This window comes from Aedes aegypti, chromosome 1, assembly GCF_002204515.2.
Source record: "Aedes aegypti strain LVP_AGWG chromosome 1, AaegL5.0 Primary Assembly, whole genome shotgun sequence".
Lineage (NCBI taxonomy): Eukaryota > Metazoa > Arthropoda > Insecta > Diptera > Culicidae > Aedes > Aedes aegypti.
This window is the reverse complement of record NC_035107.1, coordinates 41,134,689-41,278,867: the sequence shown is the minus strand read 5'-3', so window position 1 is coordinate 41,278,867 and position 144,179 is coordinate 41,134,689. Positions and strand designations below refer to the sequence as shown.

Genomic DNA, 144,179 nt, shown 5'->3' with positions numbered 1-144,179 from the left:
GTTGTTTTGTTTCTATTTTTTTATACTGTTGTAATCTATTTTTTATTATCCCCGTCATTTTTCCATTATGGAGACTGACGGGGAGGCAGTTTCTGTTGAAGATAGTATTTCTAAAGAAGCTTCTATTGTTAAACACATTCGTGTTAAAACTTATCCCACTACCTTTCTGGGCCCCTTCGTAGTATTTTTTCGATAAAAAGAAAAGCCAATCAATGTCCTTTTGATTTCTTCAGAGATTTATAAATTGTATAAATCTGTTAAAGAAATCAAAAAAATTTTCCTTGATAAATTGCGGGTAGTTTTTGGATCTCGAGAAGACGCTAATGCGTTATTAGAGTCCATATTATTTTTTAATTCATATCGAGTTTACGCTCCAAGTGACTCATGTGAAATTAATGGTATTATTTACGATGAGGCTCTAGAATGTGATGAAATTGTAAATCACGGTTCTGGAGTTTTCAAAAATCAGGCAATTTTTCCAGTAAAAATTTTAGAATGTGTTCGTTTATCTAAATTAACTTTTTCAGATAAAGGATCAATTTATGCACATTCTAATTATATCAAAATAACATTTTCAGGATCTGTTCTTCCTGATTATGTTGTTATTGATAATGTAAAATTTCATGTTAGACTATTTTTTCCCAAAATTATGCATTGCGATCATTGTCTTCTTTTTGGACACACATCGCAATTTTGTTCAAATAATCCAAAATGTTCCAAATGTGGTGGAGTTCATACTCCATCCGAATTTTAAAAAAAAATCTGATGGTTGTATTTATTGTGGAAAAAAACATAATTTGTTGAAGGAGTGTTCAGTATATATTGCACATCAACAACAATTCAATTTGAAAATAAAAAAAAAAAATTATCTTATTCCGATATTATTAAAACTTCCGATGGTATTGCTTCTCATAATATTTTCGAACCTTTATCTGAAAATAATTGCAATGAGAATTCAAAAGAGGAAACAAATAATTTTGTTTATAAGCCTCCTATAAAAAGAAAAAGAATCAATAAATCTAACAATCACAATCACATAATTCAACCTCAACCTTCAACATCTTATGATAAAAATTTTCCTCCCATGAATTCTTCAAATTAAAATCAGAGCATTCCTGGTTTCCAAAAAAGCACTTCCGTATTTTCTTCTGACAAATTTGATGATAGTAATAAAATTAAAAATAATTCTCAGAATAATAGGAATCAAAATAATGAACCTAACATTTTGAACATTTCGGAAGATATTATCGATTTTTTGGAATTGAATGATTTTTGGAAAAACCTGATTAAAAAAAATTTACCATTTTTAGCCACTTTTCTTGAAAAACTAAATTCATTTGGACCACTCATTAGTTCTTTGTTTTGTCTCTAATGGCTCAAAGAAATAATTTGAATATTTTGCAATGGAATTGTCGAAGTATTATTCCAAAAATTGACCGACTCAAAGCTTTAATTTCAAACAGTGATGTTGATATATTCTGTTTAAATGAAACGTGGTTAGTAGATACTAAATATTTTAGTATTCCTTCATTCAATATTATCCGCAAAGATCGTAATGATTGGAATTCGTGAAAATATTCAATTCAATTTTTTAGAATTTTCATTGGATTCTCAAATTGAAAATGTTTCTATTTCTGTCAAACATAATGACATTGAATTTTCGATTATTTGTTTATATATTCCTCCACAAGCAATATTTTCTCTACAAGAACTGAAAACTATCTTAAACTCTGTTCCTTCTCCATTTTACATTCTTGGTGACTTGAATGCTCATCATTTTGCTTGGGGCAGTGATATGACCGATGATAGAGGATCATTAATTATGGACCTAATCGACGAATTAAACTTAAATATTTTGAACGATGGATCATTTACTAGGATTGCTGTGCCTCCTGCTCATCATTCCTGTATCGATTTATCGCTTTGTTCAAATAGTTTGTACTTGAAGTCGTCTTGGAAAATAATTGATGATCCTAATGGTAGTGATCATTTACCCATTCAAATTTCCATTCACAATCCTCTCCGTGGACAATTGAGTCCAGTACCTTATGTGCATGATTTGACGAAAAATGTAAATTGGAATGAATTTTCTGACTTGGTTTCTTCTGCTTTGAATAAATTTGATTATTCGCTTTCACCTCTTCAAAATTATGATAGTTTTTCACAAATTTTAATTGAATGTTTATATAAATCACAATGTAAGCAAATAAAATTGGGACCAGCGAAAAGTAAACATATTTCGTTTTGGTGGGATAATGATTGTACGATTGCATTGAAAAATAAATCAAATGCTTTTAAACAATTTAGGCGTTCAGGATCAAGGGAGCATTATTTTTTTTATTGCAAAACTGAAGCTCAGTTTACTCGAGTAACTAAATTTAAAAAACGAAATTATTGGAGAAATTTTATTGAAAATCTTGATCCTGAAACTTCCTTATCTAAATTATGGTCTGTTGCTCGAAATTTGAGAAATTACAATATACCTTCTACATCTGTTCTGGAATATTCAGAAGATTGGATTGATCAATTCACTTCTAAAATTTGTCCTGATTTTGTTCCTACATCCCTCACATTTAAAAAACAACAATGTTATAATTATTTTCCTGAACTTTGTAAAGAATTTTCTATAGAGGAAATGGATTTGGCACTATCTATTACCAATAACACTGCTCCAGGTATTGATAATATTAAATTTATTGTGTTGAAAAATTTACCCATTGATGGTAAATTACATTTACTTTCCTTATATAATTTATTCCTCTTTCAGAATATATTTCCATTACAATGGCGTTCTATTAAAGTAGTTAGTATTCTAAAACCTGATAAAAATCCTTCTTTAGTAGATAGTAGAAGACCTATTAGCTTATTATCGTGTCTTCGTAAGCTAATGGAAAGAATGATTCTTAATCGTCTGGAATTATGGGCTGAGAAAAATAATGTACTTTCGTCCTCACAATTTGGATTAAGGAAAGGTCGTGGAACTCGTGATTGTGTTGGTCTGTTAGCTTCGTATATTGAATTATCGTTCAATAAAAAACAAGATGTAGATACTACCTTTCTTGATGTTTCTGGTGCATATGATTCTGTTCTAATAGATTTGCTTTTTAATAAAATGATTGATTGTAAAATTCCAATAATCCTTTCTAATTTCTTATGCAATTTGTTTTCTTTCAAAATAATGCATTTTTACCATAACGAATTTTCTAGAATGATTCGTTATAGTTATTTTGAATTGCCACAGGGTTCTTGTTTAAGCCCATTTCTGTACAATTTATTCACCAGAGACATAATTTCCATTATTCCAAATGGATGCTATTTCATTCAATTTGCTGATGATAAAACCATTTCTATAACTGGCAAGAATAGAGAAGTTATTCGTCACTTTATGCAACTTGCTTTGGATAATATTGATACATGGGCACATAATAATGGTTTTACATTTTCAGCTCAAAAAACAAAATTTATTTTATTTTCTCGGAAACATTCTCCAGTTAGTATTGAATTATTTCTCAATAATCATTGTATTGATCAAGTTTTCGATTATAAATATCTTGGTATATGGTTTGATTATAAATTGAAATGGAACAATCATATTTAATATATTCAAAAAATTTGTTCAAAGAGAATCAATTTTCTTCGTACGATTACTGGAACATGGTGGGGTGCTCATCCCTCTGATTTGATTACACTTTATAAAACAACTATTCGTTCAGTTATGGAATACGGTTGTTTTACTTTTGGAAGTGCTGTTCAGACATATTTTTCGAAGCTTCAAAAAATTCAGTTTCGTTGTTTGCGAATTTGTTTAAAATTGATGAATTCTACCCATACAAAATTTGTTGAGGTTCTTGCTGGCATTATTCCTCTAAGAAGTCGCTTACACGAACTAAATTGTAAGTTTTTAATAAATTGTTTTTCAAATAATCATCCTATAATTGATCTGTTAAAATCCCTTTTCGAAATTAATCCAACTAACAAAATTTTACAATCATTCATATATTGTTCTGAAGAAACCATTATCCCAATTTCAACGCCTGGTTTTTATGAATATAGCATGTGTTTGCAACTCGGATGAAGTACCCATTGTAAGCCCCCTCGTCGCAACATAGAATGTATTCGGCATTAGCAGCTGTTTCATTGAGAAGACCGAAACGATGACGTAACAGCGTAACACTTTCGGTCGTCGAAATTTGGAACCCATTGTTTGTAAGAGATAGTTTTCCCAACGTCGGCACCCAGCTCGGTTGTAGCTAATAATTATCATTTTAAACTCTTGACGCGAAATAGATAAATGTTATTTGTGTACTAGAATAAATGTGTTTTGCCCAATAAATGTGTAGATAATTATGTACCAAAATTTTGTGGAATAAATAGTGTAAATGTGCGTAATTTGAATTGTCCCAAGTGAATAACCGGAGAGAAACCCACCCAAGACTATTGGAAGACAGTATCCAATCCAACGAAGAACTTGTCCGCCCAGAAATTCCCACCGGTTAACCCACAAGGCTCCTAATACAGTCCACTCACTCAGAAGGGAAAGGACCAGCTCCCAAACAGCATGGATGTCCATACCTTCCGCCCATGTATTGATTTATCTTTACTTGAAGAAATAAAACAAATTCCTTGTCATGCTCATTTTCGTATGGCTAAATTTTTATTTGATCAAAAATTTATTGGAGTGGAACAAAATCAAATATTTTTTACAGATGGATCTTTGGTGGGTTATATGGCAGGATTTGGAGTTTTCAACATCAATTTAGCTCATTTTTATAAATTGGAATCTCCGTGTTCGATTTTTACAGCTGAATTAACTGCTCTGTATTTTACTTGTAATTTAATTGGAAATTCCGCTCCTAACATATATATGGTATGTTCTGATAGCCTTAGTAGTCTTAATGTTTTAAGTTGTAGTAATTTTCATTTCAAAACACATCGTACTGTTTTGCAAATTAAAAGCTTATTACATCGTTTATATTCTCGGGGATATGTTATTAAATTTGATTGGGTACCAGCTCATTGTAATATTTATGGTAATGAACAGGCTGATTTATTGGCAAAATTGGGTGTTTTTTGTGGTATAACTTACAATCGCGATATTTATTATTTTGAATATTTTACAAAATTGAAAAAGTATTCTTTGAATAATTGGCAACTTTCATGGAACACGAGCATCCAAGGGCGTTATTGTTATTCTATTTACCCGAAGGTAAAGCTAGTTCCTTGGTTTAAAAACTTGTATGTTGGGCGTAATTTTATTTGTTCCCTCTCTAGATTGATGTCCAACCATTATATTTGTAATAGTTATTTATACCGCATGAACATTATAGATTCAAATATTTGTGAATGCAATGAATCTTATGAAGACATTGATCATATTGTTTTTAAATGTTCTCGATTTAGAGGACCACGAGAACAATTCTTTGATAACATAATCAGATTAGGTTTTGATATTCCTGTGTCTGTTCGTGATATTTTGGGAAATAAATATCTTCCCATATTGAAAATTTTATATAAATATTTATATGAAATTTCCTATCATGTTTGATACTTGCTGTTTTGTTTTCTTTTTTCTTTTTCTTTTCAGCTATACAAGTTCAGAACTTTTTCGTGTCGTTGATCGGCTCTGTGAAACATTTGGATGATCCTTAATTATGATGACCTCACCTGGAAGACATTGGCTCCGTTATGGATCTACTCCGGAGGAGCCTTTAATTATATATTTTTGTTTTTTGTAACGTATTTTTAAAAAGATGAAGAGGTTTTGTGCCTTTTTGAGAAAGATTTCAAATGGAAATCACTCAAAGGGGTTTTTCCCTCTTCCAAAATTTTTATGTCAATAAACAATAATAATAATAATAACTTTTTTCACAAGAGTCGGATTGTTTCGCTGTCTTCGGCAATTTTGTTCATCGTAGAAATATCTATCGATATTTATGTTCAGAATTTTTATAGAGAACAATAGGCGACCTCTGGCGATTTTTCATTGCAAAAAGTAAGTTTTCCCATAGTAAATCCCATGAAACCTTTGAACGGCTGGCGCCTAAATATAGTTTCACCGATCGATCTGAAATTTTGCACAGTTTTCATAGGACCAAAATGCAATCCAAAAAGTGGACTGGAGCGGGAATCTAAATTTTGTCCCACAATTAGAATGACATGATATCTTTCTGAATTTATTTTTTGCTGTGTACAACTAGTTTCAATATGTAAAATCAACGGTGTTTCAGCTATTGGAGTCTTGGCAATTTCTTTTGGAGATAAATTCATAGTGTAACTTTTCGAAATATAACTTTATGTAGTTTGAAATAGTCAACAGGTACCATTCAGATTCATGTTGTGGGGCTCATTTCAAATAGTCGCCTTTACTAGCTCTGGCCATCATGTCTTTGCATTCTGCAATCACCCCCACCCCCACATAGAATCTCATCACCAATCCCATTCAACCGTAACGGACATTTATTTCAATTGCACGTCAATCAAGCCAAGACAGGGACATCAGGTGCTACTACCGACGGTCAGTCAGTCGACCAATCCACCCATCAATTGTTTGTTGTTATTCGTCATAAAATCTGTCGAATGAACCCGAAACTCATCTGGTGACATCCATTGACCGGACATCGATAAAAGACCAAGACCTCTTAGCCTTTGGTTCGGCCCAGAAGGTGCTCCTGCAATAAAGCAAAGTGCACTTTTTCCCTGCTGCTTCTCACTCCTTCCCCGAGCTCCCGAACAATAAATCTCATCTGTGGCCTTCTGCCACACACAGGTCGGTCAATCTCCGAAGAAGCCTCTTTGAGGTAGATTCATCAAGGAGACGATAACCGAGGATACTCGTCACTTCTGGTTTATTGAACTGCCTCTACTGCTTCGTACACAAATGTGTAACCATTTTACGACTCGGGAGCAGCCGTTGGTCAATCTCGATTGCTCTAGAAGAACAACCGACCGTCGAAACTATACCTACGAAGAACTCCGGTATCAATTATCATTATGGGACCTTTTAGTGCGACGGTTGTCCAGTCGTCATAAAGCATATCATCTGGGACCAACACTTGGGTTGGAATCTTTTTTTTCCCCGAAGGTGCTGAGGGTTGCGGGAAAATAATGAAAAAGTTGGGTTCATTCTTTCCTTGCATCATTAACATCCGGAGGGAGAGATGTACGTACAAGGAAGGAAATTAAACACAAAACGTATGAATCTTGATACGTTTGCCGGAGAGTCGTATCCGGGGACCATATCATCGTATCAATTGCCCTGTTGGATGCGGGAATGTTTGCCCACTTTTGTTTATTGTACGAAAGGGGGGGATCGGATCCAGGATAAGTGTGGACGTGACGATGAACGAAGGAGATGTGACTTTTTCCTGTCCGATGTGTGTGGGGAGCATCGAAAACGAGAGTTGGAGAGATAGTGACGGTTACAAGGTTTGCTGATAACTGGATACGGTTCTTTAATCATTAGTACGATGCTTGTTTGCCAAGGAATTGAAGCGATGCGGTGGTCTCTACACGCAAAATGTTGAAACTGTTTTACATTCATAAACATTTTCGAAGTCCGTTTCGAACAAATTTTAGGAGGATTATGTTTGAATTCCCGAGGGAAATTCTGTTCGTATCCCCGAAGGGGGATTCTGTTAGAATTTCTGAGGAAGATTTTGATCGATTCTCCGAGGAGGATTCTTCCCAAATCCCCGAGGGGGATTCTTTTCAAACCCCCAAGTGGTTTTAATTTGTTTTTTTTTTTTTTTTTTTTTTTTTCAGAAGATAAACTGCATTTACGAACTAACTCAGCGATCACGTTCGACATGTAGGCTAGTCATATAGAATTCGTCCTTCGTGCGCCAGAGTGTCGAATTCGGAACTTCCACTATCGACTAAATCCACCTTCGCCTACGAGCCATTCCCCCCGGAACTGCCTCTTGGCATTACTTCATGGAGAAGACTATTGAGCTAACCAGCACTGCTACTTGCTTCGCTCCCAGCGTGTGACTCACATGCATCTTGTGCTCCTGTACTTCCCTTGCTTTCTTCATACTGCATTTGGAGCTGTTTCTACTGCCGCTTCTGTGATTGCCACGCTTCGTTGCTCTGCTGCGACGTGTTTGGGGCTGGCTTCTCGCCAAAGCGCTGCGCAACTCTTGCGCCTGCTGCTAATCCAACTGATTCCCGAGCTCTCCAGGATGGACTAGTTGTATACCGAGGTCGGTCCAGTGATTCCAGTTGAAGGGCAGCTTCCTATTCACTGGTGACCTGACGACCCAAAACTGTTGTCACGATCGCTACTCGGCATAGTCCCCGACGGTGTAGCTAGCCTACCCCAGCGGAGAGTTCCCGACGTAAGAATATCTCCCGAAACCGTTAACGTAACGCGTTTGTTCCCGCTTCACTGCTGCTGACCGGTGAAGTTCCGAGGGAAATTTCCTCGATAGCGGAAGATCTCCCGAACCGATTGTATCCGGGCAGAAGCCGAAGTCGATCCGGTGTAGAGAAGCTTCCGGTTTGAAGGCGCCCCGACGACCATTTGCCGAAGCTGTTTCGCGATCTACTCAGCTAGTCCCCGGTGGAGGATATAGTCTACTCCGACGCGATGTTGGTCTGTTGAATGCCGGGGTCAGTCCTGCAACTCCGGTTGGAGGATGACTTCCGGTTTGCAGGCGCCCCGACGACTTATTACCGAAACTACGCTTCGCCCGCTTTACTCGGTCTAGTCCCCGGCGGAGGATCTAGCCTATTCCGGTCACGCCCGTTGTTCTCCTTCATATGCTCCCTTCAACAGACTGACTTGTCAAGTACCGAGGTCGGTCCGACGATTCCCGCTGCCCCAACGACTTAGAGTCATGTGGTGTCCGCTGTGTTGAGTGCCGCTGCTCCTCTCGCCATGTTCGTTGTAAAAGAGACATCATCTGGACGATTGTCCTGTTCAACCCTGCAATCACACAGACTGCCTCCGATGATATCGTACGATACGCACTCGATACACGCATGACCATTAGTCTGAACACACTGTTCAGCCGGGAGCGGTTCCTCTTCGTCTGCAGTGCTGTCACCCACACTGGGCCAGCGTATCTAAGTATCGATGTAGACACGCTCACCAGTAGTTGCTTCTTGCTGCTGCTGATTGCTGAATTGTTGGGCATGATCTGGGATGAAGCTTTACGGTCCTCTCACATACATAATCGACATGGATGGTGAAGCTCAGCCGATCATCGATCATCACTCCCAGGTATCTAACTTCCCACTTTGAGCCGATAGTACACTGTCCAACCGAGATTTTCGCAAGCTGCACTGCCTTTCGGTTGCCTATCATTACTACTTCGGATTTGTGATGGACTAACACAAGCTTCTTCCCTCGCCTATTGCTGCTGTAGGCAAAATGCCTTGAAAATAGCAAAACACCCGTTGCTAAGGGCAACCCAAAACTACTGTAGAAAAATGTTCTATTTCCCGCTGCATTTCCCGCATTTACAGCCTTCAATGACACTACTGATTTAGAAAATTCATGTACCCAACATAGGCTACTTGATGAGATTCACAATTTTGAACTACCGTTTTGACTCATATTCCGAACACTTAAGGCCAACAGTGACTTCAAATGCATCTGATTGGCATAAATTGGCTGATATTTGTGTGAATTTAAATTTCTACGCAAAGTCTAACTGTTAACTGTTGGGTGTACCGATAATGATGTTGATTTAATAAGTTTTAGTATTGTTTTTACCTAAAAGTATGGAACAACATTTTGCTTCAAATGCCGAACACTGTGTTCATTCTGTCTCATATTCCGAACACCTTGATTCAAATTCCGAACAGAACGAATAAATCGTATTCAAATGAATAATGTTGCAAATAAATATATCTGAGCTTGTTCTACTGGTCTCAAACTAGCGAATGATCACTACTTCCGCGGTATAAATGATATTGGAGACGTTAAAATTGAATTGCAATTGACTGCCATTTCCTTGGTATTTGGTGACATATTTCAGCGAAACATTTCAACCAAATCGCCATACAAAAACCGAGTGTTCGGAATATGAGTCTGTTCGGAATTTGAGACAAAACGGTACTGTATTAGAAGAACCACGTGATTTTCGCAAAAACTCAAGCCTACTACTTTTACCATTCCCAACTCTGGTTCTGCGTAATAGCAACTCTATTTGATGAGATACTCCCGTTTGAATCCAACTCTGATCCATATCTGTGTGCTATCCACATTGGCGTAGGAACAGGGGGGGAAGGGAGGCCAGGCCCCCCCCAGAGTCTTCCAGGCCCCCTCCAGAATTTTGAATGAAAATATATATGAAAAAAAAAATTACATAATTCTAAAGTGAATTAAAATCTTCTGAATCTATTGATAAACATTCTTCAGTAGTTACGTGCTTTTATTTTGTTCAATAAAAGTGGGAAAACCTAGTTTATCGTTCACAGCATTAGTGTGGCGGTTCTGAATTCGTTGAATTGTGCGACCATCGAAAAATAAATCGTCCTGCTGTCGCTCGACATCTCCGTTTCAAAATACTGTGATACTAAAAAGCGTCAGTATCCTAGAAAATCGGTTCCTTAAATTCGTATTTTCTGAGTAGGGCAAACCATACTATTTCAAATGTTCTAGCATAGTGTAGCCTTTTAACTGTATTACGATTTCCTGTGTTCTTGGAGGGTGTCCTGATCGAGGTGTCCGGTGATGATGATTGTCCCCATAAGATTTCTTTAAAGAAATTCATTGATAAAAAAGGTCTCGGCAAAAAAAATAAATAGGCAACATTACTAAAGGAACTTCTAAGACGTAAAATAGCTGCAATTATGGGCGAAAAACAAGGACTAATTCAAAATATATCTCTTCAAAGAATTTCGAACTTACCTGAAACTTCAAAAAAAGTAAAAAAATCGGCCATATTTTTTGATTCCAGCAATATGTTCTTTTTCTGTTTTCGCTTCATTTTTTTTATAATTTCGTATGAATGAACTTTTTAATTTATCTCTAAACTACGTTTTACCAAATAAGTTTTTTACAGTCTCAAGAATTTAAGTGATCAAATCCGTTAATGTATATCGAAGAGTGGTTTATACCTTTTGCTTCAAATCTTTTAGAAAGTAGTCAAATAATATTGAGATTTGCTAAAAATTGCTAAACCTTGAAAAAGTTCAAACTTTGCCCTAACATTTTTTTTCTAAATAATCGTTGATTCTGTCAAATTCCTTCATATAGGGGAATTTACGTATTCTTGGCAGTACAAACCGATGTCGCACTTCTTTTGCAATTTCCTCGAACATCAGCAGACAAATTACGTTTTTGCCTGTTTACATGTATGCGCTGCTCAATCCTCTATCAATTCACACCGATAGACTTGTTAAAACCTTCTTGGAGACTTATTTATAACGCTTCGAACAACCAATATCCGTGTGACTAATGTCGGCAGCCTTAAATATTCTCTTCAACAGATTTTCCATAAGAACTGTAGGCAAATCTCCAAATCAGTCGCACTTTGAGGCGTGTTCATTTGAATTGATGGCATCTATGATGAAATTGTTCCTCCAGTCTCGGCAATCTCGTCAACGGGAAGCTGACAAAAGAAGAAACATCTGAATGTTTTCATTGATGTGTTTTGAAGAAAAAAATCTGTGTATCTGGCATTTGAAATTTGGTTGCCGATAATAGTCCAATGGTGCCGAAGCCGTAAATGAACCTAGTTTTCCCAAAAAAGTTATTAAAAACTTTTTCGCAAAGTTCATTATAAATTGCATTGTAAATTGCGTTACAAATTCTCTTTTTTTTTCTTGTAAATTCTACTTTAAATCCCCAGATTCTACAGGAATTATATACGAAAAGTATTTTTGGAATGTCTTTTGGCTTCGAGTCTCCAGAAGAAATTTATTGAAAAATCCCAGGCATATTTTTACTTCCGAAATAAGCAATTTAGCAAAATAACTGGGCAGGGATTAATTAAGAAATTCATGAAGAAATTTATGAAGATCTTCCTTAAAACAATGTTTCAGAAATTGTTTTATAAATTCTGCAAAAAATATATATTCTGGAATTGAATTCTAGTACATTTTAAGGGCGGAATTCCTAGAGGCTGTTTGGCTTAATTATGTAGATTCTGATGGAGCTCCTTGATTTTTTTTATTTTTTTTAATATGATTTGAGCGATTTCAATTATCCTGCAGTTTATTGTTTATTTATCCAGCCCATTGATTCACCTCTAGAGAAAAAATATCGATAATCACTTATCTTTGGTTGTTTCGATCTGATTTAAAATTTTGTTGTTTCTCCTTCCTTCACATGACGTATTCTTAGGCGCCTTAGTACAAAAATTCGTACTCCAAAAGCCAACATTTTAAAGAATCTAAAGGAGAAAAATGAATTCCAGGAGTTTAAAATTTTTTCAGAGTTCTTATACGTCTTAAATCCATCAGGAATTCCTCAACGAATTTTTGAAATTATGCAAAAATTTGCTCCAAGTTTTAAATTATGAATTTTGTTATGAAACATTTTTAGCAGAGTTCTTGATAAAAACCGTCAATATTTTCACCTTCAACTTTTACAGTTCTACCACAATAGTTAAAAGTTTTTAGATTAATCTGCCATGTTAAAGCTTCGAAGTTCATGCGAAACATTTTCCAAAATGTAAGATACAAACACCTTTATAAAAATTCCATCTGTTTTAACATAAACCATTGTCTATTATAAAGACGATAAAAATTAACAAGATTTTTTGTAGTAAATCCTACAAAAAACGCCAAACTTTTTCATCGTCAGGACGTCAGAAAGTTCCAAAAATTATACGATTAATTCTTGAGTTTCCCGATAAGAGTGCAATATTTTTCCAAAATCAATTTGAACTTTGATAATAAAAAAAAGAGAAATTTCTGAACAAATTTCTCGAAAATTTTTAGAATATTTTCACGAAAGGGTTAATGAAAGAATAGCTGAACCCATTCCACTAAAAACTTTGAAATGATTGAATTGAAAAAATATGGGTAAGGATTTTGGGGATTAATATTGATTTTTAGATAAATCTAAAGAAACACTAGACTATTTTCTTTGAAAAAAAAAATGCAGATAGATTTTATGAAAACTTCTCTGAAAAATCACTAAGAACATTTTCCCAGTTAAATCTTATTTCATTATTTATGAAAACCTTGTGGAATATTAGGAGAAATCAAGAGAGAATCAATAATTTTTGCTGTGAATTTTTCAAGCTATCCTCTACAGGGTGTCGACTCAATTTGGAAAACAAAATCCCCTGACTTTCCCCGACCTTCCAGTAATTTTTCAGAAACATTTCAAAATACTGAATTTGGTTTAAGGTGATTATAGAACGAAGCCACACCTCAAATTTTCAAGAGCACATGACTTGAGAACCAAACAGCGCTCCGCGTTGAAAATTTATCCCATTGGTCACCACCAGCAAGCAAGTAATTTGATTGATTTTCAACGCGAACTGTTGTCAGATTCTCCAGTCTTGTGCATTTGAAAATTCGAAGTTTGGCTTCGTTTTATAATCACCTTAAAGACGAAATAAAAATATAGTTGTCGAGCTCAGCACTACATTTTGTTTACCAAGTTTGGCATATCGCAGTACACTTTCTACGACATTCTAGATTTTGATGTATTACTTCAAGTGCCGTCAAATTTTGAGCAATTACAAGGAAAATTAAGGTCTTTATTTGGACTGTAATAGGTCGTATAAAGAAAAATCTTTCGCTCAGTTTAGCAAAGGCTTTCACTTTACTCGAATATAACTGTTAGATAATTTTTTAAAGCGTGTTCTAAAGCTAGTATGATTAAAGTGATCACTTGAGTGTTTTCTTGCAAAGCTTAAAGATTCGTATGAAACAAAAAATAGTGAAACCTGAGTAGATACCCAAAAAATTCTGATTCATCTACTTTCTAATCATACTCAGTTAAAATCTTCAAAATTTCAAATTCACAATGTTTTTCTCTACATGTATTTGTTTAATATAAGAAGATGCTATTTCATAAACTATTACAGAAAATCTTACATTATTCCTCCATAAACTAATGCGAATATTTTATCAAGAATACTTAGGAAGATTTTTTCAAGAGTCTCAATTTTGTTTTTTTTTTTTCAATCAAAATGAATTCATTATTTTTGAATAGGTATTTCAAATATTTCTTCGCGAAGATTTGTTACATTTTTTTTATTTTAATAAAAATGTTGGACTTTCCAAATGAATTATGCCTTGGTTTTCTTCCCCAAAGAATTCATCTAATGATGCTTTAAAAAATCATTCAGGGATTTATTAGTGTTCTAATAAAAACTTGTCGTGCCTCCAGCAATGCTGTGAGGAACTGCTCCAAGAATTCAATAATCGATTCTTCTAAGAGTATCTTCAAGAAATCTCACAAAATTTTAATCTATCATAGCAGAAATTCTATTTAGAGAATTTCTGGTATCTTAAAAATCTTGGAGCAGGGGAAAAGCACTAAAATTTCGACTCACAAGGATTCGGTAAACGTTCGGTAAATGTTGCAATTTTAATTTCACCGGAAAAGGCCGATGAAATTGTCAATGAAATTAAATTTATGATAGCGGGGATGATCCAGACATAACAAATTGCAAAGATTCGCAGATTGAACACTTAAGGAGAATTTCAGAAGAATGTCCAGAATATCTGGGGAATTTTTTGTGTTCATTCTGCGATTCTAAACATCAGTATAGGAAAGCTCCTATTGATAATCCTAAAGTAGCGCTCGGAACCTTATTCATCCCTTTTTAAAATTCGAAATTTCGAGGATTTTTTTTATAGATATTAAAATATGATTTCTTTAGACATAGAATAGATATTTTCCGTAATTATTATTATTATTCTTAATATTTATTTAGGACACTTTACCATACGTGTGGCATTCGTGTCGAATTTTCCTCAATGGAAATGTAATTTACAAGCATTACTGATATTCAGAGATAATAGCTGATATGAGACAAAAACACAAACAGATAAAATTAACTCAAATTTTCGCAAACTACGAAATTTGCGAAAATCGTGATTATTACTTCGGTAAATCAAGAATTTTCTAGGCCCTCCCTAGGCCCGCTCCAGGTAAAAATCCTAGCTACGCCAATGGCTATCCATAACTGTGGGGTAACTGTAGGTGCTACGAATGGCCTTATTCTTGGAGGCGGTGAAATCAATAGGATTGTCTAGCAGTGGACAGGAAATGATACGCGGGAAGATCTCTGGTGAGGAGTCGAATGTCCGTTTCAAAATTGTAGATGCACGAACGGTAAAAGGTCTTCAATTTCCGTCATAATCCCTGTGGTACCAGAACTATCCTATAGAAAATATCCACACCTGCAAAGATTGTCGATCTACATTACACCGAAACTTCTTATTGGTCTAGACAACCTGAAACTCACGATTCAATTCCAACGAAGTTGGGGTCAACCGTTGGCACGATAGTTGGAGCATTTATGGCAGCTCACGTTCAGCCATGGAATCATACACTTGTGGGATTCACGTTGGAAGATGGACCAATTTGTAGGGTGAGTTGAACCAGCTCGTCCGTGATTACATAACGCTGGATAATACTGGTGTTCAACCTCCGCTAATACCTCAAGTGTCGGAGGAGAGTAAACGAGCTCAACAGCTGCTTAAGTCCACAACCCGTAGGGTTGGGAACCGATTCGTTACCGGATTATTGTGAAAGTGAATTGATATCCAGCTTCCTGTTATCTACCGGATGGCGCTTCGTCGGCTACACTGTTCAGAGAAACGGCTGAGCAAATAACCAATACTCTACGATAGTGTCCGGCAGCAAATTAAGGAGTAACAAGAAAAGGACTATGCGTATCAGGCTACCGAGGAAGAACTTGCCAACACTCGCCCGGAGAAGAGTTGGCACCTCCAGCTGGAAGTGGTGCTGAACCCTAGAAAGCCGAACAAGGTGTGGATTATCTGGGATGCCGCTACCAAAGTGAACGGAGTGCAACTTAATTCGGTACTCCTGAAGGGTCCCGATTATCTCACATCGTTGATCGAAGTCTTCTACCACTTCCGGCTTTATGTCGCAGCTCTAACTGGGAACATCAAGGAGATGTTTCATAGCCTGTGCATTGTAAAGTCTGGTTTCGGAATAGTAATTCAGACAGGTAGTTAAAAGCACTTAAATTACATTTATTCGTCCGATCGTTTTACAACCCGCGTTCCGCACGGTCTCACTCACTTGCTTTCCCGTCAACTCTCCACGGAACTCTCCCGACCGTCGCTAACGTTGCCAACCTAAAAGCTTACATTGAAATGTAGTCTAACTTATGAAAATGGATTATAATATCAAACTCTACATCCCCCCTTAACTTTACTGACCTACAATCAATTATGTTCGATATTCATCAAGATAAGTCGGCTTTCGATGTGTGCGCGTAGGACGCTCCAGCTTTGTGCTAGGGTTGGTTTGATTCGCTCGTTCAGATTTTTCTTCCCCAACGGTACAGTGATCTTCGCCAGTTCCTGCTCTTACCGTTATGTCTTCTTCGCTTGTCATCATTGTTTCTGCATGTGCATCTCGAGGAAATAGTTTCAAGTGAGCGACGTTCCGCTTAAAAAGTCGATCAGTTTTCGTTGAACGCAAAGTAGCTTCTGGGCCATCCAAACTTACTATTATACATTCTTCTGGTTCGAAACTGCTAGAAAGCTTATTGTCCTTCGTCATGCGCTTTGTGACCACTGTCTCGCCTTCTTTGAAAACAGATTGCTTTGCTCCACGTCGTGCATCCGCATACTCTGCTCCTTTGATTTTATTTGTCCAATCTCGATCTCGTATTTCTTCGTCATCGGCACGTCTACCCATTTCCCCGAAAACTGGAATTTTGTCCCGCAAAATACGACCGAACATCAGTTTAGATGGTGAAACTCCTGTAGTCGCATGTGGAGTAGAATTGTACATGAGAAGGAATGACCGCAAGTCCCATATCCAATCTGTGTTTTCCGAAAGTTGACTGATTTTTAGACGTTTAAGTATGGCTCGGTTCGCCCTTTCTACTTCGCCATTGGCCTGAGGCCAATATGGCGTCGTTTTCAATAGTTTTATTCCGTATTGGGCGCAAAATGATTTTAGTTCTTCGCTTATGAACTGTGGACCATTGTCAGATCGGATAGTCTCTGGCATTCCAAACCTGCAAAATGTTTCATGTAACGCATCAACTGTTCGCTTAGCAGTTGTTTGTTTCATGACTACTGCCTCTGTGAATCTGCTATAGTAATCGACCATAACAAATATCGAATGACCGGAAGGAAGTGGCCCCATAAAGTCTACCGCAATGTCAGTCCATGGATTATCTGGCATTCTAGAGCGACGTATTGGCTCTGGCACTCCAATGGAACCAACTAATATACACTGTTTACAGTTCTTCACGAAGTCTTCTGCATTTTTGTCGATACCTGGCCACCACACTTTTTGGCGCAATCTGCGTTTCATAGCAGCAATTCCAGGATGTGCTTCATGTGCTGCTTCGAGAACACGATGTTGAAGATATCGAGGAATTACCAATCTAGTCCCTCTGAGCAGAACACCTTCAATTCCACAAAGCTCATTAGTAAACGGTTTGAATTCTCTTGGAACATCGTCAAACGACTTTGTTTGTAATGCTATCATAACTTTTTGAATTACTTCATCCTCCTGGGTTGCTTTTACAATGTCACCAAATTCTATTGCTGCTACCGCTGATTGCTCAGCTACTGTACGAATAAACGCATCTACAGGTTCATCAAAATGTTCAGGTGAGGATAACGATAGTCTCGAAATGGCATCAGCTATATTTGCATTTCCCGGAATATGTTCTACGTCGTACGTATAGGCTTGTAATCGAAGGACCCATCGTTCGATTCTGGCACAGGGTTTCGATCTGGTGCTAAATAGGAATTTGAGAGCCTTACAATCAGTCATTAGTACAAACTTTCTGCCTTGCAAGTATAACTTAAATTTTTCTACTCCCCACACAAGGGATAGAGCTTCTCTTTCGGTTTGAAAGTATTTTCTTTCTAGATCCGTTAGAGCCTTACTGGCAAAAGCGATTATTTTTGTTTGTCCATTCATATCTTCTTGTAGAAGGACAGCTCCTAACCCCGTTGGACTTGCATCGGTTATTAGCTTTGTACGGTGCTTGGGATTGAAAAATCCCAAGTGCTCAATTTTACATATATCCGTTTTTATCGAATTGAACGCAATTTTCTCTTTTTCCGTCCATTTAAATGGTACCTTTGCGCGAAGCAACTGTCTCAAACAATCAGTTTTTGCAGCTAGATGTGGTATAAATCTACCCACGTAGCAAACTAGACCCAAAAAACTTCGTAGTTCTGATACGTTTTGAGGCTCCCGAAATTGTTGAATAGCACTCAATCTGCTTTCCTTTGGACGAATGCCAATAGCAGAGAGCTCATGTCCAAGAAATTCTAGTGATTCGGCGTTATAGACGCATTTTTGATCATTTAGCATAATACCATATTCAGATAGTCGTTGTAGTGCAGCGGCCAACCTTTTATCGTGCTCATCTTGATTTGTACCATACACCATAACATCGTCGAGGTATATAACTACTCCTTCAAGTCCGGCAAGAACTGATTCCATAACTTTCTGGAATAGCTCTGGTGCGCAGCTCACACCGAACATTAGCCTCTTGTATCTGGTTGAAAGCAATGGTGGTCAAAAAAACAATTGGAAGAAATAAAACAAATAATTTCAATGGGAGTTCATCTATTTAACATTATACAAAACAACTTCAAATTCATCTGAATAAAAGAAAAAACTTGGATATAACGTTCTCGCTTTACCTGAATAGCCCGTATTTGGTGATAAATGTAGTAATCGGCCGAGACCTCTCAGAAATTTCCACCTGATGATAGGCATCCTTTATGTCTATCTTCGAAAACCGCACAGCACCATTTACTGACCCCAGTAGTTCTTCAACAATAGGCAAAGGATGAGTTTCGCGCAGCACTGCTTTATTCGCCTGACGCATGTCGATGCATAGGCGTATTTCCCCCGAATCTTTCGCTACCGGTACCATTGGCGAAACCCAGGGTGATGGTTCCGCAACGCGTTCAATTATGTCTCGCTCCAAAAGCGCACGAAGCTTCTTCCCAATTTCTTCCTCCATAGCAATCGGAGGGCGCCTATAGGGCTGTTGGACTGGCTGGACGTCCTTATCGATTGGAATCTCAACCGTGAATCCTCGTATTTTTGGAAAAGGTTTCTTTGGTTCAGAATTTATCGAATTCACATTTAAGCCGATTTTCAATACTTGTAGTTCTTTGGCTGGTTTATCACCCAACAAGCATTGTTGCCCATTTTCCACGACGTAGAATGGTGAAAATGTTCGTCGATTTCCTGCTTCGATGTCTGCGTGGAACATACCTTTCATCTTCATTGGTTCGTTCGATGCGTACGCAATGAGAGTTCGATCTACTTCATTGGTCATCTCGCAAGCCTTAACTCCTGATTCTTTCATCTGTTCCCAAATGTCACTTGTTATCACGTTCGCATCCGCTCCTGAGTCTATAGTCATCGGGATGTCAACTCCTCCCACTTTGAACATGAACACGTTTCGACCCATAGCGAAAAAAATGTAATCCGATGATTGCTGCTTTTCGACTTCCTCAGTGATCGCACGAATTCGTTTTTGAGGTGGTCCTCTGCCAGGGGATTGTTGACGTCGCTTATGAGAATCCCCACGAGAATAACATCGTTTGGCCCAATGCCCAATTCTTCCACAATTTGCACATTTTGTGCGCTTTGCTGGGCATTCATCGCTGCCTTGCATGTGACCTCTTCGACCGCAACTGTAGCAAATAAAACGGTCGGTTTGACGTTCACTTGTTCGTTTCTCAAAACGAGGTTGTTGAAACATGCCTTCCCGCTTGGTATTCTGAGGTTTCCAATTCCAGCGACGTTCCGAAACTTTGTTGATATCGTGAGATTCTGGTTTCAATGTGGACAATTGATATAATTTCTTGGAGTGCTCGGCCGATTCGACCATGCTGGTTCCCAAAGCAACAATTTCTTCAAGGCTTCTATCTTTTTGGAGGAGTTTGATACGCAAATCTTCCGATGCACAACCTTGGGCAATTCTGTCCGCAATGAGTTCGTCTACTACATTTGCGTCATAACCACATCTTGAGATTTGTTTACGGAGTCGCATAACAAAGTCCGCAAACCGCTCACCAGGAGTTTGTCTAATTTGATGGAATACGTGACGTTCAAATGTCTTGCGACGAAATGGTTCAAAATATTCATCGAGACATCTGATAGCAACATCGTAGAAAGGAGGGTCTAATGTCACATGTGGAACCTGGTTTACTCCCGGAAGGTGACGCAGTAATTCTTGAAGTCCCGGTCCACCCAAGTATGCCAGTTGTGCTCGTCTTTCGGATTGTGTTTCAATACGTTGTGCAATGAAAAACGATTCAAGATCCAGTTTCCATACCTCCCACTCCGATGGTAACCTGCTTGTTTCGATATGCACATCGAATGGCTTAATGCGGCTAGGTATGTTCATCCTGTATTCAAAACATTTAAATGTAACATAAAATCTTACATTTCTTACAAGTGTATTTAGTTGTTGCATTGAACCGTCAATAATGTTGTTATTTGTTTCCAAAGAATCATATCATGATCCGTTACGGAACTCCGTACAATTTAATTCATATAAAAAATAACAATAAAATTCATGAGCATGTAACATGCGTAGAATTAGTTACATTAAAATTAAAAAAAATCATTGAACTGTTTTTTTTTTCTTTTCAAATGGTGCTACATATATCGGTGAAAATCATTGTATCTGTAATCTGTAATAATATCTGTTATACGAAAAAGTCAAATTTCCACTTACCTTGGGAGCTCGAAACGTTAATCTAAAATGCATGATTCTGTCATATGTAAATCACTTCATTCGTTATTATTTCTTGTATTTTTCGCCATATTTTTTTTTCTTGTACAGCTAAAACAAGAACTGTTTCACATGGCACACAGCCAAAACTCTTTCCCCCAGTGGTACACAACCTTCGCTACATTCAGAAATAATCCGCACACAGGTATACAGCCTTTTCCATTATATGGTACACAACCAGGACTCTTGTATTATGGTACTCAACCATTTTCATTCTCATTTTATTCAACGCACACAGCAAAAAAAAAAGTTTTCCTCCATTGGTACACAACCTTCACTACATTCGGAAAAGGATCCGCACACAGGTACATAACCTTTAACTCCACTGTATGGTACACAACCAGAGCTCTTGTATTTTGGTACCCAACCGTTGTCTTCTCAATTTATTCAATACTGCCGTCTCACAAACGCGTCCAAATGCTCAATTTAGGTACACTCTCATCACAAGATCAACAACCCAAAAACAATTATCATTCTCAACCTTCACGTGTCTTATTTTGCAGCAGTAGAATATCCATCTGGGTACACAACCCTCCCATGACGTCGTAATTGAAAACAAAGTTCCATACAAAACGCAAACATAACAAAATTTCACCACTATTTCTTTTTGTTTGTTTTTTCATTCTCATTCTTCGTCGGTCATACCACCGTTCATAAAAACACCGTTAGCACCATTGGAAAAAAAAAATAAACAAAAACAACAACATTGACGATTCTAACACTGTTTTCGAAGCTCTTCAACAACTACCATCATGTTGTACATAACCTCGTCGCTTACCTTCTGCTGGAAGTCGAGGGCAGATGCTGTGCCCCTTTTTCTTTCACTCACTGCCTTCAGCCTTTGCTCCAGTCTCACAACTGGTATTTCCTCACTTTTTCTGAAAAATTTTAACAGCGAAACCTTTTGAATTTCAATCCTCGTCGCCAGATGTAAAGTCTGGTTTCGGAATAGTAATTCAGACAGGTAGTTAAAAGCACTTAAATTACATTTATTCGTCCGATCGTTTTACAACCCGCGTTCCGCACGGTCTCACTCACTTGCTTTCCCGTCAACTCTCCACGGAACTCTCCCGACCGTCGCTAACGTTGCCAACCTAAAAGCTTACATTGAAATGTAGTCTAACTTATGAAAATGGATTATAATATCAAACTCTACATGCATTAAGCGGGAAGACCGCCAATTTCAGAGATTTCTATGGAACGATAGTGGATCATCAAACGCAGAAGTCTTCGTCATGGACGTCGCCATTTTCGGTACAACGTTTTGAACATGAACGCGAAAGACAGCGGCAACAATCATCCGATTTCATTATGTCGGACGATTACCTAGACAGTTTTTCGACAGCAGATGAGGCAGTTGAGGTTGGAAGTAAAGTACGACAACTACACGCTGTCGGCGGATTCGAGATCCGGAATTCTCTTTCCAATGATGCATCGGTTGCAGAGAGAGTAGGACCAATACCTAACAAAGCCGGAAAGACAATCATAATGGAGAAAAACGACAATGTGGAAGCTGTTCTTTCCTTGAAATGGATACCAGCTGAAGATGATCTTACCTACACCTTTGTAGCACGGGCCGATGTATTGTATCCTTCCAATACACCGTCCAAACGAGAGGTGTTACGAGTGGTTATGAGTTTGTTCGATACGCTAGGGTTGATCAGTTAGTACGTAATCCACGGTAAAACACTAATGCAGGATATTTGGGTATCCGGAGTAAACTCGGAGCATTCCTATTAGTACCGAATTGTGCGAACATAATTCTATTCAAATTCCTCGTTGCTATTTCGTATCAGCTGACTACTCCTCATATGCTTCACTTCAAATCCATGTTTACGTCGATGCCAGTACATCAGAGTAGGCGTGTGTTGTGTATTTCCGAGTAGAGTCCGAAGAATGACCGGCGGTGTCTAAGTAGCAGGGAAAGCGAAAGTTGCTCCACTGAAAATCATGTCCATCCCACGTTTGGAGCTTCAAACTGCAGTGTCGTGCTCAAGACTGCTCAACAGTGTCGTAACAATGCATAATCTTTCCATCAGGCGTCGTGTGTTACGGACGGATTCGCAAACGGTTCTCGCTTGGTTACAATCTGACTAGCGAAGATACCAACAATTCGTGGGCTTTCGGGTGGCAGAGATACTATCTACGACCGATGTACAGGAGTGGAGGAAGATAGACACTAAGCTCAATGTAGCGGATTTTGCAACGAAATGGGGCAAAGAATCGAATTTGGAAGCAGAGGATTCCTAGTTCCGAGGACCAAAATTATTATTGGAGAATGGGAACCTACCCCACCTTTGATCGAAGTTGGCAGATCCTGCAAGTGGAAAAAAAAAAATCATCTTACCAGTACCACAGCGTATGTTTATCGCTTCATCAACAATCTCAAGCGGAAGACACACAGTGAACAGTTGGAGTTGGGAGTGTTGAAGCAGCAAGAATTAGCTCCCGCGATGAAGATGTCCTAATGGCCGTATTATTTGCTCTGTCCACTGCTGACAAGTGTTGCAAGTAGGAATGAATGCATGACCGAACTGAAGTAAAAAGATCATAAAAACAACTTCGCAAGTCAAACACCAACGTGGTAAAATTTGATAGTCAAATAATTATAGACAAATAAAAAAATGAATCCTACATATTTTGCTGAAGCCCACCTAACTCTATCTAAATTGAATTACGAGTGAGTATTATGGGAATTTGATAATTATAACTAAGAATCATGAAAATTTATTATTTTATTAATTGGATAACCTTACTTGAAAGACGCGATAAGGGAAGAATTTTGTAGTGAAGATTACTGAAAATTTGTAAGTCATACACATACAAATATCATTTAACTAAATAAATTCATAGCACAGAATATCCCACAACGACACTTCTTTGAATTAGTTGGGAATTGCTATAAGAGTTTCAGTGACAACAGAACGAATTCTAAGGGAATTCTGTACGAAGCCCCTAGGGGTATTATGTTTGAATCCCCTAGGGGGGGATTCTGTTCGAATCCCCGAGAAATAGATTCTGTTCGAATACCTGAGAAAGAGATTATGTTAAAGTCCCCGGGGGAGGGGGGTGTTAATCTGTCCAAATCCCCGAAGGGGGAGTCTCTTCGAATCCCTTGGTGGGATTTTGTTCGAATCCCTGTGGGGGTTTCTGTTCGAACCCCCGAGAGGGATTCTGTTCGAATCTCAGAGAGAAATTCTGTTCAAATCCCTGAGCGGGATTTGTTTGAATACCCGAGGAGGATTCTATTCGAATCTCAGGGAATTCCAAAGATGTCTTCCAACTTTAACTCGAATTACCAATGGATTATACCATTCCTACTTTGATGTGTAATCTCAATATCGATCTGCTGCATTCCCCTCTGAAGGTTTGTTAAAGAATCGTTTCTAATTAATATCCCCTTCTCCTTGCAACAAAACAAGTCAGAAAAAAAAACTGTGTCACTCGTTCACATCAAGTATATCCTTGTTGCCGTTCGGCAGTGCCCTAAGATCAAGATGCAGGACATAGCTCGAAACAAAGCCCAATATGTACCGGCAAACACACACACACACACACACCTCATCACACAAAGTCCGGATGGCAATTTCCGAACGGCAATCATCTCGCAACCCAACACCCAAGCAAATCCACTTCCAAACAATGGACTCGGGTGCAACACAACTAAATGTAAACATTAATATGCCAAGCACTCGGTTTCCCATTTTTGCCCCACTTACCCAGTAACCGAGTGCAGCACATAATGTGAAGCAGCCCCTCAGCACAAAGCATCCCTCATTGAGTGGAGGAAACCCTTTTTTGCTGGAAATGTGCAAATTCCCTCACATCCCTCGCACTTATGCGACTGTATGCCCTTCGGAGCCCCTAGGAGACTTTTCATTGAAGCCCTCCTGCTATGTACAAGCCGGGGAATCACATTTTTTAATCTTCTAGGCAAATGAGTTCGTGATGTATTGCTGCGGAAAGGGACTTTTCCTTGAACTTCTCCCTCTGCTTGGATGGGATGCCTTTATCCTCGTACGTGCAGGAGAAAGTGCATCGAAAAGTGCAACGACCTCGAATCTTGCGCAGCGAAGCGACGGACCAGCGGAAAAGAAGCTGTGAGGCGTAGGATTTGTGCGTAGGCTTGTAAGTACCGTAAAACGGGGTAACTTTGATAGTTTTTTCGAAGAAAACTTGAATATTTATGCATGCTGTTTCAAAGAATTTCAATTCATATTTTTAAAACAAGTACTGGTATCCTAACTATCGATTCCAGTTGATAGATTTCCAAAAGATTTATTCTTAATGGATATATAATTTTTCATATAATCGAAAGTCGGTTTTCTGTTTTGGGGTAACTTTGATAATGGAGCATCACTCGAACAAAATTGAATGAATTACAGAACATTTGTAGGGCGTTGCATATCTTTAGGCGTTTAACGCTATATGGAAATTTTTGACTTAGATTACAAAAATGGTCCCAGTTTGTAAAAATAGTATTCGCTAAGAGATTTGAGACCGAATTCGAGTTCTACTATAACTAGGCTATCAAGTATAAGTGACGAATTCATTATGACTTCATCAAATAGTGATCGTAGAACAGATTGTTTGAGAGCATTTCAAAATTGCTAAAATCTTATAAATTTTCCATATTTGCATATAAATCCTCAAATGTACTTGATTCCAACAGAAATAGCTTTAACATGAAGTGTCATACTAATACTCTTTACTTTTGCATTCGTTTTGCTTAACAGATTAACAGAAACTTTGTCATTTCGTTTAGTATGTTGAGAGTCTCGCATTATCAAAGTTACCCCGTTTTACGGTAATTGCGTGGAGAAAGGGGTTCTGGTGCAGCATAATAACTCTCGGCTTCTTGCGTTTTTCAGGCACGCATATTGATTTCTTTGTTTGCGAGTCGCTGTGTTTGCCGATGCGTAGGGATTAAAAGGATCCTGCTGAAGGACTTACGCAAACAGGATGAGATTTATTCTGCGGATAGGGTGCAGCAGAAAGTTTAAAATTTTATAAAACAGCGTGCGGTCACAGAAGCACAGACCAGAACCCAAGAAATGCAGAAGACGAGAAGACCAGAAAACAAGTAAACCAGAAGACTAGAAAACTAAAAAACAGAAGACTAGAAGATCAGAAGACCAGAAGGCCAGAAGACAAGAAAACCAGAAGACCAGAAGACCAGGAGACTAGAAGACCAGAAGACTAGCAGACTAGAAGACTTTAAGACCAAAACACCAGAAGACCAAGAGACACTAAAACCAGAAAACCAAGAAAACCAGAAGAATAGAAGATCAGAAAACCAAGAGACAAGAAGACCAGAAGACCAGAAAACTAGAATACTAGAAAACCAAGAAGACCAGAAGAACCAAAGACAAGAAAACTACAAGACCAGGAGACCAGAAGACTAACTGCCTAGAAGACTAGAAGACCAAGAGACCCCGAAAACCAGAAGACTAAAAAGACCAGAAGCTCAGAATACCAAAACACCAAAACACCCGAAGACTGGAAAACAGGAATACCAGTAGACCAGAAGACCAGAAGACTAGCAGATTGAAAGACCAGAAAACCAAGACAACCAAAAGACCAGAAGACCCGAATACAAGAAAACCGGAAGACTAGAAGGCCAGGAGACCAGAAGACCAGAAGACAAGAAGACCCAAGAAGATTCAGTAGATTCAGAAAATTTATAAGATTCAGAAGAACAAAAATTGAAAGTATTAATGTTCTTATTCCCTATGATATCAATTGAAGTTATCTGAGGATCACCCTATTCGCGATTCAACCCGCTCCTTAATGAGTTCTCATTCTTTCATCGGCATACGCACCGACAGCTCGAAACCATTCACCGACAAAACGACAAAGAGCGGCTAAATCCTTCCATTTGCAAAGAGAGCAGAATCAAAGACTGGAAAAAGTGCGTAAGTACTCGTAATTGGTTTTCAATCGCAGCTGCGGTCTTTCTCCGACTGCTGACTGGGCTGGAAATTAATTGCAAACCACCTGCGTTAATTAATCGAAGAATAGGGTCCGGAGTAGGTACGTCGGTTGGTGCTCAGGTGTGGCCATCCGGAGTAACTCTGAGGAAGTTCAGGTTATGGGTTCTTTCAACGGATGGTGGATAATTCAATTTATGAGTTAAGTGGACCGTGATAATCCTTATGGCGGTGGATATCTGACTGCAAACGTGTAACTGACTCGGGAATAAATCGAAACGACAGGGCAGTTAATCAACGGGATAATTCTATGAATAAAAGTGCTCGAAATGGAGAGCGACCAGCTCTCGATGGAAGCGAAGAATGTGAACGCGCTACGCTGGTTGCAGCAATTTAGTCCGTTACCGTTTATCTGCACCATAGCACAATGGTCGGGCTCCATATAAAGGGGCGGCCAAAACTACCAAAAACTTTTTTGAGATTTTTATGATTTTTTTAATTTAAAAATATACCTCATGTGTTATATTATTATGATCCTTAATTGAAATTGAACTAAAACTTAAATTTCTATGATTTTAATGACGGCAAACAGGCTGAAGTCAAAAAATTGAAAAATGTAACAATAAAATAGAGCACAAAATTTATAATTTAGGAATGCAATATTTCCCCAAAGTTATCCACTATCTGAAAGCTTATGGTTCAACACTTTTATCGAGCATGAGGATGGAAAAAAATATTTGGTTTAAGTTTTAATACTATTCAATATTACATTTTAGTAATTTTGGTGAATTTGAATATGAAAAACAACTCTTGTCGCGTCATGTCGCCGCCATTTCGAATATTGCACATCAAAAAGCATCCTCAGATCTTACAAAAAACCTTTAAATTTTTTGCAGAAATTTGCTGATTTGCAAGTTAGAGCTTTTTGAATAATTCAATATTTTACATATATTTTTACGATATTTTTCAAACAAAGTTTATTTAAAATTTATTTAACCACTATTCATACACATTTTGATCAAACTCAATCAAATATAAACAAAATTTGTGCATTCAGTCCGGTTTGATAACAATTTAAATTAAAAAATTTTTTTTTTCAAAGTTACGTAATTTGTGAATAATCCCTTATGAAACAACAAAATCGCCAAATAACATATTTAGATTACATATTTCATCGATTAAGACGATAAAAATAGTTTTGGCCAAACTTCACTTTTTTCCGACCATTGTGCATAGGCCTGATATGTTAAATGTGGCGAAGTGTGCTCGACACTATGCATGGGAAGCGCTGCAGTAGAAAAATTGATTCTTCTGCTAATGACTTGATAGGTGCTACTTGGAAGATGAAAAAATCATATGGACATCTGCACTGAAGGATTTCATTCCAATCACTCGCCGTAAAACTTTTAGAATTACCAAAATTTAAAAAAAAAGTTGCCTCAGCGACCGCATATTGTTGAGAACGCAAACAAAGTTTTTCATCCGTCCGGACTGAGATTCATTTTTGTTAGTTTCAACCTGATAGCCCATTCGGCCTAACGATCTACGACCTAATAACCCATTTGGCCTAACAAACTTCAGTCTTACGTACTTCGGCCCAACGCACTTCGGCTTAGTGACCTGGCACCGATCATAATAATTGAACATTTGTAGCGTTTTCTCCTGCGAACATTTTTGTGACATTATTGCGATTTTATTACCTACTTAGACTTTGTTGACATGAATTTCGTTGCTCTCATATTTCGATCTCGATTTCGCTCTCATACCACCCACCTTTTTTCCCAACGCTTCTTGATCCGATTTGACAGTTCTCTGTGCAGCTCGAAATATGTTTTGTTTATTTTACACATCGTGGGTCAGATCCAAAATCTGAATCAGCATCGATAATTTCAACAAATTGAGCCGTTCTGGATTTAATACAACAGAAAACGTAAGTAGTTCATTAAGTTTGTGGTGCAATTTTAATAAAACATATGTTTTGGTAACGTTCTAGGAGCAACTACGCTGAAATAGCGTGCGGAAGAAATGGACAGCTCCACGGAGGCAAGTGTAGCAGACGATTGCGATGGGGAGATTCTTTTTGAAAACATTGAAATGCTGGACAATATGGAGGCGGAACTCTCGGCGGATCTAAGTAACTTTCATGATGAGGAGCTAGAGGAAAAGCCGATTGAAGAACCCACGGTAAACGAAAGTTTATACGGATGTCGCCTGTTAGCATTTGTTCGCGAGTTTAAGGGTCAATCTTCTGGTGCTCATGTTGCCTACTGGGACATACAGGCAAAATCGGTCAATGACTTCAAAAATAAGCTTTGGGATTTAGCTAGATCTCACTTGCTACGGGAAGTCATCTTTGTCCAGCAAGCTGATGGGACCACTGTTCCTGTGTGGTCTGATAGAGATCAACCGGAGAAAAGTGATTTTGGAAAATTTGCCATTTTCTATGAGAAGCAGAACAGAAAGTGTACCCAGTTGGATAAATTGACTGCTAACGTGCTACATCATTGGAAAGGTAAAGAAATCCAAATTTTGCTTCATGTGTACTCCCTATCTGTGAGCTCGAGGAAAATATTTTCAACGGTCAAAGAGCATTTGATTGATCCATCAAATCGTGATAAATCTGGTGCGGCTACAACTCAGGTAGTGGTTGAGCTTTCTCGAGAGCTACGAGTTTCTCATGGTGATCGGTGGGATGCTCATGAAATCGTGTGGTCAATGTGGGCCTCAGCAATATTGTCATCACCTGCTCATATGCGCAATGCTATGAAAAACTCTGCTCCTCCAGAACATTTGCAACATCTTTTTAAAGCAAAAGAGGGTGCGAGGATTCAACACATTAAGCGAGGATTCAACACATTAAGCGAGGATTGATCATTGCTCATAATGTGAATGCTACATTTCGTGAGGAAATTGCAGCTACCATTTCTAGCTGTGCAGGTTATTGAAGAAGAACTACGATTGAAAATGTCACATTTGAAGATGCGGATCGAAGCATTGGAACAACGGGAAAGATTGGGAGAATCGTTTTTGAACGCAATGGACACATCAGTGGCAGTGTCCAACAGTGAATTCACTGAGAGTATTGCCACAAAGGTAACCGATATGGCAGATGTAGACCTCGACTGAAATGTATTGTAAACTAAGTGCGCTGTATGTTTAAAATGATATAACGGTGATTTTCTGTTAAATAAAACATGGAAGCATTTATTCGAACGTTACCGGATTTATTTCAAATAAGGAAAGGGCAAATATTTATCACATTTCACAACCTTAAGCCTCACATTTTTCATCATTAATATCAAAATCAGTACTATCGAAGTTTTCAATATTTTCAGCAACAGAAGGGTCAAACTTTCCACTTCTTAGATAACCACATTTCTTAAATAGATTTGACATATCGTAGTCCCTGAAACTGCTCATAACTTCAGCGATAACTACTTTAATATCTTGTTTTCCTCCTTCCTGATACACAGCTTTGTACGTCGTTTACACAACCCAAACACTATTTCAATAGGGTTGAAAAACGGGCAATACGCTGGTAAAAATATTGGATAAATACCAAGACATCTGAGGTAGTTAATTATTTGGTCACAGCAATGAATCTTCGCTCCGTCCATGATCCAGATTGAGTGAATTCCAGGATAGCGATATATATGATTTGTTTCTAGGGCCAAACGTTTACAACACTCGAAAAATAGCAATCGTGTGAACGTACCATCAGTGGAATACGTATCAATCATTCCATGTTGGCCAATAAAGCACAAAAGAGAAACACGAGCTTTCCTTACGAATTCACCCCGGAAAACTAGTCGCTTGCCACGAATACCATATCCTCTAGAACGAAGCATCGATCTGTTATCAAAGCTCACTTCGTCTAAAAATACCAAATTAGAGTAGTCCCACTGAATCGAAGAAATTTCGTAAAAAAATCTGATGAAATCATTTTATTTGATCTGAATCGCCCGTCTCTCTAGATGTTTTAAAGTTAACCCTGCATGATTCAGAATTCTCCAAATAGATGGAACTGAAATTCGCATTTTGAACTCCTGTTGGAAGTGACCTTTCGCTTCATTAAGAAACAATGTAGGATTCTTCATATATAAATCAACCAACCATTGTCTCTTATCGGAAGTGAACTTTGAGCAATCTCGTTCATATCTCCTTCTTGAAAAATAGCCATCTTCCTCGTATCGTGAAATCCAGCTCGAAATAGTAGACTTGTGTTTCTTGTATAGAACAGAAAGTTTGGCTTTGCTTAGGCCCAAAAAGAAGTATCCGTACAGGATATGGTACACAGTATTTTCAGATGCTCGTTGGTGCTGAACCACTGCTACTATATCTGCCATTATTCCGACTAGAGAACTGTAAGGAAATTGAAATTTGTATTACAAAATAAAAATATAAGAGAATATCTTTTAAGTTACCGTAACAATTGAAAATTTTGAAATACTTTCACAGTAGTGTGCTTTCTATAAGTCAGCTTGTTTGTTTTGGCTCCTTTGACATTTAGCTCAACATATCAAGAAACATACACAATCAAGGTGACTGAGTTTGTCAAGTGATAAGTTATTTTGACATCGATGATTTCGTCGTGAAAGTCTAAATATTCATGAAAAATACAATAATTTGTGAGCTTTCAGGTAGAACTATAGTAAGTGATTCTGGAAAAAATTCTTTTTGAGGATTTTCCTACCGGCAAATTCTCATGCATAGTTTCAGAACCACATGGAGAAATTATAGGCGAAAAACAGTAGAAATGTTTTAAATTAAGAAATTGTAATACCTCACGAAGGTGGATTTTGTCTTATGCATTGCTAGATAAATACCTTGTTGCATTTTGCAAAAATTCGTTCAGAAGTTTTAGATGGAATTTCTGAAAACTTATGACTGAAAAACTTAACAGTATAAACTACTGAGGCAATTGCTAAAGATGTATTAAGACTTTTCTTCAAAAATCGTTCAAAAATTGTTCTGCTGATTTCTTGAAAAGTGCTACCAAATTTCAGAAAGAGCTGTCCAGATCCTCAATTTGAAATTCTTTTCAATATTTCATCAAAAAATCCTTCTTAAATACATTCAAAATATTCACAAAACGTTACTCCATGAATTCAGTCTAGAAGTCGGCCTTCACTTCACTTCTGAATTTTTCAACATTTAACCAAAAGGTCCTCCACTAGCAACTTGTACCAAGATTTCATCCAGTTATCTGTACAAAAGTACTAAAACCATAAAAGTGAATCTTCTTGGAAGAATCACAATACAAAACTGCCACATGTCTTGCAAATCTGTAAAAACTGCCCAAGTACCCAAGCACTAATAATAAGCCCTTAATCAGCATCATAGATGCGTACATGCATTATAATAGCACTACAAATGCTTACACACCTTATAACAGCACTTCCGCTGCATAGAAACCCTATTACAGCATCATTAATGCTTCTAAGCCTGATGCATACAGGCATTAAATAAGCACTATATTGGCTTTACATTCGAATACAGGGCATGTTTAAATGCCATCCAGTGTTTTGACAGATATACCACGTGCTTTGTGTTTGCATATAGTGGTAAGAGGGAATCAAACATAAATCTTCTCACTACTATAATTGCAGGTTTTATGACGGGGAAAAGTGATGGTTTAGATTGGTCACTTTTCTTTCCAATACTATTCATCTTATGTGGCCGTAGGAGCAAAGGAGCAGGACAACAACTCAACAATACGTGTGTCGCAGGCTCGAGACGCAAAATGAGGAATTTCATCATCATAAAACGAGGATCACAATGTGGCAATTGCAAGTCCTCAAAAGGATGAAAACTACCAAAACGAATATGTCTGATACGGAGAAGTACTATCTGTATCATTTTATTACATTTTTTTGCATACTATTAGAGGTTTCCGTTTTCATTCATTCATTTATTTACCTCGTGTACCAGTTGCTTGGCCGCATACGCGACAGCTCTCTGGCTGCGTACGCGAAAGCACTAAATATTCGTCCTAAAAACCTGGCGAAAACAACTGACGTTTCTCACGTGGTCTTATATCAGCATTAGTGGTGCAGAGAACCACGGTTATATCTTGGCACTATAATGGCCCGCTATTTCGCCTTTTCTGGCATTATAATAGCATTATATGCGTATATAAAACTGACATGCATCAAATGATTACCCTATATGCGCATATAATGCTGTTACCGTGCCGCATTATCGTGCTTACTGGTTACTGGGTAACCAGTAAGCACTGGTTGTTTTCGCCAGGTTTTTAGGGCGAATATTTTGTGCTTTCGCGTATGCAGCCAAGCAACTGGTACACGAGGTAAATAAATGAATGAATGAAAACGGAAACCTCTAATAGTATGCAAAAAAATGTAATAAAATGATACAGATAGTACTTCTCCGTATCAGACATATTCGTTTTGGTAGTTTTCATCCTTTTGAGGACTTGCAATTGCCACATTGTGATCCTCGTTTTATGATAATGAAATTCCTCATTTTGCGTCTCGAGCCTGCGACACACGTATTGTTGAGTTGTTGTCCTGCTCCTTTGCTCCTACGGCCACATAAGATGAATAGTATTGGAAAGAAAAGTGACCAATCTAAACCATCACTTTTCCCCGTCATAAAACCTGCAATTATAGTAGTGAGAAGATTTATGTTTAACTCCCTCTTACCACTATATGCAAACACAAAGCATGTGGTATATCTGTCAAAACACTGGATGGCATTTAAACATGCCCTGTATTCGAATATAAAGCCAATACACCCGATTCTGTTTTTGCACGGATTTTTTTTACACGGCCGTGCAAAAAAAGTTTCCATACATTTTTTTCCGCCAAAACCCTATTTTTGTACGAAACGTCGAGAACTGGTGTTACTTGTTTTACACGGTTTTTGAAATTTTGAACTGAAAACTTTTTTACACGGTACGCATCCCCCGTGCAAAAACAGAATCGGGTGTATAGTGCTTATTTAATGCCTGTATGTATCAGGCTTAGAAGCATTAATGATGCTGTAATAGGGTTTCTATGCAGCGGAAGTGCTGTTATAAGGTGTGTAAGCATTTGTGATGCTATTATAATGCATGTACGCATCTATGATGCTGATTAAGGGCTTATTATTAGTGCTTATGGTTACTTGGGTGCTTCACCACAAAGCATGATCTCATGTTCTCAATGAAAAAGTCATCCAGTAATAACAGCTGAATGTTCGGTATTCGCTTCCACCATTTTTATTTGGTCAAGCATTGAGCTCACCTCTTTTTCAAACTCCTGTGTGAAAAATTTTCCACCACCATGCCACCATACATTTCAGGAATTTTTTTCATTTTTCTTGCTGATGAACTTTGTGGATTCTTAGGTTAGGCTAACTAGCCTGATTGAGCAATGTTTTTTAACATTTTGTATCGCAGAAAATCAAATTAATATTAATAACTATTATATAACTATTGATGATCTCTGACAAAAAAAATTTCAAAAAATTATATCATAGTTCAGTCGAAAATTTCCTCGGAAGTGATAAGAAGAATTAAGACTGGCTTTTTAAATATACCGCCTAGCAGTTATCAACATCCGAACGAGTGGTCTCTGATCATCAAAATGGTTTTAGAGAGCTTTTTTTAATGAAAAAGTGTTGGGTCTTCTGAAATCTGAATCGATTAATATTTCCAAAATTACTGGCATTATATATATATATATTTTTTTTTAAGACTCCTACACGTTAATGCTTCCAGTGGACGGTCATGTCCTTTGAAGGAAGCACCACACTAGACAACGGACTAGCATGCAACGCCCAGTGGCACAATCGGAAAACGTTCCTGACGAAAAGTTTTCGGACTGAAGCAGGAATCGAACCCACACTTCTTGACACGATGCGGCTAAAATGCTTGGTAACACTAACCGCACGGCCACGAAGCCCACAATCTATTGTATTGTATCTAGGGAGTGGCCCGCATAAGAACGTTTGGCATAATGAACGTTTCGCATGAAGGAGTTTCATGCAAAAACAAGTATCGTTTCAAATAATTCATATAATTCCCATTATGCGAAATGTCTTTATACAAAACGTTCTTATGCGGAAAAACTTACCTGTAATAATTTCTAGCAAAAAGCCGGCAATTTTCTGGCATATGTAATATGTTGAAAAATTTATGAGTAAACTCCTGGAACAATCTTGGACGAGTTTTTGTGTGGTTTTCATGCAAATATTCTTGTGGATTTTTGATGAATTCTGAACAGGAGTTCAGGAGCTCGTTTAAAACCAATTCAAGTAAATAAATTCCTGGAAGCATACCTTGATTTTTAAAGCGTATTTATAATCTATCTGGTGAATTTTCCTGTATATTTTTTAATTACATTCTTAGAAACATTCTTGAATGGTTTTATAGGAACTACAAACGAAATAATTTGAACAATTTTAATCGAAATCCTGGGTTGTATGACATTTGCCAGAAAACCGTTTGCCAGAAAGTCGTTTTCCAGAATCAATTTGCCAGAATGGACCATTCCCCAGAAAGACCATTTCCCAGAAAAAGATATGGCCTCAGTACTAACCGTTGAACAGCAATACTTAGGCGTGTAAAATCTTTCGAAGCGTGCGATCTATAATTACAGTTAACTCTCCCTTACTCGATATTCCGTATCTCGATATCGAGTTAGAGAACCATAGTAAAAGTTGGTTTTCATGGCTAACTCGATGGTCCCTTGGATCGCAGTTGCATTGGTTTTGTGTTCTGTAACTCGATACCTCCCTAACTCGATGGTCCCTTCAATATCGAGTAAGGGAGAGATGACTGTATATGGAAAATAATTGTTTCATCAGATTGTTAACTTTTTGTTTGATAAAATGTTTTTAACTAATTATGGTGTTAAACTGTATTTTCAATGGTTTCCCTTCTTTAAAATTAAGCTGTTCTTTAGGGCTAACGAATATAAGGACTTATATGCTTCATAGGAGATTTACCTTTCTTTAGATCTATGGCTCTTCTGCATAATTGTACTAAAGCACAAGAAAAGCAAGTGACAGAATATGAGAAAAAAATGTCTGTAAGTTTTTCGGTTTCCACCGTAAATCATGCCCACGTTTTTAAATATTTGACCGAAAGAACTTTTGGGTAAATCATAAGAGTTATACTGAGCAATTCTCGCTGAAACCAGGCCGCCATCGGCACCCATCGTTAGAATTCCAATTTTATGTCACTGATCGTTAGTTTTCGATAAAACTTAAGGGTGGTCCTTTCGGTTTTTTCAAATTGGTGGACCCCTCGTTCGTCAGCTAGCTAAACAGTTTGCGAAAAAGCCCATTTTTTGATAAATCTTGAGTATTTCTTCACGTGATATGTCTCATATTTTCCTTGGAACACATATCAAACTTAGTGGCATCGTATAGAGAAAGGATATAGCTTTCATTTGAAGTTAAAAAAATTTTGGCGGCCATTTAAAATTTGCCATCTTGAGTTTTGATAGAAAAGTTATTTTTTCACCATTAGCGCACCGCTAGTTTTTAATTCTGAGGTCACCATCAGAAAGCTGAGGAAAACCGCGTAAGATAGGCTACAGAAACTACTGTTTACGATTTTGACGTGTATGGCGAGTGCAATCAATGCAAACATCATTTTTTGTACAACAAAGAAACAAGTTTTCAATCGTTGGTGTTTTATTCAAGTGAGGTGAAGAATAGGAGTATTATTTTGAGTGAATAAATTGGCAGCCATCTTGGATTTTAACGCCATTTTGATTTTAAGTAGTAGAATGAGTTTTCACCTTGTTAGCACTCAACATGTTGAACATTAATGCTACCATTACACTTACTTTTCTTCTTATCCTTCTTTTTCATGACGTTACGTCCCTACTGGAACAGAGCCAGTCCCTCAGCTTAACTAGCTTCAAAAACAAATTATCAAATAGAATTTTTAACGCTTTTTTGCTACCTGAATGATGGTTAAGCATATCTTCGAGTTGAAAATATCATTACTTCTTTCATTTATTTGGTCTAAAACCATAGATAGAAATTAACTTTCAGTTGAACAGCTGAGATAAGATAAGAAAGAGATTGTTTTTTTTTTTTTAACGGAGGTTTCATTATTCTTTTGGAAAATCTCCTGGAAACTTTAGGAAGCCACCCGAAGTCATCTGGGAAGTATACCGGAGACTTTTATGAAATCTCCCGGAGATTAATGGGAAGACTCCTGAAGACTTATGGGACGGCTCCCGGAGGCTTCTGTGAAGTCTCCTGGAGGGTTTTATGAAGTCTCCTGGAGACTTTTGGGAAGTGTCCCGGAGACTTTTGGAAAGTCTCCCGGAGATTTTTGAAAATCCTCCCGGAGAAGTTTGGGAAGTATCCCGAAGACTTTTTTTTTTAAAAGGACAATTTACACCGTCTTCAGCCAAAGGCTGCACAGACTGAACAATCACTAACATTAGGCAACGGACAACACGAAACACCCAGTAGTCCAGTGATAAATTTTTCGTTTGACGAAAAGTTTCCACCGACTGGAGCGGGAATCGAACCCACGCTACGTGGCATTCACAATACGCCTAAACGACTGACGCCACTAACCGCACGGCCACGAAGCCCCGCCTGGGAAGCCAACCGGAGAACTCCCGAGACCTTTGTGAAATCTCCAGGAGGCCTTTGCGAAGTCTCCCAGAGACTTTTGGAAAGTCTCCCGAAGACTTTAGGAAGTTTTCCGGAGACTTTTGGGAAGTCTCCTGAAAACTTCTGGGCAGTCTCAAGGAGACATATGTATCTGATCACGGACAGTAGAGGACGAGGGCAATCCTTTCGGTTGAAGGATCCCTGCTGCGAGGGCAAATTCCTCTTCGGAATGCCAAGGATGATCGGCCAATTCCTTCTCCTGAAGGAATGCCTGGGATGTCGATAGCTCAGACTGTGAATATGATTTCTCAACAACAGTCCTGAAAAGGACTACTAGGTTGGGCTGCTTTCGGTAAGGGAAACGCTTTCGGTATCGGTTTTCGGACTCGACGGTTTATTGCGTGCCATACAACGGCTAAAATCTGAATGAAATTCTCGAGAATGGGTGCACTATTCATAATGGTCGTTTTCTTCTTAGTACTTAGCTTAGTACAACTGTCTCTCTGGTGACTGAAAGAGGCGCCATCCAATCAGCAAAAGACAGTTGGCGGTGCATCGGGTGGTGTGATGATGAAGAGCTCAAGCTAGTCGGTCGGGTTGCGTGAAGTAGTGTGTGTGGGGTTCAGGTAGGAAAGGGTGTTTGTTAGTGGTGGTAGCCGAAATACTCGCAGCGACTCGAGGTTAGTTTGGTGGTCTGTTTTACATGAATGGGAATAGGGGGAAATGGATTACATAGAGAGGATCAATAAGAGGGTAAAAACGACGATTGCACTAACCAGGCTTGAAGCGTTGCACACCGTTAGCGTTATGCGCGAACAATATGAAAAGTCTCCCGGAGACTTTTAGAAAATCTCTCGGAGACTTTTGGGAAGTCTCTCGGAGACTTTTGGGAAGTCTCTCGCTGACTTTAGGGAAGTCTTCCGGAGACTTTGGAAAGGAACCATCCGGACTTTTAGGAAGTATCCCAGAGATTTTTGGGAAGTCTCCCAGAGATTTATGGGAAGTCTCCCGAAGATTTATGAAACGTCTCCCGGAGACATTTGGGAAGTCTCCTGAAGACTTGAGAATTCTCCCGGAGACTTTTGGGAAGTCTCCCGCAGGTTTATGGGTCGTCTCTCGGAGACTTTTAAGAAGTCTACCGGAGACTTTTGGAAAGTCTTCTTGAGACTTTAGGAAAGTCTACCGGAGACTTCTGGAAAGTCTCCCGGAGACTTGGAAAGTTTCCCGCAGACTTTTGGAAAGTCTCCCGGGGATTTTAGGGAAGTCTCGAGAAGACTTTTTAAAAGTCTCCCGGAGACTTTTTGGAAGTGCCCCAGAGACTTTTTTGGAAGTTTCCGCAAGACTTTTTAGAAGTTTTCCAGAGTCTTTTGAGAAGTCTCCAGAAGATTTTTGGGAAGTCTCCCAAAGTCTTTTGGGAAGGCTCCTAAAGGCTTTTGGGAAGTTTCCTGAAGAATTTTTGGAAGTATATCGGAGAATTTTGGGAAATCTGCGAAAATTTTGGGAAGTCTGCCGGAGATTTTTGGAAAGACTCCCGGAGACTTTTGGGAAGTTTTTCGGTGACTTTTGAGAAGTTTTCCGGAGACTTTTAAGAAGTCTCAGAAAGGCTTTTTGGAAGATTCCTGGCACTTTTTCGGGAAGCCTCCCGGTGACTTTTTGAAAGTTTCTGTTAGACTTTTAGAAAATCTTCTCTCTTTTTTTCTCCCGGAGACTTTTGGGAAACCATTCGAAAGCTATCATGAAGATTTATTGGGAACTCAGTGATTTTTCTGAGATAATTTAAAACTCTTAGAAACCTTTCAAAAAATTTTGAGAAAACTTCATGTGAACCCTTTTGAAACCTCCAAGACCACATAACGTAGCCCCTATAATCCCTAAAAAACGCAAAACCGCACGAATACTTACGAAAATCTTTACAATTCCCATAGGCATCCACTCGTGAAACACTTTAAACTGTTTCGGAATCTTGTTAACTTGGAATTTAAGAGCTTTTTAAGAGTTTGCTCACTCGGAATCGAAAATTTTAGATTGCGTGTGATTAGCTCAAGACCGAGTATGAGTTGGTGAAGACTGAATCAACGCACCATTGGTGTCTTTCGTTTCTGAAAGGCTACAATAGACGACCAAACTTGAAGATCTGATAACTAAATCCAAGAGAAAACAGGAACAGGGAAGGGGGTTTACTTCTGCAAACTTGTGCATCTACACGGGAAAAAAATCTGTGGTAAAAATAACCATGGAAATTCAGACAAATTTACTATGTTTACGGTACATTTCACAGAAATAATTTACAACAATCTGATTCCAACTACAGACATGGTAAAATCAAGCGCATTTCTGGTCTGCTGAAAATTGCCGGTGCGAGCGCTTAAGTTAACCCACTAAAGTGATAGTTTTTACCGCACCTTTTTTTCGCGTGTATGGCTACTGTTCAAGCGTTAACGAGGGACTCTAAGCTAATCTGCGCATTATGGTCCTTCGGAAGTGATGATGAAGAGATTCTATATGAAAGTTATGAAAGAACCAATAAAGAAATCCATTGGGGAATAACTGTTAAAAATCTTGGATGAATTGCTGGTAAAATTCCTGGAGAACTTTCTAGAGAAGGTTTAGAAGAAATTTTATTTAAAAAGATTTATAAATAAGTATACGGAGTTTTTAGAAGAGATTTTCCGTAAAATTCTTGAAATAAAATTTAAGGAATTATGAAAGATTGCTTTGAGAACCCTCCATGGCATTCTAGGAGAAATTATTACAGAACTTGTGATTATTTTCTGGATAAATTTCGGATGATAAGAGATCTTTTGTAGAATGCATATATGTCATGAAACATTTTTATGGGAAATTTCTTAAGAAATAATAAAGAAAAAAAAATAAAGGGATCGTTGAAAAAATGTGCTAACAAAAATTCTGAAAAGATAAAAAAATAAAAAGGTCTCTGGAAGTACGTCTGGTTCGTTTTCAGCGAGTATCCCGGAGAAATCCTTGACAAATATTATAGAATAATCCCTTCGAATTTGGAAATCACTGTTAAATAGTCTCTAAAAGAACCTATAGATATATTCTTGGATGAGTTCATATGAATATCAGTTTCGGTTTCAAGATGGATTTATAGACGAGTTTCTGAAGAAATCCCTCTCTGTTTGAATAATTAAAAAAATCGATAGAAACTTCTAGAAGGAATCGCTTGAAAATTGCCTGGAAAAAATGCTGTAGGAATATGGAAAAGATATCTGAAGTCGCGAAGGAAGTAATAAAATGTTAGAAAAAATAAAATAAAATATCTAAAAACTTTCAGAAGACATAAGTTTTTTTAAAATGAATATCGATTGAAAATCTGTCAAGAAAACTTTAAGAATGATCTCGACAAAAAAAAGGATGGAACAGAGAAAGAAGGAATAAATCCTTGAAAATCTACCTTTTTCTCTTAACTTCTAATGGAGTTTGAAGACTATTTTTTGAAAGAAATGATCGAAACTTTTGGAAATATTCTTGCGGATATGCCTATTTGATTCACAAGATGAATTTTAAAAGCGTTCTTTTGGAAAAGAAAGTTCTTTTAGAAAAGAAAGAAATTCATAGCAGCGGAACTATTGAAAACTTTTAAGTAAAAGCTTTTTGCAGGCTACCTGAAGAAATGTTTTGCTCATAACTTGAAACATGTTGGGACTTTAAGTGCAAAATCTTGGATTTTATTACATAGGCTCAACTTTTTGTGTGACCAATCATGGTAGATTTTTGTGAACGTGGAAAACTTATTGGCTTTATAAGAAAATTTCTCGGTGAAAAAGGACGTCAGGAACTTTATTATCGTTACGTGTTTTGACCTTCTATTATTTGGTCATCTTAAACAGTTTTTTTGCTTAAGTAAAAATGGAGTAAATGTCAAAACTGTAAAAACAGTTTCGCTCTAAAAATCAACAAATCGAAAAATATATAAATACAGTCCCTGTGTAAGATTGAATTAAAGATAAATATGCTTTGAATACCGAAGAATCCCTGCATTACTTCATATTTTCTACCTGATTTATAACCTCTATCAATTATAGCACGCGAAGGCTACACCAAGACAGACCAAACTCACAAAAATTGGGAAGCAGGATTCAAAATGCTCAGATTGAATATAATAATATCACAATCTTCTGAGTTTGTTTATATTTTCCAATTGGGAATTAGTTTTCTTCCAAAGCCTATTAGAAATAAGGTTGGTCTTTATTACAGTTAAATTTAGTGCGAAACCATCTAAATCCCATTTAAACGCTTCCTCAAGGCTACCGGAAAATCCACGTAGCTCTTACGTGTAGCGCCGGTGGAATGGACGAAGTTTAAAAGTTCATGCGTTCAAGAGGTCGACCGGAAAGCGTTTGGAGTTTTTGAGCGTAAAGTGCTGCGAACAATACTCGGCGGTAAACAAGTAAATGGCATCTGGCGGCGTCGCATGAATCATGAGTTGTACCAAGTATATAAAGAGGTGGATATTATCAAGCTCATAAAACACGGTAGGCTACGTTGGGCTGGTCACGTGGTACGAATGCCGGAAGAACGACAAGCAAAAATAAAATTCAGTAGAGAACCCGGACGAGGCCGTCGGCTTCGTGGTAGGCCGCGCACACGTTAACTTTTTGCAGTTGAAGAGGACTTAAGGGCACTTAACGTTCAGGGCGACTGGAAGCGATTGGCTCAGGACCGAGCCCAGTGGAGAAGAATTATCCATTCGGCGTAGATTCAATACAGCGGATTGTAGCCCATCAAGTATTAAGTAAGCGTTTATTCTGGGCTACTTATGATGCACGTAAGAGCTACGTGGAAAGCGCGATGGAAAAAAAACACGTATGTTTTCACGTAACAATAACGTTTGGATTATTTTGAGTGTGCTTTTTCACTTTTAAGGTGAAGATGAACCGAAGCCAAACCTGAAATTTTCAAGAGCATAAATCTGGAGAACCAAACACTAGCTGATAACTTAATCGATTGGTCGCAACTGGTAGTGACCAATCGATTAAATTTTCAGCTCAAACAAGAGTTGGGTTCTTCAGATTTGCGCTCTTGAAAATTTGAGATTTGGCTTCGATTTATATTCACTTTAACGTTTGCTCCATTTTTACTTGGGCCTTACTAGTAGAACTACTTAAGAGCTTGACAAAGAAGACATACCTATTCTCAACATCAATCAAAATCACGATTCCCTTAAAATTTAAAATTTATTTATTTCTACTATCTTACACGTAGATAATCCCACATCTATCTTGGCTTATTTCACAAATTTATTAGGCTAAAATTCCCTGCTCATCCCCCCCCCATAACTCTATCGCTATCGGTTCCCCCGGGCCCTCCGCCCAAACAGCAGCAGTTCCCGGTCCTGCACGAACCGTTCCTCCAGCGTCCGGAAGCTCCCGAGAGTATTGGCTTTCGTGCCGAGACACATCTTGTACTGTGCCTCTTCGAGGTTTCTATCACAATTGATGGGATGGAAGATGTGCACCAGCGACGGATCCGGCGCACGGAATACGACCAGCTCCTGCTGCTGTTGCCGGAGCGGATCCTGGAACGGATCCACCCGACCATCGGCCACGTCCAGCAGCCGCTGGCTCCCCTTTAGATTGGCAGCGATTATGCTTTCGAGAAATTTGACGTCCTCTAGGCCCCACCCGGTGATGTCGGTGTTGAACCCACCGAGATCGGGCCGCAGGATGTCGGACTTGTAGATTCCGGCCAGGCCGTAGCCAAACTGTCGGAAGTATCCGTTGGCGTTGGTGACCGGGTAGGGTGAGGAGAAGTTTTGATCGTAGGATGAGCGATGGAGGTGCTCTGTGGTTATGGGTTTGGGGCCTGACTCCAGGTACATCTGGCCGAGGGATTCCGGGTGGGGATCGTACTCGCTGAAGACGATCGGAAGGTAAACTTGGCGGTTACGGATGACGTTGGCCCGTATCCGGTCGAGTGTCCGCTGAGTGAATATCATATCGACATCGATGAAGAACAAGATGTCATCCTGCTTGCAGAATGGACTCTTGATGGCACGATCGAGGGCTACTCCGCGCGAGAAGTTCCCCTGCAGCTGGAGATAGTTGATGCGGTTTTGCGGATATCGGGAGCGAAGTTGATCGAGAAGGTTGGTTAGGAGGGATGAATCAGACGGGTCGACGTACAGCGAGACGAGGAGGTCTGTTCGGAGATCTTGCTGAAGGGCGACCTGCTCGAAGTTGCGTAGGAATCGCATGAAGGTTTCCGGTCGTCCAGCGAGCGGAATGATGAAGACGATGCGATCCTTTGGCATCTCGATCATCGAGGGATTGCTGATGGCGAACGTATCCGAGAGGCGTTCCCAGCCGCTGTTGAGGAACGATCGCATGCGATCTACAAGAAGGGGAGTTGAATGACAAGTTACAAGGAGTGGAACATCATTCGGGTTACCTAATCCAGTACTGTTGTCAAACGGTCGGGTGCTTCCAATGGGTAATCGACTATCGAGGGTCACTGCATAGGCGGGGACGACCTGACCGGTGATCTCCCGAACCCGTATGTCCGTGAACGATCGCTGAATATAGAGATGTCTCCGTACCGGGACGGTCATTTTTTTTCCGCGGTACTTTTTGTACACCAACAGCAAGTCCATGATAAGATCCTGCCCGTATAGGCTATTGACGCGCATGTAGCCGTACAGCAGCTCACGAAACTCGATCACCCGACCCCTCTGGCGCGAGAAATTGTTGATGTGCTCCATGATCTGCACGTGCATGCCGTTATGAAAGAGAGAAATAATAATTAGCTTGTTAAGTGGCTACTTGAGCTTGAACCGATCTGTAACCGGTTCATGGAGTGATGTTTGTCCAGCAATCAATTGGCTCGTTGTTGACAGGACACTGTTTGCTTACCTCTCGAACGACATCGTTCAATCCCTCCTTGAGTGACGATTCAATCTTTCGCTTCGGATTCGGATGCATCCCCGAGTAGAGGCTCTTGGCAATGAAATCCCACTCGATGATCTCGTCCAGATGTGACGGCCGGTGCCGGTTGAGATCTGGCGTCGAACCTTGAAGTAGAATAGTCAATGTTGCTAGCGAGAACTTAAACGGGGGGGGGGTGGAATGTGAGTGGGGTCGCGATCGTTACAAACCTAGGATGGTGTGATCCCCCAGGTAGTCGGCGCTGGTTTCGTCCGACGGAAAGATCGGGACGCCCGGTGCGAGGTTTTTGTTGATCCGAGGGATCTGCAGCAGGGCCGTCATCTGTGCAATATCTCGGTGAAGCATCAGGGACTGTTGACGGAGCTCTTGAGCTTTGAGGCCCAGGGTGTAGGCATGCAGTCGGTACATGAAGGCTGGCTTTTTGACCGGATGCAGCGTAATGGCACTGTGAACTTCCTTGTTCTTGAGGTTGCCGGAGAAGGCACGACTTCCGCTGCTGTTGTGGTGCAGAATGGATTGCATCTGAAAAAGCGAAGGTTTTAAAATAAGAACCTTGGTTTGAGCGCAACCAGATGAAGCTTACCTCATAGTTCCAGGTACAAGGAATACCTGCGAACTTTTGAACACATCGACCGACCTCTACGTCTTCGTGGGTACTATAGAGGTTCTTGAGGCAGGTTGGAATGTGGGGAGCCACTGAAATACATCGTTTGAGAATAACTCATTCTTGTAGGACGGTTGTTAAACTCACCTCGTCGCAACGTTTCGCGACTCATGATCACTCCGGGGCCGCCCATGCAGAAGTTCTCGTCGAACTCCAGCGAGAGCAGCCCGAACTCTTCGCTGTTGCCACGCCCAGCCTGGCCGATGAACTGCGGCTTCGAACTGTCCACCGATCGTAGGAACATTTCCAGCTTGTCCGTCCGGATGAACACGTCATCGTCGGCACGGGCAAACCACTCGAACTTGTCTATGTAGTGCTCGTACATGTAGTGCAGCATCATGAAGCTCTTCTTCTGCGGCGGATACCGATCGTCAACGCCCTTCAGTGCCACCAGAGGGATATCTAGAATACAGAAATACTGTTTAATGGACGATGTTCAAGTAAACCGTTCAACTCTTACCATCCGCAACGGACTCCTCTGAGCTGAAGAAAGCTATCCGCCCGGGAATCGATTTGCCCCACGTGTCATAAACCGCCTTGGCCCGGCTCTGGAGGAAATCTTTGGCAGTCATGACGCCCACAAACACCAGATTGCGCTGCGAGTTCTCCGGCGTCTCCGATGGATGAAGGCCGATGATTTCCAGGGCAGCTGTAAAGAGAAGAAGAGATGCGAAAAAAAATCCATCATTACTAGAGGAAAAGAGTATGTTACTCGGTCGAGGTGCACCAAATTTCGCACGAAATTGCGCGTGCCGGTTTGTTTGGATTTTGCTTTCTATGAAATCATTCGTTACGGATTGCCGCCTTGGGTTGGGTTCAGAGTTGTGCCGGGGAAGCGTGCGATCAATTATTTGAAATTTGAACTCGCATTGCAGCCGGTATGTAAGCTGGCACGTCAACGAGTGTTTCCCGAGCAGGAAGGAATGACTCGCACCTAACCATGCATAACATACTTTGTTATTATACCATAATTAAAATTCACTTTTATATGAAAATCTATCATGTATTCTTTGGATATTGCAACAGCTGATCCAATTTTAGAATAATCATGAGCAATTGTGTGACGTATTTCACCTCTTATGCTGGGCTTTGCAATGCCTAATTCAGATAGTAAGTATTGGGACTTGGGCTTGTATTGAATATCTTAATTTGATATTATGCAGCAATTTTCTCCTGCTCGGGTCGAGCAAGTGCTGATTGCGATTCCGAAGAGGCAAATCGCACAAAATCGATTTATGGTTAGGATGGTGAACACTTGTGAGGTGTTTCCCCCTAGTGGATTCAATTCAGCAAATAGATGGATCGGTAAATAACATACATCACGCAACTGTCGACGGAAACCTTTTCGCTTGGAATTCCGGTGAGTTCAAAGAAAATTATTGCATAAGGTAAATATTGACACTGGTAGCGGCAATTGCTTGAATCATCGGTCGCCAAAGCTGTGACCGGAGACGACACCAACGACCAACTATGACAAGCGGTTGGGGAATTTCATGAGTGATAAACTCAAGTAGGAAACAATTAAAGAGCGACTGACTATATTGATAATGCGAAAATGGTCAAGTTTTGATTATTTTCTACGTAAATCACTTATCTTGAATTTATACCTAGAAGATCTTTATTCAAAACATGCAGTAAAAGTTAAGTTAAACCATCAACATTTGAAAATGTAAAGATTATCTTAGAATTACTGTCAACATAATGAAAAGAAGCAAACTTAAAAAAAACTAAAAACAGTTGAAGTACCAATACCAACTAGAAGAGCAGCGATGAAGACTCCAAATATCAAATTCAACTCAAGTATTGCGAAAGAAACTTGAATCGTCTGGATGGTATTTTTGTTAGGAAGACTTCTGTCCTGCTCTCCAACGTAATCGCTATTTGTTATCAATTCGAACACTTCAGATAGCGAAGCTGTAAGGTGCTTGAAAGGTGGAAACAGCACAACGATGAACACCGGAATTACATGGAAGACATAGCATATATCCACAATCTTAGTTGGATATCTCAACTACCTTATTTTCGGGTGAAATTGATCATTTTTCACGGGTTTTCTTGTCTATTTTCTATAATGTTGACAACGCCAAACCACTGAATACAGGAAAACAAGTACGAAGGTGAGCTTCATTGGCCTATGTACCGAAATTTTCTAACAAATGTAAATTTAGTTGTTAAAACCATCTCTAATATAGAAAACCGGTGGATTCGGGGTGAAATTGATCACTTGGTAATTCCATAATTGTTAGTTTCGAAAACACTTTGACATATTTCAGTCCAATCCCTGAATCTAAAAGTGCTTTTTAAATTCTTACCAATACAATATTTATGGAAATATTGAAGGTTTGAATTTTAAGAAATCAAATCAATTGTTTAGAACTAAAAACTTTTGGATGTTTGTCACTACTGCACCGCACATGATTTTAAAATTTAACATAATTTTCAGAGAATTGACAATTTTTAACGTAAAGAACTCCACAACACAAAATTCGATAATAGTAACGACAAACAACGTTTATTCACTGCAGGTTACGATGATATTTGTACTCCATTAGGAAAATATAAAATCGTGGGACACGGTGATCAATTTCACCTGAATTCACGGTACTCCACCTCCCATGCAAGATATACAGTCAGGTCTCCTATTAGACACATGGTTGGGGGGCGTAATAGGAATCTACGTTATAGGAGACCCAGGGCTTATGGGATTTCATCACTTTGGGGGTGTTGTTGAATATCTCGTATGCCAAAAGAGATAGCACAGTACTGTCTTCGGCGAAGTTTCAGTGCTAAGTACGATCTACCTTTAGGAGTTGAGGATCATCCTTTTAGTTGAGAACTTGGCCGGTAGGGGCGCTTTTTCTGATTTGCACTATATGAACCATGAGGGATAAGAATGCAAAATTTTGTAACATATGATATCTCTAGATCCTGATGTTTTGGAAGGTTGGTGTCTTCGGAAGAGTTGTTCAGTAGCTCAAGGGCTGACATGCGGTGGTCATTCTGATACGGAATTACGCCACCAGGCGGCGCCAGTGAGCAAAGAATTTTTGTTTCGCGGATAGCTCAGTAGCCTCATCACTTAGGAAGAACTTTGCCGAAGACGCCGGCAAAGTTGCTCAGTATCACAAGGGCTAACATTATTTGAGCCTAAAGATCCGAAATTTTGCCACTAGGCGGCGCCACTGAGCAAAGAATTTTTGTTTCGCGGATAGCTCAGTAGCCTTATCACTTAGGAAGATGGCGTCTTCGGTAAAGTTGCTCAGTATCACAAGGGCTAACATTATTTGAGCCGAAAGTTTCGAAATTTGGCCGCTAGGCGGCGCTAGTGAGCAAAGAATTTTTGTTTCGCGGATAGCTCAGTAGCCTGACCACTTAGGAAGATGGCGTCTTCGGCAAAGTTGCTCCGTATCACAAGGGCTAGCATCCGCAAAACAAAAATTATTTGCTCACTAGCGCCGCCTACTGGCAAAATTTCGAAACTTTAGGCTCAAATAATGTTAGTCCTCGTGATACTGAGCAACTTTGCCGAAGACGCCATCTTTCTAAGTGGTCAGGCTACTCAGCTGTCCGCGAAACAAAAATTCTTTGCTCACTAGCGCCGCCTAGTAGCAATATTTCGAAACCTTCGGCTCAAATAGTGTTAGTCCTTGTAATACAGAGCAACTTTGCCGAAGACGCCATCTTTCTAAGTGGTCACACTACTGAGCTATGCGCAAAACAAAAATTCCATGTCCACTAGCGCCGCCTGGTGGCGTAATTCCGTATCAGAATGACCACCGCATGTCAGCCCTTGAGCTACTGAACAACTCTTATCACTTAGGAAGATGGCGTCTTCGGCAAAGTTGCTTAGTATCACAAGGGCTAACATGATTTGAAACGAAAGTTTCGAAATTTTGCCACAAGGCGGCGCTAGTGAGCAAAGAATTTTTGTTTCGCGGATAGCTCAGTTGCCTGACCACTTAGAGAGATGGCGTCTTCGGCAAAGTTAATGTGTATCACAAGGACTAACATTAACATTAACATGTTTTTTTTCTAAATGATCAGGCTACTGAGCTATCTGCAAAACAAAAATTATTTGCTCACTAGCGCCGCCTACTGGCAAAATTTCGAAACTTTCGGCTCAAATAATGTTAGTCCTTGTGATACTGAGCAACTTTGCCGAAGATGCCATCTTTCTAAGTGGTCAGGCTATTGAGCTATCCGCGAAACAAAAATTCTTTGCTCACTAGCGGCGCCTAGTGGCAAAACTTCGAAACTTTCGGCTCAAATAATGTTAATCCTTGCGATACAGAGCAACTTTGCCGAAGACGCCATCTTTCTAAGTGGTCAGGCTACTCAGCTGTCCGCGAAACAAAAATTCTTTGCTCACTGGCGCCGCCTAGTGGCAAAATTTCGAAACTTTAGGCTCAAATAATGTTAGTCCTTGTGATACTGAGCAACTTTGCCGAAGATGCCATCTTTCTAAGTGGTCAGGCTATTGAGCTATCCGCGAAACAAAAATTCTTTGCTCACTAGCGGCGCCTAGTGGCAAAACTTCGAAACTTTCGGCTCAAATAATGTTAATCCTTGCGATACAGAGCAACTTTGCCGAAGACGCCATCTTTCTAAGTGGTCAGGCTACTCAGCTGTCCGCGAAACAAAAATTCTTTGCTCACTAGCGCCGCCTAGTGGCAAAATTTCGAAACTTTAGGCTCAAATAATGTTAGTCCTTGTGATACTGAGCAACTTTGCCGAAGATGCCATCTTTCTAAGTGGTCAGGCTATTGAGCTATCCGCGAAACAAAAATTGTTTGCTCACTAGCGCCGCCTAGTAGCAAAATTTCGAAACTTTCGGCTCAAATAATGTTATTCCTTGTGATACTGTGTGTGATAACTTTGCCGAAGACGCCATCTTTCTAAGTGGTCAGGCTACTCAGCTGTCCGCGAAACAAAAATTCTTTGCTCACTAGCGCCGCCTAGTGGCAAAATTTCGAAACTTTAGGCTCAAATAATGTTAGTCCTTGTGATACTGAGCAACTTTGCCGAAGATGCCATCTTTCTAAGTGGTCAGGCTATTGAGCTATCCGCGAAACAAAAATTGTTTGCTCACTAGCGCCGCCTAGTAGCAAAATTTCCAAACTTGCGGCTCAAATAATGTTATTCCTTGTGATACTGAGCAACTTTGCCGAAGATGCCATCTTTCTAAGTGGTCAGGCTCTTGAGCTATCCGCGAAACAAAAATTGTTTGCTCACTAGCGCCGCCTAGTAGCAAAATTTCGAAACTTTCGGCTCAAATAATGTTAGTCCTTGTGATACTGAGCAACTTTGCCGAAGATGCCATCTTTCTAAGTGGTCAGGCTATTGAGCTATCCGCGAAACAAAAATTGTTTGCTCACTAGCGCCGCCTAGTAGCAAAATTTCGAAACTTTCGGCTCAAATAATGTTATTCCTTGTGATACTGTGTGTGATAACTTTGCCGAAGACGCCATCTTTCTAAGTGGTCAGGCTACTCAGCTGTCCGCGAAACAAAAATTCTTTGCTCACTAGCGCCGCCTAGTGGCAAAATTTCGAAACTTTAGGCTCAAATAATGTTAGTCCTTGTGATACTGAGCAACTTTGCCGAAGATGCCATCTTTCTAAGTGGTCAGGCTATTGAGCTATCCGCGAAACAAAAATTCTTTGCTCACTAGCGGCGCCTAGTGGCAAAACTTCGAAACTTTCGGCTCAAATAATGTTAATCCTTGCGATACAGAGCAACTTTGCCGAAGACGCCATCTTTCTAAGTGGTCAGGCTACTCAGCTGTCCGCGAAACAAAAATTCTTTGCTCACTGGCGCCGCCTAGTAGCAAAATTTCCAAACTTGCGGCTCAAATAATGTTATTCCTTGTGATACTGAGCAACTTTGCCGAAGATGCCATCTTTCTATGTGGTCAGGCTACTGAGCTATCCGCGAAACAAAAATTCTTTGCTCACTGGCGCCGCCTAGTAGCAAAATTTCCAAACTTGCGGCTCAAATAATGTTATTCCTTGTGATACTGAGCAACTTTGCCGAAGATGCCATCTTTCTAAGTGGTCAGGCTATTGAGCTATCCGCGAAACAAAAATTGTTTGCTCACTAGCGCCGCCTAGTAGCAAAATTTCGAAACTTTCGGCTCAAATAATGTTATTCCTTGTGATACTGTGTGTGATAACTTTGCCGAAGACGCCATCTTTCTAAGTGGTCAGGCTACTCAGCTGTCCGCGAAACAAAAATGCTTTGCTCACTAGCGCCGCCTAGTGGCAAAATTTCGAAACCTTCGGCTCAAATAGTGTTAGCCCTTGTGATACTGAGCAACTTTGCCGAAGACGCCATCTTTCTAAGTGGTCACACTACTGAGCTATGCGCAAAACAAAAATTCCATGTCCACTAGCGCCGCCTGGTGGTAACTCCGTAATTCCGTATCAGAATGACCACCGCATGTCAGCCCTTGAGCTACTGAACAACTCTTCCGAAGACACCAACCTTCCAAAACATCAGGATCTAGAGATATCATATGTTACAAAATTTTGCATTCTTATCCCTCATGGTTCATATAGTGCAAATCAGAAAAAGCGCCCCTACCGGCCAAGTTCTCAACTAAAAGGATGATCCTCAACTCCTAAAGGTAGATCGTACTTAGCACTGAAACTTCGCCGAAGACAGTACTGTGCTATCTCTTTTGGCATACGAGATATTCAACACCCCCAAAGTGATGAAATCCCATAAGCCCTGGGTCTCCTATAACGTTCTGGTGTGTCTTATAGGAGTGAGCGCAGGGACGAAAATACTCAATCTACCCTCGCCTACATTGATACTTGCTGGGTAGAATCTTCGTTGATTTTTATTTGTTTTTATCCTCGCCTTGACAACACAACAAAGATTGGCAAAGCGCTTGCCGCAAGATTGTCAGTTTCCTTTTACCCTGCTGATACTCAACCGCTTTATGATCATCGGAAGCAAAAAATGATATTCATTCTGGACAGCTTGACTTTTTTACATTCCTCTTCGGGAAGTTGTAATTTTTGCACAAAGCACAGTAAAGACGCGTCAACATCATCGATTCCGTGCATCGGATCGTTCATTACCCGTAAAGCAGCATATTTTTTAATTAGTATGAACCTCAATGATAATCAATTTTCTAAAACTGACACTCTTCTGCTTCTGATAATCAAAAACATCAGCGACGTACGGGCATCGTTGTTTGTTTTTTCATCTACTTTTGTGCCATCTTCATTGGTGCAATCATATTGGTGGTGGTGCGGTTACTTTGATGGTGGCATAAATGTCAGTGAATTGAGTATAGTGAGCATGATTTTTTTCGTCCCTGAGTGAGCGTAATAGGAGTGCACGTTATAGGAATGCGTTTAATAGGAGACCCGACTGTACTTCGATTGCTTGTTGATGTTTATGAAGAAGTAGGCCTTGCTGAGCAAGCCATGAGATACTGACAAGCGCTAGTGGATTTCACTACGAATCAAGCCTTCAAACTGTATAAACCTGAGAATGGGGCTCTGCACTGTTTTGATTTTGTATGAGATTTTGACGTTTATTGGCCTTGTTGTTTACTTATTTTATGCAGGAGTGAAAGAGTAAGACTGATTTCCGTGCAGTACTGAGTACTGATATTCATAGACCATTCTCTCCTAATAAATGCTATTTATTGAGCTTCTCGAGAATTTTTAGCATTTTGATCACTTCCTCTTTACTTCGAATGTTACGCGCCATGGTCTGGTACTAGTTGGGCACTTTGCGAATCTTTTCTCAAAACCGCAAACCACCAAATAAGTTGCGCGCCGATCGATTATGCGACGAGTTGTGGGTCGATCAAAACGATTTCAATCGCTTGCAACTTGAACACAAGAAGGTACGAACAATTTTATTCCATATGTTTTGTATCGATAAAACAATTATGATCGCTCTCCAGTTTAGGACTCGAGCCCTAAAAGTGACTCACTTCCTCGGCGAGATATTTTGACATTTCTTTATTTACTTTTTGGCTGGCGCACAACTCGGCGCATGGGCTCCCGGCGCACAACTTGTTGGACAGTCTGCGGATTTAAGTAAAGATTCGCAATAGTTGTTTGAGATTGAGTCTTTCTTTTGGCCCATCCGCCCAGTCCTTACTATTACAATAGGATATAAGCTCGTTAAGGGGAAGGAATCCCGCAGCTGACCGGACCGAATTACGAGAATTGACGCTTCCGTGTCAAGCTTCACATGGACGCAATGGATGTATCGTCCGTGTTGTCGGAACCAGCTCCGGCTGTAGGCGATACAGGTCGTGCAAAATGGGAGCAAACGGACAGGAAGACTGAATTGGTGCTGGTGGCATTCGTAGCAGATGCAATTCTTGACGTTGTCCGGGAAAAGGAAACGGCGTCTGAAATGTGGAAGGCTCTGGAAGAAACCTGAAACCTGGAAAACTCTGAGAGAAGCAGGGAACTTCAAAGCGAGCTCATTGCAACGTATTCGATGATCTTGTCTGCCAGCTCAAGTCTGCAGGAGCCAAACTGGAGGAAGGGTATTTAGTATGCCAATTATTCTTAACCCTGCTCGATAGTTATGACCCATTGGTGACGGCACACGAGAATCAGGCGGAGAGAAGAACCTGATGCTAGAGACAGTCAAGCAGCGGCTGCTGGCTGGAGAGAGCAAGCGTGAAGACCGTTTGGATGACTCGAGCAAGGACAACGAAGCAGCGTACATTAGTGGCAAGAAAAAGAACCAGAATAAGTTTACTGGCAAGAGCCACCGGTGTGGAAAACTTGGCCACATGAAGAAGCAGCTGTTGGCAGTAAGGCGGTCGCATTCATGGCAAACGGTGACCAGACAAAGTCTGAAGCAGAGAAGATCAACTTCTGCGTAGTCTCGGGATGCAGTGATCACCTCGTGAACGATGCGAAACATCTGCGGTCCATGTGGAAATTGAAGGGTCCCTTTGTAATCGATGTAGCCATGAATGGTGTGACATTAGTCGGAAATTTGCTGCAGGAGATATTGAAGGGATGTCCAACAAAAGAATTGAATTTCAGATAAAGAATGTTGTGCTCCTGCCGGATCACCGAGAAAACCTGCTCTCGGTGATGAAGTTCTTGCAGACTGGAATCGATGTTCTATGTTCTATATTTCTATCGTCGTTTGGGACATGCAAGTCAACAAGCATTGAACACTCTCATTAAACATGAAATGGCCACGGGGTTTGCGAAGAAGCTTGAAACAATTGGTTTTTGCGATACATGCGTGATGGCCAAATAGTGCCGGGAATCATTCGATGGCGTTCGAGAACGTGCCATACGTCCGCTGGAACGAGTTCATTCAGACGTGTGTGGCCCTACTGATCCACCGGCCTGGGACGGATCGCAGTACTTCATATCGTCCATAATACGACTGGACGCATTTCGCTGTAATCTATCCAATCAAGCGCTACGGTAATACCGATGTTTTAAGGAGTATGAAGCGATGGCTACAACTCAATGGCAGACAAGAATATGTAAGCCTACCGAGGACCAAGGCCGTGAATTCTTTTCCAACGAACAAAAGAGCTACTAGAAGGAGCGAGGCATTCAGATACAGTCCACAGTGGCTTATTCTCCTTAACAAAATGGAGGAGCTGAACGGTTTAACCGAACTTTGGTGCTCATTGATTCAAAAGCTCCGAAGAACCGGGGTCAGAGGCGACACTGACTGCGATGTACCTCCTGAACCGTTCTCCGATGGTGACAGTGCCTGAAAACGGCGGTGCCTGAATCTGATGAAGAAAAAAACCATAAGTTGAAGAGGAAGCAAATCCTGGGGCGCTCCCTTTGCAAAATAGAGGTAACGGCTGTTCAGAGTAAAACACCAGGCGCAGCGAACGGGAGCGCAGGCTTCCAGGTAAGTTTTTTGCTTTTTTAACTGGATTCAGAGCTGCTGAATCTGCTGCTGACAATTCCGATTCTACAGATCCACTGTCCTCCTATGAGGAAATCTATGGACGCAACGATCGAGACTGTTGGTTGGCGGGTTTCCTTGACGAGCTGCGTTCGATGGATACCAACCAGGTGTGGCGGCTAGTGAAACGACCCTCAGGAGTGAAACCATTGCAGCCAAAATGGGTAATATGCATTAAAGAAGATGCTGATAAAAATGTTGTTAGACGTAAGGCAAGATTGGTCGTAAAGGGCTTCCATCGCTGGTAGTTCGACTGTAGTTCCTTGTTGATGATAGATTGGCTTTTCAGTCTTGACAAAATTAAAAACTGTTATTTTATTTTGTCCAACATTTCGGTCCCTGAAGAAGATCCCAAACGGACCGAAACGTTGGACAAAATAAAAAAAAAAACAGTTTTTAATTTTGTCAAGACTGAAAAGCCAATCTATCGTAAAGGGTTTCCTTCATAAATCTGGTATCGACTATCAAGAAACCTACATATGCGCCGCTAGCCAAACTGATGGCGATTCGAGTGGCATTAGCTGTGGCGCTGCAAAGAGGCATGGTTATACACCAAATGGATGTGCAGACTGCCTTCCTGCATGGTGAGCTGAAAGAGACAATTTATATGGCAATACCCAAAGGCGTCGAAGCGGATGCTGAAACAGTCTGCCTGTTGAAAAGTCATTATAAGGTCTGAAACAAGCTCCGAAGTGCTGAAACGAGAAATTGAATCAGATACTATTGAAGCTTGGGTTCAAGAGATCGCGGCATGACTATTGTGTATATACTAGCATCGACGAGAGGGGGAACGATGTCATGTACGTTGAAGATTTGCTAATCATGGGAGTACGTACCAAAACGGTGGACGATATCAAAAAGAAGTTATCCCAGTTTTTCAAGATGACCGATAAGCTTTTTCGCAGCTAGGGCAACAGCAGCGCGACCGAGAGGAACAGCAGGAACAGCAGCAGCAACTTCAACAGCAGCCGAAGTCGTCGATAGAAAAAGCAATGTACACAAAAAAATCAAGACTTTTGTGTTGATGATCCAAGGAACCCTTGGACAAGCTGTCAAGGAATGGGCGCCGTCGCACAGAAAGCTGAATCGACTGAGAAGGAGTTGTTGGCGGCCAAAACGTCAAGGGAAAAAATCGAAAGACGAAAACAAAGAGTAGGTCTGAAAAACAAAAGCTCTTTAAGGGCCGAAAGAGAGACGAGGCGCTTATAGTCGAGGTAAGCGATGACTCGTACGAGAAGGTTCTCCGTGCAATGCGGACATACCCGGAGCTTGAACAGCTAGGTGCAGACGTGCGGAAAATCAGGCGCACCCGTACCGGAGATACAAAGAGCTACAAGGAGCTCACCGTGAAAGCCATGGATAATACGGTAGAAGTGCAGAGGAGTGCAGATGCAGGAAGTGCAGATGCAAATCCGCAATTAGGCTTCCTATTGAAGCGGCCTTCAAGGCACTAAAAACGGAGAAGATGAAAGTAGGCTGGACGATATGCCCACTGAGTATGTCTCAGAAACCAGAAGCATGCTATAGATGCCACGAGTACGGTAATCTTGCTGGATTCTGCAAGGGGCTTGACAGAGGAAATTTATGCAGAAGATGCGGAGAAGAAGGCTACAAGGCGCAAGCCTGCCGGAAGCCTCCAAAGTGTATGATCTGCGCTAACGGGAGAGTAAAAACCACGTTAGGGATCATGCACAAATTACGTCACGCTCCGAGGGGGGAGGTGGTCAAGCCAAGCGTGACAAGCCTTACAAAAATTTCGGAGGACTCATACAAAAAACGTGACAAAGGGGGGGGGGGTCAAAAAGTTGAAATTTAGCGTGACATAATTTGTGTACCATCCCTTACAGGAGTCCTGTGCCCGGCCTTCATAAAGGCGACTGCTACCAAACCACAATGGTTGTAATACAAATTAACCTCAACTATTGTGACACAGCACAACACTTGCTGAGGCAATCTGTGACGGAGTACGTGCGATGTCGCTATCATATCGGAACCATACCGTGTACCGGCCGGCGATGGGAACTGGACAGCAGACAACGCGAAATCAGTGGCGATATGAACGGTGGGAAGATATACTTTCATAGAAGTGACACATCGTGCAGATGAAGGCTTTGTTATAGCCAAAATTAACGGAGTCTTCTTCTGTAGCTGCTACCCCCGCGTTGGTCTATTGACCAGTTCAACGACAAGCTAAAGGGCTTACAGACCGTAGACCAGCCGTCGTAGCCGGGGATTTCTACGCTAGTCGCTTCACCAACTCAAGAGGGAGCAGTTCACTTGAGGCCTTAGCAGCTGCCCTGCGTGCAAGCTGCTTTTGGACTAGGAGAAGGATGAAGATGAAAACTATCATTGAAACGCTATTCCCAAGGCACGCCCTTACGAGCTGGCCGTCCACACCGTACGAAGCTCAGGATGACGACGAAGAAGAAGCCCAGATAACGAATGATGAGCTGATTGCGGTGGTGAAAGCCTTAAAAACCAGGAAGGCTCCGGGACCAGACGGCATCTCCAACGTAGTTCTGAAAGCAGCAATCCAAGGAAATCCGGATGTGTTCACGATCTTGTTGCAAAAATGCATCGATGAGGTCAACTTGCCCGACATTTGGAAGTGACAAAAGCTGGTGCTGCTGCCGAAACCATGCAAGCCTCCTGAAGATCGTTCAGTATATAGACCGATATGTCTGCTAGACACAGTTGGCAAAGTGCTGGAACGCGTAATCCTAACCAGACTTACGAAACTCACGGAGGTAGAAAACGGCTTGTGCGACATGCAGTTCGGCTTTCGGAAAGTTAGATCCACCGTTGATGTCATCCAAACAGTCGTGTAAGCTATGGAGACGGCGCGGAAGCAAAAGAAAAGAGGTAAACGTTACTGCGGACGTAAAAAATGCCTTCAACAGTGCCAGTTGGGCTGCGATTGCACATCTTTGTAAGATTTTGAAGAGCTAGTTTCTGAATCTTTCTCTGATCTACGAAACAGACGCTGGAAAATGTGCACAACAATCACGGTGGTTCTATTCTTGGCCAGACCCTCTGGAACTCTATGTATGACGGAGAGTTGGAGCTGAGCTTCCCCCAGGGTGTGAAGATCGTCGGCTTCGCGGATGACGTGGTACTTGTAATCATCGGGAATCACTAGAGGAAGTAGAGATACTTGCTACTGAGGCAGTAGACGCTGTGGAAGAATGGATGCGAGGGAAGAAGCTTGTGTTAGCCCATCACAAAACCGAAGTAGTGATGATAAGCAACCGGAAGTTAGTGCAGCATGCGAGAATCTCGGTTGGACAATGTACCATCGACTAAAAGCGACATCTGGGAGTGATGATCGATGATTGGCTGAGCTTCAACAGCCATGTCGATTATGAATGTGAGAGGTCCGTGATGGTGTTAACAGCTGTATCCTGGATCATGCCCAACAATTCAGCGATCAGCAGCAGCAAGAAGCGACTACTGGCGAGCGTGTCTACATCGATACTTAGATACGATGGACGCGTGTGCGTGACAGCACTACAGACGAAGACGAACCGCTCCGAACAGAAACCATGAGGAAATGGCAACAGCTCTGAGAACGGTAGATGTACCCACCGGCTAATTCCGTGCCTGTCGATGTAGGTGAACAGAAATCACGGAGAAGTGAATTTCCATTTGACGCAGTTTTTGTCTGGTTATGGCTGCTTCAAGAAATATCTGAATAGGTTTAGACACGCAAGGTCACCGTTATGCACCGGATGCGGCGATGTTGAGGAAACCCATGAGCAAGTGGTCTTCGAATGTCCACGCTTCGAGCATGAGCGAGCCGAGAGCATAATATCGTCCAACGAAGAAAAATGGGACGTGGTATACAGGACATTCGTCCAGCTGATGTCTCTTTTACAACGAAGATGACGAGAGGAGCAGTGGCACTCAACACAGCAGACAGCACATGGCTCTGGCTGGAATCGTCGGACCAACCTCGGCACTTGACGAGTCAGTCTATTGAAGCGATCATATGAAGGAGATCAACGGGCACGACCGTAGTAGGCTAGATTCTCCGCCAGGGACTAGACCGAGTAGAGCGGGCGTAGCGCAGTATCGGTAATAAGTCGTCAAGGCGCCTGCAAACCGGAAGTCATCCTCCAACTGGAACAGGACCGTCCCCGGCACTTAACCGACCAACATCGCGTAGGAGTAGGCTAGATCATCCGCCGGGGACTTGCTGAATAGATCGCAAAACAGCACCGGCAAAAGGTCGTCGAGGCGCCTGTGAACCGGAATTCGGAGTAGGATAGATCCACCGGCGGGGACTATTCTGAGTAGTCCGTAGCGAGTGACCAGCATGAGTCGTCGAAGCAACAGTGAACCGGAAGCCATCCTCCAACAGGAATCGCTGGGCCGACTTCGGCACTTTACCGGTCATCAACAAAATGGTCGGTGTTCAGACAGACTGAACCAAGTGCTTTTTAATGATTTCTGGAAAACGTACTCCAACCGTTCGGAATAACAAAATATTTGCTTTATTTTCTGTAATACTGGAACTTGTCTGTTTGATGAAACATCTGTATCAAAATAGCATCGGAAAAATCAGAATTGAAGGAGTCCTTTTTTTTTTTTTTTTTCTTCATCATTTATTTACAAGGCTCATGCGCCTTCAGGCATTACGGAGCTGTATTCTTTGAAATTTATTTTGACAATTTCATGTTTTGTTCTTAATTATAGTGTTAGCTTTGGGGAACCGTAAAACTCGCGGTTTGGTCGAGGTTAGGGGTAACAATAATATACAGGAAGGGATAGGATAACGGGGCGTGACGTTAACAGTCAGCAGCGTGTAGTTTTTGCGTATTTGCTGCCGGACTAACGTAGAGAGGACTGAACAACCTGTAACGATACAAAAAACAGATTTCGAGGGGACACGAGGTGGACGAGTGGAACAACAAGACGGGGGAATCAAACGGCAATTGCGGCTTGTTTAATGAAATCATACACAAGCTTCATGTATTCCAAGTCAAGTTTACCCAACACATCTCTAATGTCCACCTTTTCTGGTTTCCCTTGGGCCCTGAGGGATACATATAAATCAGATCTGGCAACACCGTATTCGGGGCAATCCCAAACCACATGATTGGCGTCTTGATAGCCTTCACCACAGCTGCAGCGATTGCTGTCTGAGAGCCCTATTCTATAGAAATACGAGCCTAAAGAATAGTGGTTGGACATGAGGCGACACATTACTTTAATAAAGTCTCGACTTATGTCCAAACCCTTAAACCAAGGTTTCTTCGATACCTGCGGGAGAATGGAATGTAACCACCTGCCCATGTCTCCTGCATCCCATTTTTGTTGCCAACTGATCAAGGCGTGCTGACGAGCAATTGTAAAAAATTCGTTGAAGGCGATTTGTCGGTCGTAAATATTGCCTTCCATAGCGCCCACCTTGGCGAGCGAGTCCGCTTTCTCATTGCCCGGAATTGAACAATGGGAAGGGACCCATACCAAGGTGATAGTATATGATTGATTCGATAAAGCACTCAGAGTAGATCGTATTTCACTAAGGAAATACGGAGAGTGCTTTACCGGCCTCATTGAACGAATAGCCTCTATAGAACTGAGGCTATCTGTAAAAATGAAGTATTGATCAGAGGGAAGAGAGGCAATTCGCTCTAATGCGTAATGTATAGCCGCCAATTCTGCGACATATACGGAGCAAGGGCTTTGAAGTTTATGGGCGACGCTATGAACCTCATTAAATACACCAACACCAGTGGAATCATTTATTTTTGACCCGTCGGTGTAAAACTTTTTGTCGCAACTGACATGGCCGAATTTGCTTGCAAACATTTTTGGTATGTGCTCCGAGCAAAGCAGATCTGGAATTCCACGGATATCTTGCCTCATGGACAGATCAAAAACTACAGTGTTATTGGAGAAGACTGGGAAGCAACTACGATTGGGAACATTCGAAGAAGGGTTAACCTCCAGAGTCATGTACGTGTAGTACAGAGTCATGAATCTTGTTTGAGGATTACGTTCGATTAGCTTTTCAAAATTCTCAATCACCAATGAATTCGACACTTCACAGCGTATGAGAAGCCTCAACGACAATTCCGCGAAACGATCTGATAAAGGCAGTACTCATGCAGCCTAGCGCGATCCGAATACAGCGATATTGGATACGCTGGAGTTTGATGATGTGTGTTCTCGCGGCGGATTGAAAACAAAAACTACCATATTCGAGGACCGAGAGAATTGTTGTGCGATATAGCTTTATCAGATCTTCCGGATGGGCTCCCCACCACGTTCCTGTGAGCGTACGCATGAAGTTGATTCGTTGCTGGCACTTCTGGTACAGATACTTAATATGCTTTCCCCAGGTGCATTTAGAGTCGAACCAGACCCCTAAGTACATATGTGAAAGGCCTTGAGTGATTTCCTTACCCAAAATTTGAAGCTCAATCTCTGCTGGATTACGCTTCCTAGAAAAGACAACCAACTCAGTTTTCTCCGGAGAGAATTCGATACCCAGCTTCGCAGCCCAAGTGGATAAATTGTCCAGAGTATCTTGCAATGGTCCTTGCAGATCGTCCGCCTCTGGTCCTGTAACAGAAACAACGGCGTCATCCGCAAGCTGTCTTAGCACGCAATTTCCCATGAGACAATCGTCAATATCTCTTACGTAAAAGTTGTAAAGAAGAGGGCTTAAGCACGAGCCCTGGGGGAGACCCATGAAGCTAATTCTTGAAGTTGTTGAGGATCCATGAGCGAAATTCATTTGCTTCTCAGACAACAAATTATACAAGTAGTTATTTAGGATAGGAGAAAATCCACATTGGTGGAGTTTGTCTGAAAGGACATCTATGCAAACTGCATCAAAAGCCCCCTTAATGTCCAAGAAAACTGAACCCATTTGTTCCTTTTGAGCATAGGCCAGTTGAATTTCTGTAGAAAGCAGCGCAAGACAGTCGCTCGTTCCCTTGCCTCTGCGGAAACCAAATTGAGTATCTGAGAGGAGGCCTTTCGATTCAACCCATTTTTCCAGTCGAAAGAGAATCATCTTCTCTAACAACTTTCGAAGACATGACAACATCGCAATAGGACGGTACGAGTTGTGGTCCGATGCAGGCTTTCCTGGCTTTTGGATAGCAATAACTCTCACTTGTCTCCAATCATCCGGAACAATGTTGCTCTCCAAGAAGGCATTGAATAAGTTCAGCAAGCGCCTCTTCGCGACGTCTGGGAGGTTTTTGAGCAAGTTGAACTTAATCCTGTCCATTCCTGGGGCAGAATTATTACATGAAAGAAGAGCAAGTGAGAATTCCACCATCGAAAAGGGTAGGTCCATTTCGTTTCGTTCGAGTGGATGGTCACGACTTATCGTTTGCACTTGGACGGAGTCCGGGCAAACTTTCTTCGCGAAATCGAGAATCCATCGAGAAGAGCTTTCTCGATCCTCATTTACCGATACCGCGTTGCGCATTCTTCTACCGACCGTCCAGAGAGTTCGCATCGACGTTTCTCGTGTTAGCCCGTTGACGAAATTTCTCCAGTAACCGCGTTTCTTCGCTTTCACGAGGTTCTTGAATTTGTGATCAAGAGAAGAATACCGATCGAAATTATCCCGAGTGCCTCGTTTTCTGTATTCTTTAAACGCGACGGATCGTTCACGATAGACTCTGGTGCATTCGTCATCCCACCATGGAGTGGGAGATCGTCTTCGTACCGAAGACCCCGGGACCGGTTTACGCTGAGCTTGTAAAGCACTGTTGATGATCAACGCGGACCAAAACTGGTATTCTTCTCGCGGAGGAAGTGTACATACCGATTGCTCACCTACGGAGATCTTCTCAGCGTATAGTTTCCAGTCGATATGTTTCGTAAGGTCATACGCGACATCGATCTGATGTGTCTGACGCGAGTTATTGGTAACTGAGATTTTGATAGGCAGGTGTTCACTACCATGGGGATCTTGGATTACTTTCCACGTGCAATCCAATGATAGTGAATTCGAACAGATTGAGAGGTCTAACATGCTCGGAGGATCTGGAGGTTTAATTCGCGTTGCTTCCCCAGTGTTTAAAATTGCCAAATTGAAGTAGTCACAGAGGTCATAAATAAGGGTTGCGCGGTTGTCGTCTCTCGGTGACCCCCAGGCTGTACCGTGAGAATTGAAATCTCCTAGGATCAACCATGGCGCAGGCATAGCTTCGCATATCACTGCAAGGTCTCTTCGTGACATTCTGGCATTTGGCGGAATGTATATGCTAGCTACACTGAAGCCTTTACCTCGGGCAGTAATATGACATGCAACTACTTCAATACCTGTCATCGGGGGAAGGTCGATTCTATAAAAGGAGTGGAGTTTGTTGATTCCCAAGAGCACCCCTCCATAACCATCCCCTCGATCCAGACGAATAGTATTAAAGTCATGGAAAGTAACATCTTTATCCGAAGTAAGCCATGTTTCACAAAGTGCAAATACATCACAGCGTGTGCTATGAATTAAAAATTTAAACGCATCAATATTTTTAAGAATGCTTCTACAATTCCACTGTAGCACTTCGATCATATCTCCGACCTCATTGGCTAAATTATCCATCGAAAGATATGAAAGATTCAAGAATCGGCCATTTGGAAGCCAGTTGCTTCAAAAAAGGTTTCACCAAAGAAAGTGCCATGGTAATCAGCTGTCTTGTAGCGGGTGAGATTTCCAACGTTTCGAAGATGATATCCACTATCCCAGAAAGAGTCAGTTTTCCGGAAACATTATTTTGTTCCTGCTGACGAGTTTGATGATTTTCTGGGCGAGAAATTGGAACAACTGGGGTTTTAGATGTTCCTGGAAGTGCCGGAAAGTCTCCAGCTGAGAATTTAAAGCCTGGAGGAGCTTTTTTGCTTTTTCCGTCACTTCTTAATTTTACCAGAGGGGATTGAAGAGTTTGTTGACCAGGAACGTTATGTAAAGCGTGCTTTTGCGAGTGCCGTTTTGCAACCGCTCGCTTCCTCTTCGTTCCTGTCTCAATTACGGTATATTCTTCTCCACCCTCAGAGTCAGATCCTTGATCATTATCCGGCAGGGACGTGAAGATATTATTACTAGTATTAGAATGGGCCGATGGAGCAACAGTCGGAGCAATCTTTTTCAGCATATCTGCATAAGATCGCCTAGACCGTTGTTTTAGCGAGTTAATTGTATGTTTCTCCCGCTCTATGTACTTCGGGCAAGCGGTAAGCTCGTGAAAAGCTTGACCACAAGTTGTACATTTTGGTTCCGTCTTGCAGGAACCCTCGGCGTGTTGATCACCGCACTTGCTACAGCGAGGTTTATTGCTGCAGTAGAGTGCAGTGTGGCCCAACTGCCGGCATTTTTCGCAGTGCATTACCGTTGGTACATAGAGACGAACAGGTAACCGAAGACGACCAATCACCAGTGCACTTGGTAGAGCGGATCCAGAGAAGGTCACTCGAAAAGAATTTGACGGCTTTTTGGAGCCATCTGGATAGGCTTTGTTCATTTGGCTGGCGTCAAGCACTGGAACTAGTGGAACGGCACGATTTTTGAATCCACCAGCTCCAGACATGATATCAGCTCGAGATAAGTTATGTTCGGTGACCACTCCGTAGCACTCGACCTCGTGACTAGGAATATAGACTTTGTACTCCATAGAAAAGAGTTCAAAGGCAGCAATCTTGTTCGCCTGGTCGCGATCACTAACAGTGACACGCAACTTGTCCCGGCTAGGTGAGTCTACCTCGAGGATGCCTCGAAACGACTTTGACAGATCTTTTTCGATTTGTAACTTGTTTAGCGGTTTTCCATTAGCTTTGGGCCGAAAGAAAACCAGAAAGGGGCCCTTAGATCCGGGTGGATAAGCTTTTGCACGGGGGGTCGCCGGGTTAGAAGAAAACCTAGAGGATGAGGAACAAGCAGGAGATTGATTCAGACTGGCTTGTGAACCAAAATTGGTATCCATTGGCTTTTGGGATAGGTGCAGTGTATTTTGAACGATTGGGTGAATTGGATTATCTTCGAGTGGAGCAGAACTCGTTTGCGCCTCGATTCCAACTCCGGTAAGCAAGGGAGGAGCTTTGTCGTTTTCGGTAATCTCCATTACCTCCATATCATGGGTTTGGTCTGTTAGGACAGTTGTCTGAACCGGAATTGATTCATCATCCGAAGAAAAAATGTATTCCGGCGAACCCCCGCCAGTATCATTCGGTTCCATTGCTGACGGACTATGTTTGTTTTGCCGCAAAAATAAATAAGAAGCAAAAAAATAAAAACGGTAGCAAAGGCAATAGAAAAGTTATCAAAAACAAAACCTTAAGAATTATAACTATAAAGAGAAATAATCTTCACCAATAACAGAACGGTGAGCAGAATTTTTGTTTTTGAGAAAAAAAAAATACAAGAAGAAAAAAAAAATAAATGCTTACAAAAAAAAAAAAAAAATATTTACAAAAATATTTCAAAAAAAAAATATTTACAAAGTATTTAATAAAAACCAAAAACTAATGTGCAATGAGCCACTGTGATTTGGTTGTAGTGTAGCGACAAAGAGAGAGAGAAGGGGGTAAGCGAAGAGAATAGAAACGACGTTTGTTTACCCACAGCAACGATGCGATGATGTTTGGTGATCTTTGCCGAGATTATCACACCATGTGCTTTTGGTCCACAGCACAGCAGAACAATGCATCGACCGAGTGCCTTGCCTAGGCAACGTGTTTTTCGCACTCCGACGAGATGTGTGGTCGTAGTCAACGTTGATGACGATGATGATGACGATGTTGTTTATGAAGGAGTCCTTGATTTATCCTTGCAAGGTCAAAATATCATCTAGTCCGGTCTGTCTGAACACCGACCAAATAAGAACAACGCGTAACGTTACCGGTTTCGGGAGATATTCCTCCGACGGGAGATATTACTACGCCGAGTAGTATCTATCACGACGAATCGCCGTCTTTGGATCGTCGGGACGCTTGCATTCCGGAAGTCACCCCTCAACCGGAATCGCAAGACCGACATCGGCACAGGAGCATTTCACATGGCCCAGATGTGTGGGCTGGCCCCAAAATATAAGTGACTGAGCAGAGACAAATTGCAGCCAGAGCGAATAGAGCCCTCTTCCCCCTGAAGTAATACCATGAGGTAGTTCTGGAGGGACATCGGACTTGTAGCCCTGGTCAAATGAAGGTGGCGTGGTACAGAGTCATTTTCCTCTTTTTTCTCTGTACCACACTGGAGACGTGCATCCGTAAGACCGTTGAGTGAGAACCACAGAGCCTTAACACCATTAGCTTCCCAGATAGCCGGGGTAGGTGAAAGTTTCTAGCTTTGCAAGAAGTGCAAAAATACTAAAAAAAAACAGTTATTAACTGAGAGCTTCCTTGACAAAGTTGCCATTTTCGCTTTCTATCGTATGGTAGGTACGACGATACTTTATGCCCAGCGAAGTCAAGAAAATTTCCATTACGAACCGACCGGGAATCAACCCCACCTTCCTACCCTTATTTTGCTGAAGGTGTCTGGGTTCGATTCCTGGTCGGTCCAGGTTCTTTTCGTAATAGAAATTTTCTTGACTTCCCTGGGCATAGAGTATCGTCGTACCTGCCACACGATATACGAATACGCAAAATTGGCAAAGAAAGCTCTCAGTTAATAACTGTGGAAGTGCTCATAAGAACACTAATCTGAGAAGCAGGCTCTGTCCCAGTGAGGACGTCATGCCAATAAGAAGAAGAAGATGTGTATAAATAGAGCGCAGGTTAGTTCACCATATTTGAAAACATCTTTACTTTTCCCCTATAACTGAATGCAACAAAGCCAATGCCTCATCGACCAGGCCACCATTTGATGTCATAATCTTCGAGTGGCTTACTTTTTCTTAAATGCATCATAAACATAGCATAAAACATTGTAATGTCTAAATCCCAGCTCACAGCGACCCCCTACCTCAATTTACCCCACGCATGCACACAGACCAGCCCATCAGTCTCCGTAGATAAGTTAATCGACGTTAACATCCACCGAGCTGGAGATGCTAGACATATGGAAAATTGCTTTTTTCCTACCCTCCACACCGCTGGCTGGACCCGATTCCAGTGCCGCAGAACCTTTCAAGTGTCTGCCCGGAGCCGCAGTCGGATCATATCAATCTAAAAATACGACGAACCATTACTCCGATCCGCCGCTCCTAATGTTGTCGTCATCGCCTTCGAGGGGGGTGTTGTAAGCTGCCTTAAACCTCATAGTGTCTGAATGAAACTAATTCTATTCCGCTCCGAATCGGTAGGTACAACAATGTGAGTCTGCGAAGATGTGGAGAATCGTGTGTTCATCGGATCGAATGGAGGCTATTGAATGTACCTACACGATATGCGCGATTATCCAATCAACGGACGGATTAAGGCGACAAGTCAGTGTGGTCAGTGTAAATCGCCGAGCGAGAGCAGTCGTGCAGGTTTCAATCAAGATCTTGCAAAGCTGCTCTCGTGCAATTATAAGTTGTGACAATCTGGTGCACTCGCACTGCTCGACACGTCGAACCGACGACGATCAATCAGAACCCTGTTTATTGAGGATTTCCCAGCTTCGTCCTTCGCAAACAATGTGTATTCGGGTGCATTCCCACGCAAAAGCAGACAGCTCGAGTGTGCACATGTGTTCCCCGTCAGGTTCAAGCGGCATTCTATGACGACTTCCCAGAAGATCGGCTAGCATCTCGTTCGACACGGTGCGATCGAATTTCCCGCTCATCTGTTAGGAGAAGCACACAAATGTGCGGGAGGTCCGGGAGTCACGAACTGTTAACATTTTCTCGAAAAGCGGCATTCTTCTTCACTTTGTTAGTAAAATAGCAAAGAAAAAAATCTGTGTTGAATGTTTTCGCATTCGCGTGCGTGCTCTCGCTAACTTCCGATAAACACAGATTGGACCGGGCAGAGGTCGATTTGTTCGTTCTGCTGCATACCGATTCCGCCGTTTCCCCGGGGTATGCGTGCTTGGACTTTATTTTTTCTTACTGGGGCGTGACCCAGAGACACTCAATGCTAACCGGTTTGGGTTGTATATTTGTCGTTTACACTAATTAGCTCTGATTTATGGCCAATTGTACGTTAATCCCTGCTGTCCATTTCTGGCGTCTGTTGGGGACGATAGGGTAGATGTGTCACGTTATGAACCGCCCTCAGGTTTGAATCAGGGTAATATTTGTTTCAGTGTTCATAACTTTGATTTTTGTTTTACTTTTTCATGGCACAAAATTCCTACTGAAATTGAGTAGTGTTTGGACCGTTGAATCTGTTGAATGCTTCTTTGCGTTCGAGCGACGGAGTCCGGGTTAATTTGTGTCCGCTTTGCGTTACTACAGATCTATAGGCACTGTCGGTATTGATCATTCGTGTATATGTTTAAGTGTTGATTTCAAATTATTGGACTTATTCTACGAGTCGCCACTGACTCGAGTGTAGTGACGTGACTCGCCGTGTAAATCAAATGGAGAGTCACTTTACCCGAGTTTTTAGTCGAGTATTCTCAGACAATTTTCACCTCACGCCACTCGCAGAATAAACCCATTTATCTTTATCGCTTATTAAAACGAATCCTTTCCCATATGCAAACTCCCAGTGTTTTATTGTGGAAGTGCAGAGGGCTCATCGGTTTTAATAAAGCAAGTCACGTCAACATTTCCCTCTCATCCCCAAATTGACGTGCATTCGGACGAAGCTGACGCCGTTATTGTTTGTTATAATGATGAGAGCACCAGTACTTACACATTGAAGATGCTACTGATCCTGAGTAGCGCCTGTTGGTTCCCTGTGTAAATACAGCTGTTCTTGCAATAACGGAGTAGCAACTGCGGGCGGTCAATCATGCTCATGCTCAGGCTCAACATTCCTACTGAAATTTATAAATTCTCTACGAGTTTATAAAGAAATCCGCCATGAAATCCTTATGGAATTTAGCGGAAAATTCCTACCTTCTTTTTTAGTTTGTCAGTAATTTAAAAAAATCAGGCAGAATTAGACTTCCAGTCTTAATTTATTGATTCACAGCAATTGCTAAAATCAAAGACGGACAAGGAAACCGTTCTTATGCTTCCATGCTACCATCATTAGAATGGGTGTTCAGTAAAAAATGAGAACGATTTGAATACCTTTCTGTAACTCAAGTAAACTGCCCATAACTGCATGTTTGTCACATTCGACATTTTTGACAATTTCGAGTTAATACCGGGGAGAGTCATCAAATGACAAATACTTTAGATCAACTTACTGAAACCTTTGGGATTGTTCTAGAAAATTCCAATAAAATACCAACTTTTTTTGTCACATTGGCAATTGTAACTGCATAACAGTCACATTGAGATTATACATGAGCCTCATGATGCAGTAGCAACGAAATTTCTATCAGAATTATTTTCTGACTGTGCACCCAATATGCGATATGAATTGTACAAAATTTCAGCCTCAAATAAGCACTTTTGAATTCTTAGTGATTTTTTGAAATTTTAGTTCCCTCCCATACTGCAATAAAATGCAAACTTGGTATCCTATTTACTCAATGCCTACTTTTGTCGAATGTTACTAATATGCAGTTATGAGCAGTAAACAGCGTTAATTTTTTTTCTCCTAGAGAATTGCTCTCTGGACTCCCTAAAAATGGGTGGCATGTTTTTTTTTCGCTCGGATGCTGTCAGTTCAATCGAAGATGGCGTCGAAAAAGCAAGCACTACGCGAGCGTGTTATACGGTTTTACGAAACACCGTACGTGCCGAAAGAAAAGAACCAACTTTTCCCAGTGCCATCCCATTGAGGATTTTTTTTAGCTCCCTCAGTGCCCTAGTGTACAAAAAAAAAAAAAAATTGGCGGGCCAAGGATACGAATCAGTTGACCACGAGGACCCAGATTTTTCTTCCGGAAGCTGGGCGTCAGTGCCGTCCAGCACTCTTGTGAGAGCATTGCAACTTTTTTGCGTCGTACGGGTGATCAGAGCCCTTCTCCAATATTGATTGAAGGTTTGTGATGAACAAACATTATGTTTTTAATAAAAACTACTGAATTTGTTGAAAAAAAAAGTTTTACTATATGATTTAAAACTTCTCATTTTTATTGAACATCCGTTATTATGAGTATAACAGACAAATCAAGTGTACCTACCGTGATACTTTGATGGCAACAGCGTAGCATCGCGCAATTGCCGGCCGTATTGTAGAGCTCTATCTTCGTCGGTCTAGGGCGAAACTTCTCCAGTTGCCTCGGACGTTTAGGGTCGCCAGGACGTCTTCCACTGCGTACAGCCAGCGCATTCGTGGTCTTCCCCGAAGCCGCCGACCTCTACCTGGTTCTCTGCTGAATATTATTTTCGCAATTCTTTCTTCCGACATTCACACTAAGTGACCAGCCCACTGAAACCTGCCGTATTTTACACGATTGATAATATTCGCATCTTTGTACACTTGATACAACTCGTGATTCATGCGTCTGCGCCACACACCATTTTCGAGTTTCCCACCGAGTATTGTCCGCAGCATTTTACGCTCAAAAACACTGAAAGCTTTCCAGTTTGCCTCTTTCAACGTCCAGTCTTCGTGCTCGTAGAGAGCCATCGGAAGAATCAATGTTTTATACAGGGCGAATTTTGTTTCCGTTTGTAAGCTGCGGGACCTAAGCTGGTTACGTAGTCCGTAAAAGGCCCTATTCGCAGCGCAACACGTCTTTTTATTTCGCGGAAAACGTCGTTGTCACATGCTACAAGTGTTTCAAGGTAAACAAATGCTTCAACAACTTCAAACACATCCCCATCAAACAGTACCTCAGCACCTACACCACCGTGCCTATCCTAGCTGTCTCCCTCTTAAGAGGCACGAAGGCCTCTTTCACTGATCTGCGATCGATTCCAATTAGGTCTATATCGTCCGCAAAGCCAAGGAGCAGTAACAGTTGAATAGTAAATTCGAAAATGCATCTCCCTGCTTCAACCCGTTTTACGTCACGAACGAGGTTGACACCTCGTCTGCGATCCGAACACTTGATTTCGAACCATCCAGCGTAGCACGTATCACCCTAATTAGTTTCGCCGGAAAACCATATTCAGACATTATCTGCCAAAGCTCATTTCTTTTCACTGAGTCGTACGCCGCCTTTAAACCAATAAATAGATTATGAGTCTGCAAGTTATACTCCCGAAATTTATCTAGGATCATTCGCAAGCTAAACATCTGGTCCGTTGTCGAATGTCGAATGGATTTTGTACGCCGAATTCAGCAGGGTTATTCCTCTGTAACTGGCAAACTCCAGTCTGTGCCCTTTATTGTAGATTGGACGTAAGAGGCCATTCATCCAACCGGTGGGCAATTTTTCGTCCTCCCATACCTCCAGAAGTACTCGGTGTATCGACTGATGAAGCTGCTCACTTCCGTGCTTGAGAAGCTCGACCGGGATCTCGTCCTTCCCAGCAGCCTTACAGTTCTTCAGCTCGCTGATAGCCTTTTTAACCTTTCCTATGGTCAATGGGTCCACAGCTTGGTCGACATCATCAATGTTCATCCTGTTTCTCGCTACATTTCCATTCTCACCGTTCAACAATTGCTGAAAGTGCTCCTTCCACCTGGCAGCCACCGCCGTTTTATCGGTCAGCAAATTCCCTTCTCGATCATTGCACATGGCGGGCACTGGTACGGTATTGTGCCGCGCACCATTGACCGTTGCATAGAATCTCCGCATATCATTCCGGTTCATGCTTTCTTGTGCGTCAGCTACCACACTTTCTTCGTGCTGCCTTTTCTTTTTGCGGTGGATTCGCTTTTTTTCGGCTCTCGCTGCCCTGTACCGCTCTCTGTTCTGTCGGGTACCGGCCACAAGCATACGGCTTCTGGCGGCATTCTTCATGTCTGTCACCCTCTGGCACTCTTCATCGAACCAGTCGTTCCGTCTTCGTCGTTGACCAGTGCCGATCACTTCCCGCGCCATTGTTGTCACAGCTTCGTGGATAGGGTCCCACAGGCTGTCGACGTCTCCAGCAACGTTGACTCTTCCCAACTTCTCGTCTAGTTGCTGACGGTACTGCGCAGCTACCCCATCAGTCGACAAGCGTTGTATATTGAAGTGCAGCGTTCTGTTTGTTGTGGAACTCGTGACGCTGGATAACCGCGCCCGAATTTTAGCTACAACGAGATAATGATTCGAGTCGATATTAGGGCTTCGGAATGTCCTGACATCAATGACATCTGAGAAATGTCGCCCATCAACCAGCACGTGGTCTATTTGGGAGCAGGCATCGCCACTCGGGTGTCGCCAGGTGTGTTTGCGGATATTTTTTCGCGCGAAGTATGTACTGCTGATTGCCATCCCTCTAGCAGCAGCGAAGGTTACTAGCCGCAGGCCATTATCATTGGTAACGGAATGAATGCTTTCCGTTCCAATGACGGGTCAGAAGAAATCTTCTTTCCCGATTTGCGCATTTGCGTCGCCGATGACTATCTTGACATCTTGTTTTGGGCACTCTCCGTAGGCCTTATCCAGGCTCTCATAGAACTCATCCTTCATGTCATCGGGCTTATCGTTCGTTGGCGCATATATGCTGATCAGGCTGTAGTTGAAGAACTTGCCCTTCATTCTCAACACACAGATTCGGTCGTTTACCGGTTTCCACCGAATAATTCGCTTCATCTGCTTCCCAATCACTATGAAGCCAACTCCACGTTCTGCTCTGTCGCCACCGCTGTAGTAGATGTGGTACTTGAATGAAGTGTTGGCGATGGGGTCCACTGCTCGGAATTCGCGTTCTCCGGTTCTCGGCCAGCGTATTTCCTGGATAGCTGCCACGTTCACGCCGACATTCCGCAGTTCACGAGCCAGGAGCCCAACACGCGCGGGTTCATTCAAAGTTCTCACGTTCCAAGATCCAACTTCCCAATCGTTGTCCTTTATTCGTTGCCGGGTCTGTTGCCGTAAAATCAATCCGTTTGCTCTACTTTTGCCTTTCTTGGTTGGTGAAGAGTCTTCGATAGGCCACCTAACCAGGGTTGCGCTACCTACATCGTGCTAAAGGGGCTGCCTCATCGGTGCTGACACGACACAGCATTGTCCGTTTGTTCTTTACATAATGACCACGGTCATAGCCATCACAACCATCCACCTTTATCAGGGCTTTGGACCTGTAGCTCTGGTTTTCAATAGTTTCAAGTTCTTTCGGACATGCTACTATGGTGAGCCGTCATGCGCTAGTGGTGTAGAAAAAACAAATGTATATCAATCAAATTGACAGTTAACTAGAAGCTTTTCGTTAAAACTATTGAAAATTTATTAAAATTTGCATTTTCTAACAGCGCAATTGACTATAATTACGTTCACGAACGCTCTATAGCTTAGTGTCTCGGTTGTTCAGTTGCGTCAACAACGCGCAGCAACATCCTTCCCCCTGTCAGACTGGCCACCGGTTCCAGTTTTACCACACGACTCAACGTCCAACACGATACCGGTCTTAGCAATATACCCCTCACAGTTTGGACAACAGCTTGGCGAACTGTCCCATATTTTCGGGTTTCATTCACAACGAGAACCAGATTTCCCACAGCTACAGGTTCCACATCGCCAAACCACTTCATCCGCCTGGTCAACATCAGGAGATACTCCCGAGTCCAACGCTTCCAGAATACGTCCAGTTGTTGTTGCATCAGACTCCAGAAGGATCAGTGAATTGTACCGCAGGCTGGCGAACTCCATTATAACTACCTAGCAGGAAATGATTGGGAGTGAAGGCTTCTCCTTCAGCAGCGTCTAGGGGCAGGTAGGTGAAAGGACGGCTGTTGACAATGCCCTACGCTTTGACGGCCAACGTCTCCAATCCATCATCATCCAGCTTCCTGTCGCTGTTGTAGGATGCCTGCATAGCTGACTCAACCGACCGCACCATCTTTTCCCATGCGCCGCCCATAAGGGGTGCCGCTGGTGGATTAAAAAATCACTAGGTTATCCATGTTGGTGAACTTCGCTGCCAGATCGCCGTGTATTTCCATTACGCAGCATGCGCTCAGCGCCTTGGAAGTTGGTTCCGTTATCTGTATAAATTTTCGCCGGTGCTTTTCGGCGACTGACGAACCGACGTATGGCTATAACGCACGAAGGCATAGATAGGATCTGTGTTACCTCGACATAGACGGCACGGGTGGTGAGACAAGTACATAAACAGGAGAATCCATCGTTGTCAAACCCCCCTTCTCACTTTCACCGAGAATAGTCCGAAGAAATCAATGCTAGTACAGGTATGTTCCGTTTTTATCAAAACGATCGGCAATTTTCAGTTGACAAAAACGGAATAATTTTTTTTAGACAAAATATTTTAGAAATTTGAAATAAAAATTGTAGTTTTGTCGGAATAATACACATTTTCATCATATAAATGCACTGTGCATTTAGCAGCTGTGAGGAGCATTTAGATTTTTCATTCTAATAGGTTCGTAATGAAAGTTGATTGCAGACTCCTATCAATCAATATGATTTTGTAATAAATCTTTCTTTAAGTTTTTTTGGTTAAAATTTTAATAAATATAATATAAAATATTAAAACGACAGTCACTTGAATGTCCTTTGCATCATAAGGTGCGTCATGTTTGTAAAAATAACTACAAGGAAGTGGGTCAAGCTGATCACTGTTTTTCTCAATAAAGATTATACAAGAAACAACTTCATCCTCATCCTTCTGCTACTTCTTCTTTGTGGCATAACATCCCAAATGAGAAAGGGTCTTTTTCTCAGCTTAGTGTTCTTATAAACATTAAGCTGCAGTTATCAACTGAGAGTTTTTTTTGCCAAGGTACACTACCCGTCATAAATACGGACTCACTGAAATAAGTATTGCAACACTCAGCTGAATAATGAATCACCCCCGAAAAGTTTAGCATCACCTCAAAACAGGTTAATTCACATTGCTATATCTCGAGATCCTTACGACTTGCAAAGAAGCGATCTTCAGCAAAGTTGTTCAGGGGATCAAGGACATCCGGAAAGCGAACAGTTTAGTTCGCGATTTTGCCGTTAGGTGGCGCTAGTGGGCATGTAAAATTGAGCATTTTGAACTACAGTTAACTCTCCCTTACTCGATATTCCGTATCTCGATATCGAGTTAGAGAACCATAGTAAAAGTTGCTTTTCATGGCTAACTCGATGGTCCCTTGGAACGCAGTTGCACTGCTTTTGTGTTCTGTAAGTCGATATCTCCCTAACTCGATGGTCCCTTCAATATCGAGTAAGGGAGAGATGACTGTAGTTCTAGCTTGTGATCCACGTGAGATAGAAAGTTCGAATCTTCGGCAAAGTTTTTCAGAAAGTCAAAGACATCCGGAAGATAGTTTGGTTCGAGATTTTGCCGCTAGGTGGCGCTAGTGAGCATGTAAAACTGAGCATTTTGATCTAGTTCTAGCTTGCGATCCACAAGATATAGAAAGTTCGAGTCTTCGGTAAGTAAAGAACAGAAATAAAGTAAAGGACATCCAAATATCAAATTTTTTGGTTCCTAATTTTGCCACTAGGTTGCACTAGTATGCATATTTAATTAAATATATGAAACAAATTCTATTTTTCGAGCCAGATGAGAAAGGAAGTTTGAATCTTCAGCAAAGTTGTTCGGAAAGTCAAGGGCATCCAGGAAACAGTTTACTCTGGAGGGATGACTGTACCTTAACATTATGAATTTGATAAGATAGAATTTCCAGAATGCTGTTCAGAAATTCTTTGACATTTGGAAGTTGAAGTGATTAGGGATGGAATCATATTAAATTAAAGTGATTCAGGTCTGATCAAATGTATATTCAAGTGTATCATATCTGATTCATATGCTAGTGATTCTGGTATGACTTACTCCATGTGCGAGTGAGTCATTCAGGACTCATATTCATCATATTCAAATTATTCAAGTCAGAATCTCTTCATTGCTCAAGTTTGATTGACTTCATATCCAAGTGATTGATGCCTTATTCTCTTTATATTCATGTCTTTCGGGTTTGATTCACTCTACAGCCGACTCTCCATAAATCGATATTCAAGGGACCATCGATTTATAGAACTATCGAGTTATAGAATATACCAACGCAAAAAATCCCAAAATCGAAGAAACAAATTTCAGTATTTCCAATACATATATGATTAATTCTGTAAGAAAGCAATAATATTTTATTGATATTATTTTACAAACAAATATCACATTTTTTTCCTTACGTATTTTTTTTTATTTTAATGTTTTAAACATTTATTACAACTTGCAAGTATTTATTCACTTCCAGACAAGAAAAAGTCCAAGTTTCCCAGTATAAGAAGAATTTTAAAATGGATATCGAGTTATGGAGGGAAATTTTCCTCTCACGTGACATCGACTAATGGAGATATCGAGTTATAGAAATATCGACTTATGGAGAGCACGATATATGGGAATTTAAAGGGACCGAAAAATCGATCGAGTTATAGAGTATATCGAGTTATAGAATATCAAGTTGTGGAGAGTCGACTGTATATTCAAGAAATTCTTGACTTGAATATGGAGTAAACAAAAATCATGTCAAATTCACTCCATGTTCAAGTGACTCAGGATTGATTCATTTTATATTCAATAGATTCAAGTTTAGTTCTCTCCATACCCGCAAGTGTTTCACGTCAGATTCACTTTATTATTAAGTTACTAGTGGTCCCGGCAAACTTCGTCTTGCCATCTAGTAGGCTGTTGAAAACCGCTATGAATCGTCCCATACAAAATGACAGTTCCGTTCAGTCCCGTTTCTCCTACTTTCCCGGTGAACATTCTGAAACTTTTATACACACAAACACGTCGGAACCCTTGACGAACAAAATGGAGGAAGAAATATCCAAATCCGTTGCCCCGTTCGTGAGCCATTTCGTGACATACAAACACCATTCCATTTTTATTTATATAGATTCAGAATTAATTCATTTCATTATCAAGTGATTCAGTTTGATCCATATCCTAGTGATTCTTATCTGATTCACTCATATTCGACTGATTTAGGTTTGATTCATTGATGTTCAAATGATTTCAAGTGACTCACTTCATTTTCAAATGTTTCAAGTTTGATTCACTTTATGTACAAATGATTCAGGTCTGATTGATTTCATATTCCAGAGATTTAGGATTTATTTCCAGTGATTTATGTTTGATTCGCTTCAAATCCAAGTGATTCATGTCGGATTTGCTTCATATTCAAGTGATTCAGGTTTGATTCGCTTTATATTCAAGTGCTGCAGGTCTGAAAGTGCCTAGTTTGAAATGCTCAATTTTACATGCTCACTTGAGCCACCTAGCGGCAAAATCGCGAATAAAACTGTTTGCTTTCCGGGTGTCCTTGAACCCCTGAGCAACTTTGCCGAAGATCCGAACTTTCTTTCTCTTATGGATGACAGGCTAGAACTAGTATGAAATGCTCATTAGCGCCACCCAGCGGCAAAATCGCGAACTAAACTGTTCGCTTTCCAAATGTCCTTGAACCCCTGAGCAACTTTGCCGAAGACCCGAACTTTCTATCTCTTATGGATCACAAGCTAGAACTAGTTTGAAATGCTCAATTTTACATGCTCACTTGCGCCACCTAGCGGCAAAATCGCGAACTAAACTGTTCGCTTTCCGGATGTCCTTGATCCCCTGAACAACTTTGCTGAAGATCGCTTCTTTGTAAGTCGTAAGGACCTCGAGATATAGCAATGTGAATTAACCTGTTTTGAGGTGATGCTAAACTTTTCAGGGTGGTTCAATATTCAGCCACAGACAAACAGACGTAACACTTATAACAAATTTCGATCAAAATCATAGTCACGAGTACATGTACGCCCAATGCTAAAATTGGTGTGTTTGGCCGACGGGCCAACAGATGGCGGTAGTGTGTAAACGTCAAACGCGAACAAAAACGATGCAAGCGCTGCAGGTGGTGGATTTGCCACCTACCATATTTTTGAATCGACCGTTAAAAAGGTGGTCGATAGACAATGATGAGAGTGTGACGTCTGTTTGTCTGTGATTCAGCTGTGTGTTGCAATACTTATTTGAGTGAGTCCGTATTTATGACGGGTAGTGTACATTTTTTGAATGTTTGGCCACTTGGCGATTAAATAAGGAGTAATGTTGCGAAAGTTTTGCAAACTGAAATGAATTTTTTGGGTTTCCTGTGTTTTGAATTGCCAATATCTTATCAGTAAATTGAATGTGGTGATCTTTTTTCTAAAGTTATTACTGCCAACTTTAACAGGGATGTCACTAATCGCCAATCTATAACAGCGCCACCATCCCCTTCAAGCTTTACATTAGATCACGAATATACTGGCAATAAACTAACCTAAGTTGTAGTATTTTGATAAGTAAAAATAATATTAAATACTAGTGGTCCCGTCAAACTTCGTTTTGCCATCAAGTAGGCTGCTGAAAAATGGCATGAAATCTCCCATACAAAACGACAGATTAGTTTTCAGTTGTTTTCCAGTTATACCAGATAATTTTTCAAATCGTTTTCTTCACTTAAACACGTCGGTACACTTGACCAATGCAACAGTGAAATAATCATGAAAAGTCTATTAACCGGTTCTCAAGCCATTTCGTGACATACAAACACCATTCCATTTTGATTTATATAGAAGTTCATCAAAAACACAAAAGTCTAGAACAAACATCACCAAATATGAACTTTTGGTAAGGAACTTTTTTGTAAAGTTTTATGGCTGTTGGTCTCCATGAGGGGAAGAAATTCATGATTGCTCAAAGATAAAGATCCCAGCAAATTTGGGATGGCAACATGCGTGACGTGGGAACGTCCAGTATCAATAGTTTCTCAAATTATCAGACAGATTCCAAAATTTTCCATAGGTTGCCAAGTTTTGCTGGACCTCTTCTTCTACCCCTTGGAGCAGGATCTAATCAATTGCTGTATGCTATAATTTGGGCAAGGCTATAGAGTTTGAGAGATTTAGATAAAACATTGTTTGATTTACATAGAATTGATGCTTATGTTCATTGATGCTTTGTTATGTAAGAAAAAAGAGAGGTCTCTACAACTCTCTTAAGTACGTATTTAGATTATATCCTAAACATCTTGAAAAAAAAAACAATTTTTGTTTGTTGATAAAAACGGAATAATTTGTTGACGAAATCGGAACGTGATAAAAACGGAACATACCTGTATGGTCTAATCCACCGGTGTACTAAATTCACTCGGTCTGAGAATTGTGACACTTGAGCGGGGCACGCTCCCGTATGATCCCCACGTGATCTGGACCCGCTCTAGTGTCAAAATTCTTCGACCGAGTCAGTTTAGTACACCAGTGGATAAGACCATAGGTAAATGGGCGAGAAAACGACGACAATCGAGCCACGGGCAATGGCGCCATACGCGGAACTTTCGGAACAACTTTCGTCACCTTGCACCATTGACATGCAGCTGCAACTAGCTTTCCCATTACTCTCAAACGCGAGATGTGGTCGAACTGTCGAACTTCGTTCACAACTGTCTTTGAATTTCCGTGGTGAAACATTTGATGAAAATTGTCTACTATTAGTTTTGTAACACGGTGCGATTTTGAGAGGATCACTGGGAATCTGACATTGAACTGTTTATTCGGTGCTGCACCAATCGTTCCGTCAATGCGCGTCACTCCAAACTCGTCCAAAATGGGTATCAGCCAGTACAAGCTGTTCGTTCTGGGTAGCGGAGTCTTCCCTGACAAAAAGAGTGCCATTCAATCAGGAAGTTCCTGCCACTGTACAGTCCACATCAAGGTGTTCTTCGCTTTCTTTAACTCTTCCTGACTTAGGTGCAGCAACTTCAGTTTTTTCCCTCGACGTTTGCGCCTACAGTTGTCAATGAAGCGATGCACATACGCTACCGCTCTTAGAAGCCGCAGCCACTTTGAAAACCGTGTACAGTTTATTATACTTTCGGGGATCAATGGACCGCGCATCAAGAAACACGATCTTAGTTCCTCTTCAGGTTCGTCCGATACTTCCACTTGCTTCGGCCAACCCGTTTCTGGACCTCGAAGAAACTCTTGTCCTTTGAATCACACGTCGGTAACCGCAGGGCATGGATTATGTCCTCACTTTGTGGCGGCAACTGCTGGGTTCAGCTTGTCAGGTACCCAACGCCATTCCGATACTCCGTTGTTGTGAATCACTCCAAATGAATCATTGCTTTACTTTTACGCTGCGATTCTCCTGGATGAACGACAACAAGCGGCTTCCCAGAATTGCCGCTTGTAGCTCCAAGCGAGGAAACGAAAGTGGTTTTAGGGGTGCTACCTTTGATTTTGCAGCCGCTATAGAGCTTCTCCTGCAGCATTCACCACCCTGAAGAATGCAACAGCGGCGAAGGCAGCTTCGTTAGCGTCAACGAAGACGTGTAGTTGAAAGTGCTCATACATCTACGCGGTCGCTCCTCTGAAGTAACACCGTGGGATAGGAAGATCTCCGACCTCACTAAGCAGGCCGGACCACTTGACCCAACGATCAAATAGTTTCGTCCCAATAAACGTTCTGTAGTATAATTTTTCCGTGGACGAGCAATGCGCATAGAAATCCGAGCAGATCGAATATTCCCATCAAACGTTTTAGCATCTGTCGTTTCGTTGTTCGCTCTCCGCTGTCCATCACTCGCTGAACTTCCTCCTTCATCTTTTTTGGGAACCACAGCTTTCCCAATACTCGATCTCTGCTTTACGCTGCACTTTGGTATAGGCTCTTGGTCGCTTTCGGGTCTTCCTCAGATAATTCACGTAGAACAGCGGCACTGTTTGAAAGCCAGTTTCTAAGTTTGAATCCACCTTTTTGATGTATCGAACGAACTTCCCGTGACACCCGTTCTGTCTCTTCTTCGCTCGATGTGCGTAGCCTTTCTGCTGGTACTCTGCTGTATGATTCTTCAGATTATCCGCTAGCTCGGGATCACGTAGCATCTTTCGCTCCAGGCATTCAAATCGTTTCACCGCCATGTTGTAGCTGTCCGGAGGAGGAACCGGCACATACAAAACTAATTATTCGATAAGCCGAATTTCGTCGCTCGAAACTTTTTACAAAACTGACGTGCCACTCGTCTCTTCCCATTTTCTTAGTTTTTCATTGTTACTAAAACTAAATGCCCTTCTGCTTAATTCATCTCTTATCCTTGATCATCGCTCAATGTAGAGAGGTACCTCAATCCCTACAAGCAGATAACCAATTCCGCTCGATAGATTTGGTTTGGAGTTTTGGACGAACAAGAACGTTCATTGCACCAATTTTCTCATCCAATTCGATTCCATGAGAGGTCTGTGGATGAAAAATGCATATTGAACATCTGAATATTACTGAATACGCTTGTTCGCCTTATTATCTTTATTCCAAGAAGCTTTTGGATGCTTCAGAACATCAATTATACGTATGAGTATGCACCGAATTTAAATCCTGCTAAGGCTAGTGTATTACCCCCGTACATTTGGTAACCCAGACAACCAGAAGTCGCATAGCAGTATACGACTAAAGTCATTTATTTGTACAATCTGCATCACTCCCGCACTAAATGATGGTTGAAATCGTTTGATCGATGAGTTTCCTCGCATAAAACGCTATTTTATGAGTTCATATGTACATTTCGTTTTGTTCCGCATAGTTTTACAAAGTAAGTCGGATCAATCCGTAGCAGCTGTCAAATAAACTTTGTTATCATAAATAAAGTCGCATAAGAGTATAGACCAATTCGCAAGAAAATCTACACACTCGCATTGCATGTTATGTTTCATCATATAAAATATGTACGTAAATCGCCTCCACTTTTGTACGCATAAGGCCTTTTCGCGACATCTTATACGTGAAACTTTGCACATATAAGCATCGCATAAAGCAAAAGGTGATTTGGTTATACGTACATTTTGGTTGTCTGGGAACTATCCAAAGAGCAAAGAAAATTGAGCTTACGTTTAGAACTTTGCTCCACGATGTCTAAGCGTACTTCAGCATTCTGAATTATAAGCCGCCAGCTTCGAAGGCCGTACCGCCCAAAGTCCGTTTCAAAAATCATGCGCTAAATCACATTCGGTGCTCTCGAAAAGTCACTCCCTCGAGCGCTACCGTCGTCCACTACTGCTGGAGAGGATCATGGCTCTTAATTTTGATGAGAAAATTGCCTCCTTCTGTTGTTCTAAAAGCTTCGTGTCTCACACCATGCCTTGCTTGCGAGAGGTAGCCATAAGGAGTGTATCGAAAAGAAGTTGCAAACATTTGTAAGAAACTCAGATATGTTGATTTTGATTGTATAGTGGTGATGTTATTTCCACTAAAATGCTGTTTGTCAAAATATTTTTTTCAAATAACTAAGAGATAACGAAGATATTTTAAGAAGCAAACTGGATTTAGCATTATACCATTCAATACTACTAAAGTTTGGATCTTCTGACAGATACACGTATTTGGAGTCAATTCTAAGGCCGTCTTCAGTGTCGTGTACTAGACTTAAATTTCGGGAATCTTGCCAATCTCTAAAAATATTGAAATATGTAAAAAATCTGTTAAATTTCGAAGAAAATTATTTCAAATTCTTTACCACAATTCTCTTGACATATTGAAGTGGATTTTAATGAACTTCCGTTTTTTTATGTTCTGTTTATGGACATTAATAACAAAATCAACAGATTATAACGAAAAAAAAAAAAAACTTTTTTGGAAAAGTGTCTACACATAAATATGAAGCAACATAAGTCACTTTTCAATCCACTCCTTAGCCACATCTCAGTCTGCTCGCGGGAAACAAATTCAGCGCTCCACTTATGATTGCTAAATTGTAGCTGATGAGAAAATTGCCGCTCGATTCTTGGCTTGGTTTGAAACTTCCACGAAACAACATGCCATATCTCAAGAGTGCGGCGGCTGTTATCCCCCCCCCCCTTTCTCACCAATTCTCAGTTGGAGGCCATGTCTGGCCTGGCCAATCGTTCTGGAAACGAAAACGTAATTTGCAGTGTTAGGTCGTTACGAGCTCTTAAAAGTTAAAACTGAATTAAAGAGCTCCAAATCTAAACAGGTTGCTGCTTTTTCGGCGTTTCTTTTTTTAAAGATGCCCGAAAAAAATGGGAGAAAAGAAAAGAACGGGAAGATCACTTGGTGCGCTGAAAATTCAAACAAATCTCGGCGTACGTGGTTTTCGTCTCGACGGCAATCGCTTGAAGATCTCTCCCGTTTCGCTTTTGTTGGTTCGAAATGGTCGTCGCAATACTTCTTTGGGGTCCTCCTGAGCTTATTGGTCCCCGGCTTCAAAGCAAAGTCAAGCTAAAGGTATCTGGGTTCGATTCCCGGTAGGTCCAGGATCTTTTTCTGATGAAATTTTCCTTGACTTCCCTGGGCATAAAGTATCTCTGTACCTGCCACACGATATACAAGAGCAAAAATGGTAGATTGGCATAGAAAGCTTCCAGTAAATAACTGTGGAAGAGATTATAGGAACACTGAAAAGCGGGATCTGTTTCAGTAGGGCTGTAACGTAAAAAAAAAACAGAACTTGAGTCTTCATAATATGTAATGTTAGAACCAGTGATGCCTCAAAATGTTTGAAACTTCATCTCAGTTTTTGTGAGTGCATCTCCTCCGGCTTTTCTAACACGAGTGCAGAGCAAATATTATTGGGCACATGTTTGACGTGCTTTGCTTACATATGTACAATTGTACAACAGTGACGGTGGTGACAGTGAAGCGGACATGTGCAGACGTGAAATGAGAAATGATCGTTTGGAGGTTTATGATGGATCACAGCCATGGACGTCCGTCCGTTGGGAAAGCACATGAAGCCATTGTACCATTTTCGCTCTATTAGTGAAAACCTTACAAATAGAGTACATTGACGTCCTTTTGATCGATATACCGTTTTGATTCATATTACGGACACTTAAGGCCTCAGTGAAATATAAATCATCAAAAAGCATATAGGGAAAGTGTACCAGTTATGGCTATGATGGTTCCCTATTTGGAAATATGTGAAATTTTGATAACTTTCACATTTTAAATCTTTTTGAATGTTTTAACATCAAGATATATCTTAAATCTAACAACTACAACACACATTTTTTTTTCTAAATTATCAGGCATTAATGTAATCACGTATGGCGAAATGGGGAACCACTATGTTCATGACTGGTACACCTACCCTAAAACAAATATTTTTATAAGATTCCTTAGCGTTATCGAACTTTCAAAATACTTGACACAGAAAATTCAACACCAATCTCAACCGAAGATTCCACAGAATGCATTAAAAACGGAGCTTATGATAAGCTACTAATCAAATTCTACTCACACTTCTGCTTCATGCTGTTGATCGAGTTGCACATGCTGACAATCTCCAGCGTCCGATAGTTCCGGAAGAGAGCACCGACGCACAGCCCGATGATAATCCCAAACAGCCCGTACAGGATCTTCTTCCGCTGGGACATTATTCTACCTATTCTGCTACTATAAACTAATCGCACTCGCACGCACACCCACTTAACTAACACGAATCACTTTTGAGTAACACCTAGCCGGATCGCAATCACTCGTCACAACCGATTCGAACCGTACTCGTAGCTGCCGGATCGGATCTTGATAATCTCTTTGCAATAGAAGGTTTTTAGCGGACAAAAACTGTAATAGGACTGGTGCCGGTGGTAGTTCCATTTGGCACCAGACGATTCCTCCGCCGTAGATTTTGCTGCTGCTGATGTCGACGAAGAAGGCCTGCGGGGAATCCAGGAGGGAGACAACGAAGCTATTGCTGCTACTGCTGCTGCTGAACCACGCTGATCGATGGGAAGTATCATGTTAGGTCTGAAATTAGTCGAATCAGAGAAACAGAAGGAAAAAGCGTTAGGAATGAGTTAGTGTAATTTCGTTTGGGCGGCAGCAAAAAAGAACACGGAGATGGAGGCCTTGCTGGGCATCTAACCTAATCGTTTCAATCACGTTTAACGACTGTAGTGTACGCTGGCCCTGCCCACGCGAGAGACACCTTTGGCACCACGACGACTCGCACAAGGAAGGCTATAATTAAGACTATTTTTCATAATTATGTTTTGTTTTTGTTCGACAAACACCCCTAAAGCACCTCAGTGTGCTTGGAGTAATTGATTCTCAACAGTTGCCGGCGAACGACACGATAGACAACTCTAGAATCTCCTCAATTCGCTGCGGTGCGCTATTCGTTTGCAGTTAGAAGCCGTCGCGTTGAGTCTAGTCGTCGTCGACGTCGAAGAACGTTATGTCATTTGAAATTCAAAGCATCCGCAAATTGGGTCTGTCGATTTCGCAAGCAACATCACCGTACAGCGAAACGTCAATGCTTGCAACGGATTTTTGCGAGATAGAACGATTTATTTTGCCTTGATTTGAAGAGTAGCTAAGCTATCGATTCGGTTCGAGAGAATGTTGCACAATTTTGCGAACTTGGGTGGAAAGTAAAATCGGGTAAACGAAAAACGTAGAATGTATAAACAACCTCGCTCGTCGATATGAATGATGATGATGATGAGGGGACGAATGGGGGACTGGCTGGCTGTCACACTGCAGTTCGGGTGTCATGTAGATTTGAACCAACATGCAGAATGGACAGAAGACAACGACAAAGCTGATGGGTTTTGCTTGAGTCACCCAAATTTCACTCGGGACTGCGTCAGTGGATGACTGATTTGTTGCGTTTTAGGCTTTGGCGAAGTTTACGATTCGTATGTTGAGGCAAGGCGATAGAATTTTATTTTTTAAGTATTTATCTTACATTTGCCTGTTTGTTTTCATTCTATTGAACAATAAAATGAATAAAATGATTTTGGAAAATTGACAAAAATACATTATGCTATAGCAGAACAAAAATGCAGCTTGTAGGAAACACATTCGAATTTTTTGAACACCTTTTAAACAATATTTCGAGTTTTTGAAAAAGGAAAGATTCCTCTTTGTAAAGTGAGCTCTTTTAATGTGGGGTAAAAAACAATCACATAAATGACAGTAACATCATAATTTTTCAATGTAATTCTCAATTCAAAGTCTTAGTTACATAATGTTTTAATATTACATAAAGTTCATTACTTGTACAGGACTAACAATATTCATAAACAGGGGTTGAATAGGAAGATATTCGAAACTGTAAAGGCAATAGATGGAATTTTTCAGTGGTAGGGGAAAAGCACCAATTTTCGACCCAGCTCTAATTTTCGACCCATCCATACAATTTTGGCCTACTTTGTATGGAAATCCGAAAATTGGCACAGAATTCTTGTAGGTCGAAAATTAGTGCATTTCCCCTAGTGAAAATGAAATTCTGAAGCAAAGAAAGCACCTCTGAAGATGAATTAAACACAATAATTTATCTATTCACATTACGCTTGACTTCTAATCACTACTTTTATAAGTCAATTTCTTAATTGCAAGTTTTTTATTATTTTTTATACGTTTTGACAGTTTTCCGGTCTTCCAATATCTCTCGGAAATTCGTGCTGATAACCGACAACCAGGCCATTTCGAAGATTTTCAGCCAGACTAAGGGCCTGTACTTTGTATGCAACATTACGCTACATATTTACAATCCTTCGACTACGAAATACGTTTTCGTAAGTCGGCGGACCATGCTAATGCAAATATTTAAAAACGTGATTAAGTAGTGCAACGTCGTATATATCAACCAAATTGACACTTTCCCATTGACCGCTGCTGAACTTTCTGCGGATGAGTCGGCAAGCATGTTGGTTGAAATCAGTACTAGGAATGGTAATAGTAGTAGGATTGAAATTCGCGAAAATCACGTGGCTCTCCCCAGGACAGTAGTTCAAAGACGTGAAATTCATCAAGTAGCCTATGTTGGGTGCATGAATTTTATAAATCGTTAGTGTCATTGAAGGATCAAAATACGGGAAATGCAGCGGGAAACAGACCATTTTCCTACAGTAATTTTGGGTTGCCATTAGCAACGGGTGTTTTGCAATTTTCAAGGCTTTTTGCCTACAGCAGCGATGGGCGTGAGTTTCACTGACTTCACTGACTTTGATTGGCTTTGCTTGGCTACTGTAGAGTGAATTTCAGAATTTTTCCCAACCCTGGTTGAAATGCTCGAGCATGGACAGAACGTTAACGGGAAGCATAGATTTGGAATCGACCAGTCTGAGTTCTCGTTTTAAAAAGGATGTCTACTTCGTGGTATTCGTGTCTACATTCCAGCAGTATTTCACAAGCGGGTGCTAGTGGAGCTACATTCCACACATTTTGGAATCTCCCGAGCAAAATCACTCGAAAGGGGCTACTGTTGGTGGAACGGTATGGACAAGAAGATAGAAAAGTTGATCGCAAACTGCGCAGATTGCTAGTCGGTTCGGCCAATGCAGATTTCGCTGGAACGTATACGCGTGCAAAAAAGTAACAACATTTCTCGACGTTCCATGCAAAAATAAGGTTTTGGCGGCAAAATATGTATAGAAACTTTTTTTTGCGGACGTGTAAAAATAACCGTTCAAAAACAGAATCGGGTGTATTTGAATTGTAATTAAAATTTTAATTCGCCTCCTGACGCCTCCTAGTTATAGAATTCCTAACTAACCGAGCATGTAGCACATAGTCCTAAACTTAACGAACAACTTTGCCGAAAACGTTGACTTTCCAGCTGTTCTACATCGTGAGATATATGAGTTTGAAATATTTAAGGCTCAATAGCACCTCCTATTTGTAGAATGTTGAACTAAGATAACATGTTAGGACTGTTCATTTTATAAAGTGGACACTTTGTATTAGCTATATCTTTTTCATTTATTGATAAAATCGTTATTGGTTTTCTGTGCCACGTTCAACTATTATTCTACAATGTTATGAAAAAATAAAATCTTACAAAATGCTTTTAAAAAAATTAATTAATTTATTAATCAAATAATTAATTGTCCATTTCTTCAGACATAGATAATTGATCTATTGGTAACGATGCTTCTTTGGTAAATTTGTTTAGTAGTTCAAGGGCTATCCTTATTTGAATCATGAGATTCAAAATTTTGCCACCAGCTAGCGCCAGTGAGCTTGAAAAAAGGCGTCTTCGGCAAAGTTGTCTAATAGATCATGGTCTGCCATTATTCTGGCAACTTGATTCTGAATTTTAGCAACAAACAGCGTCAATTAGCATAAAACATCTGTTTTACTAATGTCTCAGAATATTGTCCAGTTAGAATCAATGCCTCTTCAGCAAGTTCGTTAAATAGCTCAAGGGCTATCATTATTGGAGCCATGATATTCTAAATTTTGCCTCTAGGTGGCGCTATTGAGCATGCAATTTTCATCAAAGCATGTTTCCTTCGCATTTTAGCCTTTGACTTACTGAACAACTTTGCCGAAGACGCCATTCATCTAAGCGATCAGGATTCTGAGTTATCAGCAAAACAAAACATTCACGCTCACTAGCGCCACGTGGTGGCAAAATTTCAAATCTACTGGTCAACATAATGACAAACCTTGAACTACTGAATAACAAGTCCGAAGACACCATCTTTTTAAGCGGTCATGATCCTGAGATACCCGCAAAACGCGCCGCTTTGTGGCAAAAGTTTGAATCTCATGGCTCAAATAATGATAGCTGACACGAAGCCTGCGTGTCATCTGTTGTCGATTGCAAAAAAGTTTGGATAGTTTTTCTTCATACTTGCAAAAATGGAAGATTTCTCCTAATGCTTCCAAAACTCAACTAATAATATTCCCACATAAACCAAAAGCTCTTTATTTGAAACCTTCAAGTAGACATGTTGTCACGATGAGAGGGGTTCCAATAAATTGGTCAGATGAAGTTAAGTATCTAGGACTCATTCTAGATAAGAATTTAACTTTCAAAAATCACATTGAGGGCATTCAAGCCAAATGTAACAAATATGTAAAATGTCTCTATCCACTTATTAATAGAAAATCAAAACTTTGTCTTAAGAACAAGCTTTTGATATTCAAATAAATTTTCAGGCCAGCCATGTTGTATTCTGTACCAATATGGACTAGCTGTGGTAATAACAGGATGAAAGCTCTGCAGAGAATTCAAAATCAAATTTTGAAAATGATTCTGAGGCTTCCTCCCTGGTATAGTACCAATGAGTTACATAGTATATCCAATGTTGAAACATTGGAACAAATGTCAAATAAAATAATTAATAATTTCAGGCAAAAATCGTTACAATTCTCTATTGTAACGATTAATGCGTTATATATTTAGGTTAAGTTAGGTAACGTAAATTAAAAACGTGTTTTTTTTTTCTCTTATAAGCAGGTGAAATCAACTCACCTGTAAATAATCTGAACTGCTACTGCAAATGAAATGTAATATGTTGTTAACAAAATGTTAACAAAATCTTAATTTTGTTTCACCAAATTAGGATGATAGTGTGGTCTAACCTAGAACACCCAGATACACGAAATTAATTTAATGTTTAGAATGATATTAATAAAGAAATAAATAAAAAAAAAAACAAAAACAAAATGATAACATTCGAGCAGTGTTGCCATCTATATCCATAATTTGAACGTTTGTATGGAATGCTCTGAATTCTTGCTTCAATTTTACCGAATATCTTGGATCTTTATTCCCACTTCTAGACGTTGCTTATTTCAACTCTTATTTAAAGACCCCTGCTATAACGGTCGCAAAAAGAGATCGAAGTGTAATTTGGTTATGTGAATGAGTTCGTATTTTACTCTGATTTAACTAAAAAGCTTCCATCGATGGAATTTCCAGCAAGTGAATCGATCACCGTCACATGGTCCCAGAAACATTGTTTCGGCGTAGTTGCACATCATTGAAATGAACACTCAGGCGTATCAACCAAAAAACGAGACATGGAAGGGTTTCCGGTTCCATACGTCCACAGTTGCCACCGGGTCGATCACCGCACGGCAAACTGCGATCCTGCTGTCAGCATAATTCCTTTACAATTCCATTTTTTGTGCGCTCGATAATTTCTCGTTTCACACCGTTCAATGCGAAATGAATTTGTGGCAAATTGGTTGTTTTTATGAGCTGCCACCGAAAATATCGTACGATTCTCCGTCGGTGTTGGGTTTCTGCTTAGTAGGTGCAAATTGCACGGGTTGTAAACTCAATCGGTCGCGTCCGTTTGGTGGTCTGGATTATGAGGCGACTGCTTCCGGTAGTGCGTTCCGGGATGTCTTTTCAGATTCATTCATACCTCGAACGGACAGCTGCATCTTCTCACTCTCCATTAATCAAGGTTATCCACAGCAAGCTGAATATACAACGGTAAACATCACGCAAACCACAAATCGGACGACGACGACCACTTGAGAACGAGCTGAACAAATTTCGGTGCCGAGTGAGATCGCGGTGTGACGGGGAAAAATGTTTGCGCCCATAACCAAAGATAAATGTTGACTTCGAACAACTCGGTACGGCGGCAGAAGCAAACAAAACTGTGACGTCGAACTTCGAATTAACCAATCGTTCTTCGCGGTAAGATAATTTCTGCGTGACGTGACGCAATCGATAACGATGAAGCCGCCTTGGTTCGAGAGCTTATCGAACATTTTTCGAATATTTTGATGCTTAGAGGTTTAACGTTCCCGAGGATGTATTTTTAAGTTTTCGATCAACAACAGTCAGATGTTCTTCGGGAGTCGCATCAACTGATTATCGCTTAATCCCACTTAGTGGCTTTAATCCTTATTTGCTCAATTGTACCGCACACCGCAACTAAGTACGCAAAGGGAAACATGCAAATGCCCGCCACAAATGCGAGGCTCACACGGGAATCGATTAACGCTGCACTTTGCAACATTTTCGCCGGTACTCGCCGTTTCGTGGGAGAGCTACTTAGTGCCGCACTCGGTTGGTTGCCACCTTGACATTAACCCCAAGGGCAGGCGAGGGTTTTGCCAATTAATCGAAAAAAAAAGTAAATAGGTAGATTACGGTGGTGCAACAAATCGGCGACAACGAAGACGACGACGACGTCGACTATCAGCGAGAGCGCGCTCCGCTTCAAAGGTCGATGATTTAATAGGTGATGGAAGCCAACACGACAACGTCGACGCGGCTCTGACTGGTTGCCCGAGCAAGAAGGAAGTATTAATGGAAAACTAATGTTGATGTTGTGATATTGTATATAAGGACTCGATATGAAAACACTGCGGAACACGTTTTTGTACCAAAATATCACTATTTATTGAACTAAGGATTGCTGAATCCATTGCCGTTTTCAAAAATATCATAGCACGTCTAGCTGTTGAAAATGCGAAATTTGACTATTTCAGCTAACTTGCATGAAAGTTTGTCAACTTGTAAGGCAATTTATACGCTTAATATACCACAGAATTCGAACTTCATGTGTATAACAATTGTTATCAGATTTCGGAATCATATTCCGTTCGGGTGGCGCTACAGTTGATTCACACAGTGAGTTTGCGGTGAAATTTTTCGTTCATCGTCACGTTCTATATACAACGTGCGGAGTCAGTGGCAGAATCGATCGGTTGGTTGGTTGGAATTGTAGCAAACCAATTAGCACTATCAGCCGTCCGCACACCAGGAAGGCGATAAGAAGTCGGTCGAAATCTGTCGGCAGTCAGGAACGCTTGGGGGAGATAAGGTATTTGACCTGGTGTGAGCGACACACATGTTTTGCGTATTTTTGGGTGAAGTTTCGCGGTCGAAATCGGTGCGTGGTGAATGGAGATTGGCGTTTCGCATATCAATCTTTCGAAATTTTGAGTTTCAAACACATTACGCAAAACGTCGTAGGCACCTACCTACCTTGATGGCTACAGCGTAGCGTCACGCCATTGCCGGGCGTATTGTAGAGCTCCATCTTCCTCGGTCTTAGGCGAAACTTCTCCAGTTGCTCCGAAAGTTTAGTGGACCTGGCGCTCTTCCACTGCGTACAGCCAGCGTATTCGTGGTCTTCCCCGAAGCCGCCGACCTCTACCTGGTTTCCTGTTGAATATTATTTTCGCAATTCTTTCAACCGACATTCACACTAAGTGACCAGCCCACTGAAGTCTGCCGTATTTTACACGGTTGATAATATTCGCATCTTTTACACTTGATACAACACGTGATTCATGCGTCTGCGCCACACACCATTTTCGAGTTTCCTACCGAGTATTGTCCGCAGCACTTAACGCTCGAAAACACCGAGAGCTTTCCGGTCTGCCTCTGCACGGGAAACGTCGTTGTCACATGTCACAAGTATTCCAAGGTAAACAAAATCTTCAATAACTTCGAACACATCCCCATCAAACACTATCTCAGCACCTATACCACCATGCCTGATTCTATCTCTACCTGCAACCATGTACTCCGTTTTGGTAGAATAAATGGTCAGGCCTATCCTCGCTGTCTCCCTCTTCAAAGGCACGAAGGCCTCTTCCACTGACCTGCGATCGTTTCCAATTAGGCCTATATCGTCTGCAAAGCCAAGTAGCATGTGCGACCTTGTAATAATAGTGCCATTTCTCTGCACGCCAGATCTCCTTATAGCACCCTCGAGGGCGATGTTGAACAATAAATTAGAAAATGCGTCTCCCTGCTTCAACCCGTCTAGCGTCATGAACGATCCGAACACTTGATTTCGAACCATCCAGCGTAGCGCACATATCAGCCTAATTAGTTTCGCCGGAAAACCATGTTCAGACATTATCTGCCAAAGCTCATTTCTTTTCACTGAGTCGTACGTCGCTTCGAAATCATTAACAGATGGTGAGTCTGCAAGTTTGGTTTATTTGGCTTTACATCAATTATCTTGATAAAGCCTCGCCAACAAAAATTCTCCAATTCACTCGGTTCATGGCCGCTTCTCTCCATCCTCGACTGTGACCCACGCTCTCCAGGTCCTGGTGCACCTGGTCAATCCACCTAGCTCGCTGCGCCCCACGCCTTCTTGTTCCGACCGGATTCGTAGCGAACACCATCTTTACAGGGTTGTTGTCCGGCATTCTTGCAACATGCCCTGCTCAGCGTATCCTTCCAGCTTTAGCTACCTTCACGATACTGGGTTCGCCGTAGAGTTGAGCGAGCTCGTGGTTCATCCTTCGCCGCCACACGCCGTTCTCCTGCACGCCGCCGAAGATCGTCATTAGCACTCGGCGTTCGAAAACCCCAAGAGCTTGCAAGTCCTCCTCGAGCATAGTCCACGCCTCATGCCCGTAGAGGATTACCGGTCTTATGAGCGTTTTGTACATCGTACATTTGGTGCAAGGGTGAATCTTTCTTGACCGCAGTTTCTTCTGGACCCCATAGTAGGCACGACTTCCGCTGATGATGCGCCTTCGTATTTCCCTACTAACATTGTTGTCAGCCGTCAAAAAGGATCCGAGGTAGACGAACTCGTCCACTACCTCGAAGGTATCTCCGTCTATCGTAACACTGCTTCCTAGGCGGGTCCTGTCGCGCTCAGTTCCGCCAACCAGCATGTACTTTGTTTTCGACGCATTCAACATTAGCCCGACTCTTGTTGCTTCGCGTTTTAGGCGGGTGAACAAATCTGCCACCGTTTCAAATTTTCTCCCAATAATATCCATGTCGTCCGCGAAGCAAACAAATTGTCCGGATCTCGTGAAAATCGTGCCTCGACTGTTAAGTCCGGCTCTCCGCATAACACCTCCAAGCACAATATTGAACAACAGGCACGAAAGTCCATCGCCTTGTCGTAGTCCCCGCCGAGACTCGAACGAACTGGAGTGTTCGTCCGAGATTTTCACGCAGTTTTGCACACCGTCCATCGTTGCTCTGATCAATCTTGTGAGCTTCCCGGGAAAGCTGTTCTCGTCCATGATTTTCCATAGCTCTACGCGGTCGATACTATCGTATGCCGCCTTAAAATCGATGAATAAATGGTGCGTAGGGACCTGGTACTCACGGCATTTCTGGAGGATTTGCCGCACGGAAAAGATCTGGTCCGTTATCGAGCGGCCGTCGATGAAACCTGCTTGATAACTTCCCACGAACTCGTTTGCTATAGGTGATAGACGACGGAAGAAAATCTGGGATAGCACTTTGTAGGCGGCGTTTAGGATGGTGATTGCACGATAATTTTCACACTCCAGTTTGTCGCTCTTTTTGTAGATAAGTCATATAACGCCTTGCTTCCACTCCTCCGGTAGTTGTTCCGTTTCCCAGATTCTGACTATCAGCCGATGCAGACAAGCGGCCAACCTGTCCGGGCCCATCTTGATGAGTTCGGCTCCGATACCATCCTTGCCAGCGGCCTTGTTGTTCTTGAGCTGTTGAATGGCATCCTTAACTTCCCCCATCGTGGGAGCTGGTTGGTTTCCGCTGTCCGCTGTGCTGACGTAGCCATCGCCTTCGTTGTCCTGACCTTCTGTGCCTGTGTTCTCTGCGCCATTCAGGTGTTCATCGTAGTGCTGCTTCCACCTTTCGATCACCTCGCGTCCGTCCGTCAAGATGCTCCCATGCTTATCCCGGCACATCTCAGCTCGCGGCACGAAGCCTTTGCGGGATGTGTTGAGCTTCTGATAGAACTTCCGCGTTTCTTGAGAACGGTACAGCAACTCCATCTCTTGGCATTCCACCTCTTCCAGGCGGCGCTTTTTGTCCCGGAATAGGCGGGTTTGCTGTTTCCGCTTCAGTTTGTATCGTACCACGTTTTGCCGCGTACTATGCTGCAGCATTGCAGCCCACGCTGCATTCTTCTCCTCTAAAACCTCCTGGCACTCCTCGTCGAACCAATCGTTTCTTGAGCTCCGTTCCACATATCCGACAATGCTTTCGGCAGCGTCGTTAATGGCTGCTTTGACTGTCCTCCAGCAGTCCTCTAGAGGGGCCCTATCGAGCTCGCCCTCATCCGGCAACGCTGCCTCAAGATGCTGCGCGTACGCATTGGCGACATCCGGTTGTTTCAGCCGCTCGAGATTGTACCGGGGCGGGCGTCGGTACCGTACATCATTGATGACGGATAGTTTTGGGCGCAGTTTCACCATCACCAGGTAGTGGTCGGAATCAATGTTAGCGCAACGATAAGTTCTGACATCGGTTATGTCGGAGAAGTGCCGTCCATCGATCAAAACGTGGTCGATTTGCGATTCTGTCTGCTGAGGTGATCTCCAGGTGTACCGATACGGGAGACTGTGCTGAAAATAGGTGCTAAAAAATGGCCACATTGGAATTCGCCGACTAAGGACTCCTCGAGCGGTCTCAGTCTGTTAAATAGGATGCGCGACAGAATTTTGTACGTCGAATTCAGCAGGGTAATTCCTCTGTAATTGGCACACTCCAGTCTTTAGCCTTTCTTGTACATTGGACTATGAGGTCATCCAACCAGCCGGTGGGAAATTCATCGTCCTCCCATACCTTCAGAAGTACTCGGTGGATCGACTGATAAAGCTGCTCACTTCCGTGCTTGAGAAGCTCGACCGGGATCTCGTTCTTCCCAGCAGCCTTACAGTTCTTCAGCTCACTGATAGCCTTTTTAACCTCTCCTATGGTCGGTGGGTCCACAGCTTGATCGTCATCATCAACGTCATAGGTACGTCTGGCAAAAAAAATCTCATATAGAGTAATTCCATTTATGGAAGAGTAGCATTTTGAAGAACGCATATTGCATATTTTCTCTATAGTAAACGTCCATTATGCGAAATGTCCGTAAATTGTAAATTCGCCGACTTGATAGATTCCCTCGGAATCCAAACGGATGATAAACAAGTTACAATGGTCTGCAATAACACTTCATAGTCCGCCTTTAGAATGGTGATCGCTCGGAAATGATCACACTCCATCTTCTTCCTTGCTCACACTCCAATAGGTGTTCTGTTTACCTTTCAGCCGGTGTAGTCCAATAATCAGCCTTTTGGGTCCTTCTTGATGAGTTCGGCTTCGATGTCATCAGTACCTGCAGCTATATTGTGTTGAGTTGTTGACTGGCATCCGTAACTTCCCGGTTTTGCTTTATTTCGTTCGCTGAACTGACATTCACTGCGGTTCAGGTGTTCATCGAAATGCTAATTCCACCTTTCGATCGCCTCACGTATGTCAGTTAAGATGCTCCCACCCTAACCCCTGTACTCGGCTCGCGGCATGCAGCCATTGCGGAATGCGTTGAGCTTCTGCTCGATCTTCCGCGTTTCTTGATACCAGCACAACTGTTCCCCGCAATTTAAGTAGGGCCTGACAACAAACTCTTGGAAGGATTATTCTCCCTTCCAGATTTGTGTTCCCTGTTAGCATCCGATCAAAGTTCTCACCGGGGTTGGTAATTCAATACCGCAAGAAGGTTGGAATTGGTGGTACAAATGGTACACTATGCCCAGAATTTACGAACGGCATGTTCTGCTTCGATATGCTCGATTCTGGCTGAATTGTTTATGTTCTTCTCAATTAGTTAGATTGAACATATATTTGCGCATTTTATAACCAGATAATCTTCAAAGGCTGGTTGGTGAATAGCTGGGCATGGCGTACCATTGGTTTGTACCTCGCGTACCTGATGGAATAAACTAGACCCTGTTACAATTATTTTTGTTGCAATAAATGTTATTTTTTGAGTGTTTGTCCATTTGCGTTGAATCACTAAATAATGTGTAAAAGTCACTAAGCCTATTGACTGGAACCTTACAAAGGTATAAAAATTAAATGCTCCAAGGAAGCACATGGCTTGTGACATGTTCAAATAGACCGAGCGAAGGCAAATTTAGGACTTGATTGAGTGCCCTGTAGGAGATGGAATCCTAGACAAAAGTTCAGCTATGAGGACAGAACTTGTGCCACTGTCGAGTAACAGTTATTTGCTTAACGAAACACAATAATTTACGGGAATCACTTGAGGACTCAAACATTTAATAAGAAACCTCGTCAACCCGTAGGACTCAAAAAGTAACGTTCTCCACACAAGAAGTAGTGGGAGCCTTACAAATGTAACTTTATGTTCAGTGGTTTGTTTGCTCGTGTAATTGTCTCTAATTTATTTATTTTTTTTTGTAACGCGTAATGTGAGAATGTGCAAGTTGAGGCTCAAAGGCCGGTTCTTCAACTTCAGCATAATAAGCGTGCACAGCCCTCACTCCGGAAGCACTGATGATGACAAAGACGCGTCTTACGCGCAGCTCGAACGCGAGTACGACAGCTGCCCAAGCCACGACGTCAAAATCATCATAGGGAAACTAAAAGATCAGATTGGCCAGGAGGAAGAGTCCAGACCGACTATTGTTTCAGCGGCTGACGAACGAAAACGGCTTACGACTTATTGATTTCGCCGCCTCCAAGAATATGGCCATCCGTAGCACCTACTTCCAGCACAGTCTTCCATACCGATACACCTAGAGATCACAACAGCAGACAGAATCACAAATTGACCACGTTCTGATTGATGGACGGCACTTCTTTGACATTATCGACGTCAGGACCTATCGAGGCGCCAACATCGACTCCGACCACTATCTGGTGATGGTTTAACTGCGCACAAAACTCTCGTTAACAATGTACGGTACCGACGGCCGCCCCGGTATGACCTAGAACGGCTTAAGCTACCGGACGTCGCAGTTACATACGCGCAGTATAACGAGGCTGCATTACCGGAAGAGGATGAGCTGTATGAAGCCCCTCTTGAGGACTGTTGGAGAACAGTGTAAGCAGACATCAACAATGCAGCTCAGAGCAATGTCGGGTATGTGGAACGGAGTCGACGGAACGATTAGCTCGACCAGGAATAAAGGTAGATTCTGGAAGAGAAGAATGCAGTGCGGGCGGTCATGCTGCAGTACGACGGAGGACGGAAAACTAAGAAACTGGAATATCTTTTCGAGAGAGCAAGGATCAATGAATACAAGGAAGGCACGATAAAAGTCATCATCGACAAAAAGGAAAAACAGCATACTCGAAGCACTTTGACGGCACTCACCCCTATCGATGAAACCATGAAGAGAGTCTCCATCCCATACCCAGACACATCAGCAAACAGCTCCGCCCAAAGCTAAGGAATTTCGGAATCAATTGGGTGTTTTTTAGCAAAGACAACCATCTTAAGACTTTGTTAACACACTGGACAAGGCTGGCGTTTACAAAATCAGTTGACCTCACAGCAGCCAGTTCTACGTTGGGTAAACAATGAATATTTAGCGGAAAAAAGAAAAGGGGCCCAGATAGCCGTAGCGGTAAACGCGCAGCTATTCAGCATGACCATGCTGAGGGTCGAGGATCTTTTCGTAAAGGAAATTTTCTCGATTCCCAGGTTATAGAGTATCTTTGCAAAAATGGTCAATCGGCAAAGAAAGCTATCAATTAATAACTGAGGAAGTGCTCATAAGAACACTAATTTGAGAAGCAGGCTTTGTCCCAGCTGGGACGTAACGCCAGAAAGAAGAAGAAGAAGGAAAAGCTCGAAAGACAAAGGGGTGACTCACGATGTCATATCTAAGGTAGCAGAACATGTCTTTACATAGGGCTAATACAATAACGACGTCATTACAAATACGCAATCAAAATATTGCGAAATGTTTCTTCATCTTGGATGTGGTTGAAAGCCTGCAAATTTGAAAATAGGTTCCTACTACGCTACTCAACAGAGACTAAGGTAACGGCAATACGTGGTTCTTCATCTTGTTACCTACAAATTGTTCTCGTGACAGATCTTACGTTTCTACGATATGATGGATTTCTTCAAGTCGAGTCTAGTACACGACACTGAAGACGGCCTTACAGTTGAGTTTAAAATAGGCGTATCTGTCAAAGGATAGTTCAATTAAATTGTATACAGTCGACTCTCGATGTTCTACATCTCGATATCTCTCCCTATGTCGATGATTTTTTCGGTCCCTTCATTCTGCATACATTTTCACTCTCTTCTTCTTCTTTTTGGCATTACAGAGTGGTTAGAGTCCGCGGCTACAAAGCAAAGCCATGCTGAAGGTGTCTGGGTTCGATTCCCGGTCAGTCCAGGATCTTTTCGTAATGGAAATTTCCTTGACTTCCCTGGGCATAGAGTATGATCGTACCTGCCACACGATATACGAATGCGAAAATGGCAACTTTGGCAAAGAAAGCTCTCAGCTAATAACCGTGGAAGTGCTCTTGGAACACTACGCTGAGTAGCCGGCTCTGTCCCAGTGGAGGCGTTAATGCCAAGAAGAAGACTATGAATGTATGGAGTTTCGTGCCTGTGCCAGCCTAAGAACGAATTTTAGCAGATCCAGTCAGTTTATTTGCTTCGCGTGTGAGATGCAGTGCCGTAGCGTGCGGTTGGCCAGGTTGGCACCCGCCAAGGGCGCCAGCCGTCAGGGGGCGCCAAAATGAGCACATGGCAAATTGGGACAAACATATCCAACGGAAAACAAATGGAAATCATATCAGTGAAAAATTAAAGAAAATCTAGGTTCATTTCAAAAGCAGCGTTACCAAACTTCCAGATTTGTCTGGAATATTCCAGATTTTTAAGTCTACATTTTACAAAAATCTGGAAGATCTAGATACAAATTTATAGTGACATTCTAAGGTTTTCCATATAATACATAGGAAACCCAGTATTTTCTAGTTAAAATTTCTAAAACCATCAAAATTTTTGAAAAAAAAAAAACAACCTGACATCCCTGTTTACATATTACAGAATTCATAAGTTAAAGAGTCTTTTTAGAAGTACTTGAAATTATAAATATAAATAAATTTATATATATTATTTTTTTTAAATTTACTTCCAAATTCCAAAATTTAAGCAGTTAGGCTTCAACCCTCCTCTTTTGTGAGCTCTAATAGCCGTGAAAACTGTTTTACAAATAAATCTGATTTGTGATGTTCGATTGATATTTAAAATGAGAATGAGCTAGTAGTTTTTATCAATTATATTAATTTGATCACACTAGATCCTTCCGCAATTACGCTTTCTATACTGTTTATTAGTAAAACTACATTTCTTCAAACTTTGAGAAGGTCGATAATCACCTAGATAGCTTAGATAGGTTTTCAAACACAGTTTTATTGTATCATCATATCAACAAAATTCTTTAAAATATATTCAAAGAACCTTGAGCATAAATTTCATGCAATCCTAAACGCAAATTCTGGGAAGATTTTTTTTGTTATAAAATAATGAGCAGAAATCTTAAATTATCTTGCGTAAGATTTTTACAAAATTTTGGAAAGTTTGATTACAAGATGCTCAGCAGGATCCCGCAGGTTTAAGTAGCGGATTCTCGCACAATCCATGACATAAGAAAACGTGAGTGTTTCAGGCTCTTAGTAATGGTAGTATTTACAGGTAAAGTCTTCTTATATTTGGTTAAGAAATAAGTTTTGAGCAAAGATGGTTTTATTTTTATTTTTTTTTCTATCTTTATTAACGAGATTTTTAGCCCTGGGCTAGTTCATCTCGGGACCAACGGCTTTACTTCCCTTCCGAAGGAAGTCGTCACTGAAATTTTTAGTGACTATCTCGGGGATGGGATTCGATCCCAGGTCCTCGGCGTGAGAGGCGTGTGTTCTAACCACTACACCAGGTCCGTCCCAAGATGGTTTTATTACGAATAAACTTATAAATAAATAAATAAATTATTATTGTTTTATGGCTATATCGGTCATGCGACTCAAAGGTAAAGGGAGTCTATAGAAGTAAATGATGGAAACGAATAGGTGCATAGGCGTCGCAAGGGAGCGACAAGATTGAAATTTAATTAGGTGGTGAAAATTGAGCAAGCCATTTTAAAGTCAGTAAGCATCGAAGCGTCCTGTATTTTGCCTAGCTTCTCTACTGGAAAAGGGTTGGCTCAAAGCTTTTGAGCTTTGCTACCAACACAGGCAAAATACAGGAGGCTTCAATGTGCTCATATACTGACGGCAATCAACCGAACGGTTCTATCGATCGATGACTGATATTGGGAATTGACACGCAGTCAGAGAATTTGTCTCTATCATGTGTGCTCTTCCCGCCAGTCACCACATGATCCAGTTAGAACTGCATTTTCTTATTAGCCAAATTTCATATATATAGGAGAAGGTTTCGACCGTGATTGTATTAAATTATTATTGTTTTATGGCTATATCGGTCATGCGACTCAAAGGTAACCGTTCGGTTGATTGCCGTCAGTATATGAGCACATTGAAGCATCCTGTATTTTGCCTGTGTTGGTAGCAAAGCTCAAAAGCTTTGAGCCAACCCTTTTCCAGTAGAGAAGCTAGGCAAAATACAGGACGCTTCGATGCTTTACTGACTTTAAAATGGCTTGCTCAATTTTCACCACCTAATTAAATTTCAATCTTGTCGCTCCCTTGCGACGCCTATGCACCTATTCGTTTCCATCATTTACTTCTATAGACTACCTTTACCTTTGAGTCGCATGACCGATATAGCCATAAAACAATAATAATTTAAAACAATCACGGTCGAAACCTTCTCCTATAAATAAATAAATAAAACTTAAAATAATTTACAAATATCCTTCGGGTTCTGCCCAACAAATGTTCTCAAATTATTAATGTTTTCTAATAAGTCCTTGAAGATAATTTAAAAATTGACTTGGATGAATTTTAGTGATACTATTAAAAAGTAAGAACATAGGGAAATTTTTAGAGCCTCAATTTTTTTTAAATGAATAAATTTGTGCTGAAAATTTTATGGACAGGATCAACTGCCGATTTCTACGGAAAACTGTAGAAACAATCTAAAAAACAACGCAAAAATGAATGATTCAATAATATAAATAAGATTCCTTTAATTAACGTTTTTGGAGCCTTTAACAAATTATATGCTTTTGCTCATTGCATTTCACTAAAACTTCAAACTAATTGTCTCAAGCACTATCTGCGTTTTTTTATAAACATGCATTCAAATTTCGGAATTTCGTCTAAAAATTATCTTGATAATATCACCAGACGGTTCTTATATACAAGGTATGTTAGCTTTTTACGAACAGTTTCATAAACTTCAAATTTTAGTAAAGCCGTGAGATTCAGCATGATACTCTTTCAAAACGAAACCTCTAGGATTTTTTTTTTCAATATATTTAACGTAAACTTGTTCCATTTAAAGACAAACAAAGTTTTTGAGTTTTCACTTTGACTAAGGGGCGCACAAATGGAGGTTTGCCAAGGGCGCCATGAGGCAACGCTACGGCTCTGGTGAGATGTACCAAATGTAGAGTAAAGTGGGGCAAAAGTTCGAGTGGGGTAAGAGTTTCTTTTTAAGATTTCTAGCTCAATTCGAAACAAATCTTATTAATGTCATGGTGGTTCGAATGCTATTCAAGTAAGAGACTTTCACTCCAAATATCATAAAAATCGATTAAGATTTGGAAAAGTTATGGCTATTTGTTGTTTTTCGACGTGAATATTGTAATTTTTGGTCAAACTTTCGTTGCATGGAACCAATTGAAGATAAAATCTTTTTCAATATTTTATGTAGGGGCGTTTCTAGGCCTATCATAAGGTTGCTTTGAAGGGTATTAGTTTTTGCATAAATGCTTGAAATCAATTTTTGGCCCATAGTGGGGCAAAAGTTCGAATCAGCGGGGCAAAAGTTCCACCCATGCATAAACTCACGGAAAAAATTGCAAATTGCCTAAAATCCACATATTATCTTTAAATTTAGCATAATTTGCCCGATCGTGCGATAAATTTCACCAAAATTTTACATTTTCACTTAGTTTTGCGAAAAACTGCTATTTTTGAGTATATTACAATTAACCCGGTTTTGAGCAATTTTTTGATGAAAATTTAGTGTGTATTTTTCGGCAAACTAAGGTTTACGGCTGGTGTGAAGTATGCCTGTCATAAAAGGATCGATATTTTGTGTTTTAGCCAGCGAACTTTTGCCCCACACTAGATTCGAACTCTTGCCCCACCGGTGGGGCAAAAGTTCGAATAAGACAATCATTTTTGAAACTGTTATAACTAAAAATGGGTAAATATTTTGACACAAGTTTGTTCTGCAAAATTATAGCCATTATGTTGAAGGTTCACTGTATGGTATTTGTTTTGTTTTCACTGCTATTGTTTTCCTGAAAACTTTGATTTTACCACTAAGGTCGAACTTTTGCCCCACCTTACTCTACCATGCAAAATACGCTAATAAGACCAGTCCTATGCTGGAGGAGGACCTGAAAGCATTTGGAGTTTTTGAATGTTGGGTGCTTATGACGATCTTAGGCGGTCTGCAAAAGAATGGTGAGTGGTGGTAAAGGATAAATCGCGAGTTCGTTGAACTCTACGGTAGACCTAGGCTAGTTTTTTTTTCTCGCGAAAAAATATTGTCTCACTGAAAATGCAAACTGCACAACGACAGACTCCATCCATTTAACATCGATTGAAGCTCAAGTATTGATGTACATCTTGTCAAACAGAATTCTGTAGCTAGTGTGTCAATTTTTCTATTAGGGTCAGTGTTCCCTTAGTGGACAGTCTCCTATAGTCGCACTAGTGGCTTTTTACGGCCGTTTTGCTATGAATCTTCTGAAAATATTTGTTGACATGAAGGTCAGGAGCTATTTATCTAAGTACCATTGATACACAGCTTGATTTTGTTCAAAAAATGATCGAAATAATTAGTTTTGCTTAAAATTTGAGCTCCCTTGCGCCTATAGTTAACTATTTTTTATTATACGAAATAATTAATGAATTAAGTACTTTTTTACATCAAACGAAAGCTTCTGATCCACACTTTCAAGGAAAAATATAAAAGCTTTGTAAAAATACGGTTTTGATTAGTATTATGCCAACGCCGTGATGCTAGTGCTACTAGAGGAACAGAAATTAGAAATAGTGCTACTATAGGCACATGTATTCCTATAGTGGTGCAAGCGATAATAAATGCAAACATATGAGTTTTCGCCGTTTTCATATTTTTTCCACAAAACCAAGATAAAAAGCTTTCAGATGATGTAAAAATAATGACGCTAGCGTTATTTTTCGATGTTATACGAATATTTGTTCTTAGCTATGCGGCTATTGGTACATCGACCCTAATCTTTCTGTGAAACTTTTACTCTTCAAGTTTCTAAATCGGTTGACGTCAAACAAACTAGACATGCTTGCGTAACGAATTTTATCCTCGAATTCGTCACTTTGCTCATCGCAACACTTCACATCACATAGACCTACTCGGGCTACACAGATCATCATTCATTTCATTCAACTTTCCAGCGTTTAATTTCTGCCAAGTAAGACTTCCGCCCTCTGACTCCATCACGAGGACCACCACTCGACTCGGATACATTTTTGCACAAATCAACTAAATGTAGCAACTCGGATTCATTTCTGCTTTGTCACCATATCTGCGTCGGCTACTCAAGCTACCTCCGACGACGACGAAGACGGTGACGATTGGCCGAACTCAATTTAACCCTTTCAGCGACCTATATAGAGATTCGCGGAAAATCCTAAGCACGTGAAATCCATTCACAGGGATACTAGTCTACCCGAGTCTCTAGTGGCTTTTGGCTCCGCATCCAGTCGTCGGGGATGATTGATGTGTTGTCGTCAGTGGTGGTGGCGATTACCGCCATTGTAATCACACTCGTGACATTGATCGCCGGAATCGGCAATCAGTCGACGACCCGAAGGTCGTCGTCATGTGTGTGTTCTTTCGGGATCTGTCACGCGAGTCGCCTGTAAGGGTAGATGTCAAGCAATACGGTGTGGATTCCCCAATTGAGATTTATGGAAATGGAGTACTGGGCCAGTGTGCTTTGGACCAGCTTGGATGATCACTAGAAATGTGAGATGCATTGAGGTGGTTCCGATTGCGACTGGCGAGTGTTGCGACTTGGAGAGCGTTAATCGAGCTTAAGTGTCGCTAATGACAGGAAGCTCCAGGCGAGTAGGTGGCGCACTATCGAGTCGCTCGAAAAAGATACGGGGCATGTTGATGAATGAAACTCTCCGTCATTCATAGAGTTGACTAGACCAAATGAAATATTGCGTTCGAATGGAGCTGTTTTTCAAATATTTATTCGCAATTCAGGAAACGATACCACCCGGGATGTGTATTAAGATCGACATTTTTGCACGATTGTAACACGTGTTCGGAATTCGTTCGACTCAATTGACTTGTTCCTCCAATGATCTTACGATTCGATTCGCACAACTCATTCATAGCTAAAGTAAATACTTTTAATCTGCCCGTTCCATCAGACGCAATTTCTGTCGAAAATAAAAACTGACTAAGCCGCAGCACATCTCGATATTCGTATCCGCCTTTCTGCAGAGCTTCAACAGAGGCACGCGTGTTTTCTCCGAGTCACTGGTTTTAAGTCTTCGACGGTCGGGGTCGACGCAGACTATATCGTTCCCCATCGCCTCCAACCTTACCGCTTCTTTCACTGCCGACTTGTGATCATGATGGCCGTAAACATTGTTGTATTATTAAGTCACTTTCTGCAAAAACATTTCCCATCTGCCGGTGGGAGGGAGCGCATCACCTCAGTGTTTTGTACTCTTGCTGTACAGTGTACACTATTAAGGTTTGAGAAAGCAATGTTCCCTGCCAATGTTCAATACAGAGTGCCCATGTATTTTCTAGTTTGTTTTGTTAACTGCTAAACCATCAGTCTTTAATCGTCATCCCAATTGATATCTTTTGTAAATAAGCCTCTAATTCGCTATACTTTATATTTATCAGTTACATAGACCTAGGGCCATCCTATGCGTGTTAAACAGAATCTATGACAGAAGGTTGAAGGACAAAACGTAAAAGGAATAGTAGGTCGAAAGTCCCATACAACAGTCTTGTTTATATATATCCTTCACCATGTGTATAAAAATGAACACACTTCGTTTGGAAATAATGCGGAAAACCATTAAGTTTCAGTAGTCACTGTAGGGAATAAGATTTATAATGAAAAGTAATGTTTTCAATGAAATAGGAACAATCACATTAATCGAGAAAATAACAGATCGCAAGAATCAAGCATAGTAAGACAAGTTTAAAAGAGTAGTCTTAAAAGTAATCTGTGCGTTAGTGTCGATTGAATAGGAGGGGGGATTAATACCGGACAAAGTTGGAAAATTGAGAAATCAAGGTCCAATCGAGATGGTGTATTAGAAGAAAAGAAAGGTTTTATGGAGAGTAATGTTTACGTAGAATAACACATGCTTGAAATATGCATGCTTTATTGGAAAAGTAAAGATGTTTAAAAATCGTTAAAAATTTGACGTAACGCCTTAAATTTGAGCTTAATTAGTAATTATTTTGAGTACCGTAAAATGGGGAGTTAAGAGATGAAAAAAAAATCGACACGAATTTCAAGCAATTTCTAGTATGTCAATAATTGAACAAAGGACAGCCCTACCATTCTCTCCTCGTGTATTTCAAAAGCTAAATACAATTATAAGGATCCTATGACAGATTTCTGAGATAATCATGAAAGTGTGTGATTTTTCACGGAAATGCAAAATGGTGTGTTAAGGAATTTGAGTTTCGTAAATAAAACCATATTTTTCCAACAAAAAAAAAAAAAATAATCTTTTTGCTGAATAACTTTGATGCTTTCATACAATTTAATATGTTATGTTCAACCATAATCAGATAGTACATCAATATTATTGAACTTGCAAATCTTGCAAACGCAAACCGTTTTATTTTAACTGCTAAATTTGGAAACCATCAATACATCGTAAAATTGTCTTGAAATAATTTTTGTACTTAAATGCAACAGGATCATAGCCTATATATTTGCAGATTACGAATACTATAATCTATGCAGAGCATCTGTATTAATATCTAGAATATAATGATAATTTCAACAAGCTTTTAGTGTTAATAGGGGAAATGGCCAACTTGCCCTGTAAAATAAACACTTCACTAAACAAAGTATTTACATGCAACACCCAGTGGCATGGTCGAAAAAATACTGAAGAAGAAAAATGTTCCAGTATGGAGCAGAAATCTAACGCTCATTCTAGGAAATGTGTTTAGTGCTAGACGAGGCTGCAAAGTTTCTCTAAAAGAGCTCAGAAATGGCAGAGAGTCTATATACAGAGAGTTGCGTGAAGAGGCTTCTTTGGATGATTGTTCTTCTTCGTCTTCGAAAATAGCCCCTATTTGTTTTGCTGATCTGCTCGATATGTAGACGGTTTGAGTGTTCGATAGGTAGATTTGGTTTCACTCTTCGCGCAACTCTTCATTTATGGACTCTGAGAAATGACAATATATTATTATTGTTTACCACTTCAAGGATCAATTGCTCCAAAACCATTTCCAAGTAAAAGAAACATTCAAACTTTTCAAACATTTTACCAGTGTGATCAAACAAGTTTTAGAAATATTATCATGGAAAATCTCATATTTACTTCAAGATCAAGATTTTCCTACCATTTTAACCGATTTTCGAGGTATGACATTTTGGTGATATTCAGTAACAAACAAAATAGACCCCTTAACTTTTATAATGCAGTTTTACTTCACGGAACAAGCCAAAACTATATTGGAATATATCACACCATGAATCGAATGAGTTTTGTAACTTGGAAAAAGTAGAAAAGATAATCCATAGTGCTTCATAGTTTTGAAGTTTAATGTATTTTGCCTATAAAATTCGAACAAAAATGTTTTCAATCGTTTTCAATACCTAGACTCCACAATGCTTTATTTTAACAGACATCACCTATCACATAATGCAGCTCACAATCCTCCGAACAAATCAAGCATTTCAGATGACCGATATATAGATTTTTGACATTTTTGTGACTTGTCAAACTTTATGGAGAAGTTAAATCCCTTAAAACCCCACGAGTCCTCAACTCTCAAAAATAGTTTGAATTACGCAAGCATGATCGAATGTTATCATAATTTGGAAGTATGCATGTATTTTGTACCATATATAAACTAAATATGGACAAATTACAATTTTGGTCGAGTACCTTCTGTCCCCCAGTTTCATACAACATGAATTATTATATGATATCTAATTTTTGCACCAGTGTTACAAAATACATTCATTTTTCATGGATTCCGTCGATCAGGGTATCAAACATGCAATAAAAATAAGAAAAAAGAACTTCCAGGACAACATCGTAAAATGTGTTATTTTTCATCATATATGATAGAGGGGCCCAGATAGCCGTAGCGGTAAACGCGCAGCTATTCAGCAAAGACCAAGCTGAGGGTCATGGGTTCGAATCCCAACAGTCGAGAATCTTTTCGGGTTGGAAATTTTCTCGACTTCCCAGGGCATAGAGTATCTTCGTACCTGCCACACGATATTTACATGCAAAAATGGTCATTGGCATAGTAAGCTCTCAGTTAATAACTGTGGAAGTGCTCATAAGAGCACTAAGCTGAGAAGCAGGCTCTGTCTCAGTGGGGACGTAACGCCAGAAAGAAGAAGAAGAAGAAATGATAGAGGTTATCGATGAACATCTTACAAACTAAGATAAACTCAAGTTGAAATCGAGCCATTTCCAGATCGTGTCCGGTATTGGGAGCTAACTTTTATGACTGGCCAATTTGGTACAAGAATACATCATCAAAATGTAATGTCAAAATTCATGTTTATATTTTCAAACTTACTTTTGTACGATAAAAAAATGATGATGTTTATCATTAATGGGTAACAGGACCGCATAAAATCATTATTTTTGTAAATATGAATCTAATGGCTTAAGTGTCCGGTACTGGGGGATCTCCCCCTATGTAGAAATTTTCAGGAAAATTAGATTTGTATGAGATGGCGAACTTCAAAGTTTGAGCGTTATTTTCTCAATGCTTACTTTTTCTATATAGGACAGTTATACCTTTACGGGTAGCAAAGGACAAAAAAGAAAATAGAAAGGATCGAAGCTCAAAGAGGTCGGAGAGTTACTCACCAAACAAATCATTCTCGTCCTTTAGACTTTTGTTGTTTCAGCCTTTTATACCTAAATCTAAACATTAGCAGCGATTAAGCTAAGCCATGCTAAAGCGTTATGTAAAAATATTAAAAAGTACTTATTACAGTCTTCGAGAAATGGAAAGAATTTTGGTTGGACTACGATTGTAACTAAAAACATAGGTTTCTTCTGCGCTTCCAGCATTGGAGTTTGTATTAGTGGGTTAAGGTAAAAATGGGATCTTTTCGTATTCCTTCCAATATTCTTTTCGTAAAATAAGATTTAATATGCATAACGCCATTAATAGTTACAATTCTCGTATTTTTTGCGTTTGTCTTGTACTATCAGTACCAACACTACACTGGATAAACATGGTTGAATATTATCAAATTGATCTGCAAATGGTTTTTGCCCTTAAATATCTACGAAAAAAATGATGTTGCGTAAATGTAATATTTGATAAGTACAAACAAACAATTAGTATTCTAGCATTTTTAATATTACCAACATATTTTTAACTTGCTGATTTCCGTATCGATCCACGAAGATGGTCAAATAGCCATACCGAAACGTCAGTGTAATGTGAGAATACAGCATGCAAACCCCTGGGAATGTGCCGGAGTTACTTGTATTTATTTACTCTTCGCTTGTGTTTTCTGTCTATGTGTAATGTCATCAGTAGTAAGGCGCCATCCATATATTACGTAACGCTCTAGGGGGAGGGGGGAGTAATCTCAAGCGTTACGTCCCTTACAAACATTTTAATTTTTTCATAAAAATGCGTTATGGATGGGGTCAAAAATTTTCAAATTTAGCGTTACGTGGATGGATGCTTCCTAATGAAATGAAAGTCGGCGATGATAAATAATTAATCAACGCAATTTTGAAGGACTACAAATCGAAACTTCCAAAAAGCTATTCCAAAAGTATCAGCAAGTTTTTGGATTAAAATAAGTAAGCCTCATTGTAAATGAAGGCACTTATGTACTATTGCAGATACTGAATAAACAATCGTAAAGACTGCTGCTAATGGTAAAATGCTTCAGGCTAAATATGTGCTGGAATTTTGTTTGGAAACATTTCTACAACGCTGGGGAACTTTTTTACAACGGGAGGGGGTTCAAAAATTTGGAGGAGTCAAGAAAGAAGAGAAATGCCTTCAACGTTTCATTCAGTAATAGTTCTAGTAGTAGAAAGGAATTGAAGAATATTCTAGGAAAAAAAACTTCAGAGGTATTGATTATATAACTTCATGACTTTTTCCAGCAGTTGCAAAGATTCCTCCATAAACTATTTCAAGGATTTGTCAATTGTCAAAGAACTAAACTTTTGAATTTCTTTGGGAATCGAACCCGGAGCCGCCATGTTATTTTTTCTGGAATTAATGTAAGATTTTCTTTTAAAATACCTATATAGATTCATTCAATCCTTGACTTAAGATATCCTCAGGATGTTTAACTCCATAAATGTCTCATTTGATCCTTTTTCTGAGGATATAATTAGGCGATTCTTATGGAAATGCATTCTAGAAGACATCTGAACGTTAGTCCGAAGAAAAAAGCTTTGGATAAAACACTAGCAACTTTTTCGATACATAATGATCAAGTTTGGTACATCTCAGTTATTCATAGACTGGTTTGTATGAAATTTTCACAAGACGAACCTTGAATTTTAACATATATTTTTAAATGATTTTTTCCAATCTAGAGTTTAAAAGTATGACATTTAGAAAAAAGTGATTTTTTGACGAATTTTTTTAAACAATTTATCTGAAAATAGGAAAGCCCTACGCAAAAACTGTCTCCAGCAAACTTGTTCATCTTGTCAAAATCTAAAACATTGCTAAAGATATCATAAAGTTATTGCTTCAACTTTTTGAGTTACATGAGTTATCAAAATTTGTCAAAACATTCTCTTTAGTCGAACCGTTATTGCTTTTGAGTTCGTGATTGGGAAAAGCGCTAAAAATATATGTTTAAATCCAAGTTATGATGTGCCATGCCGTGCCGTGTCAAAAAATCGGACCTAAGATCTAAGCCTCCAAAATTGTTCATTTTTATGGAAAAAAAAAGTTGCAAATGTATTGTCCAATACTGTATCCATGGGAACATCTTTGAGAGTTCATTTATGATTTTTTTTTCTTGAATTCTTTCAGGATTAGCACCAGTCACTGTTCCAGTGACATATCTTCCAGATTTCTTAAATTTTTCCAAAGATCCATTCAAAAATGTCTTCAACGATAACTTGAGGAAGTCTTCCAAAATAGACACAGAAACTCACTCAAAAGTTTATCTTGAGATTCCTTTAAGCATGCTTACAGGAAGTCCATCAGCAGTTCAATCAGAGGTTTCTACATGAACTTTCCCTAATACGTCTACAAAAAATCACATGGACTTTCTAATGAAATTTACTTCAGAATTGCTCCCGAATTTTTTAAGTGTCAGTTCATGGAATCGAAGAATCAGAAAAGGAGATTCAAATTCAAATGTACCTATTGAGGAATTTCCGGTTGAATTTTATGTAGGAATACCAGAAAAAGAACTTCTGAACAAATTACTGGATCAGTTTAAAAAAAAATCACAATCAAAACTTGAATAAAATAGAACAACATAAATTCATTTATAATTTCTTGACGAAACTCTCAAGGATTCCTCAGAAGAACTAAAGGAAAACAATGTTAGATGCGGCTGCATGAAAAACGTTTGATATCTCGCATAACTTGTGATCTCGCCCTGAAAGCCATTGGTAACCGAGTGTGTAGCTTGTTGTTACAGAGCAAACAAACGGATTTACTATTTAGCATTGCTACGATAACGAAAATATTATCCTCTATCTTTTAATGGTGTCAGTTTTTATCATGGTCCATTCATTTGCTCAGAAACAAGGAGCTACACACTCGGTTACCAATGGCTTTTAGGGCGAGATCACAAGCTATGCGAGATATAATCGTTGAGAAGTTCTTAGCGAAATTCCTACATAACCAGCAGTAGAACTTTTGAGATATTTCTACTGAATGATTTCACAACTTTAAAAATATTCAAGAGAAAACTCTTTAGGAATTAAAAACCATGCAGAGAATTTCAGAAAGAATTTCTGGGGAAGTTTAGGAGGTGATACCTGAAAATTTTCTAGAAACATACCTGGAAGAATAACTTTAATAATTCTCAAAGTAATTGAAGAATAAACTTTAAAAGCCCTGATGGAATTGCTTGGAAAATTATTACTTAGAGAAATGCTTGTAGATATCCTCGGTGAAATTCTTCAAAGATTCTTGTAAAACTACTCCACAAATTTTCTGAATAATTGCTAACAGAATGTTCAAAAATTAAGTGATAAAGCACTTTTTTAAGCTTTACTAATTTTATGTTTTCAGTCCTTAGTTGAAAGAAGAATTATTTCCAAGAATTCCTTTAAACATGTTTGATGTACATGTTTTTAATTATGAATCGTGGTTTACGGCTAACCAGCCGAGTGGAAGTTTATCAACTACCGAAAAGCTAAACATTATATATAGTTTGCAATTAGATTAAATGGACAAATTGATGTGAAGTTTTGCGAAAAAGTTACACGTCTTCTCAGTGAGAATAATTAATCTATATAAATAAAAATGGAGTGGTGTTTGTATGTCACGAAATGGCTTCCGAACGGGTCAACCGATTTGAATGATTATTTTTCCGTTTTGTTCGTCAAGTGTTCCGACGTGTTTGTGTGTATAAAAATCCCAGGATATTCAACGGGAAAGTCGGAAAAACAAGCGTGAACGAAACTGTCATTTTGTATGGGACGATCCATAGCATTTTTCAACAGCCTACTTGATGGCAAGACGAAGTTTGCCGGGACCACTAGTTAATAATAATTAAAAACAAGTATTTATCGAGCAACGGACTCATGTTCGGTAACCGGTCGTTTGAGAACGTCGCGACCCATTGGAAGCCCACACAATAGATACCTCAGCCAGTACAGTTGCTGGCTAGTGTTGTGTGCTATTTCATTATTTAAAAAATAATGCGCTCTCGGGCTAAGCATTGGATATATATAGGAAGCGTTGTGTTTGGATGGGCATCTAATTCTTCCGAAAGAGGTGCACTTTGCGAAAAAGGACCACGTGATTATTGAGCTGAAATTCAGGTTAACTTCTGCGTTCATGAGTCCTCTCATGGCGTAGGGGTAACGCGCACTAACTAGAGATCAGGGAGTCGTGAGTTCGATTCTCACTGAGAAGACGTGTAACTTTTTCGTACAACTTCACATCAATTTTTTCCATTTAATCTAATTGCAAACTATTTGTAATGTTTAACTTTTCGATAGATGTTTGATGTAATTGCAAAGAAAAATATTTAAAAAATCCTAGGATAAAATTTCTAGAAAATTCTCTCAGATTCCTCAATGTTATTTCTAACGATTTTTTTTGGCGAGTCACAGGTTCAAGGCAGACATAATTGAAGAAATGATAAGTCACGAAGTTGCTCAAGGCAGAATGTCAAACAATACAGGGAGCAATTTGCAAAATACCTTGAGATATAATCACTAGCAGTCATTTCGAAAAATATTATTAGGACTAAACTATATATCAGCTATTATTCCTGGAACGAATTCGATAGGGAATACTAGAAAAAAAGGTCGGATTCCAGACAGACCGGACTAGATGATATTTTGGCGTTCTAAAGATGCGTTAAGGACTCCATTAATTCTGATTTCTTCGATGCCAATTTGATACAGATGTATCATAGTTTAGTTCCATTATTACAGCAAATGATGCCAATATTTTGATATTTCGATTGCTGCACACTTAAAATAAATAGCAGTATCTTCTTCTTTCTGGCGTTACGTCCCAACTGAGACAAAGCCTGCTTCTCAGATTAGTGTTCTTATGAGCACTTCCACAGTTATTAACTGAGAGCTTTCTTTGCCGATTGACCATTTTTGCATGTGTATATCGTGTGGCAGGTACGAAGATACTCTATGCCCTGGGAATCGAGAAAATTTCCTTTACGAAAAGATCCTCGATTAGCGGGATTCGAACCCACGACCCTCAGCATGGTCATGCTGAATAGCTGCGCGTTTACCGCTACGGCTATCTGGGCCCAATAGCAGTATCCTGTGAAATAAATCACCGAATTCGAACTGTAAACAACAAAAATACAGATTTTCCTGTGAAATCTATTATTTTACCGAAAAAATCCGAGAAATCGACTGTTTTACCGGAGAAAAACCGTGAAATCTACTATTTCACCGGAAAAAATCCGTGAAACAAACAATTTTACTGTAACCCTGTAAAATATTACCGAACAGTTCAGTAACAGCATTATTTTCACCGAACTTATGTGAAATCGTGTGACAGCCGTTAAGGCAGGCATGAGATTCCTTTTGTTTCAGTTTTTGCACAGTATTATCAAGCAGTGAAAGCTGACTTAGTGGTAGCAAGCCTGCTTCCTGATCGGAAGGTCGGAAGTTCGACTCCCAGTCGAACCATTTTCTTGTTTATCTTTTTGATTTTGTTTAATCGTTTTACAGATTGTTCGGTGATTTTTCACCGAACCTTCAGCTGTTGAGATTACGGTGAAATTTCACCGTAATCCGTATTTTTTTTAAGTTGCGGTTAAATTCCCATCCAATCAATATGTACTATGTTGGTCCTTTCCCTGATGTAAATCTTTACTGAAGAAAGTCTAATTTTATAGAAAAATTCCTTCTGAGACATAAGCATCCATAGTTTCAAAAATGCACTGTTTATGGACCTTTCTGGACAATAACCCCTTCCCGCGATGAACCATCCCCCTTTTAAATTTTATTATGTTGTTTTTAGTAAGACTCAAATAAATTTACTTTCCAAAACTGCAGTAAAATCAAAAATCCATTTGTGTTTCGCGAAGTTACAGCGATTTGAATTCAGAGTCAATATGATTCCAAGGAAATTGAAAATAAAAACCTTGCGCGAATCAAAAAACTCACGGAAACTCACCAACGTGTGAAAAAAATTAACAAATCGGTTCATTAACACAAAAGTTACAGTCCCGTCAAAGTGCCCTGGGGTCATATTAACCCCAAACACAGACAAAGGGTTAAATATTAACGATACTTTTCGACAAAAATAAGATTTTTCAGGAAACCTGATGCAATCAAATCCAATCACTACCTTTATATCATTCAGTAAATTTTGCATCGCCTTCGTAACGACCCTCACAAAAACATATCTCTCTTTCGGTCTCCACTACCAGCCTGCAGTCAATAAATCGGACCACGTAAGTGAAATTGAAACTTACCTCCTGCATAGCTCACTGCTGGAAATGCCTCGCCGTGGATGCCGGTTTTTCCATGGCTCATATTCCGCCTAATCGCCTCTTCGCCTCTTGTGTGTGCTGAATGAACCCCCGGAGTCTACCTCGGTAAGGTGCACATAAAAAGCCTGCAATAATCACACTTCTCCAAGCCGGGGCCAGGAATGGTAATTTCCAAAGGCAAGCAAAACTTCCACTGCTCGGCAAACTCCGGCGAAACGTAGGTATTGCGTCTTTTGCTGCTGCATTGATGGCGAAGACTACGTAATACGACTCACACACCTTGCGCGCGAGAGAGAAGTGACGCGTAAGCCCCTCCGATTTCGGTGTGACCCTCAGATAACGCCGAATCCCCGGGACTTTAGTTTGGAGGCGATTTTTCTCCTCAATGGCAAATTTTTGTGTTCGACGCACCTGAAGCGGTGGCCTTATCACTCCACCGATGCACTCACACTAGCAAGCAAGCGCGCGTACTTTCAGAAGAGCCGCCGCATGCTTGCGCACTTTACGCTTCCGATAATATGCGTTTTCACCCCCAGAAAGCCGCTGCGCCGTCGAGCACTGACTGAAGAAGCCGCAGCACCGCCGTGCGCTTGACCGAGTTTTTATCTGTCGAAGATTTATCGGCATTCGATATAAGTGTCACACTAAGGTGGCCCATTTTTAAAAGGAAAAATCAATCGTTCAAAAATCTTGAGTTACAATTAATGACAGAAGCTTATAACCATATGCTGTTTTTTCATACAAAATTTTCATGTTAGGGTATTTGCATCATAGCTTCTAATAGTACGAATTTAATGACATTTTAATGACGAACTAATAAAGTTAATACAGTTTTGTATGTAGTGAATTCATTATATTTATGTCATTTTTCAAAGATTTTAAGGTGATTACAGAACAAAGCCACACCTCAAATTTTCAAGAGCACAAGACTTGAGAACCAAACAATGCTCCGCGTTGAAAATTTATCCCATTGGTCACCACCAGCGAGCAAGTAATTTGATTGATTTTCAACGCGAACTGTTGACAGATTCTCCAGTCTTGTGCTCTTGAAAATTCGAAGTTTGGCTTCGTTTTATAATCACCTTAAGAGAGTTTTGTTTGATGACAAAAGTAACTAATAAGAAATTTTTTGGATTAAATTAAAAAACGGCATGTTGTGGGTGGTTGGTGTGTTCTGCAAATTTGCATGATTTCCAAAAGTGAGCAATTTAAGCCAAATCAACCACCCACAACTTACCATTTTAGAATTAAATTAAAAATCTCTTGGCAATTTACGTTTTTCTTTGACCAACCCTCTGAAGCTCTCTGAAAAATTACTGAAACGTAATAAACGCATTACAGGCAAAACTTCAGGTTATTTGTAGTTCGTCATTCAAATTTGAGCCAATTCGGAATACCAGAAGCTGAGACACAGGTCCCCAGATTGGACATGGACATTTTGTACTAAAAAACAGCAATCTGTTCATTTGGGCCAAAAAAAAAAACAACTGTGGAAGTTTGAGCAGAATCCTTGAACTCTGAAGGGGACTTAAATTAGCATGAAGTGTATATGAAAAACATCGATCAAATATATTGGACAACCTATTCCGGCTAGACCTGAGCGCCGGGACAATGAAACATGAACATTATTTTTATGAAAAAAAACCTCAAATAATACAGCGTTTATAATGGTTACCCTGGTTGCCTTGAGTAATCTGTGAGAGAATACGCATTGAAACTCTTGTAAGAATTCCAAAGAAACCATTTTTGAATTTGAGAAAATATCAACAGTTAAAGTAAGGTGGGACAAAAGTTCGACTTTAATACTTAAAATATATAACATATCCAGAAAAGCTATAACAATTCCAAAGAAATGAATACCACAGAGTGAACATTCAACATATTGGGTACACTTTTGCTGAACAAACTTGTACCAACATGTTCACTTATGTTTAATTATAATAATTTATACCAGCCATAAACCATTGTAAGAAAATACACATTAAATATTTATCAAGAAATTACCCAAAACAGAATTAATATCTAAAAATGGCAGAATTTTCCAAAACAAAGATAAAAATTTATATTTTGGTAACTTTTTTCGCACAATCAGTCATAAATATGTGCATTTCAGGTAAGCTGCAAGTTTTTCTGTGAAATAATATATGGCTCGAATTTTCGCCCTACTATGAGATGGCTTTGAGGCATTTATGCAAAATCTCATACACCTCTAAGTATCCTCATGATAGGCCTCGAAACGTCCTTACATAAAAACAAAATCGAAAACGAAACCATTTTCAGTTTGCTTCACGCAAAGGTAGTTCAACCGCTCAACACAATTTTCACGTTCAAAGTCAACAAATAACCCCAATTTTTCTAAATTTCAATCGATTGCTATAATATTTGGAGTGAAAACTTCTTACTTGAACAGCTTTTGAACCACCATGACATTCAAAGTATTTGTTCTAAATAAGATTATGAACCATTAAAAAATTGGCTTCTGTCTCACTTCATTCTAGGCACAAAAAATCTTCAGTCATCGCAGGTGTAATCCTTGTAGAAGTTCTCAAAGGGACGCATGCATATATTCTTAAGAGCAACTTTAACAGTGTGCTAAGTGATGCGCTAGAAGTAAAAATCATGAAATTCTGGATATTTAATGAAAATTTCAAGGATTTGTTGAGAATTCAAGGAATTTGATGCAACTATTGGAATTTGGAAGAAGTTCTTGAAACATTCGATTCCTCATAAGAATTTAGCGTTTTTGGAGAATTCTAGGGCTCCGGTAGGAATTCTGGATTACAGTGATATTCTTGTGTTGTATTATTGAAAAAGTAACTGATTTTCTATGGAGTACCTAAGATTCCGAGTTAAATTCCTAGATTTCCAACGAGCATACCATAGTCTTAAGGACTGTTCATTTTATAAAGTGGACATTTTGGACATGCAATATCTTTTTAATTTATCAATGAAATCGAAATTGGTTTTCTGTACATCGTTCGACTAATATTGTACAATGCTGTGGTAATAAAAAAGTTACCAAAATAATATGATTTCACACTAATAAGGCACATCGTTTAGAACGGTCGATTTTTGGAGGTTATCAAAATCATTAAAAATCGGCAGGAAAATTCGACAATTTATATTTTTTATTTTCAAAAAATGGTTGTACTTAGAAAGCATCATCAATTAGAAGCTTGCTAAAAAATATCAAGTTATTTTTGGAAAAGCAATTTTCCAGATATCATAAAATCATTTTTTATCAATTTTTTTTGAAGAGAAATATCTTAAATTTAAATGGAACTGATATGAGTAGAATTTTAAGGTTTAAAGTACGTCCAGACGGAAGTAATAATATAGTATTTATAATAAAAATAACTTACGCCTTCATAGAGTTGCTGATTTAGTCCCCACGTCATATTTTAAGCACAATAGAAAAACAAATAATTTATTTTCAGAAGACCACTCAAAGCACAATGACAATCATCAAGATTGGGAACACTGCTTGAATTAAATCAAATTTATTTTGCATGTATTATTTTCAGAATGTGTTATTCTGAGACTACCTACCAAAATATTTTGAGAAAAACGTTTACAATTTTGCTCTAGATCGATAAACATGCGTATATAATTTTAAAAGTATAGGATTTTTCAATAAAACGACCATAAAGAGTAAATTTGGTACCCAAGAATGCGGTTAAAACTCAAGATTTTGCTTTTTTTTATAGTTTCTTTAGTAATCTAAACCAGTTTTGAACACGCTTATTACTTTACTTTTTTGCTGGTAGTAAAAAGATGGTGTATCAGCAAATTTGACCATAAGGAATAGATCACTAAAGTGACTCAGCGTCAGGAACTGATGGAATATTATTGATGTTTTTAAAAACTCTACCTTAAGTTGAATAGTAAAGGATACCAACATACAATTTGTTCATTAAATTTAGGATTTTTTTCATGCGAAAAATAATGCTTAAACTTGACGAACAGTTTTTCTTAGGAGTTTTTGCAAAAACTATTTAGTTCTTCAACCGAAAGCATTTTGTAAGTTTCTGTATTTTCATAACATTGTAGAATAATAGTTGAACGATACACAGAAAACCGTTTACGATTTCATCAATAAATAAAAAAGATATAGCATAAACAAGGTGTCCACTTTATAAAATGAACAGTCCTTAATTCTTGGAATTCCTACTAAAAGCCTTGGAATTTCGATTGCAATCCTTGCGAACCCGACTATAATCCTTGCAAATCCGATTGATATGCTTGCAAATACCACTTGAATACCTGTGAATCTAAGTGAAATACTTGCGAGTCCAACCGAAAGTCCTTGCAAATCCTAGTGAAATCCTTACGTATCAGACTGGAATCCTTGAAAATCCAATATCAACCATTGCAAATCCGACTTAATTTCTCGAGAATAACACTGGAATCCCTGCGTATCTGACAAGAATCCTTGTGAATCTGACTGAAATTCTTATGCATCTTACTAAAACCCTTGATATACTGACTGAAATTATTGAGATTCCAACATGAATCCATTTGATTCGAAATCCTAAGGATTTAAGTCATAATTCCAAGAAATCCAGTCAAATCTATAGAATTTGAAACGTAATAACACGAATCTCAAACAGAAATCGAAAGATTTTAGTCCAAATCCAAAGCATTTCAGTCGGATTTAAAAGGATTTCATGAGGATTCGCAAAAAAAAATCAAACATGATTCTCATGGAATTCAGTCGAATTCTCATGGATTCAAGACTAATTTTCAAAGATTTCAATAGGATTTATAAGGATTTCAGACGAATTCGCAAGTACTCCAATCAGATTCGCAAGGAATCCAGTTGGTTCAACAAGAATTTCATATTAAAGAACAGGACAAGGATTTCTATCGGAAATACCAGAACTTTAGTCGGATTCACAAGAACTCCAGTTGGATTTGCTAGAACTTCAGTTGGATTCACAAGTATTCCAGTCGGATTCGCTAGGATTCCAGTCGGATTTCCACGGATTCTAGGAAAACGCCTAATGTTTCTACTGGAACCCCAAAGCTTCTAGAAAAAAAAACAAATATTCCTACTATAATGCCAAAGGTTGATACTAAAATTCCAAGATTTCTACGAAATTTGCAATGAATCCCACAGAAATTCTGAACTATCCTAAAGATTTTCGATGGAATTCTTAAGGTTCCGCACCAGAATATCAAAAATATGTCAATAGATTTCCAAAAATTCCCAACCTGAAATGTTCACCATTGTTTTCATAACCCGAGAAGCCGGTACCGGAAGCGAGTTATTAAATATAGTAGCGACCGGTGCGAGAATGAGTGACTAAACTTAACTGATAGCTCCGTTGGCGATTATTTTAGGGGATTTCGGGGTAAACCGACACCCTAAGCTTATCGATAAAATTAGTGTACTTTCGCTTGTTGAACGAACCTAAAATTGTTGTGGAATCACATATTGGTTATAAATCTATCAATCCTTACGATCGCTGGATTATATATCAAGGTTATATAGTGATTTAAATCAAATTGATATTTCATCATTATAAGATGAAACAATTGAGAGTGCGGGTAAGATCCTGTTGGGGTAAAATCGACACATGCACTTTGAGTAGAATTTATACGTTGTGAACATCACCATCACATGGCATATTAAAAAGAATAATTTAGACATGACTTTCGACTTTTATGACCCCTTCATCTGAAGGATTGTACATATATTACGTAAATTATTGAGGAGAGGCCAAAGATCCACTAAATAATGTGAAAATTACAAATGTCCCATGCTAAGATTATAAAGTTGGGGTGAATATACAAGGATATGATTAATTTGTGTTCGTGGAATGTGACTTCATCTTCATCATCATGTGGCCAATGATTGGTTTTAAAAAAAAATACTGTTTTATTTTAACAAGACAGAAAAGTGTAATTATTTTTAGTTATAAAAAACTGTTGACCCTCATGGTTTGAAAATGAACAATAACATTAATTCTTCAATTTCAAATGAGAAAAATTTCTTCATGCTTTATCCAATAAGTTTAAACGGGAAACATAGAAATATTTTGTTGGTACTTAAACTACAGAGGAAGTCTGCCGACAAGAAAGATTCCCTGAAGATAGATTATGAAGCAAAGAAAGGTGTCGATTTTACCCCAAATGAAAGTGTCGATCTTACCCCGAGTGGACATTTATTTTTCAATAGCGTTTTCAGCTGCCGAAAAACCAAAAATTAAATTCTCCCTCATGTTTTATGAACGTAATAATAGTAAATGATGATGTATACGCAGAACAAATAATGATATTTTAAAAATATCACATGCGAAATAGTTGAAGAATAATAGCGAAATACTGCAACTGCTGTTGCTTCTATGTTATCCAATATGATTTTGTAATTTATTTTGGCAGTTTATTGGTAGCGTCAGTTGTGATATCATCCGAAACACAACATTTCACAAGTAAAGACAGAGCGTGGTGGAAACTGCATGAAAATCTGCTCAAAAAATGAAAAACCAAAGGGTGTTGATCTTACCCACAGTGTCGGTTTTACCCTGATTTCCCCTACTCATTTTTCTCGCCCAAATAGGGGCGGCTAAGATTCTCTAAAAAATTGAATTCCTAAAAAATATATGCTTTATATTTCCTGTTTTTTTTTCATAAAATTCAAGGAAAATGTGTAATTTCTACAGGATTATTTTAGAAAATCTCTGAGGAATCCTTAGAGGAATTCACCACAGTAATTTTGTAGAAACTTCCCGAAGATTTTATAGAAATTTCGTCCTTACAGTTGGTTTGGACATTGTTTAGAGAAAATTTCTGAAAACAACTTTGGATCAATCATTGAAGAATCAAGGCCAATTCCCGCAATAATATGTGGGGGAATTCTCCCAGTATTCCCAGGATATATTTTAGAATAATTTACAGGAGAAATTTAATCCGGAACAGCTTGAACTATCTTGGGATTTTTTTTTAAGTACACTGGTAGAACACTTACAAATTTTTTTTACCAGAAATATTTAGAAAAAAAATCTGCTTGAAATCAGAAAAAAGGCCTTGGAGAGAGTTTTGTGCGGCCCACGAACGAATTTTGAATACTAATCTTTAAAAGTCCGGGACGAACCTTGAATTTTTCGAATGACCAGAATTCGGAGACTAGTAGATGAATTATTTTCAAATAAATTTCAAAGTAAATGCGGTCAGTTGGTCTTACATCCCCCTAACCCCTCCTCCTTCTCTTGATAACAGAAAAAAAGCATGGACAGAAGGGGTTAAACATTGGTTTTAAACGGATATTTCAACATTCAAATGAACTAGAAGGCTGGTGTCTTCGGCAAAGCTATTCAGCAAATCGAGGGCTATCTGGTGGTAGAGAATCTGATTGTGATTTTTTCCGCTCGGTGGCGCATGAGACAAATTTTCTTCAACTGTTTGTATCTCAAGATTCAACAAAAAAAAGTTATTCACCAAATTGAAAGCTATCTGGGGGTAGAAGACCGGAATGAGAATTTATCCACTAGGTGGCGTTAGTAGCAAATTTTCTCAAATTGCCTGTATCTTAAAAACCTTGAAAGCTAGAAGGTTGGTTAGTCTTCGGAAGAGATATTCAGCATATGAAGGATTATCTGGAGGAGAAGAGACTGCTTGAGACTACATCCGCTAGGGTGGTGCTAATGAAAATAAATCTTCAATCTTATCTACTTCACAGCTAGAAGGTTGGTGTTTTCAGCAAAGATATTCAGCAGATTTTGGGCTATCTGGCGGTGAAAAGTCTGAATGACAGTTTATTGGCTAGGTTGCGCTAGTAACAAATTTTCTGCAATTGTCTGCATCTTAACATTCCTATCAGCTAAAAGGTTGGCGTAAGGCTGTTCAGCATATGAAGGGCTATCTGGCGGTGCTTCGAAATTCTTGAGATACAGGCAATTGAAGAAAATGTGTTACAAGCTTTTAGTGGTTAAATTATAATTCAGGCCCTCTACCGCCAGGTAGCCTTCAATCTGCTGAATATCTTTGCCGAAGACACCAACCTTTTAACTGGTAAGGATCTTGAGACACAGATAATTGAAGAAATTTTGTCACTAGCGCCATCTAGCGGGAAAATCCTCAAGCAGACTCTTCACCGTCAGATAATCCTTGATTTGCTGAATAACTTTGCCGAAGATACCAACCAGAATAAGCTAGAAAGCTTATTTGGATATTAGGATATCCGTTTCAAACCAATTTTGCATCCCCCCTGTCCACGTTTTTTCCGTTACCAAGAGAAGGGGGAGGGGTCAGGGGGATGTCTCACCCAAGGATTGTAAGACCAAATAACCGCATTTACTTCAAAATTTATTTCGAAATAATTGATCTTCTACTCTCCGCATTGGGGTCATTTAGAAATTTGAGGTTTGTCTCGGGCTTTTAAGGGTTAACTAAGGGTTTTTTTTGCCAAACCAGTATTTTTGTATGTGTATATCGTGTAACAGGTACGCAAAAACACTCTATGCTCTGAGAAATCGAGAAAACTTTCGTTACGAAAAGATCCTCAACTGATGGGATATGACCCACGACTCTCAACTTAGTCTTGCTGAATAGCTGCGCGTTTACTGCTACAGCTATCTGGTCCCCTCGTAAAATCTTTCTATTTTTCATATCTCTTACTCTTTTTCTTGTGAAATGCTTACACAAAGTATTGACTACTTCCCTTCGAAAAGTCATGAAATATCGTTGGCACATGCTCCTTTTGTTTCAGTTTCTGCACACCTCTAACACGCAGTGATAGCTGGCGTAGTGGTAACATGCCTGCTTACTCATCGATAGGTGGAGAGTTCAAATCCCAGTCAGACCATATATGATTTTATTCTTCTATTTTAATATTTTTTCGGTGATTTTTCACCAAACGTTCAGCTGTCGAGATGACGGTGAAATTTCACAGGAAATCTGCGAAATAATCAAAGTATGTTACATTAATGACTACAGGGTGCACTGTAGTGGAATTTTTTGACTCTATATTAACGAGATGGACTTGTTCATGTCGAGACCAACGTCATATTTCCTTTCGAAGGAAATCGTCAATATAACCTTTTTGTCATACGTGACTATCTCGGGGATGGAATTTGATCCAGATCTTCGGCGTCAGAAGTATATTTTCTAACCACTACACCAGGTTTGTCCCCTACTGTAGTGGAAGAAACTCTTCCGTTAGTGATTTCAACATTCTTCTACCAACAGGAATCGCAACTAATCGAAAGTCTTTTCATTAGGAACAAGCTATGCAAATTTTTTTCTAATTTGTGTTTTATTTCACTGGCATGCTAAATAATCTCCAAACATCTGATTGCAATAGTGTTCCTAATCTTTGGAGCTTGTTTGAATGGTTTTTTGCATGCACTATTATATCACCCCACTTCACCTATGTGGACCTAGGGGGATTCTACAATTTCCAATATTACGCAAACGCATTAATCTCGCGAAGGAACCATCCAACAATAGTGCACTTTTTGTTTTGGATTTGTGTTCTAGTAGATAGAGTGCTTTGCGAAGGCCCAAGCTATCTGATTCATTTTTCGCGCGCTCGGATTGTTTTTTTCGGTGGCTTCATTCGCTTGAGTGGTTCTTTGCGAAGGCCTAAGCTGTCAGATTCATATTTCACGGGCTCGGAGTATTTTTTTTTATTTAGCACTTCATTCGCGGAGTGATTTTATTTTATTAATTGATGGATTAACAATTGGTGAGTTCGTTTCATGCTTGTAATACTATATTTGTATCATGACATGTATTGTTTATGTATTTATTGGACAATCTATGGATGGTTCGTCACTTTAGGTGTTAATATAAGCGCTTATTAATATATCATGAAATTTCAAGATTCAAACCTTTGAATAGTTCTATGTTTAGGATGCTGACGCATTGACAGATAATTTTTTAAACAGAGGTTACATGAATCGCATTACTTATCAAGGTGAATCCTGATCATGTAGCTTTTGAGCCCTACCAATAACAAAACATCTTCCCGTGACAACCATGGAGATGCAGAGGTATACTCGGTCTTTAGTAACAATGGACGTCACACTAATATTCCTTCCCTTCCCCGATGACCGTGAGGACGTGGCCGGCGCCGTTATTGACATTACTAATTTCCTTAAATCCTTGACTAATGTTTCACACACAAAAAAGCAACAGAAAAGGCTAATTTGGGTTAGTTATTTATTAACGAGATAGTAAAAAGAGAGAGTCTCTCAACGTAAGATAGGACCTTTTAGAAAGTTACGCAAGAATTGTTTTTTTTCTACCAATTTTCTCAGAATTCAAACCCTGGCTAGGAAGAAAAAAGAAATGCCTTAGTACCTAGGCTACTACACGGTGCTCCCCTGACCGTTATTATCAGAAAAAAATCTCCATCAAATCTGTGCTCACCAGTCGATTTCTAAAACTAAGCTGCATGTCTGGGCAAAATTTCAAAAAAATTGTAGGGCCCGTTTTGCAGTTTTATTGTAGTAGTCTACTAATTCAAAGGAAATCTGAGATATTTGAACGGATTTCCATTGGCCGTTATAACCAGAAGAAATATACCATCAAAATTTGGTTCAAAGTTGGTTTGTTTAGTTATTCGTAACCTCTTGGTGGAGTTTTGAATGAGAAAATAGGCGAAATTTGAAGTTACGCCCTTTTTGAGGTGTAACCATTGAAAACACTAATATTAAAAAGAATAATTAGGCATTCTAATACTGTTGAGCATGTTCAAATGTTTTCAATGACACACTGCACTCACATGCCACAAAAGTCTTTCACTATCAACTGGTTTTCCATAGGCTCAAGTGCTTTGAGGCATTACGGAGTTGATTTTCTCATGTAACCAAATTAGTTCTTGTAGCACAATATATGGATATGGATTGGTTGGTGAACCAATGTACTCACGATTCAGATTATTTGAAATGCTACTGATTGCTACCTGTTGTATATCAAATTCGAAGCATACGTCAAGAAGTACTTAAAGAGTTAAGTTTTTTGTAATGGGTAGCAGTGTATGGAATAAAATCAACTATGCAGAAAGCAGTGATTCAAAATGGAAGAGTGTAATGCAAAGTTTAGAACATCCGTTATTATTTTGTTTAATTGATTTCAAAATCGTAGCATTTACAGAGTTTAATATTGACTGTTTGTCTTTGTCAGTTTGAAAAACTTTGTGTAGCTACCAAAATATGTTTTTTTTTCGTTTGTAAAGGGTCATAGCAGCTTGTGTGTCATTACTTCACAAGCACAGCTAGCAATCAAAAAAATAAAGTTAACATATAAATCTTCAGTTTGTGTAGGATTAAAACCATATTATGGTAGGTAGACCGGCAAGGTAATCAACAGAGCCACAGAACAATTAACAATTTTCCGGTAACCAAAACTGGAATTTACTTAGAATCCATGAACAACTATATGTTTATCGTATTTAATTTTTTTTTTAATATACCCCTTAACTTTGAGATCCATTAGCCCGAATACCTGAAGACCATCACCGAGAGTTCCAGTTCCAAGAATATCATTACTTCGAATTTCATTATCACGGGATAATATCGTTCAAGGGTATAATATATTTGGGACAATAGCATTTACCGTAACAGTGCGTTCAGTGTGATGAAACTCGGGATAAATAAATTCCGGGAAATGAAACTCGGGGTTAAGGTTGAGAATATTCTAAAGAGAGTTTTGATACATAAGGAAGATATGTAACGTTAAGCTCCGCAAGTTTTATGAAATCAATGAAACCAAATTATAACGCATAAGCGTAATTCAAGTACTGATGCTTTCTCTTCGCTAGTTAGCCTGAGAATGAGTAAATTGATGTATACATTTCTTTCACTATTGTATTTATCCTGGGCTCTTATCGGTTTGTGTAATCAAAACGACCGGGAAACCCAAAGGAAATATTGAAGATTCGTGCAAAATCTAAATGTAGTAATGTATGCTACAAATGATCACAAAAGCATTGACAGTGATCTAGAGTTCCATAGTTTACCCAATAGTCCATTACTAAGCGATTGAAGTTCAAGTTCTAGCGCAGTATAATGTTAGCCGGAACAGCCAAAGGGGTGGCTAGTTGGGCTATAACAATATGTTTTGACAAATAATAATGTCACAAAAATTGCTCCGTAATGCCTTACAGCGCTTGAGCCTACGAAAAATTGATCAATTGTGAAATACTTTGGTGACATGTAGATGCAATATGTCATTGGAATTATTTGAAAATGCTTATCGGTATTAGAATACCTAATTAATCTATTTGAAATTAGTGTTTTCAATGGTTACACCTCATAAAGGGCGTAACTTCGAATTTCGCCTATTTTCTCATTAAAAACTCCACCAAGAGGTTACAAATAATTAAACAAACCAACTTCGAACCAAATTTTGATGGTTTATTTCTTCTGGTAATCACGGCCAATGAAAATCCGTTCAAATATCTCAGATTTCCTTTGAATTAGTAGACTTATACAATAAAAAGGGCGTAACTGCAAAACGGGCCCTACGATTTTTTTGAAATTTTGCCCAGTCATGCAGCTTAGCTATAGAAAACGACTGGTGAGCACAGATTTCATGGAGATTTTTTTCTGATAATAACGGTCAGGGGAGCACCGTGCTACTACCTTAGTAGCCAAAACTGAAACAACAGTTTTCTTTCAAACTGACAAAAAATCTAGGAAAAAAAGTTCGTTACTCTATTTTGTCAATTATGTTAAACGGAAGTTTTTTTATTTCTTGATTTGTTGATCTATCGAAAGAGAACTGCTATTTCAGCTTTGACAAATAATCGATTTTTACTAGAGCCTTAAGAAGAAAAAAAACGATCATTGCGGCGTAAACGTTGTACCGTAATTTCGGGTGAAATTGATCAATTTTCACGGTTCTTCTTGTCTCTTTTCTATAATGTTCACAATGCCAAACAACAAAATGCAGGAAAACAAGTACGAAGGTGAGCCTTATCGACTTATGTATCGAAATTTTCTAACAAATGTCATTTTAGTGTTAACAAATACCGTAAAACGGGGTAACTTTGATAATGCGGGTAACTTTGATAGTGCGTAACCCACCGCATACTAAATGAAATATCATAATTTCTGTTAATCAGTTAAGCAAAACGAATGCAAAACTAAAGAATATTAGTATGACACTTCATGTAAGAGCGGTTTTCATATGAATCAAGAACATTTTAGGCTTTTTATACGAATTTAGAAAATTTACACAATTTTAGCATTTTTAAAACGCTTACAAACAATCTGTTCTACGATCACTATTTGATGTAGTTTTAAATAGTTGGCCACTTATCTTTGATAGCCTAGTTATCATAGAACTTGAATACGGTCTTAAATCTCTTAGCGAAAAGCATATTCACAAACTGGGACCATTTTTGTAATCTAAGTCAGAAATTTCCATATAACGTTAAACGCCTAGAGGTATGCAATGCCCTACAAATGTTCGTTATTCATTCAATTTTGTTCGAATCATACTCCATTATCAAAGTTACCCCAAAACAGAAAACCAACTTTCCATTATATGAAAAATTATATATCCATTCAAAATTAATCTTTTGCCAATTTATCGACTGTAATCGATAGCTAGGATGCCAGTACTTGTTTTAAAAATATAAATTGTAAATCTTTGAAACAGCATGCAAAAATATTCAAGTTTTCTTCGAAAAAACTATCAAAGTTACCCCGTTTTACGGTACCTCTAAAATAAAAAATCAGAGGATCTCATTTCGGGGTGAAATTGATCACTTGTCAATGCCATTATTGTTAGTTTTCAAAACAACTCTATATGATAAATTTGAGCTCCCTGAATCCGAATATGCTTGTAAAATTCTTAACAATGCAATATTTATATAAATAACGAATAGTTAAATTTCAAGAATTACGCGATAGCGCCTTAATGTATGCAATTTCCTAAGGAATTCAATGATATGTTACAGAAATTCAATTATTTCAACCATATGAGCAAATTGGTACGAGCTTTGGTGATGAAATCTGGTTTGGGGATATATCTCATGCATCCTCACAAACTTTCAGGTTTATACCATGTTCAAATCATTACTTATAAATAGAAGTTCATAGGTGTTTGTCAATACTGTACCGTGCATGATTTTGAAATTTTACGTCATTTTCGTAGTAATAAACATTCTTTAACGCAAAAAACTTCACAACACACAATTCGACAATAGTTACGACAAGCAACGTTCATTTATTGCAACTTACGTTGATATTTGTGCTCCATTACGAATAAATAAAATCATGTGATACGATGATCAATTTCACCCTTCTGATCAATTACACCCGATTTTACGGTATGTATCTTTTCAGCATATATTCGATATACGCGTGGCGTACGCACGGGCCTATTGACAGCAAATCCTTGGTTCGATTCCAGGTCTTTTCAAATCTTGTTTTTTTTTTTTAGTTTTCAATCTCTAAAACTTTATAAGATCATACTTATATGTATTTCAATAGTCTATTGGCTTGAGTGTAGGGAAACTGAAATTTGTTTTACCGGGGTGGAACGGGCAGAAATATTCAGTTTTTGGAGCACCACGACCAAAGCAAGATTTTTTTCTAGCCAAAATAAAAAAAATACGGGTCCAATATTTTTGATTGATGACCATTAATTATTAATAGTTAATGAATCATGATTCGACTCACAAAAATTTAACGAAATCGAAGCACTTTTATAAAATTACCTTTTTTGCGTTAAACTCTGGGGGAAAACCGTTCAGTTTCCTTACGTACAGTCGCCCCACAGATATGAATCAGTGTTGGATCAAACTCGGTACTTTCAATCAATGAGAACTACAATTATACAAATAACATTTAACCTACCAAAATTATGAATCTCTACAGCTTCATAATCATGAATAAGATGGTTTATACATTTTTCATGTGGAAGTGTTCATTCACAACAGTGGGGAAATCACACAAGAAAATAGTAATTCGTTTCAATCAACAGCAGTTAAACATAGCAGAAGTTGGTATCAGTTTGCTATCATGATGGCTTTGTTCTGGATCGATTTGATTCATAATACGAATCCTCCTCTCTCATTAATCCACATTTATGAGGTTGTCAAGGTCAGTGCTGGGAATGGTAATAGTAGTAGGCTTGAGTTTTTGCGAAAATCACGTGGTTCTTCTAATACATTAGTTCAAAATTGTGAATCTCATCAAGTAGCCTATGTTGGGTGCATGAATTTTCTAAATCGTTAGTGTCATTGGAGGCTCTAAACGCGGGAAGTAGAACATTTTTCTACAGTAATTTTGGGTTGCCCTTAGCAACGGGTGTTTTGCAATTTTCAAGGCTTTTTGCCTACAGCAGCGATGGGCGTGAGTTTCACTAGCTTCGCTGACTTTGATTGGCTTTGCTTGGCTACTATAGAGTGAATTTCAGATTTTTTCCCAACCTTGGTCAAGGTTTTAAATTTCTGTCAAAATCAACACTTTTTCGTAAATAATCGCAAATTTCGAGGTATGTTCATGAAAACAATCATATTCTGCAGTTTTTAGATGATAATTTGGTCCTGTAAAGTGTCACCATGACTTTTAATCACACTTTCTTCTGGAAAGAGGACTCTTCGTTGATTCACAACTGTGGGGTGACTGTAAAACTTTTTGTTTCAAAGCATCGAAAATGTAATTGGAACCGTTTTCCCATTTATTTTGGTCGATTTTCTTCATACAAACTTCAAGCTCGTCGAGCCCTCCCTTAGACTTGATTAATTCCGCTTAAATTTTCACAGTATCTTTTGGTGGTCCTAATATTCAAATTTGGGGATGCATCTTAAGATTTTCACAGTTTAACTATTATGGGCCACTCTAGTGTCACACACTCACGGGATAAGTCGGCCGTCCTCCCTCTCGACAACCATCGGGTACACGGCGAAGATTCACAACCGGTCCTTCGGTATGTACTTATTAGCCTCCTGCCGGCGGCGATGACCGCGCACGATGCATTCCGAAGTTCTTTCACTGGCACAATCCTTTTCAATTCCCCGTTCAATTATTCACTTATTTCCATTTGAAGCGCAACTTAAACCTGATCGACGACGACGACACCGACGACTTCTTCTATCCAACACCGACCAAGATCAAGTGCTCCCGAGTTCGACGCGGCGTGAGAGATGATCTTCTTGCGCTTCTGCAAGGGGGATTCGATTTGAGGGAAGTGGCACACACCGAACGAACGACAACACCACCGCAGAATGCGCAACAAGCCGCAAGGCGAAGAATACTGAGCAAGAGAGTCGGGTGCGGCGCGGAGAGAATCTTTGGGAAAGAATTTCCCGAGAAGACGACCGCGTTCCGGTGCGTGTTTACAAACCGGTTTCTTGAGCAGAACTGATTCATATGGGGCAGCGCAAAGTCGAGCCGGGTGGTGTCTGTCTGACCGGACGCCGGGTCTTTTCGGTGAGTCGACGTCCCCAGTTGTTGAGTCTGAGTTTGACTTCGCTCAGAGATGTTAAGGCGGATTAGCGTCAGAGATAGCCAGCGACGAGCGTGCGAGCGTGAGTAAGCTCCTCAAGTGATTCCGAGGTTTCTCACTGGGTCGGTGCTGGCGTATGGGGGGGTCCACCAATGAAAAAAAAAAGAGAAAACAAATGCTCGAAATTAAACTTAAGGTGCCAGGTTTCGGCAATGAAAAGGAAAATAATATTTATTATTAATTATTTGAATACTATAGTATAGTATAGTATAGTATAGAATATATATATGAACCATTTTTGGTATAGAAGAAAATGGTGTGTTTCTTTGCCTTCGATATATACTGTGGTGGCAGCAAGGACAGCGTCTAGATCTCTGGATATTGAGATCGTGAGTTTGATCCCAAGCGATGGCAGGTACTTTAATTATGTAACGTTGGGAACATTACTTCTGCAGCTACTAATGAATTAAATTCCGCAATCAGTGCTTGGCCCAGATCAATGGGGCCCAGATAGCCGTGACGGTAAACGCGCAGCTATTCAGCAAGACCAAGCTGAGGGTCGTGGGTTCGAATCCCACCGGTCGAGGATCTTTTCGTGTTGGAAAGTTTCTCGACTTCCCAGGGCATAGAGTATCTTCGTACCTGCCACACGATATACACATGCAAAAAATGATCATTGGCATAGTAAGCTCCCAGTTAATAACTGTGGAAGTGCTCATAAGAACACTAAGCTGAGAAGCAGGATCTGTTCCAGTGGAGACATAACGCCAGAAAAAAGAAGAAGAAGTGCTTGAAAATAATATTTAATCGACTATACAGCGTATCTGTAAAAAAATATATTCAACAGTTGAGAAATGGTTGAATAATCGCTTTCTGGAGATGTTAGACATCGGTATGTGCATAATATCTGTCAAAACAGCTTAGAATAGCTGAGTAGATTCGTAAGATGAAGGTTCTTCAAAACTTTGCTGGAGTTCCATCAGCTCTTTCTCATAGCATTCCATCAAGTATATATTTTTAATGTTTTCCCATGCATTTTCTTAAAAATGTTCTGTTATATATTTGTTTTTAGGGAATCTTTCAGATATTTCCTAAAACATTCTGGCATTATGAATTCATATAAGGACCTCCATGATTTTTTGGATCTTTTCAAAAGTATTTTCGAGTTTGTGTACGAATTCTCAAAAAGATCCCCTAAAAAATAAGTTTATGGATTCTCCATGCAGTGTTTTAAGAGAACACAACAAAATTCATCTAGGAATTACTCCAAACGTGCCTATAGAACACGCTCACTTAATGTTTTTAAATTGCGGACTAAATTTCAGATACAATGTTTTGCAATGGGTATTTTTTTTTAATAAAGTTATTCCCAACTTTCTTGTTAAAATCGAATGAAAGTTATGAAAATTTCTTTTGGAGATATTTCGATTAGATATTTACTTATCTGATAATCTTGCCAAAGATTGTGAAAATTATGCTTAGGATTTCGTCGAAACCCAGCCCGGGAGTGTATTAAAAATTCGTCCTAGAATTCTGTGAGTAGGTTTTTCAGGCTTTTATAACAATCATTCTTCGAAATCTATCGACTATGCTCGCATATTTCTGTCTGCAAGTCATCTAGTATTATTGGAAAAACCTGCCTAGAGCTTTCTTAGAGTACTGCGTAGGATTTACTGGAAAATTGTCATGTGGATTCCACCAGAACTCCACCAAGACTTATTTGAAAATACTATCTTAGAATCTGGAGAAGTCTGCCATTTCTTACTGGTGAAATTTAAATGAGATCCCTGATCAAAATTGCTAATCAGCTGCCTTCTTATTTGACAAATATTTGTCCTGATTTTTCTCAGGTATCAAATTCATGTGGAGTTGTTTGTGAGAATCCACCTTGTTATTCAATTAGATTGTGTTTGGCTTTCAAATTTTTGTCGACAAGAATTGTTCGAACTTTATTGAACAATAAGAACCTCCACAATTTTAACTAAGAGCTTTCTCTGTCAAAGTTGTCATTTTAGCATTCGTATATCGTGTTGCAGACACGATCTTCTTCTATATCCAGGGAAGTCAAGTGAATAATAATTACAACAAGGTCCTGGATTGAATCCAGACATCTTCAACATGGTTTTTATTAATTGCTGAGGGCGACATCAATAGTATAAAGAATGCTTCATGAAGGAGTATTTATAGTTTTTTTTTGAATTTCCAAGAGATATCTCCGAAAGTTTCCGTTGAAGTATTCCCTATATGAATGCCTGGAGAACAATAAACGAATCCAGTGATGAATACCATTTCCCGGAGGAAGCATTCTCTAGAGAATTTTCTAGAGTAATCAATGCAAGAATTCCTGGAAGAATGATGAGAAGTATCAAAAAGGAATGATTGTAGAACTTCTACCGGGTTCCCTCGTAGGAATGGCTAGGAGGATTCTTTATAGAATATCAGAAGAAATTCTTGGGAAAATGCATGAACAATTCCATGAAAAAGTCTGGGAGAAGTATTATGAACAGCAATTCATGTGATGCTTTCAAATACTTTTCGTTTTTGGAATCATACGAAAGATGCTGGTATAAGCCCATGGAGGATTTTCTGAAGAAAAATCAGTATAAACTTCTGGAAGATTATTTTTGTTAAAGTCTAAAAGGATGCCTAAAATTATCCCTAAAAGAATACCTTATTTTGATAGAAATCCTTGGAGTAATTCTTCGAGATATTGATGCATAAATAATTGAATAAGTTCTTAGCAGTACCGGTAGCAATACCAAGAAGGAAGGAATTTCTTTTTCTTTACTGCTTCTCAGCTGATTGTTCCATGAGTAGTTCAACATTTACTAAGTGAGTGAGAGAAAAATCTCTATGACTCTCACCGCTCAGCGAATACATAACTGATTTGAATTATTTATTGTCAGTATACTCGTAAACACATCTAATTTTCTAAAAGTGACCAAAGGATCTCGGGAATGTTCATGTGGTCGGAATTTTTCCGGTGGGTTACTGGGTCAGGTCGGAAATAGAACCTTGACACCTTCAGCATGGCTTTGCTTCGTAGCCGTGGACTTAACTACTAGGCTTAGGAAGAAAGGAACATTTTCACACAGTTTCAGAAGGGTCTCTTAATATTTTGTACTTTCAACACCCTTGTTATGTTTGTGGTCAGGCTTGATAATCTTTCTCCACTCAGCAGAGTTCTGTAACATGCCTTAGAGCAGCGTGCTGTCTTTGCCTCTTTGTGAGGGACTGAAAAAAAACGAGCAGAGAGGCAACGAAAAATGTACGGGGAAGATGCGACACAAAACCCAACAAAGGAATATTCCAGCAAAAAAGAGTGCCATCACAACTTCGCGAGGCCTGTTTTGTATGGACGGGTCACTCAAGATTTCATTTAAATTGTGAGTGAAGGTTAGCGTAGCAGCAAGATGAAATTTTCGCATTTCGATGCACTCTCACTCAAATCGTTTGAGGAATTGCGTTGTGAATTTTGAGTTCAATTTTTGTTGTTTAGAAAATCATCGAAACCATCTTATTTTTGCATCGCAGAGGAGTTTCTGCAGAGCCTGTTGTGGTTTTATTTATTACATGCTTGTTGAAACTTTTGAGAATACAATAAATTCGTTTGTTTAAAATATTTTTTGCTGATTCACTTATCAGCGTGAAAAAAATAATCGTTTTGTGATCAACTGTACTTTGATCGGTGGTTGTACACAGTTCTTGGCTGAAAATACCTTGGATACCACTTGACTTCTTGAAAATTTGATTGAAAATACCTTGAATACCACTTGACCCTTGGAAATTTCTATAAACTCATCGAAGCTCCATGAAAAGCCCTTTCAAATCTATGAAACCCTTTGGCTACTGTGATAACCAGTCGAGAACCCCCACCAGTTATTTGATAAGCTCTTGAAACACATATTCGTTGTATTTCTTGGAGTTATTATACCCATTTATTTTATTAAAAGCATTCAGAACAGTGAGTATAGTTCGTCACTACAAGTGTCGGCATTATTCCTGTTTCATATAATTTAAAATATATGCATGTAATTTTCAGTTTTCGTCATTTATAAAAACATCTTTTGAATTGTTCGACATTATAGATGTTGACGTATTTTTTAAAGCTTCTCGAGACCAAAAACTTCTCGAGACAAAAATACAAAACTAACTTTAAATATAAGTCGTATATTTCCCCCTTGTCCGTGAATCGCATCATCGACCAGAGGTGACTCCCAGATCTTTTCAACCCTCACTAATAAACACCCTTCCCGTGGTGATTGTGGAGATGCAGGGGTATTCTCGGTCTCTAGAAGCAACGATCATTACACCCTAACATTCCTTCCCCATCCCAACTGACTGTAAGGACTTGTCCGGCGCCGTTTTTGATCAATGATATTAGATCTGCTAAAATTGCACATCGAGAGTAAGTGGAAACTCCCATCCCTTATTCATTTGGATCGTAGTGCAATTCTTACCAGTTCCGATCAATCACGGAGTAGCAACCATTGACATGTATAGTCAGTCTATGCTATGCATAGCATAGTAGGGATCAAATTGTTCACAAAACAAAACATCTTTGATCTGTCATTTAGCGTAATAAAATTATAATTTTTATTCTCTCACAAAGTTGCCCAATCAATGTTAACTGTCACTTCAATCTTTGGAATACAGTTGTTCATGTCAACGAAATAGTCATATAAATGCTTTGTTGAGTTTAAATCTGCTCTCGATTTCAAGGAAACTGCACTTGCTATCTAATCTCTTGCGTTCTTCGTCAGCCTTTGCGATGTACTTAAATCAAGTAAATATTTCTCTAGCATCCTTCAGCGTCTTCATTGTAAAACAAGTTTTTCATGGAAAGTGCTTTCATTTTTGCTTCTGGATCAATCAACCTTAATGCACCTTTCTTATAATGTGTACATAATTGATTGTGTTCTAACTTAAAAATCGACCCGTTCCAGATAAAATTTCCACAATGTTCCTTAATTCCTGCTATGTGTCGTTTCAGAGGTGGAAAAATTTGCGCAACATACCAAATCTTTGACAAAATGAATGTTTTTAGTGCTACCGTCGTTGGGGGTGACAATGGGTCAAAAAGGGATATGTGCGATTTATTTTTTGAATAACTATCGCAATTTAACTCCAATAAACTTCAAATTTGGTGTGTATGTACTTTGATGGTACATTAACAACTGTTCAAAAAATTAAAGACAAATATTTATTCACAGCGGCACCCTAAGTGAATGAAAAATGACCCAATCTCACCCCATAGAGGGGGTGACATTGGGTCACTGTAATCAAAATAACTTGTTTTTGAGAATATGATTTCAAAACCATTCACAACTGAAAAATATTGATAAAAAACGATGCAAACAAGACAAAAAGATAACTAAGATGTTTCACAAGTATGATAAACCCAGTTAAAAGAAAGATTATACAGAAAATTGAAGAGCTATGAGAAAAATTATGTAAACCCAACATTTATCGTCAAGTTTACATAAATTTTCTTGGTTCTTTCCCTCAAATTGTCTTCAAAGTCTCATCCCCATTGCTATAAAGCCCATTCAGTTTCCCCAAAGGTGTACTGAAACAGTGATTATTTTAAACCTTCGCAAATAGTTAAATTTCGGTGCGACATTCCACGATCAATAAATTTCAGGCAGAAGTTGACGTCAGCGATCCAACTAATTTGTACTTCCGTGAGATGTTTCTATTATATGAAAACACTGATAAATAATCAAATTTAGAAAAAACACCCTTTTGATAAAAATTTACGATGTTGCTGCGCACGAAACACAGTTGCTGGTTTGAGAAGTTGTCAAAATGCGTTGTATTGTTATTTAATGCACGGAATACTCAAGTAGACTTGTTTGATGTTTCAGAGATGCTGTATATAGAAAGAATAAACATATCTTAATGAAAAAAGAGAACATCCGGCTCCGTAAAATGTCAAAAAAATGGACTTGGAATTTCATTTACTATCGATCTTGCTTGACCCAATGTCACCCCCATTTTCAATGTTTTAGACATCGCACCGAAAAAAATGATTTTTTTGTGAGAAAATCAAACAGATTCCGGAAAATATCTGTGATGTGTAATGAAAAGACTTTCAACATTCTACTAATACAACGATAGAGGCTAGAGTACATGCGTGATACTTTGTACAGGAGAAATTTAATGTTGTAAATTTTATCTAGTTTCAACATGCAAGTTTATTGATGTAGTAAACAAAAACTGCTATTTCTAAAAATGTATATTGTTATGAATTATGTGTAATAATATGTTCCCTAACATATGAATTATTAATTTTAGTAATATCAGCGTTATTAGCTGAAATATTTCACAAAACATTTTTTTCCGTTTTGACCCAATCTCACCCCCTAGACCCATTGTCACCCCCATCGACGGTACACATCTTTCAAAGAGATTTTTATTCCTCATTTTATGTTTTTGAATTATAATTAGAAGTATAATTATAGAATCGTAATTAGCTGCAACTGTCTAATTCCAAGTTTTATAAAACTTTACTCCTAAAATGATGATACTGTCTACTTTCTTGATTTGTTGTTGTCTCATCTAAGCTTTATTCATACACATATATGAAGATTTATTAAAGTTTATTTTTATTCTCGCGTGTTTCGACTAACACTCAAATATATTCAAAAGTAAATAAAACTCTTGCTCGCTTCGCACTATCACATTAAAATCTATTTCCGTTATAAATTTAAAAACTATAACTGTAATTGTAAATTTATCATATACTAAAAACCCCTGCAAATTTTCAGCAATTGGCCTGACTAGAGGCTCTTAGTAAAGCGTTTGGATATTATCTATGTTAAAACTCCTTTGTGAAATGATTTACTGGCCCTGAGAAGGGCCATTTGGTAACAGCAATATTTGATTACAAAATTCTGCTTGTACTGTTTGGAAACTGTGTTCAAATAACAAGGGCGCGAGTACCCAGCTATGTTTTTTTCTCAGCACAAAACTGCAATGCTACAGTTTTGACCAGCTTGTATGTTCGGTTCTGTGGACGGCGCGCAAGCATCATTAGGAATTTAGAGCGCTGAATTTAGTCTCATGGCAGATATACATTTGAGAAGGATCATCTTGGTATCTTGGTCACGTCGGTCTAGATGGCTCCATATAAGAGTGCTTGTAGCGACATTGCGACGATTTTTCGTTGTTGTCGCTGGATAAATCGCGTTGATTTGGCGTAGTCTGTCAATACAGCAGCTGCAAATCTATTGCGTCATGTCTGGGAGCTAAGTCATATTTCACTGCTGATTCTTTGTATGAATGGCGACGGGTGTGACCAGAAGGATTGCGCTAGCGTCCCGCACGACCATGACAGCGGAGCACTGGAAGCACTGAAAGGGGTGCACGACGTTAGGCATAAATACGTTAAGCATAAAGACGTTAGGCATAAGTACGATAGGCATAAATACGATAGGCATAATGGACGTTTGGCATAATAGATGTTTGGCATAATGGACGTTAGGCATAATGGACGACAGGCATAATTTTGAAAATGAAAATAGAAATCGTTTACTGGAAAAGTGTATTGACTTTTTGATAGTTTTTTTTTCCTATCTTCATTAACGAGATTTTTAGCCCTGGGCTAGTTCATCTCGGGACCAACGGCTTTACTTCCCTTCCGAAGGAATTCGTAACTATGACGTTCACGTCATAAGTGTCTATCTCGGGGTTCTAACCATAGAGCAAAGCCATGCTGAAGGTATCTTAAATCGGTTCCTAGTCAATCCAGGATCTTTTCGTTTTCTTCACTTTCTTGGCCATGAAGCATAATCGTGTATCGTGCACAAATGAGAAAGCCAAGAATAAGAACAACGCTGTACATGATCTGTTGTTGATCTTTTGGGTTTGGTTCTATACATATAACTGGCAAATTTTTCATCAGAGATTATCCCTTCTTTAAATTGAAGGCTGTTCTTTATAGTTTGATGTTAACAAAATTATTGGAGTTAGTGCTGCTAATGTCTTAATCAGAAAATTTCCCTTCTTCTATAAATAAGCTGTTCTTTCGAGACATTAATGTCATTATTGCTTTTAATATTTCCATCTTACATTTTCCCTTCTTTGAATCATAGGCTTTCCTTTATACATATACGGTTAATTAAATAGTTGGAGGAAAAGACTGTTTGAGAAATCCCCCTCTTCCAATATATGTAGTTATTTGTATTTTTATTTTTCTAATAGTTTTTGGAATTGCAGATGTAAATATTTCCATTCGAAATTTTCGTTTCGACTTGCTGTTGATTGATTATGAGTAACACTGGGTAATCAAATAAGTTGTTGGAGCTCTATGCAATAACATTGGGAATATCATTTTTCTCCCAAATGCACGTCATGTTTAATGCTGGATACTGTGCTATGTTGAATTTAAACTTGAATTTTGTAATTAAAATAAATATCTAATCAAATTTTAATTTTCAAACTCGACGAATATCGAGGAAATTGATTGAAAATCATCGAAAATTGTTTGCACAAGTAGCAAAGGAACCGCTCTCACTACATTTAATTGACGAGCAGACTCGAAGTAGCAATGTAACGCCAAGAAGATAGTTGTCATACTACCAGAAAATTATTGCTGAAGATAATGTCACCTATCATAACATAAATTCTTGACTTGCCTCTCGATTATTGTCTTCGAGGTACTCATTTGCACTATAAGTATTAACCTTCCAGTCGTCGCGCGGTTTGCTACCGTCAGAACCACCACGCTGCAGCTGTGTACGAGAAGCGAGGTTTTTTCACCAGTGTTGTACAACGACGCGACGACTGAAGTGTTAATATGTATATGGAAGATTTCCCTTCTTTAGAATTAATGCAATTATGTAAAAGAAATATAACAAAAAAATGTCATAAACTCATTAAAATAAACATCTTTAGAAACAAATTACACTTTGATTGCACATCGCAAATTTAAATTGATGTTTACAAAAATGAATTGAGCTGGATTTTAGAATGATAACAATAAAAATGACAACCAATTTTCCTCCATATCTGTCATTCGGTTCATGGTCACATTTCATAGCACCGAAAACAGTCATTTAATACCAGCCAATCAATCCACCCTTTCGTAACGCTTTTTGTATGAACATCACACTTTTTTATGAACTGTCACACCTTAAGGACAGATACCCACCCCCATCAGCATAATTGAATTTGTAAATGGGCCCGAAAATTTTTCGATATAAGACGAGTTTCAAATGACACACGCGCAAGTTATTTTATGCCAAACGTCCATTATGCCTAACGTATATTTTGCCTAACATCCATTATGCCTAATGTCTTTATGCCTAACGTCCATTATGCCTAACATCCTTATGCCTAACGTCCTTATGCCTAACGTCTTTATGCCTAATGGGGTATACTCCACTGAAAGTGCGATTTCACAAAGCACGGGCTAAGATCGGCTTTAGTTGCGGCGGCTCTGATATGCGTGATATTCCAATTACGTTCAACGCTTCGTCATCGTATTCATCGTCATCATCGAAACTTCAAATGCATTTTTTCTGATCAAAACAAAAAGATATTCGATGAAAATGAGTTCATTGTGTTTCTGTAGGAGAATAGAATACAGTGAACACATTTCCATGTAAATTTTCTTGTTTTTGAATTCCGTAATGATTGACGGATCCTGCCACCTTAACGTCCCATTGAAAACTGAACTGAGGACGCGAACGACAATCTCGAGATTTCTCGAATAACGTTACAAAAAGGCCCATCTAACATTGAGAGGCTCTCTTTGTTTACTTTCTCTTTAATCAATAACTGAGTCACATCAACCTCTTCTGTTGATTTTTTTGTATGAAACGCTAGGCAAGGAAATTTCCTTTCGGTATATAGTGGAAAACTTCCCAAAAGCTTTAGTATTCAACTGTGATAATCGAAACAGAACGAGAGAGCAGAGAATCTCTCAATTGTACATAGGTCCTTTAGTAATGTCGTTGCTTGTCGTTCATGTTCACAGTCTGACGGCACAAAGAAGAATGATGGAAGAATCAGAGACCGGTGCGCTATTATAGTGGGAAGCGGAACACAAAAAAGTGCTTGAACGTGATTGGTTAGATAAGAAAGGGGTCAACATTTTCCAATTTACTTGTTGCTAATAATCAATAGTGTCCTCCATTTGAATCGACGCGTAGATAAATTTCTGATCGATTCATGGATAAATATTGACAATCTATCGATAAAAGGCTGAGTTATTTGCGGTTAAACCTGGCCATTTTACGTTACATGCTCAATTTTTCGTTTTTTTTGGAAATGTACCCCTATATGTTGCCAAAGGACGTCATCCAACGGCAAAATGCTGGCAAATTTGCATCTTGTTACTTTAATTCACAAAAGAGAGGATCGCTGAAGAGAAATCGATCATGCGACTTACGTCCTTATTCTAGCACACGCTTGATGTCAAGTTGATGTGGTGGCATGGTTCACACATTGCGGTTGTTTATGGCAATGTGCATGGTTCGAATACCGTTTCCAGCACCAGTTTTTGTTTATCCACATAGTGATTCTTCTCAGAAAAAGATGTTCATCGAAAAGATGATGGGATGAAAAAGAAATTTCCCCTAGAGTGGTGTGATTTTCTGTTATCCTCCATCGTATGATGAAAATTACTAAAAGGATTTTTTAGCAATTCAATGGAAATTGTTTTTTTTTAGTAGCTTTAGAACCTGCTTCTCAGCATAGAAGAGTTCTTATGAACACATCCTCAATTTATTACTGAAAGCTTATATTTGCCAATTGATCGTTTTTTCATTCGTACATCGTGTGGCAATCACGAAGATACTTTATGCCCTGCGAAGCCAAGAAATTGTTCAACCCGAAAAGTTCCTCGACCAGTGGGATTCAAACCCATGTTCCCCAGCTTGGTTTTGCTGAATAGTTGCGGCTACGGCTATATGGGCCTCTTTAAAGTAGCTCTCGTTTTTTTATATTATGTTTATTAAGGCTAAGTAACACGTCATTCGTTTTGGCAACATCAATTTCAATTTCAAAGTGATAAAACTCAGTCCTCATAGTTCATATTGATCCGGAGAAGCATAAGTAGATGCGCTGAAATGTAGAAAGTATGCTGATACTTTTTCAGATGCATCAGTGCAATAACAACTGATTTTCATCAATTCGAGATTATGATATAAAATAGCAAAAATCTTCAACGACCAGTTCCAATGACAGCCTACATCGCCTTAAGGTATAGCGTAATGGTTGCCTGCCATTTCCAACTTTGTCCGTTATTGGATCGGCCAAACCGTGCTCCTGAAAATTTGTGTGAAAACCACGGTGCTCCCCTGACCGTTATTATCAGAAAAAAAACTCCATCAAATCTGTGCTCACTAGTTGTTTTCTATAACTAAGCTGCATATTTGGACAACATTAAAAAAATCGTAGTGTCTGTTTTGAAGTTACGCCCTTTTGAATGTATAAGCTCACTAATTCGAAGGAAATCTAAGATATTTAAACGGGATTTCATTGGCTGTGATTATCAGAATTATGATAATATTAAAATTCAAATCAAAGTTGGTTGACATGGAGTTACGCCCTTTTGAAACTGTAACTAATAAAAACACTTATTTTAAATACAATAATTAGCTTTACTAGCACGATCGAAAAAAAAAATTTACATAGAAATCTTCAGTTTGTGTAGGATTCAAACCATATTATGGTAGATAGACCAGCAGGTAATCAACAGGGCCCTTATATTTAAATTCCATTACCCCGAATACAAGCTTTCAGCATAACAGTGCGTTCAGGGTGATCACACTCGGGTTAACGAAATTCGGGGAAAAGAAACTCGGGGTTAAGGTCTACAATCTTTTTAAGAGAGTTTGATTTTTAGGGAAGACATGTAACATTAAGCTCTGCAAGTGTTATGATTTTAAATTCAATGACACCAAATAACGCATGCTTCTTACTTATTTTAGGCGTACTTCAAGCAAAAACGAAATAATGACCACCATGTGCCAGGCAGTTGCTTAAAATTGTATGGCAAATAAAGTAATAGAGCAAAATCTAGAGTGTCATGAAAAATGTTCTGCGATCTGTCAAACTTGGGTACCTTTAGCAGTACCAATGGAACAAATGCAGTACCAGAAGTGGTACCCCCGACTACTACGTCTTTATTCGTCTTTGTTTCAAGTAATGAGGCTTTCTCTTCGCGAGTTAGCTTGAGAACGGGTTTGTTTTTCACTAGTGTAATTATCCAGGGCTCTTATGTGTTCCTGTAATTGAAAAGACCGGGACCCCCAAAGAAAAAATTGTAGATTTGTGAAAAATTTAAATGTAGTAGGGTTTTGTTCTTCTTCGTCGTAAGCGCTACTATTCGTCGTATCAAAATTAAAATGTTCCACTAACGACGGATTGAACTTTGTTTACATTCTCAATTATACGCGGCGGTTGAGGAAATTTTGTAAAATTTGGTGATTTATTGAAGTTTTACGGCGTGTGATTGGAATGAAATCCTTCAGTGAAGAAGTACGAAGGTTTTCCATAGTGAAAATAAGTGCGCGGCGAAGTAAGTCACCCACGGGGGGCGGGAAGAAACTTGTGTTGGAAAGTGGTGTGGCTCAGTCGAGCGCTAAGCATTTCTCTCAAATCGTGTTCGTCCATGCGATTTCGGTGAAAAAGTGCAAAGTGGATAATTGAACTGAAGATATTTACCAAAATACAGCAGTTTTATTGCTTTTTTGGTGTACAAGTGTACAAACCATAACAGCTTTCACAAAATTACACCTGGATAATGAATCTATGTTGCAGGTAAGTTTGAATATCCGCCGTAGTGGACAGGGCTGGCATCAACTCGCACAATGCGCGCAAAGAGCAGAATTTAACCACTGCACAA

At 39.6% G+C, this 144,179-nt stretch overlaps 1 protein-coding gene across 5 annotated transcripts; it reads right to left on the bottom strand.

Moving 5' to 3' along the window:
• Positions 1 to 42,687: 42,687 nt before the first annotated feature.
• Positions 42,688 to 131,251, bottom strand: LOC5568027 (chondroitin sulfate synthase 1). 5 transcript variants are annotated; one of them, XM_021842136.1, is made up of 10 exons: positions 130,735 to 131,251; positions 114,899 to 115,522; positions 84,198 to 84,706; positions 45,453 to 45,641; positions 45,080 to 45,394; positions 44,912 to 45,024; positions 44,538 to 44,850; positions 44,296 to 44,441; positions 43,835 to 44,147; positions 42,688 to 43,777 (listed from the first exon to the last, which is right to left on the bottom strand). In XM_021842136.1, the coding sequence occupies exons 3-10, from the start codon at positions 84,331 to 84,333 to the stop codon at positions 42,732 to 42,734; spliced, it is 2,571 nt and encodes an 856-aa protein (XP_021697828.1). In that variant the 5' UTR covers positions 84,334 to 84,706; positions 114,899 to 115,522; positions 130,735 to 131,251; the 3' UTR covers positions 42,688 to 42,731. The 5 variants fall into 5 exon arrangements, with proteins under 5 accessions (XP_021697828.1, XP_021696147.1, XP_021695522.1 ...); XM_021840455.1 differs by having other exon boundaries at positions 44,296 to 44,453; positions 130,731 to 131,250; XM_021839830.1 differs by having other exon boundaries at positions 44,296 to 44,453; positions 130,735 to 131,250.
• Positions 131,252 to 144,179: the final 12,928 nt, after the last annotated feature.

What these genes read in the sequence shown, in the direction of transcription:
- LOC5568027 (XM_021840455.1), bottom strand. Translation starts at nt 84,333, where the DNA reads ATGTCCCAGCGGAAGAAGATCCTGTACGGGCTGTTTGGGATTATCATC. An exon ending in GGGGGATCACACCATCCTAG is followed by an intron (nt 44,454 to 44,537) that starts GTTTGTAACGAT and finishes TTCTACTTCAAG; the next exon opens with GTTCGACGCCAGATCTCAAC. An exon ending in TGAACGATGTCGTTCGAGAG is followed by an intron (nt 44,148 to 44,295) that starts GTAAGCAAACAG and finishes ATGCACGTGCAG; the next exon opens with ATCATGGAGCACATCAACAA.